Raw genomic sequence first — 144179 nt, 5'->3', positions numbered from 1 at the left:
AAATCCACAAAACCCATACCACAACTACTCTTCTAGTCTTCGAAGTGCCACCGGACTCTTTCAGATACTGTCAAATCCCCCGAAAGCATAGCACTGTTTTATAAGACACTTTTGGGTTTTATATAAATAGATTTTAATATAGGTATACGAGGCCTTTGGTACAAGACATAGTTGTTAATTTTTTTTAAAATTGATATGTGAAACTCTACTTGTAGAGTTGCAAACCTCCAGGTGGTGCCTGTAGTTACAGCTGATATCCAGAGATCAGTTCTCCTGGAGGAAATGGCAATCAAAGCCGGGATCATGGAGGTTACTGTAAAGGAAAACACCTCAAAGCCTCTCCGTGTAACAAAAATAATACTCCTTAGGATTCCTACTTATCTAGTATTTACTAGTAATAAACACAGTGCTTACAGTGATAGCCAAACATAATATAAACAAATATATTTATACAACACAAAATCCCTCCGGAACCGTAAGCACAAGCTGCTCCTACTGTATGATGGATCAATGTCCTATAGAAAAAATAGGGAGCTGTAATACAAGTCTGACAATATCCAAGACCAGTCCAATATTGTTTCAAGTGCAGAGACTCTTCTTCTTGGGACTGTGTTCTTTATTGTTGATTCAGTAGGTAAGCGGTGCTTCTTTTAATTTTTGCTGTAAAGTATACCAAACATTGTGATAAGTCTCATGTAAACTGAACAAGCATTTCTACATAAAATTCCAATGGTGACAAACGAGGACTAGGGGGAAGGGACCCTCAACTGGTCAGGAATCGGGGATGTATCTAAACAGCAGGAATGGGGTACTGCTAGATGCACACCTGTGGGGAGCTGGGTCACAGGTTATAAGGACTATCTTGAGCCCTTAGGGGATGGGAGGTACAGGGGCAGATGACAGGTTGTCAGCTGGTACATGACCTCAGAAAAAGGGGAGGCTCCGCAATGACCATAAGGGCTGGACTTATGCGGTAGCCAATAGCCAGTTTATTGGGGGCACCTGATTGGATGCCTGTACCTGGCCAATGAGCAGACTTGGCCCTAGTTACCTGATTGGATTTCCAGGTAACAATGGGCCAAAGGGGGAGGCTCCAGGATGACCATTAAGGGAAAGAATGGGAGAAATTATTGGGGTGGAGATGATTAAAGCTATTAAAACTTATCTAAAAAGGTGACAATAGATGGCCAAATTACTACCTAAGGTAACACCCCATCTGAGCCTGCCTCGGCAACGAGGGCGGGGTATAAATAAAATTTATTATTATTATTATCTATACAAAGACACTTGGCTCTAGGTGAAGATGTTCTTCCTCTTCTTCATTCTTCTACTGGCATCAGCTGTTGTCTTGGGTTGCATTGGAAAAATGCTTAGGCAGTCTGACAGGATCCATGCCTAAAATAAGCTTGATGAACTTATGCATAGGTGACATCTGTTGAGTACGTGAGCCTCCCGCTTCGCTGTAATGGAGGCTGGCACTGCAGGAAGATAGCTGCTGGTGATGTTAGCCTTCCCATATGGATTCTATGGTCAAGGCTGGAAACCGCTTGCCTGGACAGTTCCTGGAGGCGCACCTTCTTCTGCTGCAACAGCCGAGATGGTGATCGCATGGAGCGACTGGAAACCCATCTGTTCTCCTGGTTAGCACTCTTCTGGAGACACTGAGTGCTGCTGCAACATTGTAGCTGTTTGTACTCACATAAGTCCCTGCATTCTGGTAGACAAAACCCACGTTCTCCTGGCAGATGTATGTGAGTTGAATCTCCAGGCACCCTGGCAACCAAACGGGTGACTACGATGTTCTGAAATTAGGGGTCTTTTCCTCACAATGTCAGGTTTTCTCTGTGTTTTTGTTTTGTAAATATTATTGTCACTTGACTAAATTTAGTCCAGTGTATAGGTAAAACATTCCTGTCTAAATCTGAAATGAAGGCATATACCACTGGACCTACCTCTAATCTCAAACTGTAATGTATAAATAGTTGTGTGAGAATTGTTGACAGACAGCCCACATGAGTGGATGGTCTATCAACAATCCACAACAATAGGTAAGTCCCATAAAATACTCTCTATACTCTCTAGCAGTAATCTACAAAAAGCATGACAAATCAAAATCTAGATTCAGTCCCCTATGTTCTAACGTCTGATATCTGTGTATAAGTTTAGCTTCCTGTTGTAATAATATTTTTGAACATCCTGTTTATTGTAAGGATGTGGGTGAAACTTATACACTACATTACATCTCAAATCTTCTGCGTCATGTGATTTTTCCAAGAAATGGTTCACAAGTGGGGCTTCTCTAACTGCATGACGAATTTGAGATTTATGTTCAAGTATACACACCTTGATGGGCCGGACTGAGCACCCAAAATAAAGTAACCCACACGGGCATGAGATGACATAACACATGTTTCTGGAGTCACAATTTCCTAGAAAATTCAGGGTAATAGTTTCACCTACTGTATGGGTAAATTGTTTAATCTCAATTGCGTTAGCACATGCTGCACATTTATAACAGCGGAAAAAGCCTCTAGGCACATTATTGCTGATAGTTCTGGGCAGTCTGCTCTAACCAACTGGTCTCTTATATTCTGTGCCCTTTTGTTGGCCTTAATAGGTCTTTCCTTGCAACCCAGGACGCCAGAGAGTAAATGCCAATGTCTCCATATTATATCTCTAATTGCTGGAGTTTTGTCTGAGTACTGTAAGTGAAATACTATTCCATTGGATTTTTTTCTTACTTTGCTGATCCTGCATAAGCTTACTTCTATCTGATCTTGGCTTTCAATCGACTCTCCCGTAAAATATCAGAAGGATATCCTCTCTGTAAGAATTGGTTCTCTAATGTCTGGGTTTCTGTAAAAAAATCTTGAATATCTGAAGAATTCCTTCTCATTCTAAGATACTGTCCATACAGAAGATTCCTTCTTAATGCTCCAGAATGGAAGAAATTAAAATGTAAATAACTGTTCCTTTCGATGGGCTTCCTATATGTTTTAAATGCTAGAGTATTAGCTGGAGGCCTATAAATATAGGTGTCCAGAAATGGAACCTTTTCCTCACTACTGAATGTTGAAAATTTTATGTTGGTGCACTTGTCCCATCCATTTCTCAAAGTCTGATAAAATATACTTATCAGACTGTATAATCAGTAGGTTATCTATAAAAAGTTTATATTGCAATATATAAGAAAAATAAGGATTCCTTTGTTTGTTCAGAATGATAGTCTCTTCTGAATGCATCATAAATAAATTTGTAATGGATGGAGCCACTGGGCTCCCCATCGCTATCCCTTTCACCTGATAATATAATTGATCTTTATATCTAAAGTAGTTAAGAGTCTAGGATCAAGTCACAGATATCCATCAAGAAGTATGTGGGGACCGTACAGTCCTATCTCTTTAATAACATTTTTTTCCACTATATCTCTAGCTTCCCCGTGGAGTATATTACTATACAAGGAATTTACATCCATGGTAACTAACAATGCTGTTTCAGGTATGGGTATGCCTTCAAACTGCCCAATTAAATCTTTAGTATCTTTAATATAAGATCTTGCTGCTGGAACAAATGATATTAAAAATTGATCCAAATATTTGGTTAATGGGTCTAATAAAGAGCCGCAGCCCGAAATTATGGGGCATCCTGGTGGAGGTCTCTGAGGGTTGTGTATCTTGTGCACTGTATAAAATATAAGTACCCTAGAATACTCCTGATATAAATATCTATAGGTAGATTCATTAATAATGTTAGTGGTTAGAGCGTCTTGTAATGTAATTCTAATAATGCGTTTTATTTGATCAGTAGGATCATAAGCAACCGGTCTATAATAAGAATCATCATTAAGCTGTCTAAGGTTCTCAATGTCACATTCTATGGTATCCATGACTACCAATGCTCCTCCCTTGTCTGCCTGTTCAATTATAATTTCAGGATCTTGTGATTTTTTTTAAGTACATTCAATTGTTCTAATGTCATAAGATAATATGCCCTCCTGAGTGCAGACTCCGTCTGTTCTAAGTCCCTCAGGACCATTTGTTCAAACACTGCTATTGCTGGTTCTGTTGTGGGGGGCACAAAAGATGATTTAGGTTTCAAAATGTCACTATTGGTCATACGTTCATTCCCAAAAAAAGATCTCAATTTAATCAATCTAAAAAAATTGTATCAGTCTACTCTGGTGTCAAATTTATCATATCGTGGTGTAGGAACGAAGTTCAATCCTAAATTGAGAACCTCCAGCTCCTTGTCTGATAGCTGTTTGTGATTCAAATTGACCATTAGGTGTTCTGTTGATTCCACTTCGTGCGTGGTCGAAAAAAATATCCCTGTTCTTGGCGTTGCTGAAAACCCCTCTGTCTATAGGGTTTCTGTCTTATGTTTGTATTCTCTCTGTTTTCACTCTCACTAGTTTCTGCATCTGACCCTGAAAAAGATGACTCATCCCAAGTGACTCTCTTTCTACTAGTAAATGTCTTTGAGTTTCACAAATATACTCTTGCCTGTGAGTAATCTTTGGAATCTCTGTCAAATTTCTTCATTTTAACTTCCCTGATTTTTTGTTCTAATTTTTTGATTGAGTGTTCCAGTTCCACCCACTTAAGGTCGTATTCTTTGGAGCTCACCTACATTTTTACTTTAGTCTGCAAATTCTCTATCTCTGTGTCTAAACGTTCGGATTCTGTGTGAGATGTTAATCAACAAAATAAGATCAAAGAGCACTTATTCATAATTGCCTTCCACTTGTTACAGAAATCCTCATTTTCTACAAATCCTCATTTTCTACAAACCACCAGCAGCATTTGCCCACAACAGAGATCAGTTCACCTGGAGAAAATGGCCATTTTGGAAGGTGAACTATATGGCATTATACCCCACTGATGTCCCTTTCCTCCCCAAATCCTGCCCTCCTCAGGCTCTGTTCCCAAAATCCTCAGGTCCAAATCCAAATCCAAATCCAAATACGTTTATTGGCATAGAAATAAAAAGTACAGCATAGCAAATTTACATGGAGTTTCAGCTATAAAAACCAGTCAAACATCAAGAAGGGGAGCTAGTCTTTTGCTCCCTGATTGTTATGGCAGCCAAAAGGTACTTTGCAACCAGGCTTGTGATATGGGAACATTGGTCAGATAGCAGAAAAAAAACTAACTTTGCTTCAGGTAATTGATAAAAATTAGACAGAATAGGTTTGATTATGCATTCCTGCACTTCCCTATAAAAATCACAATAAAGTAAGACATGGGCGACTGTTTCAAGGTGCCTTCCATTACATGGGCAGACTCTATCTTGATAAGGGATGTTGGCAAACCTCCCAGACAATACCGCTGAGGGTAGAACACTGAGTCTTGCTAACATAAAAGAGCGGTGTAACTAGGGTGAAGTAATCTGGGAAAAGTAGGCAGCAGGCAGCCCATGATCTGGGAAGATACCAAATGCTAAAGGGGAACACGTTTTATGTCCAGAAGAACAAAGGGACTGTTTCTCAATATCTAAGATCCTCTGTTTCAGGATTCTGAATGCCTGCGTTTCACTTAGCATACAGAGGTTGTCCAAGGGTACACCTATGGAATGTATTTTCTTCTGGATCTGACTATACCAAATGGAAACGAAGGAATCCGCTAGCATCATATGGATATAACTTGCAGGGTTTGCCCTAAAGTGTAGTTAAACTTTATAGTTAGTAGCCATGCCCTGGTCTCAATCAAATGGGTTCTAGTCTCTAGGCACATTGCAGCATAGCTGACACAGTTGGGGATCCCTAAAATACGACATAAAAATCTTCAGGTATTTTCCAGCCCAAAGCTGGCAGCCCTACCTATGAAGGGAGCTTCACCTCTTGAAAGCTTCTCCTACAGATCTTGTTGCTACTGGACTTGCATCTAGTTGTTAAAAAGGCTTCTTGAACTGGAGCTGGAAGCTAATTTAAACTAGATTTCAAACTAAGGGGTTGTAGAAAGCAAAGTCACCAGAATAAATCCCTTCAATTCAGCCAGATCTTAGCATTTTGGGTAAAGTTTATGCAAGTGTAATTGTTTGCCGTTTGTGTTTGTTTCCCCCTTAATGAGACAAGGCAAGGGCTAATTACATCCACACACATCATGTATTTAATCTTTAAAATTAGAATGCGCATACGAAAGAAAGGGCGCCAGTTAAGTAATGAGTTTATAAAAATGACACTCCCTCTTTCATTTAATATTTATTAGATTGATTAGAAGTCCTTTATTCACTTCCAAGTTTTATTAGGTAAATTTGGTTTTGTAGCTTTTCCTACTTGCAGCAAGGCTTTTTTCTGCTTTAGGGCATGATCCAGCCAAAGTTAAACAGTTTTAAATTAAGAGAAAGATTTCAGTTCTCTCGTAGCACATTAAAGATCAACAAGATTTTCAGAGTATGAACTTTTGAGAGTCAAAAACCGATTCCCACTAGTGTTGCTTCTGTCCCCCCCCCCCCCCCCCATCCCGGCTCAAGTGATCAATTTCCCATCAATTGTTCTGTGGGTGCATTTTGAGCCGTGGGCAACATCCAGTTCTCTGTGCCATTTTTAGATGCTTTCTTTTCAGGATTATGTTGCCGCTCAGAGAATTGGAGGTTGCCGTGGCTCAGAATACATCTACAAAGCAACTGGTGGGAAATCTATTGCTTGTTCTGAGGAAAACAGAAGCCTGGGGGCGGAGGAATGAAAGTGGGAAATCAGTCAAAGTCCCCTTTCTCAGCTTTGACTCTCATCTTATAACCTGGAGGCCTTATCGGTCTCTAAAGTGCTACTTAACTCAGAGCTTGCTCTTCTTCTGCAAACAGGGTTGCCAGCCTCCAGTAGTGGCCTGGAGGTTACCTGGTATTACAACTGATCTCTAAATGATAGTGATCAGTAACCCTGGAGAAAATGGCTGCTTTGGAGGGTGGACTCCTTGGTATTGTACCCTAATGAGGCTGAGGTCTCTCCCCTCCCCTCCCTATGCTCCACCTACAAAATTTCCAGAGCTGGCAACCCAATGACAGTAAAGCAGGGCTTTTTTTGTAGCAGGAACTCCTTTGCATATTAGGCCACACCCCACTGATGTAGACATTCCTCCTGGAGCTTATAGTAGGCCCTATACTAAGAGCACTTTAAGCTCTTGGAGGATTGGGTACATCAGGGGGTGTGGTCTACAATGCAAAGGAGTTCCTGCTACAAAAAAGCCCTGCAGTAAAGCAACATGGCTATTCAGCTGAAACCATTCTAAATTAACTCTCCCAAAGAAACCATAAATGGGACATTAAATTCCTTAACTTTTGACCGGGCCATGCTGTTATAGAAGATCCAACCAGAACAATTACATCTGCATCTGTCTTTAATTTTTAACAGTAAAAAACCCAGTAAAAACACTGCCTCAGTTTGGTATATTTAATATGCAATAATATCTTTTTTAAAAAAAAAACCTTTATAAACCAAGCAAGTACAGTACTAAATAATTATGGCTGCAACAATAATAACTACAAAGCCCTATCCCAGTAAAGATATACAAAAAATTATCAAAGTTAACAAGGTCTTTAAGAATATTAGAGAGTCAATCATCTATCAGCAAGGAGGTATCTGGCAGTTTCTCTTCAGGGACCATATGGTTTAGGAATGGCAACCTTATTGCCACAAAACCTGAATGGTCCTCCCCAGAGTTTATACAGTTGTAACTATGATAACTGATACGATACGATAATGCAATACCATCTCATGGTTCTTTCTGATCTGCACTTAGCTTTGCATGAAGATTCCCAGCATGCACATGTTGCCTTTCCCAAGCATTCAGGATAGGCTATCTGAACTTATGTTTGGTGGTGGTGGGAGGGAGATGACTGGGTTTGTTATGGCACAATGTGCACCCAACCTATACATGTTCAGTCTGTAGAACTTTCTCTGTGCATGCACAGTGTACGGATGCTGGTGTGTCCATATGACCAGGAACATTAGTGTTGTTGGCTGCCTGAAGAAAACATCATTTTAGAAGAAGCTTCATAGGCTGCTATTTACCAGATGCTGCTTATTTCTGCACCATGGAAAACTTCACCTGCTCATTTCCACACATTAGGAAAAAAGGAAGGAAAGGTCCCCTGTGCAAGCACCAGTCGTTTCCGACTCTGGGGTGACATTGCTATCACAATGTTTTCACGACAGACTTTTTACGGGGTGGTTTGCCATTGCCTTCCCCAGTCATTTACACTTTTCCCCCAGCAAGCTGGGTACTCATTTTACCGACCTCGGAAGGATGGAAGGCTGAGTCAACCTAAGCCAGCTACCTGAAACCAGCTTCTGCTGGGATCGAACTCAGGTCGTGAGCAGAGCTTAGGACTGCAGTACTGCAGCTTTAACACTCAGAGCCACACATTAAGGTTCTATTAAAGGGACAGGATATTTTCTTTCCTCCAGGTTGTTGGCAGCCCTGCCGGTAACCCTGTTATCATATACTATGCATGTATCAGTACGTGCAGATACATATAATATGCAGCAGTATGTGCACAGATTCTGTGCAGACTGTAGACTGAACTTTGTATGTCAAGGGTTAGGCTGACCACTGCAATCTTGTTTCCAGAGTCACACGTGTTCACTATGCTTAAACAGAACATCTGCAGATGTCTAATGTTACACTTTGGAAACTTTCACTTAACATATGAATGATTTTGAACCTTCATTAACATGTCAGTCTAGACAACTTTTCACCCTTACAAAACAGTTACCAATGACTAAGCATTCATATTTCATTAAAATACAATTAGCCATCTCTCTCATATCTAACTCCCCATGGGTGGTCCCACCGCACAAATTAAAAAACCTAAACAATAGGGCCACCCAAGCGGGGCCAGAAGAGAGGAAAACTGGGGGTGGATGGGTTTGAAAACAAAACAAAACAATCAGGAGTTTTAAAAAGTCACCATACAGCAATGGGATTGATGGTTATGCTTCTGCATTTGGCAGAAAATGATAATGCTGAGATCTCACAGGGCTACATAGTAAATCTTGGCTGCCATTTTGAGGTTTCTTGGCAACTACAAACAACTTCATTGAGGCTAGGCTTCCCAACCCTCCCACTCTGGCGGGGGACCCCAGGATTTCCACCCTCTTCCCCCGCTCCCCCCAAAAATGGAAGCGGGGGGAGGGGGGAAACGGCGCCGGGGTGCCCCCCTTTCCCCTCTCCTAAGACTTCACAGGGACAGTTGACCCTTACAGGGGCAGCAGCAGCCCGTGCCTGAATGGATGGGGCTATGGCAAAAGGGGGCGGGGAGAAACCGCGCAGGAAAAGGCGCTCGCCTCACCAAGCCTCGCCTCTGCGGCGCGAGGCGCTCCCCGGCCCCACCTACTAAATCGCCGCTCTCTTCCGCCTCCCTCCGCCAGCACCGCCTCCTCTCAGCGACTGGAGCGCGAGGAAGGGAAGGGGGGGGAGAGAGAGGAGAGCGTTCCCAACCTTGCCTGATGGTCATTTTGACGGTAAGAGAGATCCTGCTCCACGAGGATTGTTTGCTCTCCCTGCTGCCGCCGCGAGGCTCTTCTCCCTTCGAACTTTTGCGGCTGGCGGGAAGCCGGTAAAGGGGCGCGCGAGGTTCTTTCGCCTCCGTCTCCCCGTGGCAAGGAAGCTAGACGGCCAGCGGGAGCGGCGAGGGTGAGGGGAGCCCCCTTTCTCGTGGTGGTGGCGGCGGGGGGGAAGTGTCCCTTTAAATTCTGCTTATTACACCCTTGCTCCTGGTTCCGCCCCCAATGTCTCCTGGCTCCACCCCCAAAGTCTCCTGGCTCCACCCCCAATGTCTCCTGGCTCCACCCCCAAAGCCCCCAGATATTTCTTTAATTGGACTTGGCAACCCTAATTGAGGCCCATTTTTTTAAAAAAGAAATCAGTATAAAATCAAAGAATCATCAAGATGGAATCGGGTCCTCAAGGGTCATCTACTCCAACCCCCTACACAATGCAGGAAACTCCCTCCCGCACCCCCAGTGACTCCTACTCCATGCCCAGAAAAAACCTCCAGGATCCCTTGCCAAACTGGCCTAGAAAAAAATTGCTGACTGAGCCCAAAGTGCCAATCAGCATTTCCCTGGATGTGTAAGAACAGGTCAAGAGAACAAAGCAACCCTTTCTGCTCTCCTTCTCAAGTTCTGCCAACCACTGATGGATAGATCAACTAAGACATCAATTGAAATTAAATTGGCCTACTGAAGAAGTTGTGAACTGCCATAGGAGCTGTGATTAGCATCATAATGATGTACTTCTGGTTTTAGTTTGTTTTGTTAGCAATTTTAATGTAATCTTTTGTTAGCAAATGTAACTTTTTAGTTGTTGTTAAGTCGCCCTGAGTCTACTTGTGGAAAGGGCGGGATACAAATTTAAAGTAAAGTAAGGAAATCATAGGATCAGCAATGATGTCAGAGGGCCATCTAGCCTCTGTTTAAAAACCTCCAAAGAAGGAGAACTTATCAGCTCTGGAGGAAGCCTGTTCCGCTAAGAAACCAGTCTAACTGTCAGGAAGTTCTTCCTAATATTTAATCGGAAACCCTTTTGATTTAATTTTAACCCACTGGTTCTGATTTGACCTGGGGCAACAGAAAACAACTCTGCACCATCCTCTATATGACAGCCCTTCAAGTACTTGAAGATGGTGATGATATCACCTCTCCGTTGTCTCATCTCCAGGCTAAACATACACAGCTCCTTCAACCTTTCTTCATAGGACATGTTCTACAGACCCCTCACCATCTTTATTGCCCTTCTCCGGACATGTTCCAGCTTGTCTATATCCTTTTTAAATGGTGGTGCCCAAAACTGAACACAGTTCTCTAGGTGAGGTCCAGCTAGAGCACAGTTAAGCAATACTGTCACTTTGCATGATCTGGACATTTTACTTCTGTTGATATAGCCCAAAATCACATTTGCCTTTTTAAACATTGCATTACACTGCTGACTCATGTTCAGTGTATGGTCCACTAAGATTCCTAGATCCTTTTCACACATACTACTGCAGTGCCATCTCCTATAATTATACATTTTTCCTGTTTCAGTCCAGAACTTTACGTTTATCCCTGTTAAAATTCATTTTTTTAGCCCAGTTTTCCAGCCTGTCAAGATCATCTGTCTTCCGCCAAATTTGCTATTCCTCTCAATTTTGTATCATCAGCAAATTTAATTCTCTCTATTCTTTCATCCAAATCATTTATAAAGATCTTGAACAAAACAGGTCCTAGGACAGATCCTTGAGGCACTCCACCTGTCACTCCAAGAGGATGAAGAACTATTAACAAGTGATCTGTCAACCAGTAGCGGTAGTAGTAGGTGTATCACTATAGCATTAAAATACTATAGTGATACACTATAGCAAAATCATGATGGAGGTGAGGGACAAAAACCGTAGGCACAAGTGGTTTAAAAACAGGTAATTGTCACTTGAGGATATGTCACTGCTACCATGAATTCCTTTGGATTTGCAGCAGCAATGGAACTGCAGTGGAGAATTGCAGCCGTTGGAAGCAACCTTACTTTTTTAAAAATGAAAAGCATTAAGAACTCATAAAAGGGGCCTCGAGTCTCCTTGACCCGAGGGGATCAGGTCCTCAGATGCCCCCAAAGCTTCTCAACCGTGACTGAGAATGCTTTTGTGGTTCAATAAATCTTCCTTTTGCTGTTAATGGCCTGCAAGGTTTTTTGTTTTGTTTTTTTGCTTGTGTTTGGCACCATCACTTTTGGCTTTGGGAAAAAAAAGGGTCAATTTGTGCCCCAATATCCCTCAAGAAGACTTGAATGTCAGACTGTCCCATTCCTGCTCCTCATCAAGAGGAAATGCCATCTACCACGATGAGCATGAATCAAGTTAGCTTATAAAGAATTCCCCATGTTTCATGATGAATCAATAGCAAAACATAGTAGGCTATAAATGACTCACAGTCAGCAACAGTGTGATGTGAGTAGCGAGAAGTGTTAGGATCAGAAGGCCACAGAGTTCAACTCACAAAGCCAATGTAGAATCCTACCTCTATCAGTAGGTAGACTGATACTGTTTGCTGATGATGCTGCACTCGTCTCCCACTCGGTATCAGCTCTGCAGCATATGACGTCCTGCTTTGCAGAGGCTGCCAAGCTATTCGGCCTAGAAGTTAGTCTGAAGAAGACAGAAGTTCTCCACCAGCCTGCACCCCAGGAAGATTATCACCCTCCCTGCATCACTGTGGGTGAATCAGTTCTGAAGACAGTCCAGCAGTTCAGCTACCTGGGGTGCATCATCTCCTCAGATGCCAAGATCGACAAGGAGATTGACAACAGGCTGGCAAAGGCAAACCGTGCATTTGGCCAACTGCACAAAAGAGTGTGGAGCAACAAGCATCTGAAAAAAGGCACAAAGATCAATGTTTACAAAGCGGTTGTGATGACAACCCTCATCTACGGCTCCGAATCGTGGGTTTTATACCGTCATCACCTGCGACTCCTTGAGTGCTTTCATCAGCGCTGCCTTCGCACCATCCTCAACATCCACTGGAGTGACTTTGTGACCAACACTGAAGTCCTCAAGCGGGCAGAGGTTACCAGCATCGAGGCACTGCTGTTGAAGACGCAGCTGCGCTGGGCAGGGCATATTTCTAGGATGGAAAACCACCGCCTTCCCAAGATTGCCCTGTATGGCGAACTCTCCACCGGCCATCGAAATAGAGGGGCACCAAAGAAGAGGTACAAGGACTCCTTGAAGAAATCCCTTAGCACCTGTCACATCAACCATCACCAGTGGTCTGACCTAGCCTCAGATCGCAAAGCATGGAGGCACACCATCCACCAGGCTGTCTCTTCCTTTGAGAACGCACGCATAGCTGGTCTTGAGGACAAAAGGAGATTGAGGAAGAATCGCACTGCTACAGGACCAACCCTAAATCAGACTTTTCCTGCAGCCGCTGTGGCCGGACCTGCCTGTCCACATTGGTCTTGTCAGCCACCAGCGAGCCTGCAGCAAACGTGGACTATTGCACCCTTCTTAAATCTTCGTTCGCGAAGCCAAGCCGAGAGAGAGAGTAGGTAGACTGATCCATGAAGCCTGGACCACATTGTACCCTTCAGCAAATGCCTTCTTGGATAAAACTGCCTGATACACTGTCACACCGGGAAGGGCCTTCTATCGGCTGCCACCGCTCTGGTAATGGGCCTTGAGTCTCCATGAGTCTCCATCCTGGGAGATGTGGCCCTGCAGCTACTACTCCACAGGCTTCTCTGAAGCCTGTAGGCCACACTAGGCCTAGGATCATGACATACACCCTTCCAGAACAAAGTTTGAGTCCAGTGGCATCTTTAAGACCAGAAAGTTTAAGTCTGGGCATAAGATTTAGTGTGCATGCACACTTCTTATACACAGAATTAAACTCCATTGGTCTTAAAGGTGCCGCTGGACTCAAAGGCTGTTCTATTGTTTCAGGCCAACACAGCCACTCTCCTGAATATAACTTCCTAAAGAAGGTAAATGATGGCGCCCTCAGCAACCACCCTAGCTGAGATTCTGTGACTTACCTGTTGCCATATGGACAATCCTAGGTAAGGATACCACCACAGCAGGTTGCTTGAGGAAAATAATTGGCATGCGGGATTATACAGGAAGATGCAGTTTGGTTAACACCAACAGAGCTAAAGTGGTGCAGTTATTTGCATACACATGTTGTTTCTGTAGGCTTATCAGGGAGCCAGGATTTTCTGTGCCTAGCTGGTGAATGTGCTCTGGCCCTGGCTAGCCTGATCTCAGCAGATTTTGGAAACTAAGCAGGATCAGTCCTGGTTAGTCTTTGGATGGGAGACCACGGAGAAAGTCCAGGGTTACTACCCAGAGGCAGGCAAACTACCTCTGTTTGTCTTTTAGCTTGAAAACATTATGGGGTTGCCATAAGTTAGCCGTGATGTGATAGCACTTTCCACGATGACCACTTGGTGAATGCATGCATTGTGGAAAACGTGGAGATGTAGACAAGCGGTGCTGCCAGTGAAGCTGCCATCAATTGTTGCAATTGTTCTTCCTCCTCCTAGCATGCAGAGTAAATTCCTTGGTTCCTGTGAATGGTATGCAAGTACCCAAAGTCATCACATTTCTAAACCTAGATCCAAGAGGGCATCCGTGTTGGTCAGAACCAAGTGGGCATCCGTGTTGGCAACAGAACAAAGTAGGAGTCCAGTAGCACTTTTAAGACCAACAAAGTTTTATTCAAAATGTAAGCTTTTGGGTGCATGCATACGAAAGCTTACATTCTGAATAATACTTTGTTGGTCTTAAAGGTTTCACTGGACTCCTACTTTGTTCTGTTTCTAAACCTAGACGGGCACTGGCCTGATCAATATTTGGGAAGAACGACTACTAGGATTCCTGTGCATCTTTTTATTTATTATTAAAATAACCACATCCTGCCTTCCTCCAAAGACTCGAGCATCAAAATTTGAGGTATACGTTCAATACATTTTTAAAAAGTTCCTTCTGATCTTCTAATTTTAAATTTAACTTTGGTTAAATTTAAAACCCAAGGTTTAACTCCCCTGATTCTTAATGATAACCAGGAATCAACTTGCTAAAGGCAGTTAAAGATAAGCTGAAGAGTTTGGATTTTTCTCTTTCTTGTGTCCTAGAATGTAGGCACAAAGAGGCAAAACAAACTATGAAGCAAAGGGTGCTAGATACTGAGTGGTAGATCTAGAGAGATCACCAGCTTTTCTGTCCACTTACAGCTCCAGATACATTTGTTTCACCAGCCACTTAGTCCTGTCGTCTGGAAGCATCAAGTCATAGGGGAGCGTTTATGCTTGCTAGAAATCAAGCTCTCCCCTCAGCAGTTCTAGAAGGGTGATATTAAAAAGTCCCAATGAAAAATAGTTTATGCCGTTGTAGCACAGGGAAGACTGAAACCGTAGAACATGTTTTATTTTGCTGCCCTTACTACCAAGAAGTTCGTATTAAGTTTGTCTCTCCTTTAATTAGCAGGGACCCTGGCCATCCAAAATCAGTGAATACTAGAAAGCTGCTAACTGATGAAAATCCACTGCTTTTAGAGAGTTGTGAGAAATTTCTTGTGGCCGCTTACAGAATTTGGCAGATAAAGAAGGTTTAAGTAATGTTAAAATTGTACTTTTTAATACTTTAGATATTTTATTATTCTGCTTTAAACATTAAAATAATAGTGGGGTTTTTTTTAAATGGAGTCTATGAACCTGTTTTATTCTGTGCTGATCAAGGACTGTTTCTTAATAACTATTGATTGATTAAAATGCTTCCATCCTGCTAAGTGAGCTTCAATTGCAATTTAATCGGCCCAGTAAAAAAACCAAACCAAAACAACAACAGTGGGCTACATTTCAAGGCGCTCTTCTGTTTATGCTAGCGGAATGGCACACACACACACACCCTTTTTTGAGGGTCCTCTGACCCCAGGAGGAAAACAAGGAAAGTGGTAACGTAGGGATGTCAGCCTCCAGGTGGGACTTGGGATCCCAAGAATTGCAGCTCATCTCCACATCAGTTCCCCTGAAGGGATGCTTTGGAGGGCATACTCTGTGGCATAGTACTCCACTGAGGTCACTGTTTTCCTCAGGCTCCATCCTCAACTCCCCAGAAGTTTCCCAGTCTGGATCTGGCAGCCCTCTCTCCCACCCTCCACCAATGACCATGGACACCTGGCAAGCCTTAAATGTGGTAGAGAGAACATTTCATTCTGTTAATCACAAACCTGGTCACTGTTTTCTACGAGTTCACCTATCTGCAAGGTTTCCAGAGCCTCTCTAGAGAGATAAATGTAAGTAGGTTTCCTTGGGAAGGCATTCCTAACTGGTGAGCCACATCAGAAAAAAAAAGTACTGTATTAGCTTTCTAAATGAAACCAGGGGTGTCACTATTAAATCCCGCTCCTCCCAAAACAAACTACAGAGGAGGCAAAACGTTCTGCTTCCCTTTAGTGCAATGAGTAGCTAATAGAGGAAAGCATCTGTGGAAATCAAAGGATATGTTTTATTACCTCTGCCTGTTATTGAATTTAACAGATAGGGTTTGCCTCCAACCTTTTGAGGCAGAGTCAGAACAGATGTTCGAGAAAAGCCCGTTAATTTCCTGCCATTTGGAAACCTGTTAAGAAAGCTTCTAAAACTTCAGTGCTCCAAGTAGTCTTTTATTCTCTTGGTCTTGCATACTGCATTGGGAAGAGAAAGCTAGGCCCCACGCCAGCTGAATATTTGAGAAAATAACTGCTATATGCTTTGGTTTCCTGTATCATTTAGAAAGAGGAAATCAGAAAGGAATACAGTCAACTCATGGCAGTCCTCTTACAATTTATAGATGCTGTCACTGGGGGATAGGGAATGCCAGACAACACGGAGTACTGATGAAGCTCTACTGAAATCACTGGAATTATAACAGAATTTAAGTGAATCTTCTGAAAGAGCAAATACTCTTTCTTTCCCTTTTGCTCGTTCTGCATTTGGACAGCTCGTGTGCGCTGAATGAGCACCTGTAGCTAGAGGCAGCTTCATAAATTAGAAACAAGGAGATGGAGAAAAAGTCTTCTCTCTCTGTGACTTAAATAGTCTAGAATTGCCATGGAATTATGACTCGTATCCAGACAACAGAGAACAATTCACCTGGAGAAAATGGCCACTTTGGAAGGTGATAGGGTTACCAAGTCCCCCACAGCCTCTGGTAAACCATATGTCTATGGTACACCATAGAGTTTCCCCTCCCAAATTGCTAGAGTGTTCAGGAAAACCATAGTTTCCCCAGAAGCTCCCAGAGCAGCTGGTGCAAGTGACATAATCACACTGGTGACATCAGGGGAGGATCCCCCCCACGGCCCAATACGGGCCAGCGGGTTGGGAACCTCTGGGGCAGGAGAACCCCTGCCCGGCCTGGGAACTTGGCAGTCCTAGAAGGTGGATTCTATGACATTAAACTCCATTGAAGTCCCTCCCTTACACAAGCCCTGCCCTCCTCAGGCTCTACCCTGCAAATCTCCAGGTATTTCCCAACCCAGAGCTGGCAACTCTACTTTAGGGTCTAAGGTGAAGGTCTTTCCATATCACCTACTTCCCTTTTAAGTGGGGATGCTAGGGATGGAGCCTTCTATATGCCAAACAGATGCTTTGCCATTGAGCTATAGACTGTACCCTCATAGAGCTCCAAGGCAGTCTCCCACTCTACCTTGACCCCTAGCCCAAGGGTTCCCACCTCAGTGATGCTATAGAAATAAAGAGCGGAGGGGGATACAGAGGAAAATGAGGAACCCCTACAAATCTTGGCAAGCTTGATATATTATGAACGTTTAGACTAAGGGTAGCTTGATCCCAGGGCTTTTTTTTTTAGCAGGAACTCCTTTGCATATTAGGCCACACCACCAATGTAGCCAATCCTCCAAGAGCTTACAGGGCTGTTATTACAGGACCTACTGTAAGCTCTTGAAGGATTGGCTACATCAGGGATGTGTGGCCTAATATGCAAAGGAGTTCCTGCTGGAAAAAAGCCCTGCTTGATCCTATCCTGTTTTAGGACTGTTGAACACTGGCTAGAACTGTGCAACATCTAATTTTCTCAGTATTGTGATTAGCTTGTCCTGAGTTGGGCCTAACAGGGGGAGACTGTGCAGCTCTAGCTATATGAAATGCTGTTAGGCATTGGAGTCCTGACATCTCCTGATCCTAGCAGGAGGCTAGTATACTGATATACTTTCATGGTAACTCAGAAATTTCAATTTGAACAAAATGCATACACCTGGCTTTTTCTTGAGATTAGGCAGCGGGACCACATAAGCCTGCTTTCACCACAGTGGCACTGACTGCCAAGATGTCTCGGGGCATGGGTTGCCAGTCTTCCTGACCACCAGCAGGGGATGTAATCTGGGCTCAGGTGTTGCCTTTTGAACCCTTGATGACTTAGGAATCTCCAAGTTGAAGACTGACTATCTCCATAAAGACCTGAGCACCAACTCCATTCAGTCCAGCAATCACTGTTGGCATTTTCCTCCTTCTGGGAAGTTCCTCTGAGAACAGTGACTTTTTGGTGATGGCCCCCACTTTGTAAAGTAGTCTGCCAGAGGCAGTGCATGAAGGTTCTACAGAATGACAAAGCATGGTGAATCTGTTTCAGTGGGTTTTTACTGCTGGTTTTTGACAGCAATGGCTTTGAGAGGGCATTATGAAAATCCCACTAGTTCTGATTGGCGGTTTCTTAGGTAAACCAATTTGCAGTTTTCCTGAAAGGCTGTACATTAGTTCTGTTGTTCTGCAGATTGTATTGTAGTGTTTTTATTAGAAACTGCTTGGAGTACAGTAAGCAGTAGTAGCATAGAAATTTTCAGAAACAAAGAACGTGTCTTTCACATGTGTGAGGGTGTACAGGGGACAATGCTTAGTAACCTCGCATGCCAGCAGGTGCTCCAAAGAGAAAGAAAAGTGTTTTGTAATTTTCCTAACTTGAAGGACAATGACTTAGGACAAACAATATACCTTGCGTTGCTTTAAATCATGCTTGGCAGACAGGAAAGTGCACAATGCATATTATTACCAGAAAGGCGTTGTAAAGGGGGAACAAGGAAAAAAGGAACCGTTCTAGAGCTGAGTTTCCGAAGCACTATTTATGTCCGTCCGATTCTGTTTTCGTTTTAAAGCGTTCTCTGAATGCCAGCTCATAAGAACATAAGAACATAAGAGAAGCCATGTTGGATCAGGCCAACGGCCCATCAAGTCCAACACTCTGTGTCACACAGTGGCAAAAAATGTTATATACACACATACACTGTGGCTAATAGCCACTGATGGACCTGTGCTCCATACACTGTGGCTAATAGCCACTGATGGACCTGTGCTCCATATTTTTATCTAAACCCCTCTTGAAGGTGGCTATACTTGTGGCCGCCACCACCTCCTGTGGCAGTGAATTCCACATGTTAATCACCCTTTGGGTGAAGAAGTACTTCCTTTTATCCGTCTTAACCTGTCTGCTCAGCAATTTCATCGAATGCCCACGAGTTCTTGTATTGTGAGAAAGGGAGAAAAGTACTTCTTTCTCTACTTTCTCCATTCCATGCATTATCTTGTAAACCTCTATCATGTCACCCCGCAGTCGACGTTTCTCCAAGCTAAAGAGTCCCAAGCGTTTCAACCTTTCTTCATAGGGAAAGTGCTCCAGCCCTTTAATCATTCTAGTTGCCCTTCTCTGCACCTTCTCTAAAGCTATAATATCCTTTTTGAGGTGCGGCGACCAGAACTGCACACAGTACTCCAAATGAGACCGCACCATCGATTTATACAGGGGCATTATGATACTGGCTCAGAATCAAAGCTAGACTTCTTGTACTTCCAGGTGGGGCCTGGGGTTCTCCTGGAATCACAAGATTTCCAGACCACAGATATCCGTTCCCCTGGCTGCTTCAGAGTGTGTGTATACGATTATAGCCCTGCCGACAGCTGAACTCTCTCCCCTCCTGACTCTGCCCTCAAATCTCCAGGAATTTACCAACCTGGAGGGGCAGTCTGCCCTACTGTATGTTGAACTGATAATATCCAGACTTTATGCAGGTGTTACTTAGCACTGCCAGTTTGAGGTTGAGAAATACCTAGAGACTTTGGGGGTGGAGCCTGTGGAGGGGAAGGTTGTGACCTCAGTGGAATATAATGCCACAGAGTCCGCCTTCCAAAGTAGTCATTCTCTCCAGGGGAACTGACCTCTGCAACCTGGAGGCTGGTTGTAGTGCCAGGAGATCTCTAGCCACCACCTGGAGACTGACAATCATCGTGCTACCTCTTGTGTTTGGAAAACCATGAGGAAGTCATTGGTAATGCACAGATTTCCATCCTACAAATGATTTACCATTCCATTGGTCTGTGGTGAATGTTGGTTATGGTGGAATATTTAAAATTAGTAGACTGTAAGTGTAATCCTAAACAAAATTCCACCCTTCTAAATCAGTTTGAATGGCTTTTGGGGAGTGTTAACTCCAGATTGCACTGAAACAACTGCACAAGAACTGCCTTGAATCTACAAGGGTGATAAATACACAAAGATAGGAATAACCATCTGAATCAGGGGTCATATGCACTACTGCAGTAGTGTGGCACAGTGGTTAGAGTACTGAACACTGACTGGGAAGACCCAGGTTGAGTATCCCTATCCATCCTGAGGAATGCTTGTATACTCACATGCAGACACACTGCCCCCCACCCCCATACCATGAATGTACTAAACACTTTTCTTTGCGTTCTTTGAGGCAGAGTGGTCTATTTTTGCTTATTTAATTTACCATATTTATGGTCCATCTTTCTTGCTAAGCCTCAGTCTGGGATGCTGTTGACCGGGAGTGGTGATGGTGGTAACAAACAAAGTAACAAAGTAATGGAAGCTGTAAAAGGTAAGAAGGACTCCTTTAAGCAGTGGAAAACCAGTCCAAGTGAGATTAGTAAAAGGGAACACAGGCTGTGGCAAATCAAATGCAAGACTGTGATCAGGCAGGCAAAAAGGGACTATGAGGAGCATATTGCAAAAAACATAAAGACCAACAATAAAAATTTCTTCAAATATATTAGAAGTAGGAAACCAGCCAGGGAGGCAGTGGGGCCCTTGGATGACCATGGGGTAAAAGGATTACTGAAGGAGGATAGGGAAATGGCTGAGAAGCTGAATGAATTTTTTGCCTCCGTCTTCACTGTGGAAGATGAGAATTTTTTGCCCGCTCCAGAACCACTAATTTTGGAAGGGGTGTTGAAAGACCTGAGTCAGATTGAGGTGGCAAAAGAGGAGGTCCTATAACTGATAGACGAATTAAAAACTAATAAGTCACTGGGTCCGGATGGCATACATCCGAGAGTTCTGAAAGAACTCAAAGTTGAACTTGTGGATCTTCTAACAAAAATCTGTAATCTTTCATTGAAATCTGCCTCCATTCCTGAGGACTGGAAGGTAGCAAATGTCACCCCCATCTTTAAAAAGGGTTCCAGAGGAGATCCGGGAAATTACAGGCCAGTCAGTCTGACTTCAATACTGGGAAAGTTGGTAGAAAGCATTATCAAGGACAGAATGAGTAGGCACATTGATGAACACGGGTTATTGAGGAAGACTCAGCATGTGTTCTGTAAGGGAAGATCTTGCCTCACTAACCTGTTACATTTCTTTGAGGGGGTAAACAAACATGTGGACAAAGGAGACCTGATAGATGTTGTTTACCTTGACTTCCAGAAAGCTTTTGATAAAGTTCCTCATCAAAGGCTCCTTAGAAAGCTTGAGAGTCATGGAATAAAAGGACAGGTCCTCTTGTGGATCAAAAACTGGCTGAGTAATAGGAAGCAGAGAGTGAGTATAAATGGGGAGTCTTCGCAGTAGAAGACGGTAAGCAGTAGGGTGCCGCAGGGCTCGGTACTGGGTCCCATGCTCTTTAACTTGTTCATAAATGATTTAGAGTTGGGAGTGAGCTGTGAAGTGGCCAAGTTTGCGGATGACACTAAATTGTTCAGGGTGGTGAGAACCAGAGAGGATTGTGAGAAACTCCAAAGGGATCTGTTGAGGCTGGGTGAGTGGGCGTCACGTGGCAGATGCGGTTCAATGTGGCCAAGTGCAAAGTTATGCACATTGGGGCCAAGAATCCCAGCTACAAATACAAGTTGATGGGGTGTGAACTGGCAGAGACTGACCAAGAGAGAGATCTTGGTGTCGTGGTAGATAACACACTGAAAATGTCAAGACAGTGTGTGTTTGCAATAAAAAAGGCCAACACCATGCTGGGAATTATTAAGAAGGGAATTGAAAACAAATCAGCCGGTATCATAATGCGCCTGTATAAATCGATGGTGTGGTCTCATTTGGAGTACTGTGTACAGTTCTGGTCGCTGCACCTCAAAAAGGATATTATAGCATTGGAGAAAGTCCAGAAAAGGGCAACTAGAATGATTAAAGGGCTGGAATACTTTCCCTATGAAGAAAGGTTGAAACGCTTGGGGCTCTTTAGCTTGGAGAAACGTCGACTGCGGGGTGACATGATAGAGGTTTATAAGATAATGCATGGGATGGAGAAAGTAGAGAAAGAAGTACTTTTCTCCCTTTCTCACAATACAAGAACTCGAGGACATTCGATGAAATTGTTGAGCAGACAGGTTAAAACGGATAAAAGGAAGGACTTCTTCACCCAAAGGGTGATTAACATGTGGAATTCACTGCCACAGGAGGTGGTGGTGGCCACAAGCATAGCCACCTTCAAGAGGGGTTTAGATAAAAATATGGAGCAGAGGTCCATCAGTGGCTATTAGCCACAGTGTGTGTGTGTATATATATATCAAATTTTTTTTGCTACTGTGTGACAGAGTGTTGGACTGGATGGGCCATTGGCCTGATCTAACATGGCTTCTCTTATGTTCTTATGGTAGGGAATGTAGCCCTCTGGTGGATTAGATATGGACACATCAGTTGTAGATGTGTAACCTATCCTTGGTTTTTAATTGGGTTTTTAAAATATATGTACTGGTTTTAAAGTTGACTTTTAATGTCAGCTTTATTGTTGTCTGCCACTTTGAGGGCCCTAATTGGGCAGAAAGGCAGGATCAGGGCTTTTTCTGAGCAGGAACGCACAGGAACACAGTTCCGACTGGTTTGTCATCAGGGGGTGTGGCCTAATAGGCAAATGAGTTCCTGCTGGGCTTTTTCTACAGGAAAAAAAGGCCCTGTGTGAAACAATGGTGATGTCAGGGTGTCGCGCTCTGGGTACCTCCCTCGGTCTCCCGGCGCTGCTGGCGCCCCTCCCGGGCACTCTGGGGCGTTCCCCGGAGGTCTCAGAAACAGGGGTGGGAGCCAGGTTACTTCACCTCAGGCCCCCCGTTCCCCTCTGGCTGTGCACGGACTCCTTTCTCTCTCTCAGGAGGCAGCCCCACTGTGCACTTGCCAGCTTCCTCCCCGACCTCCTCCTTCCCTCCCTTTATCCCCCCGTCTGAGTCCTCCCCCCTCCTGGGTTCTGCCCCTCTCTGGCTCCTCCCCCCCTTCAAAGCCCCAGACGCCCAGGAGAGGCGCGCCGGGGCTGGGCTGCCTGGGCGTGCCTCGGGCATCTCGGACTTCTGCAGCGTGCTGGGGTGTGGCGTCTCTCGCCACCACGGGTCAGGCGGCTCTCCTCCTCTTCGCCCAGCGCTGGGCTCAGCTTCTCCCTCCTGCTTCCCGACGTCTCCCTCTGGCCGGGCTCCTCGGACCCGGAGACGGACGCGGTGGCTGAGAGGCGCCGTTCGGGCGGCTGTTGGCACTCCGTCAGCCCAGGTGAGGGGGGGGCCGCCGCGGGGGCCTGGGAAGGCATGGGAGGCGGCAGGGGCCGGGAGTGGCTGGCAGGCGCTGGGGGGTCCCCCTTGTGTAGTCCTCGCCCGGGCTGGGCGGGACACAGGGTGTGGCCTAATATGCAGATGAGTTCCTGCTGGATGGGCAGGATGCAAATGAATTGAGGCCTTACTTTAGTCTACATCTCATTTCCCACCACTATACTAAGAGCCAATGTAGTGTAGTGATTAAAAATGTTGGACTAGTCATCTGGGAGACCCAGTTTTGAATCCCCACATGCCATGGAAACTTGCTTGGTGACCTTGGATCAGTCACACAGTCTCAGCCTAAACTACCTCACAGGGCTGTTGTAGGGTTTTCAATCCCAAGATGGGGGCAGGGTTTGGAGGCCCTCCCCCCACTTCATGGTCATCAGAAAGCGTGCGCGGGGGGGGGGAGGATGTCTCTTGGGCACTCCATTATACTCCATGGAGACCAATTCCCATAGGGTATAATGGAGAATTGATCTGTGAGTATCTGGGGCTCTGAGGTGGCCTGTGTTTTGAGGTAGGGGCACCATATTTTCAGCATAGGCTCCAGTGCCTCTTCTCAAAACACCTTCCAAGTTTCAAAAAGATTGGACCAGGGGGTCCAATTCTATGAGCCCCAAAAGAAGGTGCCCCATCAGTTATTTCCAAATGGAGGGAAGGCATTTAAAAGGCATGTGGTCCCTTTAAATGTGATTGCCAAAACTCCCTTCATGCTCGTCACACGCTTGCTCCTGGCTCCACCCCCAAAGTCTCCTGGCTCCACCCCCAAAGTCCTCAGATATTTCTTGAGTTGGACCTGGCAATCCTAGGCCATGTGAGGATAAAACTGAAAGAGGCAAATGATTTAATCTGCTTTGGGTCTCCACTGGGGAGAAAGGTGGGATAAACATGAATTAAATAAATAAATGTACTTGTGGATAAAATAACCATTTGTTTACCAATAATCTTAAATTGCATAATGAATGGCAGTCACTCAGGCAAACAAACTGATTACAAAAACAGGAACACATTTCACAACACTTTGCAAGGTAAAGGAGAGAGAATTGGGTCTCATAAACTGATGACACAGTGACTGAGAGAGAGAGAGAGAGAGAGAGAGGATATGAGAGCTTTTTAGAAGTATTTAAGGGTGTTGGCATTCAGGAGATGGGTGAGTAATTGCATTGCAGGCAGAAAGGAAACCAGCCCACAGATGAACTGGGGCAGCCTTGGTACTGTGCAATAGAAGTGGAAGGAAAAGCAGAGAGAGTTGGAGGAATTACAGATGACCAAAGAATAATTTAGCATGGTATACATAAAGCTCACATGGAGAGGAGGCGGTGGCACCAGCAGCAACTCCTGATACAAGAAGGAGAGTTGTACATACCACATCTGCATGTCATAGATTTGGGAAGGCAGGGAAGTGGCAATATGGGTTTTGACACATAAGTGGATGTTGCATAACATGATAAATTAGCACTTGATCAACAGTGTTCTATATACAATTCCGAGAATATAAATGACATATATTTGGATGGTTTTTTCCCCATATGATTTACTGTACTCAAATGTTAGTTTGCAGGCTCTGCTTCTAACCTCTGCACATTGCTTAGCTCAGCACACTCTGAAATAGCTATTAAAGAGTTTGGTCTCAGAGATAAAAACAACAGGTGTACTGCAAAGACAGAGGTAGCCCATTTAATAGGTTTGTCAACTCCAGATTGAAGAAGACCATAGATTTATATCCTGCCCTTCTCCCTGAATCAGAGTCTCAGAGTGACTTACAATGTTTTATCTTCTTCCCCCACAACAGATGCCCTCTGAGGTAGGTGGGGCTGAGAAAGCTCTCCAAGAAGTTGCCCTTTCAAGGACAACTCTTTCAAGAGCTATGGCTGACTCAAGGCCATTCCAGCAGCTGCAAGTGGAGGAGTGGGGAATCAAACCCAGTTCTCCCAGATAAGAGTCTGCACACTTAAATACCACACCAAGCTAGCTGGAGATTTTGGGGGTGGAGTCAGGAGAGGGGAATGTTTGGAGAAGAAAGGAACTTTAGAATGATAGGATGCCATCAGAGTCCACCATCCAAAGTAGCCATTTTCTGTAGGGGAACTGATCTCTTGTAGCCTGGTGATCAGCTGCAATGGCAGGAGAACTCCAGGGCCCACCTGGAAGCTGGCAGCCCTAGGCCTATACCACAAAAGCTAAAACTGTACTCATGAGACATCTCCACCTACTAGACATCAAATGACGCATCAGAAGACTGGCTGATACCTGCCTCTGCATGTAAGCGTGTGATGGTAATAGAACCCTTTTAAGATGATGCCTTTACAATACGTAGACATGTCCTGTGACAGACAGAAGGGCTGTTATTGTTCTACTTCCTTTTGTTTCCAGAGTCTTTTGATATCAATTGTCAATTTTTCCATTTCTTTTCCTTTTCATCTTTCTCCGTCTTTCATGACAGAAAGCGTGTTTGGGATCTGTACACTGGGAACACCAAGAGAGCCCCAGTAATACCATCTATTTTCAGCAACCGGCAAACCCAAGACTTTGGCTGTACTCATTCAGTGCTGAAAAATGCCTTTTCGTCTTTATTTATAAAGAAATTTAGGAGCTGTCTCCCAACCAGGCGTTCAAAGTGATGAACATGGAACAAAAGCTAATTCCAAGACACTGGGAAAATAAGGTAAAGTCAATCAAACCACAAAAGGCATAATAAAACAGTAGAAATACAGATTTATTTATTTTTCTAATTAAAGCAATCAGTCTGCAAATGTAAATCATTCTGAGATATAAAATGCCTTTCTGCAATAAAAAAAACTTGCTGGCAATGTGGTGCAAGACTGTGGACAGAATGATTTAAGGGTAGGATTGCCAATTCCAATGCAAGAAGTATCTGGGGACTTTGGGGGTGGAGCCAGGAGACTTTGGGGATGGAGCCAGGAGACATTGAGGGTGGAGCCAGGAGCAAGGTTGTGACAAGCATAATTGAACTCCAAAGGGAATTCTGGCCATCACATTTAAAGGGACCACACACCTTTTAAATGCCTTCCTTCCATGACGGATGGGGCACTGTCTTTTGGGGCTCATAGAATTGGACCTCCTGTTCCAATCCTTTTGAAACTTTCTGATGACCCTGAAGTTGGGGGAGGGCCTCCAAACTGGGGGATCCCCCGCCCCCACCTGGGGATTTAGCAACCAAAGAGAGCAACGTGGAAATTGGAGCAGATAAGAAGCACAAAGGTATCCATGCCAAACCATCCTCAAATATAGAAAATTTGAAATTTTATACAAAGCAAAGTAAACTTATAAAGTGATACAATGTAATGTGCAAACATGAACCACACCCGAATACAAAGTCCTTCTATTTGTCATTGATCGTTTGTCCTTTAAAAACTGGAAATCCAGGATGCGGTATGGTGAGCCGTGTGAATAGAGTCCAATGCTCCAAATCTTTTTTTAATTATAAAAAAGTAAAGGTAGTCCCCTGTGCAAGCACCAGTCGTTTTCGATTCTGGGGTGACATTGCTTTCACAATGTTTTCATGGCAGACTTTTTACAGGGTGGTTTGCCACTGCCTTCCCCAGTCATCGACAGTTTCCCCCCTCATTTTACCGACCTCAGAAGGATGGAAGGGACCGTCTTTCCCCATATGAACCCCAGAGAGCACTGAGGTCAGCAGGGAAGAACCAACTGATCATCCCCGGGCCGAAGGAGGCAAAACTGCAGAGTACTCGTATGTGGGCCTTCTCTATCGTAGCTCCACACCTATGGAACCAGCTCCAGAAGAAGTGCGGGCCCTGCAGAACCTTGAACAGTTCCGCAGGGCCTGCAAGACCATCCTTTTTGGGATGGCCTTTGCTGATTAAATGACAGAGGGACTTGTCTAAGTGATTTTCGCCATCATGCTTATTGGAAATAGCACCAGAACCGATGTGATGGCCATCGGTTCTCTCCCCGATGTTATTTAACATCTATATGCGTCCCCTCGCCCAGATTGCCCGAAGGTATGGGCTGGGTTGTCACCAGTATGCTGATGACACCCAGCTCTATCTGCTCATGGACGGCCGGCTGGTCTCCGCCCCACAAAACCTGGACCGGGCGTTACAGGCTGTGGCTGGGTGGCTCAAACGGAGCGGGCTGAGGCTAAACCCAGCGAAGACAGAGGTCCTTTGCTTGGGCCGTCGCAGCCCGGGAGGGGAAATACCCCTTCCGGTTTTTGATGGTGCGCCGCTGACGGCGGCGCACAGGGTCAGGAGCCTGGGGGTACTTCTGGAGCCTTCCTTAACTATGGAGGCCCAGATAGCAGCCACTGCCAAGTCCGCATTTTTCCACCTTAGGCGGGCAAGACAGCTGGCTCCCTTCCTGGAACGCGACGATCTAGCAACGGTGATCCATGCTACGGTCACCTCGAGATTGGACTACTGCAATGCCCTCTACATGGGGCTGCCCCTGTGTCGAACCCGGAGATTGCAGCTGGTGCAGAACGCCGCTGCCCGGCTGTTATTGGGGCTCCCAAGACGGGAGCACATTCAGCCGGGACTTCAGGCTCTGCACTGGCTGCCAATATCCTACCGAGTTCGGCACAAGGTGCTGGTTATTACCTTTAAAGCCCTATATGGTCTAGGACCTGCCTACCTGAGGGACCGTCTCTCCCCGCATGTTCCCCAGAGAGCACTGTGATCGGGATCTCAAAATCTTTTGGTTGTCCCGGGCCAAAGGAAGCCCGCTTGAAGACCATAAGGGACCGGGCCTTCTCTGTAATGGCTCCATTTTGGTGGAACCAGCTGCCGGAGGAGGTAAGGGCCCTGCGGGATCTTACTCAATTCCGCAGGGCCTGTAAGACAACCCTCTTCCAGCTGGCCCACAACTAACCGGCCCTGTATCCCTGTATACTGATTACTGAATATTGAATATGGAACACCGGAATGCTGAAGACGGTATACCGAATCAGTATTTGAATTTGAATAGAGTGTAGCTTCACGACCGCTGTCTGATTTTTAACGATATGTATATTTATAACAAATGTTGGATTTTAATTATTTAATATGAAATGTTAATTTTAAAGTGTAATTTATTTTTATGTTAGTTTTACATATGTTGTAAGCCGCCCTGAGCCACTCGGTGGGAAGGGCGGGATATAAATCCCAGATAAATAAATAAATAAATTTTAAATTTAAATTAGATTGTTTTAAAGCTAAATACTGATTTTAAATACTTATTGTATAACCTATTGTATTTGATGTTGTTAGCCGCCCTGAGTCTGCCTCGGCGGGGAGGGCGGGATATAAATAAAATGTTGATTGATTGATTGATTGAGTCAACCTGGAGCCGGCTACCTGAACCAGCTTTCTCTGGGATCAAACTCAGGTCGTGAGCAGAGGGCTCCGACTGAAGTACTGCAGCTTTACCACTCTGCGCCACAGGGCTCTTTCTTTTAATTATAGCCAGTGTAAAAATTGAAAGCAACAAGGCACAAGATCACAACAGGGATGCATATAATGTCCTGTTTCACAGGAGGCTTCTACAAACTTCATAAACATTTATACAGTTCATACAGAAGACCAACGCTCCAACCATTCTGCAGACAAACAACGGCTGTTATTAGTATTGATCACTGAAAAGCCAGTAATTATTATCGAAAGAGATCAAAAACCAGACCTGGTATATTAGTTAAAGCATTCAAAATGGTTAAAAAACAAATAAGTAACTGGAGAGGGAAGGGGAGGGGAATCCTTCCCAGATTCTATTGAGTGTTTCAGCTGGTACCTAAAGACAAGTAAGCTAGATGGTAGAACAACAATTTGTCTGAGTTTCTGGGGAGAGGTTCCACCAGAGAGAAGGCCATCTTTGGTAGCTGTCACACATCTGACTTCTGAAAGTTGGTTGGTAATGTAATGTAATGTAATATTGTTGGGGCCACAGGTGAAAATTTACCTGAGTGAGGAATGTCTGAAAACAACTTCAATATAAAGAGTAGGTATAAAACATCTTGTGCAGCAGTCCCAAACCGTGATCTAGAACAAACACCCCCATCTCCACCCCAGCTTCTCCCTTATTGCCCGGAAACAATCTGCTTTGCTACCGAGCGATCTTGTCTCCTACCACCCTGTGCTGTTTCAAGCCTCCTCAGCCAGGGGGCAGACTGAGACCACCCAGCTCTCTGTCAGGACCTTCAGGCTGGCTTTCAGGATTGGGCGCCAAAAGAATTTTTGAAAGAAGAAAATTCCATATTTAAAATGGCTGTGTGTCCCTGTGGTAGACACGTGTACGCCATCAAATTACTGATTCCTTAACACTGTAAAATATAAGAGAATGTCTCTAAATCACATCAATAAACCAGTAAATGTAGAGAAACCAGCAAATGTTAAAACCAGAGCCAGTACATTCAAAACAGTATATAACCCGCCCCCCAAACAAACAAACAAAAAGTGAAATGGGATAGGTTTAATGGAAGAGTGATACACTCTAACCTACAAAGTATGTATCCTGCCAAAGCCAGGCAGCAAATTTCTCTGTAGGTGTGTGTGTCCTAAGAGAAAAGCATTTTGCAACAGTTATTTGTCTCAAAATAGTGAGGAAATACAACCTCTGTGAAATTCTGCAAAGAATACCCAACATGGGCTGCCATACTTTCTTCTGGCCCTGTGCTTATGTAGTAAATAGCTTTAGCAGATTTCCCAGTCACTTTCCCCCAAAGCAGTTCTCCTCAGAGACTCCCCCTTCCAGACCCAGACAGCCTGGCTATCCTCGCACAAAGCCTACTCACATACCAAAAAGTTTGATTTCAACACTTGGTGGCTCTGATCTTCAGGCCAGGAAAAGAATCATCTGCTTCACAGCTGCCGGAGACACATGAGCAGGTCAGCAAAGAATCTATGCTAGCCCACTAGGGTTGCCAACTCCAGGTTCAGAATTACCTGGAGATTTGAGGGTGGATCCTGGACAGTGGGGTTTAGGGAAGAGAGGGACCTTGGTAGGGTATAATTCCATGCAGGCCAGCTTCCAAAGCAGCCATTTTCTCCAGGAAGAGTGGAGTGAATGTTCTAAATAAATAACGCTCTACGCAGACAGGAGACCAGTTGTAATTCTGGGAGTTCACCAGCCCCCACCTAAAGGTTAGGTAACATAACACCTGAAGGTTGGCAACAAGAGTGAGATACACAGAAAGGAGGAAGGAAAGGAAGGCAAAGCCACTGTACAGAAATATACAAATAACATCTTAAATAACTGACCTACAATTAAGACTTTCAGCTTACATCTAATACTTATACATTACAAACAATTACATAAAGTGCACAACTTGAGTAACAAACGAGCACTGAACAGATGCAACACTGAAAGGGCTACCCAGGGGGGGAAAGTCCACTTTCAAGGACAACTCCTGCGATAGCTATGGCTGACCCGAGGCCATTCCAGCAGGTGCAAGTGGAGGAGTGGGGAATCAAACCCGGTTCTCCCAGATAAGAGTCCACACACTTAACCACTACACCAAACTGGCTCTCCTAAGGTGTTCCTTTAAGATATTCTTTGTATATTTATACACGGTGGCTTTGCCTTCATTTCCTTCCCACCTGCAGGTTGGCCACCCTCTACAGACTACTGTAAATTCAAGTGGTGCCAATGCTGGCGTAATACAGAAGCCACTCGCTTGAAAGTGAATTCCAATAATGTCAAAAGGCGACAGCTTGCAAGTCAGTGTAGAATTGGTGTGCCAGTTCAAATGTGTCAAATTAGTGGGACTGTGGACTGAAACGGGTTGCATGTGTGGCAGAGAAAGATGCTCCCCCCTCTGTACTTGCACGGCTCTTTCCAGATGACTGGCGTTTAACTCCCACACCAACTTCCTCAATCTGATTAATCACTTCTGTACTGTGTGCTCCAACGCTTCACTGGGGACTAAACGGCTTGTTCTTCTTTTCTTTGGATTTTGTGCTGAAGAAAAAAAAAAATGGCTATCCCACGATCCCTTGAATCTTATATGACTACGTGAAGCAGCTTGAATAGCCCAGTACTAACAAGCGCTTGTCAGAGTTCTGAAGCTAAGCAGGGAGACCACCAAAAACGACCATGGCAAATCACCTCTGCTCTTATTATAGCTGTAATAGTCCTAAGAGGAAAGGTTGAAGGAGCTGGGGATGTTTAGCCTGGAGAGGAGACGACTGAGAAGTGATATGATCACCATCTTCAAGTACTCAAAGGATTGTCATATAGAGGATGGTGCTGAGTTGGTTTGTGTTGGCCCAGAAGGTCAGACCAGAACCAACAGGTTGAAATTAAATTAGAAGAGATTTTGACTAAACATTATGTGGAACTTCCTGACAATGACAGCGGTTCCTCAGTGGAACATGCTTTCTCAGGAGGGGGTGGGCTCACCTTCTTTGGAGGCTTTTTGAACAGAGGGTAGATGACCATCTGACAGCAATGCTGATCCTGTGAACTTAGGGGGAGGCATTTGTGAATTTCCTGTATTGTGCAGGAGGGTGGACTAGATGACCCTGGAGATCCCTTCCAATTGTATGATTCTGTGATTCTTCTCTTACCTTGAAGACCCTTGATGGGTCACTGAGGGAACAATTATTATTTCACAAGTGTAGGCCACAAATCTTGTAGAGCGAGCCACTACCAGCCCCAGAAGTGACATTAGCACAGCTCCCAGGCACTGTTGAATCCAGTGCTCCTTCTGTCAAATGTTTTCCCTCCCTCTGTGCTTCCAGCAGTCTCTTTATCTTTTTAAAAATAGCTTTTACAACCATAGCTATATAGGCAGAAAGAGAGATATAGATATAATGTAAAAATGTACAAATGGTACTTCAGAGACAAAAAAGGAGCACATTCCATATGTACATTTATTCTGTTAAGTATGCATTTATCCCCCCCCCCTTTTTTTTTTGCAAAAACAACACAGAGGACTTTTTAAAAAACGTACAAAATTCTAAGTGTACTGACTTGCTCTTGAAACTGTGAAAAAACAGGAACGGGGAGAAAGACTAAGCAACCAGAAAACACCAGATATCTCCCTTGTTCAAAGAAAACAGTGTACTTAATTACACAAACACATGAAAAATACACAAAATGCTATTAATGCATATGGCAAAAAAGTCAAAATATTGTAACACACACACTGTTGCCAATAAATACAATGGTCAAAAATACACAAACCAAACCACCAAGTTCCAATACAATCCCAGCCTCCCAAGGAATAGGCAAAGAATATGCAGCACTCAAGAGCAGTATGAATACAAATTTTTCAAATGTGCAAAAACCCCCAAAATTGTGCAAAATCCTTTACTAGGACTGAACTAAGGTTACTTTAGTTGTCTTTTTTGCTGTCTGTTCTCTTTTGGTCTGCATTAAAGAACCGTATGGAAGTTCTTTTGGGGGCTGGAAGGTTAGGAATATTCCTAGTTAGTAGCAATTATCACAGCATAAATAGTAGAGGTATATTTCAAATGAAATTTGCGATCACGTGTTTGGGAAATATGTTCTCTTTTTCGCTTTTCAAAAAGAAGGCAACCCTACCATAACCGAAACGCTTTCGTTTGAGACTTCCGAAAGCAAATCTCAGCGCCGCCTAGCGGCCATCGGGAGCTAAAGCTCCGGCAGGAGCGACGGAGAGGCGGGAAGGGAAGTCGAGCAACAGGGGAAGGGCGATTTGTCAATAAGAGCGGGCCAGGCGGGCCAGGGGCGATCGCAGCGGGTTAGGACGATCTGGTTGTGCAGGAGCAATTCGGCGTGTGGGAAACAGAAGCTGTTAGGACTTTAAAAAATAATAATAAAGGAAGATAAAAGTAATAAATAAAATAAAAGTAAAATCTGAATAAAATTAAATTGGTCTTAAAGGTGCAACTTGACCCCTATTTTGTTCTAATAAAGGAAAAAGATAGACTCTTTTCAGCTTTTTTTTGCCCTTCAGTAAGAGGGAAGTTTTATTCATAGCAGTAGTACCGAAGTGTCCGGCGGTATAACCGGATGGGCAGGCTGGGCCCACCAACCTCGTCAGCCTAAGAGAAGGAAAACTCTAACATCAAACCCGGGCAGATAGAGCTCGTTAATGTAACACCTACCACCTGGAGGACTCACTGCCGGCGTCCCGGCTTACTGGGCCATGGCAGATGACCCCCAGGTGAAAGGGTGGAGCCAGTACCGCGCACACTGCGCTTCACCTAAAAAATTCCTCTGCGCAGGCCTGAAGGGCATATCCACACACACAACTCACAACGCATACCAGCATCGAGGCACTGCTGTTGAAGACGCAGCTGCGCTGGGCAGGGCATATTTCTAGGATGGAAAACCACCGCCTTCCCAAGATTGCCCTGTATGGCGAACTCTCCACCAGCCATCGAAATAGAGGGGCACCAAAGAAGAGGTACAAGGACTCCTTGAAGAAATCCCTTAGCACCTGTCACATCAACCATCACCAGTGGTCTGACCTAGCCTCAGATCGCAAAGCATGGAGGCACACCATCCACCAGGCTGTCTCTTCCTTTGAGAACACACGCATAGCTGGTCTTGAGGACAAAAGGAGATTGAGGAAGAATCGCACTGCTACAGGACCAACCCTAAATCAGACTTTTCCCTGCAGCCGCTGTGGCCGGACCTGCCTGTCCCACATTGGTCTTGTCAGCCACCAGCGAGCCTGCAGCAAACGTGGACTATTGCACCCTTCTTAAATCTTCGTTCGCGAAGCCAAGCCGAGAGAGAGAGAGAGAGAGTTTTGGCAGTTCCTTTTGCAATCTATGTAGGCTATAACAAGGGCGGAAGGGGAGAGATGCCCTCTGGTAGGGTTACCAGCTGCAGGCTGGGGAATTCCTGTTGGTTTGGGGGCAGAGCCTGAGGAAGCTCGTTTAATACTAACACTTTGCTTTAGTTCTGCTTTCAGATTTCTAGCTGGTTCCTACAACCCAAATTATGTTGTTTACTGGATTTTCCATCCTGTTCATTGTATTGGTTTACTCCGTGTAATCTTCCTTTTCGAGACTCAGTGAGAAAGGGGAATTATAAATGACGTAAACCAAAAGGAGATATTTAATTTGCTTAATTTATATCCTGCCTTTTCCCTCAGTGAGACCCCTAAGTGGCATACATCATTCTCCTCTCCTCCATTTTATCCTCACAACAACCCTGTGAGGCAGGTCAAGCTGAGAGTGTGTGACTGGCCGAAGGTCACCCAACAAGCTTCTATAAGAGTGGGAATTCGAATCTGGGTTTCTCAGATCCTAGTCCAACACTTTAACCACTACACAAGTTGGATAAGCTTGTAAGGGCTGATATATTACACCTTGAAGCTCACTGGGCAGGAGGGAAGAGGAATATATATATGGCTGTACGGCTGTGTAATTATGGCTGTGAAAGCTGGACCATAAGGAAGACTGAGCACAGAAGAATAGATGCTTTCGAGCTGTGGTGCAGGAGAAGAATCTTGAGAGTCCCTTGGACTGCAAGATCAGCCAGTCCTAAGGGAAATCAACCCAGACTGTTCCCTGGAAGGTCAGTTGCTGAAGCTGAAGCTCAAATACTTTGGCCACCAAATGAGAAGGGAGCACTCACGGGAGAAGATCCTGATGCTGGGAAAGAGAGAAGGCAAAAGAAGAAGGGGACACAAAAGATGAGATGACTGGACAGCATTACTGATGTAACTAACACTAATTTGAGCAGACTTCGAAGGATGGTGGAAGACAGGAGGGTCTGGTGTGACTTTGTCCATGGGGTTGCAAAGAGTCATACTTGACTGTGCAACTGAACAACAACATATATATGTATACACACACACACACACACACACACACATACATACACACTGGGCAGGAGGGAAGAGGAATACACACACCCAAGGCCATGTGAAATAAATCATTGCTGCCTATTCATATTTTGTTATGGATTCCATTCCTGTGTAGAACAAAGAGTAATTCTGTGCTAGAACAAGTTTTGCGTTTATTGTACGGCAATGTGAGAGTATGTCTGGATCAACTTCAGTCCATCATGCCTTCGTTCTCTGAGATATCATGTCTGAGGGGGCAGGAAAGAACAACATCAGGGTTGCTCTCGAAAAGAGAATGAAGACGGATCCATTTTGTAGCAAGATTAGTGTGTACGGCTTTGTAATGCTCTGAGCAGAATAATAAGAGGTTGTTCATGCCCATTAGGCATCATTGACCTATCTGCGCTTTTCTGTTTAATAATTAAAGTCATTAAAACAACATACTTAGATAGTAAAGATTATCCTCTGGCTGTAGGATACTTTTTAATGATTGGCTTGGTTATATATATATATGTGTGTGTGTGTGTGTGTGTGTATTGGTCTCACTGACATGGCAAATGGCTGCAGGATCCATCAGTTCTCCAGTTTAGAAAGCTGCAATCCTGCCCAAGTTGCGGGAACCCCATTCATACCGATTTAGGGAAGAGCTCTCAGCAGTTGGTTTCTGCAGTCCAAGGGGCTAAAAAGCAGAAAAGCTGCTGGAGTGGGTGGGTGGATTAACCTTGGACTGGAAGGAAGGCTTCACTTTTTCCTTTGAGAAGAGAGAGAGACACAAGAGAACATCTAGTCTAGTACATTCTAGGGCTGCCAACTCCAGTTTAGGAAATTCCTGGAGATTTGGGGGTGGAGCCTATGGAAAGAAAGGTTGGGGAAGGGAGCTATAATGCCACCCTCTGCAGCAGCCACCTCCTCCAGGGAAACTGATCTCTGAAGTCAGGAGACCAATTGTAATTCCAGAAGATCTCTAGACCCCACCTGGAGGGTGGCAACCCTAGCTTACAAAGAAGTACTTCACTACGGGCATATCCCCAAAGAGGGCAGAAGGTAGCTGTGTGCTGTATTGAAGCCAGTGGCTACTATGAATGCAAAGAGAGGACGCCCCAGACCAATTGATTGAGGCTTCCAACTCTGCACACCTCATCTCTTTCTGATCCTTGCTCACGGAAGGAAGGAAGGAAGGAAGGAAGGAAGGAAGGAAGGAAGGAAGGAAGGAAGGAAGGAAGGAAGGAAGGAAGGAAGGAACTAAGAAGCCATATTTGACAATTTGGCTGCTGACTGCAAAATTGTATGGGTCTAGAACAATCTCCTCAGAGACGTGCACATGACTCCCTCACCTTCAATCTTTAAGAGGCAGCTTCAGATGGTTTTACTTAGGACTGCACTTGATTAAGGTAGTGGTATAATGTGGTTTGTTTGTTTTTTAAAATTGGTTTTATGACAAAACTTGTAAGTTTTAAATAAGAATATTCCAAAGGCACCTGAAACTTTTCTCTGAAATTATGTTTCCTGATTTTGGGGGTAATTCACATCTTATATTGCTAAATTCAGTTATTGTAATGTCCGGCAGGCGGGAACGATGAACAACAACACACAGTTGTTGTTTATAGAACAGCTTTATTGGCAGAGACGAAGCACCACAAAGATCCTTGCAGGAGTGTTGCGATATTCCAATAATGCCAGATGTATGTCCCCTTTGAATGTTCTGCCTTCCTCATTAGGTGTTTTATGGACCAGATAGCCCTCTCTACCATCCCATTTGATCTAGGATACCCAGGACTACTTACGCATTGTTCAAATGCCCACTGGTGGGCAAATTGTCTAAACTCTCTACTAGCGAAAGGCATATTGTCACTTACTACCTTCGTTGGAATTCCATGCTGTGCAAACACTGTCGTAAGCCTAAGAATCACTGTCCCTGCGGTTTTGTCTGGCAATGCCAGTACCGCTGGGTACTTTGAGTAATAATCCACTATAATAAGAAATGGACAGGACTGATATTTAAAAATATCTACATCCACTTTTTCCCATGGTAGATCTGGAATCTCGTATGTTATTAGTGGCTCTTTTTGATTTTTTACAGCAAATTTGGTGCACACAGAGCAATTCCTAACAAGTTGCTCAATATCAGCACACATACAAGACCAATATATTAGCCCCTTTGCCCGGGCCTTAGTCCGCTGCATTCCTTGATAGGATTCATGAAATTGAGCTAGCATGCTTTGTTTCAAGGACATGGGGATAAACAATTTCTCACCTACATACAAAATACCCATGAAAATTATCCCACGTCTAACACTATGTAATGTCCGGCAGGCAGGAACAACGAACGACAACACACAGTTGTTGTTTATAGAACAACTTTATTGGCAGAGACAAAGCACCACAAGTGAGAGCCAAGGACAACCAACACACAGCAGGAGAGATCTGAGATCCTTCCCACTCTAAACACTTTAAAAACATAACAATGGGATGGAGACCCTCCTACTTAGAGATAAATACATCACAGTTATGGCAGCTTGGCTAATCTTTGCATGGTGATGGAAGTCAAAAAGACTCCAGATATTCAGGCATGATTAAATAAATTGAATGATATTTATCTGATGGTCAGGCTTACCTTTTTTGTGAACAGCAAAAGTTTTGTAATGGTACAGTACGAATGGTTGAGAGTGATTAATTGCAGTTGAGCAAAATTCTTTGATATATCATATAATTCTGTTGTTGCTGTTTTGTTTTGGTATAAAAATTTAAAAATAATAAAAATGCCTTTATATATTTTTATGTTAGCAATTTATGCATTCTGTTTCTGTTGCAAGCCCCTGAAGCTCCATAAGCAACAAAGGCAGCTAATAAAAGTTTTCAATAAATAAAAATAATCGATCAACCGCATTTACTCTCAGCATATCCAGCTGCTAGCTTCCTTTTTATCTGCTTTCACCTTCTCCAGTCATAGCCCTCACACTCCTGCTAGTGGTAGATTTAAAAAAAAAAAAATGGCAGTTTTTGGATTGTCTTTAATTGTGGTTCCTGTTGTTATCGTGTTATAGTTGTTTCCTAGATTCACGTTAAATAGGATGCTATTGTGGAGTCTTTACTGGTTGCTTGTAGATCCAGGAAGGTAGCCGTGTTGGTCTGAAGCAGCAGAAAAAAGTTTGAGTCCAGTGACACCTTTAAGACCAATAAAGTTTTATTCAAAGTATAAGTTTTTGTGTGCGCACACACTAGGGCTGCCAATCCCCAGGTGGGGGCAGGGGATCCCCCAGTTTGGAGACCCTCCCCCCGCTTCAGGGTCGTCAGAAAGCGGGGGGAGGGGAGGGAAATGTCTGCTGGGAACTCTGTTATTCCCTATGGAGATTTATTCCCATAGAAAATCATAAAGAATAGATCCGTGGGTATCTGGGGCTCTGGGGGGGGGCTGCTTTTTAAGGTAGAGGCACCAAATTTTCAGCACAGCATCTAGTGCCTCTTCCCAAAATATCCACCAAGTTTCAAAAGGATTGGACCAGGGGGTCCAATTCCATGAGCCCCAAAAGAAGGTGTCTCTATCCTTCATTATTTCCTATGGAAGGAAGGCATTTAAAAAGATGCGGTCCCTTTAAATGTGATGGCCAGAACTCCCTTGAAGTTCAATTATGCTTGTCACACCCTTGTTCCTGGCTCCACCCCCAAAGTCTCCTGGCTCCACCCCCAAAGCCCCCAGATATTTCTTAAATTGGACTTGGCAACCCTAGCACACACAGGCGTGTGCATGCATATTATTATTATTAGCCTCATCCCGACAAGTGCCAGGCTCCAGATAACGTACAACAATAATATACATATAAGGGGAAAAGAGGGATGTGCCAGCCCAGAAGCTTGCACCTTGAATAAAACGTATACCTTGAAAATACATGGAAGCTTATACCTTGAATAAAACGTTGTTGGTCTTAAAGGTGCATCTGAAGAAGCATGCACATGAAAGCTTATACCCAGAATTAAACTCAGAACAAAAGAACTTTGTCCTGTAATATATCATAGATCAACTTTAGAGAGACTGTCTCAGTGAAAGAAATCATGGCTTTCAGTCACAAGACCTGAGCAAGGCTGTTAACAATAGGACGTTTGGGAGGACATAACGCACACACACAATCATAGATAGAACAAGATAAACAGTCTCAGTTGTGAAGTTTGATAAGATCTGAGGGTGTTCTCTAGGTCAAGAGCATGTCAATTCCCAAAATGGAGGGAGGAGTTATTTGTGTCTCTTTTCATTCTCTTTGTGGATAGATTTTAATTTGATTCAGGCAGCAGGTTCCAGGTGGGCCTGCTCGAAGTTCTGATGAAGTCACCTTATTACTCTGACTGTCAAGTGGCATTATTAGAAAAGCGGATTAGGATTTTTCTCATGACAGTGCTTGCGTTTGTCTTCCTTGTTAACAGAAAGTTTGGACGAAACCAGTGTTATACGATACACACTTAAAGATTAGTTTGAAGACAGAGAGTTGGAAATTTGTCAAATGCTATGCGGAAATATGGGGATGAGTAGCTATTTTGACTAAGACACATGTAATCATAACCACCCGTTTTCATGTGAATCGAGAGATGGGTAAGCCAGAAATGTAAATGTCAGTGAATCACCACAGTGCTAAAACAGGTTTCTGTTAGGCTTTTCAGATATGTGTAGGGGGAGAAGCTAAATGTTGCTAGCTGGTGGCTTTCAACACATTTCCAGACAAACCCATGATCCAGTTAAACGGCAGTATTTGTACTCTGGAATCCTGATCCTCAATATGTATGTTTCTTCTGCAATGCCAGCCAAGTTTCACTGCAGTGTAACTATGTCTTTTTGCTTCCCAGACTGTAGATGGATCTTTGAAAACCCTTAGCTCTTGTACATAAACATTTTAAGGTCTGGATATGTCTGGACTAATTTTAGAACTTACTACTTGTAGATATTTATACATGAAGAAAACCTCTTTAGTTAGACCTTTGGTCTGTCCAGGTTACTATTTTTCACCACAGTGGCTCTCCATATAGCATAGCTTTGCCAACCTCCAGGTGGTAGCTGGAGAGCTCCTGGGATTACCATTGATCTCCAGGTGCTAGAAGTCAATTCTCTTGAAGAAAATAGCTGCTTTGGAGGGTGGACTCTATGGCATTATGCCCCAATGAGGTCCCTCCCCTCCAAAAATCCCACCTTCCCCAGACTCCACCCCCAAAATCTCCACTACCCTAATTTGGTGGTTGATTGTCCAGATTTGTAGTTTTGTATTTGCTTTTTTGGCAGGGGTGGAATTCTAGCAGGAGCTTATTTGCATATTAGACCACACACCCCTGATGTAGCCAATCCTCCAAGAGCTTACAAAAAAAGCCTTGTAAACTCTTGGAGGATTGGCTACATCAGAGATGAGTGGCCTAATATGCAAAGGCGCTCCTGCTAGAATTCCACCCCTGCTTTTTGGTACAAATGAAAAGATCATATAGGGTTCATCTCCTGCTTTTAGAGTTGATCTCCAGATGACCAAGATCAGTTCCCCTGGAGAAGATGGCTGCTTTGGAGGGTGGACTCCGTGGCTGAGTTTCCTCCCCTCCCCAAACCATGCCCTCCCCAGGATATAAAGACAGGATATAAATACTTAGGTACGTAATACATACAAATCAAATTCAAACCATGGTTTAAGATCCAGGCCTTAACCATAGCATTCAGACAATCACATTAAACGCAGCTTGATTAAACCATGGTTTTGCTTGATGTCAGAACTGAGCCACGGCTGTTTTAAATACTGAATTTAAAAAGTCTCAGTTCTTTTTTTCTTGTATTGTTTATTTCCTATTACATTTTAAACTGGAAAATGTGGATAACCAAAAACATATTCAAAAGGACTTTGGAGAGCATTTGCCAGCATAATTCAGAAGACCTTAGCATCTGGGCTGAGAAGAGATTCAAGACTGGCTACTCCCAAGCCATACACTGACTTAAGTGGTGTAGAGAGCATTAAAATTGCCCTCAATCATAATAAAAATTGTTGAGACTGAGAGCATTAGTCAGCAAAAGAGGTTCATGTCTGACTTCAATCAATCAATCAATCAACCTTTAATGGCATGTAAAAACAGGTTAAAAGAACAATGGGTTGAAAAACAGAAAATAGGTTAAAATACTGGACATCAGGATTAAAGTACATTTACATAAGATCACAGTTAAATGGGACAACAAGACTGTTCCTTGTCTTGACGAATCATGTCTGACTTGATATATTGATATATGAATCAAGAGTATTTTGCCATCAAAAGGAACAGCTTGTTCCTATAATATAAATATTGTTGAGAGCATGTTGCCAGCAAAAGGTTGGCTTGCTCCTATTATAAGTATACTTAAGTGGTACTGGGGGGTAAGTTCTTAATTACAATCAATAACATTTAAAATAAAATAAATTAAGAATTTTCCACCTCCATTCAACTATGGGTTGTATCCGGTTATAATTACTATAGTTTATTCCAGAGCTTGAAGAACATCAAGAGATTGCAGAGAGCATTTACATTGCATTGTAATAAGAGACTGATAACTGTGAAGGAAATAGAAATACTCTTGAGAAAGTTTTTTAGATGAAATGAGCCTACATCCAGGTGCTAATTGATATTGGATGGACTTTTCTTGTAGCACTGTAAAGTTGTACTTCTTAATGTGCACATAAGCTTTATGTGAATGAGATTGAATTGACCTTTTTTGTAACATGTTAAAGTTGTACTTCATAATGTGCATAAAAGTCATATGAATTTCAAAAGTTTTACTAAATGTTGTCAAGCCAATGTATCACAGATGTTGTAACTCTACATGCCAGAGGATCTGGGAGGAAAAGGGTTAAGAGAATTATCTCAAATGGGTACAGTTGGCCCCACCCTCTCATCTTTAGATGTTGAACCTCTTTGGTCCTTGCTTGCCTTCTGTCTTTTCATCTTGTGTAGGACCTCTCTTCTCTCTCTTACTTGAGCTTGAAGCTGTAGCAAGTTAACCTTTTTGAAGTGAATCTCTTCACAATAACGTAAATGCACCTACACATTAATATGTCATGTAAAATGTGCTTCTATTTTTGCAAGTAAAAAATTCTTTCTCTTGTCACCATTAGAGTCGGATTGTCTTTGTAATTTGTTTGAACATCATTTGCCTCCTTAACCTGGAAACAGGGGATACTATGTAAAACTTATGTGCTTCCGAGACAACTGTTTTTTTTTTTTTTTACATTTAACTCAAATCACAGGACATCATCCATAGCTCTTATCCATAGATTTGTGTGTGTTTACACACACACACACACACATTTATTAATTTAATTCTCATTCGGTGGTGGTAGAAAGTGCTGTCAAGTTGCAGCCAATTTATGGCGACCCCGTATGGCCCCACCCTCTCGTCTTTAGATGTTGAACCTCTTTGGTCCTTGCTTGCCTTCTCTTTTTTCATCCTGTATAGGACCTCTCTTCTCTCTCTTCCTTGAGCTTGGAGCTGTAGCAAGTTAACAAGAGACATTCAGAGGTGGTTTGCTATTGTCTGCCTCTGCGTATTGACCCTGGATTTCCTTGGGGGTCTCCCATTCAATACTAAACAGGGCCAACCCTGCTTTAGCTTCCAAGATCTGATGAGATTGGGTTAGCCTGAGCCACCCAGTTGTCATGTAGCTGCATGTTCTGTGACTGTACATAAAGCTTCCAGGGCTCTTTAGCTGCTGCTACAGTGACAATGCCATTCTAAGCAGAACTAGACATTTCCGTGTCCCTAGAAGCCAGTGTGTTTAGAAGGGTGTAACTCTGTTTAGTGTGGCAGTGTAAATCTTCTAGCCATTAATCCTGTTAATCAATGAAAAGCAGAAGTGTTTATTCAATTCCTGCCCATGTGAATTTCTCCCTGGATTTGAGTTTCTAAATTATCTGTTTTTGCTTCAGGAGGAATGTTGAATGATTAAGATAGTGATCATTTTTGTGCAGTGTTTTGATCAATACACTCATGGGCTGATGTGTCTCACTGATCTATAAAGAGCGGCAGCAAGAACAACGAAAATAAAACAAAAAACCTTGAAACCTTCAGCAAGCCATACATGTGTCAATTCAGAAATGAGAAGAAGAAGAGGAGGAGGAGGAGGAGGAAATTGGATTTATATCCTGCCCTTCACTACATGAAGGAGTCTCAGAGCAGTTTACAATCTCGTTTCCCTTCCCCTCCCCACAACAGATACCCTTTGAGGTAGGCGGAGCTGAGAGAGTTCTAACAGAAACTGATTTTGACAGGAACAGCTCTTTGAGAGCTTGTAACAGACTCAAGGTCACATCAGCAGGTGCATGTGGAGAAATGGGGAATCAAGTCTGGTTCTCCCTGATAAGAATCCTCACACTTAACCACTACACCAAACTGGCTCTCACCACCAAACTGGCTCTCTCTTTCTGTTTTAAGTTAAATCAGAAAGTCACTGAATGGAAGGTTGCAGAACCAAATCATCCATCAACTACACTATAGGACATCCAGTCCATGTAATTGACAAAATATTAGTTCTGTTTTGCTCAAGAGTGGCTTGGCCATGAAGGCTATGGAGGAAAGTCATGGGTGCCACTGGCCTCTTGTAGGGCAGTCCCACAAGAGAAGGATGGATGAGAACTGATGACCCTCACTTTGCACAAGGCAGGTAGGAGCCATCACAGCTACTAGCGGATGGTAGCTGCCCAGGGGTGGAATTCTAGCAGGAGCTCCTTTGGATATTAGACCACACCCCCTGATGCAGCCAATCCTCCAAGAGCTTAAAAAAAAAGAGCCTTGTAAGCTTTTGGAGGATTGGCTACATCAGGGGTGTGTGGCCTAATATGCAAAGGAGCTCCTGCTAAAATTCCACCCTTGTAGCTGCCACTTCATGTGAGGAGGATGGGTGGGCTTTGTGGGTGGTCCTCACTTTGTGCAAGTCTTGTACCATCCAAACCTTGCCACTTCAGTGTTAAAAGTGAACCCTCAAAGAGTGGATAGAATTTCAGGAGCATGTAGCAATTTAGTGATGGAGAATCAGTGAGAGTGCTCATCAGTTCAGAAACTCCAGCTGGTGCAGAATGCCGCAGCTTGGCTATTATTGGGAGCTAGATGGAGCACCCCCATCACGACTCCCCTCTTAACTTATATGTAACGCTGCCACCAGGGATTTAACTCCAGACACTTTATTTAGCATTCCCCACTGAAGTTGGGCCTAAGCTCAAAGGCTTCTTCACTGGACTATGTGGCCCTGAGGATGAGACTCTTAGGGCGTTTTCGCACTCACCTTCAGCTGGCGTGACCCCCCTCTTCACCGCGCAGGATCTGCGCGGATTTCGCACGTAAAGCTCTCGGCGCTTTTGCGGCGCAAACAGAAACCGCCAAAAAGCAGTTTCCGTTTGCGCGGCTTTTGCGCCGGGAGTTTCCAGCTCTTTCGGCTGCTCCGCGGCTTTACGTGCGAAATCCGCGCAGATCCTGCGCGGTGAAGAGGGGGGTCGCGCCAGCTGAAGGTGAGTGCGAAAACGCCCTTATATTTTAAAATCATAGGACTCCAGATGAATGTAAAACAAACACAACTTTATTTGTACAATGAGTGTATTGGTTTCGAGATGTGCTTAGCTTAATTCTTCAGTGAATTATGATAATTTCTGACTGAGGTGTCACTCTTTCACTTCACTCTCAAATCCTCCTTTTCTTAACTTTTTGACAGGTTCTGTCTCTCACACTCCAATAATAGTCTGACAATATTAGGTCTTGGCTCTCTATCTAGCCCCTAATACTGATATGGGTTTCTGATATGGATGAAGAAGGAGTTTGTGGTTCTCCTATTCTTTGATTTAGTACTTGCAAGTGAAGAGTCAGGAGCATAAAGGAGTTCCAAAGTGTCTCTGTGTGTCTTAGTGTCTCAAATGTCTCAATGTGTATGTGGGTCAGATAAATTTGTTCCCCATTTGTTTTTTCCCCTTTCATCCATAAGAAAATACTTAAAAAAAACAAAACAAAAACAGAAAATGTTTGATTGCATAAGTCCTTAGAACAATCATCCTGCTAATGACAAGACACCAGCCTAGCAACTGACAGAACATTATTATTCAAGAACAATGTATTTATCAGCTTACTGACATCCAGGGTTGTTGGAATTTTTTTGCCAGCAGGGACTCATTTGCATATTAGGCCACACCCCCTGATGCCAAGCCAGCCAGAACTGTATTCCTGCTCAAAAAAAAGAGCCCTGCTTCAAAACATGTGGTTTCAGCTGTTCCATCCAGCAAAATCTGATGCCTCCTTCCAGACCAAGGTGACTTCTTCCAGTTCAAGTGCTTCTTCTTAGTTAAGAATCATAGGGTTGTCAGCCTCCAGGTGGGGCCCGGAGATCTCCTGCTTTTACAACTGACCTCCAGCTGGCAGAAATCAGCTCCCCTGGAAAAAAATGTGAAACCAGAGAGCTCACGGGTATGAGTAAGGTATATAGGAGAATATTCCATGAGAGCTTTAACTAATATATATTCAAAACAATATTTTAAACAATATTTTAAACCACAATATTTCCACAATAATCTGAAATCATTCACAGTCCATTTTACAATATACAATGTTTTTCTTCGTTTGCAGGACTTCCTGAAGTTCAGTTCACCAATGCAGGTGTGATTGTAGTTCCCAAACTGGTGTGGCTGCTGCTTCTGCCCACTTTCAGAGAATCCTCCTTCAGGCAGCTCACCAAGGGATACAGTTTCAATTTGGCTCTGCTCTGCTTATCTCCAGGGATCAAACACGGCTCCACATTTCTCTTTGTCCTTAGCTTCCTTTGAAAGGGCCTGGATCCACCCACAAAGTCTCCAGGTATTTTCCAACTCAGACCTGGAAACCCTATAAGAGCAGCAGACTCTACTCTGGAGAACCAGGTTTGATTCCCCACTCTTCCTGCACATGCAATCAGCTGGGTGACCTTGGGCCAGTCAGACCTCTCTCAGCCCCGCCTACCTCACAGGGTGCCTGTTGTGGGGGAAAGGTTTTCATAAACCACACTGATGCTCCTTCAGGTAGTGAAGGGTGAGGTATAAAACCAAACCTTCTTCTTCCAATTGCAAGAAGCAGGGCCTAAATTGTAGGAAGGCTTCAGCCTGTGCTAAGCAGAATGTCAGGATCCACCCCGTGGTGTGGCATCCTTGGTTTGCTGCCAATCCTTATCTAAATAATTCGGACAAACCTCTTAAACCGGATTGAGGAAAACAAACTATAGGTAACTATGCAGGAGTCAAGTTGCACCTTTAAGACCAACCAAGTTTTATTTAAAACATAAGCTTATGCTCTAAATAAAACTTGGTTGGTCTTAAAGGTGCGACTTGACTCCTGCTTTGTTCAACTACTTCAGACCAACACGGCTGCCCACTTGGGTCTATCTATAGGTAACTATTACAACCATACAAGGTCCCATAGATATGTTATATTTTAATGGTTTTTCATCTAGGGCTCCAGCTTTCAGACTCCTTAAATAATATCCTAAGCAAGCATACCTAAGTAAACACACTTGGGATTGGTCAGTTTATATTGTGTTCTCCCTGAACCTTATCAGACAGCGTGCAAAATTCCAAATTGATCAATACCTCCAGGGGAATGTCATTTCACAACTTTCCTTGGCAACCAACTCATCTTACAAGGAGGAAGTATGTCCTGATCTCCAGTCTGAATCTAGTTTGAATTTTTTGCTTCGGTCCTTTCTTTAATGGCTTTCCTGTTCCAGTGAAGATCTTGCAAGTCATGGCTGATCAGGCAAAGAGAGGATTCAAGGCCTTCTGTTCTAGGCGAAGGAAACCTAGCAGAGGTCTGAAAGATTTGATTTTGCAGTACAGGTCCACTGTCCTTAGTAGCTAGCTGAAGGTTTTATGCCTAGTACATTTCAAGGCTAAAAACAATACTGCTGTAAATTTATGTGTGTAAACAAGCTCGATGGAAACCAAAGAGAGGTTTATTTATTTTATTTTATTTAAAACATTTCTTACCCGGCCTTTTCAGGGTTCCCAAGGGGAATACATATTAAAAACTTATCAAAAATAAAAAAAACGGTGGACTCTGGCATGACAGTACACAGAGGCCTGTCCCCTCTGCATTCTACCTCCAATTAGGGTTGCCAAGTCCAATTAAAGAAAAATCTGGAGACTTTGGGGGCGGAGCCAGGAGACTTTGGGGGTGGAGCCAGGAGACATTGGGGGTGGATCCAGGAACAAGGATGTGACAAGCATAATTGAACTCCAAGGGAGTTCTGGCCATCACATTTAAAGGGACAGCATGCCTTTTTAAATGCCTTTCTTCCATAGGAAATAATTAAGAATAGGGGCACCATCTTTTGGGGCTCATAGAATTGGACCCTCTGGTCCAATATTTTTGAAACTTGGGGGGTATTTTGGGGAGAGGCACTAGCCGCTATACTAAAAATCTGGTGCCTCTAACTCAAAAAATAGCCCCCCCCAGAGCCCCCAATACCCATGGATCAATTCCCTATTATTCTCTATGGGAATCGTTCTCCATAGGGAATAATAGAGCCTAGTAGACATTCCCCCCCACGCTTTCTAAAGGGGGGGGCCTCCATACCAGGGAATCCCCCCTCCCTTCTCCCTCCCTCTCTCTCTCTCACTCACACACACACATACAAATACTTACCTACTTGGTCTTCTTCCAGCAGAATTTGCTCGCTATGAAAACGAAAGCAAGCTGCACAGGAAAAGAAAGGGAGGGACCGTTCCTGTTTCCTGTGCAGCCTTAAAGGGACACATTAAAAACGGATCCCAAGCTGTAAAACAACATGATGCCTACAGGTATGTTCTCTCTCCCCCTGCCCCCAGATTTTTTAAGAGCGGGGGAGGAGGCTGAAAATTCGGGGGGTCCCCCGCCAGGGCAGGAGGGTTGGGAAGCCTACCTCCAATTCTCCAGGAATATCCCAACCCAAAGGTTGGCAACCCACCTACCAGTAGTGGTGGAACATGCTGTCAAGTCACAGCTGTCTTATGGCGACCCCATAGGGTTTTCAAGGCAAGAGATGTTCAGAAGTGGTTTGCCATTGCCTGCTTCTGCATAGCAACCCTGAACTTCTTTGGCGGTCTCCCATCCAAATACTAGCCATGGCCAATTCTGCTTAGCTTCTAAGATCTGATGAGATCAGGCTAGCCTAGGCCATCCAGGTGGGGCTGCTAGCTCTGGGTTGGGAAATACCTGGAGATTTATGGGGGTGGAGCCTGGGGAGGGCAGGGTTTGGAGAAGAAAGGGTATAATGTCATAAAATCCACCCCACAAAGCGGCTGTTTTCTCCAGGGGAAACTGATCTTTGTTGCCTGGAAATTAGTTGTAATTCTGGGAGATATCCAGGCCCCACATGGAGTTTGGCAACCCTACACCCAGGTCAGGGCCACCTCAGAAGCAGCTCCATTTTCTCAGGGTTAAGTGTCACGTTATGTCCTGGTTCAATCCCCCTCTCCGCAAGTTAAATATTTATTGAAATTTTGTAAAAAAAAAAAAAACATATGAAAGAAAAAACAAAAACCAACCATTGTGCAACAATAAAGGACATATAGTCCTGGTTTAATTTTGATTTGTTTCTTGCCACCTCTTCCTCCACTACAGAGACACTGGGCTAGAGTACAAGTTATGAAACCAGCATCCATCAAGGCAAACCAGGACGAGTGTATATTGTTGGAACTAGGGCTTTTTTTGAGCTGGAATGCACAGGAACACAGTTCTGGCTGGCTTGGTGCCAGGGTGTGTGGCCTAATATGCAAATGAGGTCCTGGTGGGCTTTTCCTACAAAAAGCCCTGTGTGAAACAATGGTGATGTCAGGGAGGTGGCCTAATATGCAAATGAGTTCCTGCTGGGCTTTTTCCTACAAAAAAAGCCTCTGTCTGGGGCAAGTGATACTCTGTATTCTTGGTGCTTGGGAGGGGCAACAGTGTGAGGACCTTCTAGTGTCCTGACCCCGCTGATGGTCCTCCTGATGGTACCTGGGTTTTTTGGCCATTGTGTGACACGGAGTGTTGGACTAGATGGGCCATTGGCCTGATCCAACATAGCTTCTCTTATGTTCTTATTAGTGAGCTGAAACCTTGTTTTACAAATGAACTATAGTTAACATAAACCATGGTTTCACTGTGGTATCTGTACAGAAAGCCAGTTTGGTGTAGTGGTTAAGAGCGGTGGACTGTAACCTGGAGAACTGGTTTTGATTCCCCGCTCCTCCACATGCAGCTGCTGGGTGACCTTGGATCAGTCACTGTTCTCTCAGAACTGTTCTCTCAAGACCAGTACTTGAAAGACCTCTCTGACCCATCTCTCTCACAGGGTATCTGTTGTGGGGAGAGGAAGGGAAGGAGACTGTAAGCTGTTCTGAGACTCCAAGTGAAGGGCAGGGTATAAATCCAATCTCCTCAGCCTCTTCTCTTCAGAGTCTGGTTCTCCCCCAAGCGTTCTGCAAATGCATGTGAGCATATGCGCTTGTATAATATTGCCCTTATGTAACAAATAGTGTTCTTGCACACATAACCTATCATTAAAGTACAGCAAGAATGAATGACGACTATCATTAGAGACTGAGAATGCAAATGAGTTTTTCTTACCGAATGTTTATTGAATCAGAAGGAAATCAAAATATACACTCATCTAGAGTTCAGATGCTAGCTTTGAATTATAGCATTAGTCATTCTCCCTCCCTGTTACATTAATGCAGATCTCTGGATTTTCTATCAATGTTATCAGACTTCCAAGTCACAGGATCTTCATAAAGCTGGTACAGTTGTGCCCAGTCTTAGGATTTGGTGGATTTTTTTTTAAAAGAAAGCTTTAATCACAGACATACATTACAAAAAAAAAAAACCTGCCTGTGGAACTGTTCCATCTCCTCAAGATAGAAAAAATAATTAGTAACACAAAAGTAGATACACCCTCTGAATTAGTAAGAAAAAAGGAGATCAGGTCTGCCCCCTTGTGTTGCTTTTTTGTTAATACTTTAATTACTCTCCCTGCAAGAAGTTAATTTCTCCCATTTTACTACATCGAGGAAGAAACAGATGAATTATAAACTCTGTACATTTCAGCCTTTGAATAATATTAATAGCTTGAGAGCAAAACTGAAGCATATCTTAAAAGATGATGATTCTGTATTTATAATCTTTTAAAACCACCCACTTAAAAAAAATCATTTCAGTGTATAGCTTTTCAGAAGGTGATTTTGATGGCTTCTTCAAATCTCTGCAGTTGTTCTTGTCTTCCTTCCTATCACAAGCCTTTAACAATAAAAAAAACCTGGTTCCCTTTCTTATCTTGGAGAACTCTTAAAACCTGTTAGTTTAATGCCACATTGGTCCTGTGAAGCTACAATTTATGTCCACCCCTTCCCCCAGTTATTTGCTTCATCGGGGTCCTTAAAACAGGCCTAAGTGTCAAAGACCAAGCAGATGCTTCACAAACAAAACACGCACATTCAATCTCTTGGCTCTTGAGTTAAAGGGTTTTAGATAACGGCAGGAAAGATCTTTGCTGGGACACTGGAGAGCCGCTGTCTAAGAGAAGCCAGTTCTGAGTTGCATGCATCAGGGTCCTGATATGGTATAAAGCAGTTTTGTGTGGTCAGTGGAAGAAAGAACTGAGTCTCCAGTTCACAATTTTGCTGAGCATTGCAAATGCCACGTTTGAGCATTTTTTCCTAGAGTCATCCCCCGGTATGCTTGTCTTTCTGTCAATAGCAATGAAGGAATCCATACCTCTTAATTGCCCCTTCAAGCGTGACTGCATCCTCATAGCTACCCTCAGAGATGGAATTCTAGCAGGAGCTCCTTTGCATATTAGGCCACACCCCTCTGATCTAGCCAATCCTCCAAGAGCTTACTAAAATAGCCTGGAAAACTCTTGGAGGATTGGCTACATCAGGGGATGTTGCCTAATATACAAAGGAGCTCCTGCTAGAATTCCACCCCTGGCTACCCTAAATCCATGAAAGGGGATTGCGAGCTCCTGGTTCGGAAATTCCTGTAAATTTTGGGGGTGGAGCCTGGGGAGGGCAGGGTTTGGAGGAGGGAAGGTTGCTCAGCAGTGATGTGATCCCATGGAGTCCACCCTCTGAACTAACCTCTGTAGCCTGGAGATCTGTTGGAATTCAGGGAGAACTGCAGGCTCTACTTCTATATCATGAGTCCAGGTTAAAGGGATGCAGTCCATTGCGAGGATTATTAATAAGCAGGAAAACAGTGGACTTGTTTTAAGTCAACTGCATGTTTATATGAGAATTTGAGGGCTGGGGGAGAAAGATAAGGCACAGCTGGGTCTGTGAGACCTTAACCCCACAAATCATGGAGACATTACTTGTATAGGATATACTTTACCAATTAATACATACAGGGCTTTTTTTTGTAGTAGGAACTCCTTTGCATATTAGGCCACACACCCCTGATGTAGCCAGTCCTCCTGGAGCTTACAGTAGGCCCTGTACTAAGAGCCCTGTAAGCTCCAGGAGGATTGGCCACATTAGGGGTGTGTGTGGCCTAATATGCAAAGATGTTCCTGCTACAATGCCCCCCCCCCCCCCGAATACATAGATTATGAATGTGCAAATTAGGTGTACATTAAATCCACTAGCTGAACCACAGAACTTCCCAAACTTGAGATGATGAACCAGTCATATTTCTAACTAGGGTTGCCAAGTGGCATTGGGGGGGGGAGGGAGGGGAGAGGTCCTGTCCCTTTAATAAAGACTTAATGGGATTTACCAAGGACACATTATTTACCTCCATGTCATGAAAAGATTCAGCTGCCCATTGCTACACAGGTAACGGGCCAAGACATTTTTTCCCCACGACAGTTGGCAACCACAAGTTTGACTTAATGGAATATGCACTGGCATTTGGTAAGCCGAGAGTTTGGTGGTAACCATACAGGAATGGGGCATGGCAGGGGTCATTTTGTAGAAAAACAGGTGGTGGAGCTCATCCAGGGATTGTTATGCAGCTGTACCTACTATTCAATGGACAAGGTAGGTTGGGAGGAAGAGGGGGAACTCTCAGAAAGATTCAGAAGCTGCACTCCTGGGAGCTTCTGCTGAATTCAAGGTCTGGGCGTGGGGATTTTGTTGTCATAAGAGGGTAGGTTCAAGCAGGGCCGGATCTTGGAGGGGGGGCAAGAGAGGGGGTGCTTGCCCCGGGCGCCGACGGAGGAGGGGCGCCAAATTGGGTATGAAGTCCATTATATTCTATGGGCCCATAAGATAGAATGGCCCATAAAGGGGCGTCATTTTTAAATTCCCCCCCCCCCAAAAAAACCCATGTAGATCCGGTCCTGGGTTCAAACCAAATGTGGGAATATAAACCCGTACCTTAAAATTGTGATTTTTTTTTAAATTTAAAAAGGTCCCAGGTTTTATACGGTCAAGGGATGACTCTGGAAGCCTTCCCTTTTTCATTAATCCAACCCTTCCATCATTCATTCACTCTTGCAGAACACTCATTGTTTCTAAGAGACCTTTTCGTTATTTACTAGTCTTTTAAAGAAAACATTCTGTAAAGGATGGTTTCAAAATGTACGCCTGTTTTCTGCTTTAGGCCTAGCATTTGTTTGGCAGCAGGCATCTGAAAGCGGAGTGGAAGGGAGAGAGGAACCAAACCAGGAAGTCATTTCTTTTCTCTGCAAGGTTAAGAAATGATCAGGATCCAGTAATTCTTCAGTAGCTGTAGAGGATTCATTATTACTTGGGTTTCACAGGAGCAGCAGACACAAAAGACACTGGATCTGTTTGGACTTCTGCGTCAGACATCCGCTTGGGGCTCTGTTGAAGGAGAGAGAGAAAGAGAGATTGAGAGATTAAGTATGATTATTCTGGAGTCTTGCATAGCCATTAAAAAAAAAACCCTGTAGGCCCATTTGCACATATGATGAAGTAGGCTGAAGTCTGAGCTCTGTTTTGCATTTAAAAATTTATAGCATGGTATGTCAAAGTCTGCTTCAAGAAAAGATGTGTTCTACAATGTCATGCAATCTGTCTTAATTTTGCTAAATTTAATCTTCTTTTACTAACTATGGAGGGTAGAGGTTGGAATAGAGATATACATAGGGCTGCCAAGTCCAATTCAAGGAATATCTGGGGACTTTGGGGGTGGAGCCAGGATACACTGGGGGTGGAGCCAGGAGCAAGGTTATGACAAGCATCATTGAACTCCAAAGGGAGTTCTGGACATCACATTTAAAGGGACTGCACACCTTTTAAATGCCTTCCCTCCGTTGGAAATAATGATGGATAGGGGCACCTTCTTTTGGGGCTCATATTATTGGACCCCCTGGTCCAATCTTTTTGAAATCTGGAGGGTCTTTTGGGGAGAAGCACTGGATGTTATGTTGCAAATTTGGTGTCTCTACCTCAAAAAACAGTCCCCTCAGACCCACAGATACCTGCAAATCAATTCTCCATTATACCCTATGGAAACTGGTCTTCATAGGGAATAATGGAGTGCCCAGCAGACATTTCCTTCCACCACCACCCCCGCTTTCTGATGACCCTGAAGTGGGGGGAGGGCCTCCAAACTGGGGTATCTCCTGCCCTCAGCTGGGGATTGGCAACCCTAGATTCACAAACTCGGAAGCTCTGTCACTTTGGTCCTCTAGAATCTCATTTAGTTTCCTCTTAGGCATCTGTTATTTCACCAGGCATTGTTCATAAACCTTTAGGCATAGTTTTGCCCAGGCCTCAGATTCTGTGGGAGCTCACAGGAGTGCAGCTCCTGAACCTTTCTGAGAGTTCCACCTCCTTGTCCACTGAATAATATGTGCAGCTGCATAACAATCCCTGGATGAGTTCCACCACCTATTTTTCTACAAAATGACCGCTGGCTTTGCCAGATGTAAGGCCTAGAAATTTGTAGCTCAGGATCAGCATGCAAAAGTTCCTGACTGACATAATACATCTCTTAACCATAGAACACTTTGTTTGCTTGTGAATTGCTAACTTTTATTCTTTTTGAACTGAACTCGCAGAGTTGGATCAGACTGGTAAGATCCAACCAGGGTTGCCAGCTCTGGGTTAGGAAATTCCTGGAGATTTTGGAGGTACAGCCCAGGAAGGGTGGGGCTTGGGGAGGTCAGGTATGCCATATGGTGTATGGAGAACCAGTTTGGTGTAGTGGTTAAGTGTGCGGACTCTTATCTGGGAGAACCAGGTTTGATTCCCCACTCCTCCACTTGCACCTGCTAGCACGGCCTTGGGTCAGCCATAGCTCTGGCAGAGGTTGTCCTTGAAAGGGCAGCTGCTGTGAAAGCCCTCTCCAGTCCCGCCCACCTCACAGGGTGTCTGTTGTGGGGGAGGAAGGTAAAGGAGATTATGAGCCACTCTGAGACTCTTCGGAGTGGAGGGCGGGATATAAATCCAATATCTTCTTCTATAATGCCATACCTTAGCAGGATATAATGCCATAGAGTCCACCCTCCAAATCAGCCATTTTTCCCCCAGGGGAACTGATTTCTGTTGCCTGGAGAGTGCCTGGAATCTCAGGAGGTCTCTAGGCCCCACCTGAAGGACAACCCATACTTATTCTGTTTCATTTCAACAATGCCCGCTACTCAGTGATTTACAATTAGAAGCAGAAGACCTTGCCTAGTGGCTCACAATCTAAAATATCAACAGATACGTTCTTCAGTGCCATTCAAAACATGGAAAGTGATAATCGAGCACCAGATGTTGTGTCAAATTTCAGAGCTTTAGACAGAGTTTGGGGTGGAGCTTTGGGAGTTCAAAGATTAGGTCTGAAAGTTCTTGTGTTTGAAGTGCTGGCAGGTATGAATGAGGCAAAGTATTTATGTGGGACTGGTTTGTTTGTTGGGTTTAAATTGTACTACACACTAGCTCCTGTATGTCATATGAGACATATGCAGTGGATTTTAATGGGGTTGGGCTAACATGGTCATTTTAATACTCTGTTCCTAGAACTACAATTGCTTCATATCGCCCACAGGCTATAAAGACTTCCTTCCAGATATCCTGTTTGCAGGAGGGAGCCTTCTACATGAATTTCATAAGTCTAGAGAACTCATTCTAAATCCCACCAGTGACCAAATGGATTTTTTTAAAAAAATTGCCACTGTTTGAAGAAGAGTTGATATAGGCTAGGATCAGACAATACTTTTCTAGAGAGCTGAAAACGGTCTGGTGCAGCTATTGTTGCCAATGGTATGCATACATTTCTATTATTTCTTTATCTTCTCTGATTAAAATAGGTTTTATGGATTTTTGAAGCACATCAACGACTGCTTTATCATACCACTTACAACTCTTTCTGCTAAAAAGAAACCATTATCTTTTGGCAAACTGAAAACTGCAGCTGTCTTTGAGAAACTGAGGAATATATTTAAATCATTGATAGTCTGAGTTGAGGATGGGGCGGGGAGGGAGGAACCGGCAGCTGCTGTTCACAGTGTATCCAAGATGAACTTGCAGGTAGGAACTCTACTTACACCAAATACGCTCTGCTCCAATGTGCTATATGTGTTAATTAACAGGATGTGTCACTGTGGTGTATCATGTTTTACTACCCAGTTTATACAGTGACTCAGTAAAAACATATTGCCAATACATGGTTGGAGTGACGCGAATAAGACTGGAATAATATGTAGAGTTGCAACCCCTTTGGTCCCATATACACTAGCCTAGAAATATGTCCCATCTGCATAGGCACTTAACCATGTGGGGAAGGAGAGAGGGGTGGAGCATGTTAGCCACGCCCCCTGTCTCCATGCAGTCTGGTCTGCACTGGGCAAAAGCATGGAGGAAGTGTCAGCACATTATGCCCTTCCCATGAATATTGCTGGGTGTGCATATAGGCAGGCCTTTTTGTAGCAGGAACTCCTTTGCATATTAGGCCACACCCCTGATATAGCCACTCCCCCTGGAGCTTACAGTCAGCCCTGTATAAAGAGCCCTGTAAGTTCTTGGAGGATTGGCTACATTAGGGGTGTGTGGTCTAATATGCAAAGGAGTTCCTACTACAAAAAAGCCCTGAATATTGGTATTTCCTCCATGCATCTTCCTCATGCAGACCAGTCAGCAATTTCATGGAGGTGACATGCTCAGGCCTGGTCTCCCTCCTTGCAGAGAGTGACCACATGGATGGGATGTCTGCAGAGGACTATAGTGATCCCCTTTTTTCAGCCCTTCCGGTTTACCACAAACCACAGCTGCTTGTGACCTCCTGATCAGCAAAAACAAAACAAACAAAAAAACCCCAAAGTTGGTGCTTGCCCTGCAAAGCAGAAGTGCAAATTGCAGTTTGATTGTGTTTTGCAGTTGGGCTTGAGACAGTGAGCCCAGCCTTAGTTTTCTGGCTCAGATGTAAAGTTTCAAACCAGGAAGGGAGAGAGGGAGTCAAGGAGAGGAGGAGAGAGGAGATGAGCCAAAGGGTTGTTTCAGGTGCCTGCAGGTGGCACCAAACCGTAGCTTGGTGCCCACCCATTGTCTCACTGATGAACGTGAGAACATAAGAAGAGCCCTTCTCCTCCACATCCACCTGCTGGAATGGCCTTGGGTTAGCCATAGCTATTGCAGGAGTTGTCCTTGAAAGGGCAGCTGCTGTGAGAGCCCTCTCAGCCCCACCCACTTCACAGGGTGTTTGTTGTGGGGGGAGAAGATATAGGCGATTGTAAGCCACTCTGAGTCTCTGGTTCAGAGAGAAAGGCAGGGTATAAATCTGCAGTCTTCTTCTTCTGCTGCTGCTGGATCAGACCCGTGGTTCATCTAGTCCAGCATCCTGCTTGACACACTGGACAACCAGTTACTCTGGAGGTCCAACAACAGGGCATAGAGGCTGAGGCCTTTCCCTGATGTTGCTTTCCTGGCTCTGGGATTCAGAGGTTCACTGCTTTAGTCTGAACAGGGAGGTTTCCTTTAGTCACAGTGGCTAGTAGCCACTGACAGACCTATCCTCCATGAATCTGTCTAATCCCCTTTTAAAGTGTTGCCATCACTACATCCACATTTTAATCACTCATCATGTAAAGAAGTATTTCCTTTTTCTGTCATGAAACCTGGCCATTGTAAAGAAGGTAACAGGATTTTTCAGCTACTAGATATTTCAAGACTTTGGTTGCTCATTACAAAAATGTATGCTTCCAAAAGGCAATAGCTAAAGTTATAGCTAAAGAAGAAGAAGTAGCTAGAGTGGTATCTTGAACTATTCCAATAAACTGCTTTGAAGTAATGCAAATCTTCAGATCCAGCAGGCCTGAACGTTCCATGTAATACAGACATCAAAATAAAATAAACCCTTGCACGCTTTTTTGTTTACATATCCAGACTGCTCACACCAGAAGTTAGCCAGACAGTTGATCTCTCTTCATCAGTCTTTCAAGTGATCTAGAAACAGAACCCCAGATGGGTTGATGCCAAGAGTTGGTTTTTATACCCTGCTTTTCTCTACCTTAAGGAGCTTCCTTCCTTTCCTCTCTCCACAATAGACACCTAAGTGAGGAAGATGGGGCTGAGAGAATTCCAAGAAATCCATGACAGGCCCAAGGTCAGCAGCCCAAGGGCCAAGGTCACTTCATGTGGAGGAGTAGAGAATCAAACCTGGTTCTCCAGATTAGAGATCACTGCTCTTAGAGTCACACTGGCTAGGAATGAAGGATTCTCAAGGAATGGGATCACTATGGCCTGCGAAGCCCCTGGTCTGGGCAGGGGTTCCCCCACCTGAGAGGTTCCCGAGAACCTTCCCCTATGTCGGCAGCATGATGATGTCACCCAGAAGTGATGTCATTGCTCCGATGACAGCAAATAGCAGCCGCTCTAGGCATTTCCAGGAAAATTCCATGATTTTTCCTGGATGCTCTAGCCAGTTGGGAGAGAAAACTCTATGGTACAATAGGTACACGAATGTCCCCCACTCCAGGATGAAGAGGACTTTGCAACCCTACAGTAAAGAGATTTCTCTTCCATAAGCAGACCCCTTAACTTTCTCCAGTAAGAGTGAATAGTCCATTAATTTACACCTGGGAGAAAGTCAAGCTTGTACTCAGGAGCACAGCTGCAGTTGGAGAGATGCAGCTCTTTCATAACAGACATTGGGTGGCCAGTCATATAGAGAGGGAATACCATGTGTATTCCAAACAAAAATGTAATGGATCTGTCCCTTCTCTGGTTTGTTCATCACACCCATCGCATGCACATCGTTTTGCAAGCCAGGAAATCACAGTCAAATAACATTGGGGAAGGGGCTGTGGCTCAGTGGCAGAGCATCTGTTTGGCATGCAAAAGGTCCCAGGTTCAGTCCTCTACATCTCCAGTTAAAAGAGGCTGGGACTCAAGAGACAAAGGCTTGGATTCTGTGACAGCATTCCCCTGGGCCTTCGCTCTGGCCACTGTGGAAGCTTTCCTTCCCTGTGATGCTTGCTTGCTTGGTCACCAGCTCTTCCATATACATAAGGGCTCCTTGACATACATTGTCCTTGCACAAGTGGAAGTGCTGGTGACACAGGAAACAGGTGTCTCAGCAGAGAGAACTGTCTGCAGCGGCTAGAAAGAAGCACATGAGGAGTGATGGCATAGGATCCAAGCCATTAAGGCGGGATTGTAAATAGAATTTGTTTTGTTTATTGAGGCAACTTTGAATTAGCATCACCTCTGCATCCTATGATAGTCCTTATCCAGCAATGAATGTTGCTTGGCACACACAAGTTAACATGTAATAATCACAGCCACTGCACTCGAGAGGTGGTAATTTCTGGCTGCTGTTCTTTGAAGGGTTGAGTTTGTGAAAGAAGCAGGTAATTACAGAGGTACAAATTTGCACAAGAGGAAGTGAAACCCAGCGGTCTTTGCAAAGTCCTTTCCCCTAGTCTTCATTGGTAGTGCTGAGCTGAACTTCTAGCATTTGAGCCTCTATTTAGAAAGGATTCGCACTCCATACATGTAGATCCCCATGTAACTTTACTGTATTTCTACACAGAAGGATGACACTGGCTTTTTTCTTAAGTCCTAACATTCAAGACCTCAGATGGCTGGAGTGGTTCTGCACCAATTCTTACTTTTTAAGGAAACACTGTTATGGCCAATGTTTCTTCTCATTTGCAAGTAAGGAAGCAGCAAAGGGTAGGGAAGCGAGCAAGTAAACCTCAAGAAGGGCTAAATAGCCTCACACATCTATCCCACTGTATCTTTTTTTGGATCATAGCTTCCGAGTCTTAAAAACCACAACTCTTCTGAAGAGTGAATTATAGTGCTGAACAGTGTTCCCTCTAAACTGAGTTAGTGTGAGCTAGCTCACAGATTTTTTGGCTCCAGCTCACACATTTTTGTCTTAGCTCAGGAAAAATGGCCCCAGAGCACAATAATTTATGCAGCAGCTCACAACTTTAATACCAATAGCTCACAAAGTAAAATTTTTGCTCACAAGACTCTGCAGCTTAGAGGGAACATTAGTGCTGAATGCCTTGAGCTTTTTGTCAAGTGAGAAAAGAGCATGTGTATGGAATGGCCTATGTTCCTTTAGAATTTTTTTTTCTGAATTATTGATTGGGAAAGGAACAGGTTTTCTAGTTTGGTTTATTTTTAAAAGGGATCTATACCAGCTATTGCCTGCATGCAGAACTTCCCACTCGACAAGAGACTCGTACATTTTACTACAAAAGTGACAATCAGTTGAAACTTCCTGTCCATATACAAAAGCATCTCACCTTCAGATTTCGGGAGAAAATGACTGCAACTAATACAGTTCTGTGAGTTCCACTGAGTAATTCATAAAAGAGATCTATCTGACCCCATCTTAACTTTATACAGATATCCTGCAAAACACAGAAAGTTGCTACCAGTGGCCACGAGCCTGTTCTTGATCACCAGTGCGATGCATTCAAATTCCAACTGATATTTTCAGAAGGGGAAAAAAACCCAGCAGATATTCATACCCATACCTGTATATCAACCTGGCAGGTAGGTAATTCTTACGGCGAGTGCAACCAAAGAGAAAATCCTGCAGGAGGGCAAACCTTGCAGGTGCATATTTTTGACAGCAACAGAAGTATTTTGTTGTACTTGACCTGACCAATAGAAAATGCTGCAATAGACATATAACACTTCTGCTGCCACACCAGCAAAGGGAGTGGATCCCAATGCCCTACCTTGCACACACAAGAAAGTCCCCAGCTCTGCGGCTACAAGCAGATCACTAAAGAAAGATGAAAGGTAACGTACAAGGCCCTTAAAAAACCCTCCGAATGACTGTCGCTTCTCTATCCTCTTGGGAGTGTTCTCCTTTGCGGTGTCCCCTCCGTTCTGAAGGGAGTCCGTCTCGGCTCTTTCTTGCTCCCGGGGTTCTTGCTGCTCTCTGACGTCCTGTTTGCTTCCTTTCGCCTTGTTCAGTGTCTCCGTAGAGCTCTCTTTACTCCGTGCACCTGCAGCTTCTCTGCTCTCAGCCTGGGCAAAGGGCCTGTCTGGGAAGTCCAGTGTCTAAAGCAGTTTCAAACAGTAGTTATTTTCCTTTTAGAGTAAGAAATGCATTTGATTTGGCAGGAGGATCCCCAGTTAAGTAAATTAAAGTTTGTCCTCTTGGCATCAACGGGGTGGAAACCCAGGGCTGGTCCCAAAATATTTTGTTGTCCCCAAGCAAGATTCAGCTACCCGATCCCTCTACACTGCATTGGTGTGCCCCCACCCTTATTGTGCCACCCCAAGCAGTCTCTTGGGGGGCATGGCCCTGTGGAAACCACTTTATCCAGTATGTCTGAAGTGTTGGTCCTGAATGTGTTTAACGTGGAAGTGAGCCCCACTGAATTCTCTGGGACTGACTTCCAAGTCAACATAGAGAGGATCAAGATGCACTATATATGAAAAAGGAATCCAATCTACTACCCTTGCTCACATGAGCAGCCCCTCACACAACGGCGGGGTTGCTTATGTGAATGCAAACTGCACCGTTTGCAGAGCATTTCTTTATGCACATTTCTTTATTTCTCTTATTTTTACCTGCACAATGAAAAAAGAGGGGGAAAGACAGCTGACAGAGGGCATGTCCAGAAGGCTCTTACTTGGGCAGCTGACTGTGCTATTTTAACGTTTCCTTATAGTCTGGATGATGACAAATAGCAACCATTACAGCTGTTGTTCCTAGGGTGGAGCTCAGTGGCAGAGCCTCTGCTTGGCATGCAGAAGGTTCCAGATTCAATCCCTACCATCGCCAGTTAAGCGGGTCAGGGAAAGATGATATGAAAGACCTCAGTGTGAGACCCTGGAGAACCACTGCCAGTCAGAGCAGGCAATACGGATTCTGATAGACCAAGGGTCTAACTCAGCATTTAGGCAGCTTCTCGTGTTCAGAGATATAATGCTTTAGAGTGTCCAAATGCATTCTCTCAACCATCAGCCTTATTACACCCACAACAAAGCGATTACATATTACAGATGGGACACTGAGACAGGGTTTCGTTTAAGGCGAAAAAGGCTGAGATGAAATCTGAATTGCTCACAGTTGAGCGTTACATTATGCCAGGTTCCATTTTACAGCTGTACAGGATGCCCACACCAATGCCAATCACCCATCAGTCAGTGTAGTGGAAAGGGACTAGCAGGGGACAAGCACTGGGTACAAACTGATCTATACTGACTCCAAGCGCCAGTCTTCCTTGGGGAAAAGATACCCGGAGACAACTTCCCACATTCCTCAGTGTATGTTGCCCTGGGCGAGCCTGGAGCCCAAGAAGTTGCCATCTGGACACACCCATCAAGAAAGAGGCTTGGATCCTACGAACAAGTTCAGCGTATGCTAGATGATCTCTGCTGCAGAGCATGCTTCCTCTTGCGCTAGCATTTCCATCTGAGGAAGGTCAATTGTTTTCTGCTGGCCTTGCACAAACAGAAGTGACAGCATAAGAGATAGTGTGCTATGAGGCAGAGACTATCTAACGCACACAGAGCTTGTTCGTAGGATGCTAGCAAGAAAGTTTTCACAGGCATGCAACACCATCACCAACACAGTATATAGAACAGTGTTCTCATCCCAAGCCACAAAACAAGAAACCAAAACAGAGAGGCGGTGGGAGGGACAGGGAGAAAGAGATTTGAAGGACAGTGGATACACAACCCCAAGTTACAGAAAGGAAAAGTGATCTGAACAGATTCCCCCTGGGTAAAATTAAAATACTCCACCAGAAGATTGACAAGCCATGATCTGATCAAGGAAATCCAATGCCACAGAAAATTCTGCATAGAATTGCAAATGGAGAAAATACGATTTTTTTTTTTTTTTTGCAAAGCAACCACTATTACCAAGCAATTTATTATACCAAAGAAAGGAAGGGAAAAAAGAGCAGGACACAGACAAAACTTAAGGTTCACCAGATTTTACAATGATACAGTTTTCGAAAGAATGAGAAAACAAGTGGCACTGTTAGTATTTCTGCATTCCAAGACAGCAGTGTGAATTGCTTTGGCTCTCTAATTATATATCCCTTCCCGCATTCCACTCTATATCCATCAGTCCGGGATGTCATACCCAAGTCAGGCATTGAGAAACAAAGTTGTTGTGGATCCTTCCATCCACAGAAACATTGCTCTGAGTCCAAGCCACAGACTCTACAGAAGAGGCTCTCAGCTAGCATGACTCTCAATATATATAGAAATTAGACATGTATGGGAAAACGGCAAACATCCCATTTTATTATCATCATATAATACCTTATGTCTAATAGTCAAGTGTGGAGCCATCTGCGGATACTTAAATCCACAGGTTGGGTCTACACTGACAGAAAACAATTCTAGAACAAAATTAGTCCAGTGGCCCCTTTAAGACCAACAAAGTTTTATTCAATGTATGAGTTGTAATCAGGGCTTTTTTTGAGCAGGAACGCAGTTCCGGCTGGGTTGGCATCAGGGGGTGAGGCCTAAAATGCAAATGATCCCTGCTGGGCTTTTTCTACAAAAAGGTTCTGTGTAGAACAATGGTGCTGTCAGGGGTGTGTGGCTTAATATGCAAATGAGTTCCTGCTGGGCTTTTACTACAAAAAAGCCCAGATTGTAACACTTTGGCTGCGATCACACACACTAAATAATGCACTTTCAATCCAATTCCGGTGCACTTTCTAACTGGATTTTGCCAGTTTACACAATAAAATCCAGTTGGAAAGTGCACTGGAAGTGGATTGAAAGTGCATTATTTAGTGTGTGTGATTGGAGCCTTCCTCAGATACATTGAAATGGAAGTTACCAGTTCATATATATACAGATGCCTCTACACACAAAAGCTCATACCTTGAATAAAATTTTGTTGGTCTTAAGGGGTCTACTGGACTTTAACTTTATTCTACTGCTTCAGACCAACACGGCTGGCCACCTGAATCTACAGAATGTACACTTATTTTGGACTACATTTTGGTTAAAGTTCAAATGTTGGTTAGGAGGTTCAGAATGGGCCTTGGAGATGTCAGTTCCCTTTTCTGAGCCCCTCTTCTCTTGTGTGCAAAGTCTCCTTCCCCCTTCCCCCTTTCATGCCTCACACTGACATTAATTATAGTCCGGGGTGGAATTCTAGCAGGAGCTCTTTTGCATATTAGGCCACACCCCCTGATGTAGCCAATCCTCCAAGAGTTTAAAGGCTCTTTTTTGTAAGCTCTTGGAGGATTGGCTATATCAGGAGTGTGTGGCCTAATATGCAAAGGAACTCCTGCTAGAATTCCACCCCTGACTATAGTTAATTTCAGCATGTCTCTTATTTTATGTTTCAGCTGGAGCTAATGGCGATGTCAAAAAAAGCTTCTACCGGAGCCATATGAAGTATGTTCAGGTTGTCATTTTGCCCCTAGATCAGCCAGAATACCAGCAGACTTTCTCCAGAATCTCAGGTAGTTAGTCTGCGAAACGTCTCCATGTTAATGTTTTAAAGCCCGAAACTGACACTTCTAATATTGATGGAAGCAAGATTGGGAAATACAAAATGAAAGCAATAAATAATGAACCATACATTCATCCTTCTTATTGTTATGGCAAATCTAGACCTGACAGCCTGTCTCAGCTCATAAGCAGTTAGGCCTTTCCGAGCGAGGAAAACCAGATTAACAGGTTGACATGTTTTTCCTAAGGATTTCTTCTCACGTCAGCCCCAGAGGCTGAAGGAAGGATTCTCACTGACTTTGGAGCGGAATCAGTCAATTCCTGAAATCTCTGATGGATGACATTTTAGCAAAGATTCAGCAAAGTGGGGGGGGGGGGGAGGGTTGGCTCCACCAAATGGGATGCTCCAGAATGGAACACTAAACAGATTCAATTGCTGTTCAGTGACCTCTTCCCCTCCTTCACTTGCCTGCCCTGTTGTCACTGTAAGGTTAAACAGCGGGTGATTTGGGGCGGTTTCCCTTAGCAACTGGGAAGCCTTGCAAGTCGCGAAGTCGGAAATGGGCCGTGCTAATGCTGAGGGTCCCGTTAGGGCCTCCTGACAGTTCAGAGCTGCGGCAAAGGGCCCTGTCGGTTAAACAAACAGCTCATCAGTGCCATCTTTGCAAAACTTGATGCTAAAAGTTAAATAAAGGTAAAGGTAGTCCCCTGTGCAAGCACCAGTCGTTTCCAACTCTGGGGTGATGTTGCATCACGATGTTTTCACAGCAGACTTTTTAAGGGGTGGTCTGCCATTTTTCTTCACCAGTAATCTACACTTTCCTCCCAGCAAGCTGGTACTCATTTTACTGACCCCAGAAGGATGGAAGGCTGAGTCAACCTTGAGCCAGCTACCTGAACCCAGCTTTCGCTGGGATTGAACACAGGTCGTGAGCAGAGAGCTTGGGCTGCAGTACTCCAGCTTTACCACTCTGCATGCTCCCTTTATACAATGAATACTTAGAATGGGTTTATATTTCTTTATTACACTTGTACTTGGCTCCTCCTTTGAAGAAAACCAGGAGAGGCAGGCATGCTTGCCACGTGGTCTTTGGCCATGGGAAAGGGGTTGAAACTCCTTGTGCACTACGAAGGGGAGTTTGACTCTTGAAAGGTCAAACCCCTAAAATCTTTTCCGTTTCTAAGTTGCTACTGGACTCCAATCTAGCTGTTCTTCTGCACTACATCAGCCCGGAATGGTAAGGAGACACAAATGATATTTGACTATGGAAGAGTTCACAGGTAAGGTCTGTAGATCCCATGCTGTGAATTCTGTCTCATGGAAATCAACCCATAGGCAGGTGACCTCTTATCCAGGCAACTTAATTTCAGGTGGGTGGCCAAGTTGGGCTGCAACAGAAGAGCAAAATTTGAGTCCAGTAGAAGAGCAAGACTCAAGCCCAGCACCTTAAAGACCAACAAGATATCCAAAGTATAAACTTTTGGGAGTCAAAGCTTCCTTGCACTATCTGATAAAGGGAACTTTGACGCTTGACAGGTTAGAGCAGGGGTGACCAAAATTGCTTAGTGTAAGAGCCACACAGAATAAACATCAGACGTTTGAGAGCTGTAAAATGGAAGGAAGGAAGGAAGGAAGGAAGGAAGGAAGGAAGGAAGGAAGGAAGGAAGGAAGGAAGGAAGGAAGGAAGGAAGGAAGGAAGGAAGGAAGGAAGGAAGGAAGGAAGGAATGCAGGCAAATAGATGGGGGAGGGAGAGGAGAATAGGAAGCAACTTTAACTTTAAATACATTCTCCAATCTGCTGGCTTGGCTTGGAGAAGTGATCTGAAGAGACAAATGCCTTCTCCAAGCTGGCCAACAGGCGAGAGGGTGGCTTCGAGAGTCACACAATACGTGTGAAAGAGCCACATGTGGCTCCAAGCTGTAGTTTGGCCACCCCTGGCTTAGAGCCTGGATGTCTTGCTGATCTTTAAGGTGCTTGTCCAAGCAATTTAGAAGGCTTAGCCTGAGGAACTTTTGGCTGTATTTTCGTTTTTACATCACACAAAATGAGACAATGATGTAATAATAATGATAAATCTACTACTTATAGGGTTCTCATTTTATACTCGAGAGATCAGAGTTCAGACCAATCGGTTCAGTGTATGAAGACTGTAGTGGAATAATTCTTAATTTACTAATTTTATAGATTTGCTTTCAAAGAAGATTTAAAAAAAAACAAAGAATCCAACAGTGCCACAGTGAATCCAAACATCATTAGGAAACAAAGAATGAATGAAATACAACAGAGTATTTTATGAAATGGTTGACAGTCTTATTATACGAGAACAAAGCAAAAGCAGGGCCAGTTCTAGGAATCAGGTCACCACAAATCCAGCATCAGTTGGACTTGCCGCTGCTGGGGTCGTACAGTACTGCACAGTCCACTGTTTTGGACCCAGCTGGTAGGGGCACAGTCCCAGGAAGTGATACCACACCCCTCCTGTGCCACTGATACCTTGGAGTGAGCCGAGTCCTAGAAGGGCATTAGTTTCCTCCTTTCTGTGTCAGCCCCAGCAGTTGCTCGGTCGTTTCGCTGGAGAACTGGCCCTGAATAAAGCTCTGAAAGTTGAGGACAGCTGAACCCATCACCAAGACAAGACTGGATCCAGACACTTACTTGCTGGTCAGGCGCTGGGCCATTTACCTCTTCTGAAGGTGTTGCCCCTGCGTCACCTCTGACTGACTAAAATAACAAAGGATGAAAGCCATTTCTAGAGTGCTTCAGTGGCAATCAGTTCAAATGGATGTCTCTAAGCAGGCCTCTGTGTCTCTAACACTGCCTTGGAACCTGTGAAGGGACTTCATAGCCCTTCCTCTTCCCACAGTGGGGAGATTCATAGAGTCATAGAGTTGGAAGGGACCTCCAGGGTTGTCTAATCCAACCCCATGGGATTCCAGGGCTTGGCCTATGTTGATTTGGTTGGGGATTTCTCACTTTTTCCGCAGGCATGCCACCTGCAGCTCTGGGAATGGACAGATCCTTTAAACAAGTCCAGATAGAGCTCATTGGGAGGATTCTCCCAGTGCATGGACCTTTGCCACAGTCCTAAGAAAACTACTGCAAGCCAAAGTAGATAGGACTGGTCTACATGGATTACTGGTTTGATTCAATATCAGGCTCCTTCATATATTATATACAGAGGAGGTTTGCCATAGCCTGGTCTGCGTAGTGACCCTGGACTTCCTTGATGGTTTCCCATCCAAGTGCTCACTAGTGCTTGACCCTGCTTAGGTTCTGAGATCTGACAAGATCAGGGGGACGTCTAGGTCCAGATGCCTTCTAACCTCCATTTCCCATGATAAAGCCCATCATATGACTATCAAACAGGGGATGTTCTTAAAGTGCACCCATCGCTGGAAATAACAATTTGTGAGATTGGCCATTAGTTTATGAAAGAGCTATTAGGGATAAGTCTGTAACAATAGCCAGGCCTTCTGACTTTTCTTTGTAATATTTTCTCCACCCTGCCCTTCCTTCTGATGCTTATAGCTTTAGGAATAAATCTCTCTACCAACTGAAAATAACAATTTGTGCATCTGGTGGTGTGAGCTCTGACTCTCGATAGCTTGTGCCACAATAAATTTGTTGGCTTTCAAGATGCTAAAAATCTTACTTTGAGTTATAACAACAGACCATTTGCAAAGCCACCTATTTGATGTTGTTCATGGCATCCTGGCATGATTGTTCATGGCATCCTGGAACACATTTTATATTTCTTCCACATACTTCTTTTTTTTTAAATCTTGCTTACCAACTTGAAGAATTTCCTCAGGTTTGTCTTGGAAGGCTTTTCCTCTCCTTTGGATCTTGTTTCTGTAGCTTCCAGGCTTCTGGTTTCATCTCTTGTGGAAGCTTCAGGGGAGACTTCCACTCTTTCTGTGTTTATCACCTCAATGTCATCTGTTGGAGTCTGCAGATCATTGCCAGATCAATTTTTATTATTATTATACAAGTGATGTATCCGTGACAATGCAGCTAGATATAGCAAAACATTCTCTTCTGCAGAATCCCATATAAAAAAAAATCCAGTCTTGTCAACATTTAAGAAAACATAAAAAGAGCCCTGCTGGATCTGACCAGTGGTTCTTCTAGTCCAGCATCCTGTCTCACACAATGGCCAACCGATCCCTCCGGAGGGCCAACAACAGGGCAGAGAGCCCAAGGCCTTCCCCTCATAAGAACATCAGAAGAGCCCTGCTGGATCAGACCAGTGAGGGTCCCTCTAGTTCAGCATCCTGTCTCACACAGTGGCCAACCAGTTCCTCTGGAGGGCCAACAATAGGGCATAGAGACTGAGGCCTCCCCCTGACGTTCCCTCCTGGCTCTGAGATTCAGAGGCTAATGCTTCTGAACATGGAGGTTCCTTTTAGTCACCAGAGCTGGTAGCTACTGACAGATCTGTTCTCCATGAATCCATCTAATCCCCTTTTAAAGCTGTTTATGCCTGTGGCCACTACTATACCCTATGGCAGCAAATTTCATATTTTCTCTGCAAAGAAGTATTTCCATTTTTGACTGTCCTGAATCTACTGTCTATCAGCTTCACTGGATGCCCTTGGGTTCTGTTATTTTGGGAGAGGGAGAAAAAGTTCTCTTTGTCATCTCTCTCCATCCTAATGCATAATTTCACAAACCTCTGTCATGTCACCCCTCAGTCGTCTCTTCTCTAATCTGAAACATCTCGGACTCTTCAGCTTTTCCTTAACCACTACACCAAACTGAGAGACAGTTTGGTGTAGTGGTTAAGTGTGCAGACTCTTATCTGGGAGAACCGGGTTTTGATTCCCCACTCCTCCACTTGCAGCTGCTGGAATGGCCTTGGGTCAGCCATAACTCATGCAGGAGTTGTCCTTGAAAGGGCAGCTTCTGGGAGAGCCCTCTCAGCCTCATCTACCTCACAGGGTGTCTGTTGTGGGGGAGGAAGGTATAGGAAATTGTGAGCCGCTCTGATTCAGAGAGAAGGCGAGGTATAAATCTATAGTCTTCTTCTTCTTCTTCTCTTCCTCCTCCTCATAGGGAAGATGCTCCAAGAGCTAGAGAGATTTTCCTAGGAGCCAGTTTAGAAGGAATGTGACCCAAGTGTGCTAGTGAGAGAAGAAGCCCCTATTATTGCTGGTATGGTCCATCCTCTCATCAGTTCAGCCTGCCTAGAAATTGTAGCCTCTGATGCAGACATTCCAGTGTGGGACTGCTGAGTGCAATAAGGAATGGCGAAGTAAGCAAGTGTCTCCCTTCCCTCCAATCTTTCCCTAATTTTCACCAATCCTGGTGATGGGAATCACTCAGGACCAGCTCTGAAATCAATTATGGTGGCTTGGATTTTTGCTCTCTTGATCCTGTCTCTCTCTTTTACCTCACAAATAGGGCACATAGGCAGTTTCCTTTCCAAGAGCCAGACCTGTTCAGCTGAATTATCTGCTTCTCAATCATACCTGGTCCCACTCCAGATACTACACAGGAGGTATGTGATTAAATTTCCTCAAATTTATTTTAAAATTAAAAACAAGCTATGGGAAGATAGGGCTAAGTTGGATCTGGTCTATGGTGCTGAGGCAGGAAGGGGGGAGGTTAACTATTTTCTTTTGAGGGTATGAAAACACATGAAGTTCCCTTATACTGAAGCAGACCCTTGGTGCATCATGGTTAGTACTGTCTACTCAGACTGGCAGTATCTCTCCAGGGTCTTGTGCAGCAAGGGTCTTTCATATAACCAACTGCTTGGTCCTGCATCATCTGCATTCACACGAAAACTCACTTTCTCAATAAAAAGGTGCTATGGAACTCCAGCTTTGTTCTGTTGCTTCAGACCAACACAGCTGCCCACTTGGATCCATCTGCTTGTTTTTTTTAAAACTGAAAATGCCAGAGATTGAACCTGGGGCCTTCTGCATGCCAAGCAGATGCTCTACCACCAAACCGTGGCCCCTTCCCCCTTTCTTGATAGAAATCTCCTCCCTCCAGTTGATCCTAGCCCAAGCAGGAGGAAAGACACATTAAGAGAAGCCATATTGGATCAGGCCAATGGTCCATCCAGCCCAATACTCTGTATCACACAGTGGCCAAAAAAGCCAGGTGTCATCAGGAGGTTCATCAGTGGGGCCAGGACACTAGAAGCCCTCACACTGTTGGCCCTCCCAAGCACCAAGAATACAGAGCATCACTTGCTCCAGACAGAGAGTTCCAACAATATGCTGTGGCTAATAGCCACTGATGGACCTCTGCTCCATATGTTTATCCAATCCCCTCTTGAAGCTGGCTATGCTTGTAGCCGTCACCACCTCCTGTGGCAGTGGATTCCATGTGTTAATCACCTTTTGGGTGATTAACATTCTGTTTTATAGTTCAAAGACACTGATCAAAATTAATATCTCCCTCATGCCTACTTTTGCTATGAGATCACAGATCTCCCAACAGAGTACAGTTTGGCCTCCCATCATACCAAGCAATATGAAGTATGATCCTGATACAATTAACATTAAAAAGAATCACCACTGTCATTCATCATGGCAGCAATCTGAGTGAGAGTTCTCAGGATACTCCATGTTTACCCTTGAATACAAAGTACCAGGCCATAACACTATAATACATCAGACAACACAAAAAAGAGAAACACAGGAAGACATCACCCAATCAAAGATAATATCTAATATTAATAGCACTTAACTTCCACCATAAAATAAACACTCACAAAAATCGAAATCAAATGGCCCTGCTTGCAGAAAGACTTTGAATAATGTAAACCTAACCAATATTTATGTGGCATTTGTCAAACTGAATCCTCTCCAAGCTAATTTTTTTCAAACCAATATGTCTTGGATGGGATTTTGCCATGGCAATTGTAAAAAACAAACAAACACCCTCACCTTAGCTGTGAATCTTTGTTGCTGCTTCTACAGTTACAATATTGGCTCCTTCAAGCCAGAAAAACAGTCCCCTCTTATTGAGGTGCAGGAATTGCTTCTCTCAGTAAAGCAGAAACTGTCTTCCAGGAGTTCATTCTTTAAACATTATAGTGTAGATCGGATTACAGCTACTGCGGCTACAGCTGTAGACCAAATGCATTTGTCTCCCAGGCTATGTTGATGCAGTGGATTTAGTTTTGCTAGTGACAACAATTGTACCCTGGGAGGAAATTCCAGACACCCGTCGGTTCAAAGGAAATGTGGGATCTTCAATAACTCTGAAAACCTAATCAAATGGCTATTTTATGGTTCAATAAAAACGTAACAAGAATAAAAAGATTTTATAATAATTGGGAGGGAGTGCTGCTGTAGAATCAGAGCTGCTTGTCTGAGGCTTAATGATACCATTTCAGGAAGACTTTTGGAGGCTTTGGATAGAAATCATGGGGGAAAACATCAAAAGTCAAACATTTTACTTTATAGTCATTTTATGGCAATCTGTTTTAAGCTTTGAAGAATTAAGAAGAATATAGAAGTGATGCAAACAGAAATTTTTTTTTTTGACCAGATCTGCTTTTGTGCTACCTAAAGACAGATTTTGAAATGGCATACATTTAAACGTATTAGGATATACAAGTAAAGCTATTTTTTCTCCTCCCTGGGAAATTGTGACAACCTTTCTTTTTAATATGATTTTGATGTGTCATAATGAACAAGAATCTTCTCAGTGTTGGATTAATACAGAATAAGACTTCTGCCCACAGAATGCAACCTCTCCCTGTTCTTTCTGCCACCCAAAATGCCCAGAATCCAAATCTGTTACTTTTCGATGGTTGCCAGTTTCAGAATCTAGCTGGCCTTAAAGAGTGACCTTTTTTAAAACAGGTGGGGTTTTTTTGTATCACACCTGCTTTCTTTGGATTCAGCTGCTTTACTGCCTGCAAAGAAGCTTTACTCATTTCTTTCTGGTGCTCCTGACTGTTTTGTTATATATAGGACTTTTCCACATTTTCATCTGCCTTGCTTGTAAGTTCCTATTTCTTTGGTGTGCAGGTAGGTGGGTGTTTCTTTTCTGCATGTGGGTTGCTCCCCCTAGTGGTCAATTCAATATTACACTGTGTATGTCTAACATAAAAACCTGCAGTTTAAATCTGCAGGGAGATATGCTGGACATAAACTGGTGTAATATCAAATTGACCACTAGGGGGAGCCAAACACATGAATAATCCTTCCCCGCCCCTCCAAACAGGAACTTACAAGCGAGTAAAATGAGAATGTGGAAAAGCCCTATATATTTTATGATTTACTATTCTTCTTTACCTTGGAAATCACTGCCTGGAAATGTAAGATAGAAATAAATGAAATAAATATATACCATATCTAGGATCCACACATACCTTTTTCCAAAAGAATTTACTTAGAGGTGTGGGGGTAGAAGCAGATCTCTCCTTTGTCACCTCTTTTGGAATTTCATTGATGATGACGGCTGGTGCTGGGGGTGCCTGCTGTTGGACTGGAGGTTCCGGGGCTTTTGTGCTCTGCTTCGTTGCCAGTGTCTCCTGAGATGAAGGGATGCTCGCTTCTGGTTTCACATTATCTGTGGTTACAGCCAGCTCAGTACTCTAGAAGCATGCATAACAAGAATTGGTAGGACCAAAGACAAGGTGAACAACTTCCCACAATACCGATGGGGAAAGATCCCACATGTGATAATGAGGAAGAATAAAGTGCCATACAGTTGCAACTGACTCATGAGGACCTTTTCCATGGGGTGTTCCAGGCTTGAGAGAAGATGAGCTGGTTTGCTATTGCCTTCCTCCATGTAGCAACCCCAGTATTCCTTGGGGGTCTCCCATCTAAGTATTGACCATAGCTGACCCTGCTTAGCTCCCAAGCCCTGACTAACTCAGGCCAAACTAGGCTCATCAGACTGCTCACGTGTGATAGTTCAAATATACATTCTAAGATGACAAAACAGAAAATACACTAAATAAGACCATCTTCTGGCAATGAAGAAAGTCTCATGGTAACTGAATTCTGGCCACTTTGACCATCAATCTGAAAAGCATAGTAATTTTACTTGAAATTGGAAAGGAGGGCACACATGGTTGCTGTTCAATAGTGTTACTCACTTTGGTATTAGCTGTTTGCTGGGCATCCTTCTTTGACTGAAAGAGAGAAAAGAAAGTCAAGTCACAGGTAAACTGCTACTTCATACTGGCAAGCAGTCTCTGCAGTCTTTGTTACGTTCAGCTTCATGCATTTTGCCTGGCGGCTAATATGGTGAGCCACATACATTTAGGTTTTCCGGGAAAGTGAATTAGGGGATTAGATGGAGTGCTCATACAAACAGTTAGGACACAACACACATTATCCGTCCTAGTTCTTTAACTATGGTAAAGAAAATCAGTGTATTAAATGCCTTGTCTATTTTTACTTAATCTGATATAAATGTTGGTAGCTTCTACGCTTTGGAAAGCATTTCCTACAACATTACTTATTTTAACCAGTGATTAGCTTATGATGCCACTCTTCATGTCTTCAAATGTACATTGCTAATAATCTCAGGCACATGACTGAGTTGATTGCCACCACTCCACAGGACACATTAGAATGTGATATAATTCCACAATGACTTTATGGGAATTACTACCACAAGGCAGGAGGGTGTGGTACCAAAAACCTCCCAGAATTGCTCATAGTAGCTCCTTTTCACACAATTAGTTGACTGTGAGCAAACTGCAGTTTGGTCCTTATGTTCAGATCTTTAGGCTGTGATGCATGTCATGCTTACTTGGAACTAAGTTCTATTCTGAACTGTTCAGCAATTAACTAGTTAGATAAAGAACTAGGCTGTATACTCACTCCTCTCTGCTCTATCAGCCCTAAGTTGTGAGCCATGCTATTGTTTCATAGTCCTCTCAAATCTCTCCAAGCAAGAGATCCATGTTCTTAGACGTTCTTAGATCCAAATAACCATTTTGAGAATTAAAGTCAAAGCACTAAAATGACCTCCCCCCCCCCATGTCTTCCTGTAATACAGAAGGTCTTTCATTATTGATGTTGTTGTTAAAGGTTTTCTCCATCAGAGGAAGGCTCAGTAGATGAAGCCCTTAGATTGAATTTAGCAAAAAAACAAAAAACAAAACAGGTACTGTCTGTGTAGCTCTAGTAACAGAATAACATTTCCCCCCCTTCTCCCCACCCCAGACCACTGAGCTCCCTGAAATATTGGTTCTGAGGGGAGAGTGAGCCCCCCAAAATAGCACAGATGGGTAAGGCTGGGGAATGCACTGCTTTCAGTGCGACTTTGTTGTGAACATTCCCCCCCCCCCCCCAGGATTATGGTCTTTGGGTTAAAAGGCATCATGCAAATACTCAAACAGATTGCATCCTGATGACATGACTTCAAATCCTAGGTATTTAATGAAATTTGACATCTTATATCTAACTTGGCTCCACAATGCAGATCAAAAGATATGTACAATTGGACCATTCACGACTAAAGTAGATGTTTTTGCAGGAGGACAAGCCCCCAGATTTGCAGGAAAATCTTGAATTTAGTAAAAAGATGGGAAAACAAAACAAAGCAATTTATAGCCGCCAAGATCTTGTGAGACTAGCTCACAAGATTATAACAGCAAACACATCACTGAAGTTGTCAGTAGTTGTCTATACAAACTAAAATGGCCAACAAGCTTTTATGAGCTTGTAATCTTGGTAGTTTCAAGGATTTGAGGTGAGAGACAGCGAGTACTGGAGGGGAGGAAGGAAGCAGAGTAGGAATGGGAAAACAGAGTAAAACAGCGGAGGGGGAGGAAATCTGAAATAGTCTGGAAATTCAAACTTGTACAGAAAACGTTTTACATACCAATATCCCATTCAAAAATATTTTATTTCTCCTGAAATTCAAATGCAGCAATAGATTCCCCCCCCCAGCTGTTAGCGTCCAAGATTAATTGATGAGAAAATTAGTTTTTTTAGACGAAAAAACATTGCTTTTGTTTGAAGTTAGTATTTTACAAAAAGACCTGAAGAACAATGCTTTCTTGTGAAAAACAGAATCGAATAAAGATGATTTAAGAAGATACAAGTAGGACAGGAAGCACAAGTGACTAGTGCTTCCTGTTCTTCATCCACCCTATCTCTCCATCATGGAATGTAGAGGAAAGGGGCACATGAGACAGAGCCTTTTCCCTGGTGGTACCTATAATGTAACATTTCCCTTCACAGCGAGCCTTCACTCATTTAATGAATGCTCAGAATGGGTGACAGATTAAACTTCGTCATTTGAAAAAAAAACCATTTGGGGCAACCAATGATTAATTGTCCCTGTACCCTGTCGGGCTATGTTGCTTTTCTCTACTTTTTTTTTTTTTAATGATGTGCCTATATATATTTTTTTAAAATGTTGCAAACTATTTTCCAATTCTTTCTGAAAAATAGCAAGGTAGAGCAGAGACTCCTTTGCATATTAGGCCACACAGCCCTGACGTAGCCCATCTTCCAAGAGCTTACAGTGCTGTTCTTACAGGGTCTACTGTAAGCTACAGAAGGATTGGCTACATCAGGGCTGTGTGGCCTAATATGCAAAGGAGTTCTTGCTACAAAAAAAAAAAAGAAGAAGCCCTGTGTGCATCACTTCGCACACAACAAAGAAGAACAGAAAACAGGAAATTTGAGCCACCATTTGTGCTCCCTCCTGCATCTTTTGACAAATGAGGTGGTTTCCATTTGTCCTTACATTACATTAGTCTTTATTTTTGTCTATTGACAAATATCTGCTATAAGTCTGGCATGGCACACATGGAGCTCCTCATGAGCAGTGGCTGCTCCACTCATTTCCATGTTAAGTTAGGTGTAGTACGCATGGAGTTCCACATGAGCAGGGGCTACTCCATCCAGACCAGTGTTAAGTTAGGTATAGCACACAGGAAGCTCTACATGGGCAGAGGATGCTCCACCCACTTCAGTGGTGGGGACTGCTCTGCAGAAGTTGCAAAGATGCATGCGGTGGATGGCTGTTGCCTCTCTGCTTTGTTTGTTTAGCCTTCCAGATGGAACTGCCTGGCCTGTTTACACTGAGAATGGGAAAGCATACAAGCTGACATCCTGTCCTGTTAGAACTGAGTGTCTCTGAATTATTTGGAACTGATGTCCTTGCAAATACAATTAGGGCTGCTGTCTTAAACTTGACTCCAAACAGAGTCTGGTGGTCACAAAGGGTGCATTAAAGGAAAAACTTAGCCCTTTTAGCAAAATGTGTTATTTCCTCTTCCCGGGGCTTTTTTTGTAGCAGGAACTCCTTTGCACATTAGGCCAAACCCCCTGATGTAGCCAATCCTCCAAGAGCTTACAGGGCTCTTAGTACAGGGCCTGTTGTAAGCTCCAGGAGAATTGGCTACATCCAGGGTGTGTGGCCTAATATGCAAAGGAGTTCCTGCTACAAAAAAGCCCTGCCTCCTCCCCTTTATAATAATAATAATAAATTTATTCTTATATCCCGCCCTCCCCCGCCAAAGGCGGGCTCAGGGCGGCTCACAAGCATGGAAATCCATGGTTCAATAAAACAATATAATACAACAGAAATTTTAAATCAATAACATAATAAATAAGTTAGTTAAAATAGATAAAAGGTGCTACATTACTATGGGTCATAATATCCACAAGATGGCTGGATGGCTACACATCAATTTCATCAGTTTAGCCAGGTTCTGTTTCGAAAGCCAGCTGAAAAAGAAATGTTTTACAAGCCCTGCGGAATTGATTCAAGTCCCGCAGGGCTCGCACCATCTCTGGTAGATGATTCCACCATCGAGGGGCCATTGCGGAGAAGGCTTGCTCCCCGGTTGCCTTTAATCGAGCCTTTATGAAAATAATATCAAATATAACTCAGTTTTATAGGGATCCCACTATTTGTCTTTTCCACTGACATTCCATTACAAATAAGTGAACTTTATTATACAAGCCCCCTACTCACAAAAATTCCATGTGGGTGTCTAACTGGAATTTTTGCATGAAGTTAATATTTGCTATTCGCATCTCAAGGGTCTTTGTCCTCACACATTCTTGAGGATACAATGCTGCCATTCTTTTCCTCCGACCCCCTACTCATCAGTGGGTCAAACTATCGAGCTATGGGCAAATTTAAGAATACATTGATAGCATTACAGTCAAGAAGTCTAGAATTATGGACTAACACAGTCCATAATCGGAGTCCACTCTCCAAAGGATCCATTTGCTCCAGGGGAACTGATCTTGGCTGACTGGAGATCAGTTGTAATAGCGAGAGGTGCCAGCTGGAGGCTGGAAACCCAAAAGATAACTGATAGTTGTTTCCACTTTGAGACCCAGCAGAAAGGACTCAAAATGCTTTATTTCACAATGGCGTGGCATACACTCTCAATAGGGATCAGCACCCCCAGAACTGACTGAAGAAGAAGAAGAAGATATTGGATTTATATCCCGCCCTCCACTCCGAAGAGTCTCAGAGCGGCTCACAATCTCCTTTATCTTCCTCCTGCACAACAGATACCCTGTAAGGTGGGTGGGGCTGGAGAGGGCTCTTACAGTAGCTGCCCTTTCAAGGACAACCTCTGCCAGAGCTACAGCTGACCCAAGGCCATTCCAGCAGGTGCAAGTGGAGAAGTGGGGAATCAAACCCGGTTCTCCCAGATAAGAGTCTGCACACTTAACCACTACACCAAACTGGCTGTGGGGAAGGGTAGGGGGTGAGACAGGGAATAGAAGTGCAAAACCGATTGTCAGCAGGTGCATAGCTGGAGCCAAGCATCTCTATCCCAAAGCCAGTAAAACCAGAATCCTCATTGCAAATACTGTTAGAATGAGGGGAGTGGACTGGCCCATCCAGTCCAGCAGTCTATGTCACACAATGGTCAAAACCAGGTGCCATCAGGAGGTCCACCAGCAGGGCCAGAACTTCAGAAGCCCTCCTATGGTTGTCCTCCAAGCACCACGAATACTGAACATCACTGCCCAAGACATAGTGTTTCATCTATACCTTCTGCCTAAAAGCCACTGATGGACCTCTGCTCCATATGTTTATCCAGTCAAACCTGCATGTGGCATGGGAAGTGGAACTGTGACAGTGAGCTCTACCTCCAACCAGAATAAATATAAATAAATCTATTCAAATCCATTGGACACATATATGTACAACCTATGAATGAACACATACATGTTGGGTACATTGCTGTCCCTGTGGTCAGGAACACCACATTTCCAGTATTCCTGATTGCATGAACAGAGCTGCCTATGAATGCACTATACATGTGAAGGTTCTTTACATGCCTACCCAGTAACACATGGGGACTAGGGGCAGAGTTTGTTGTCACAATCTCTCCCCCCTCCCCCATACATTCATTCTACCCCCTTCAGTGCACTGCAGAAAAAGGTCTACATTTTTGGAATGTTACACATTATGACTTGAGACACAAGATATAAATGCCAAGCATTGCTATTACATAAGGTAGGTGGCGTGCCTTTCATCATTGTTTGTCAGATCTAAGTTCTAGTTAAGGGAAACATAGGTTTTGTTAGCAAAAAAGGATTTACGATGACACAGGAAATGGTTATAATGATACATTCAGAGGGTTTTATTTTTACTGAACCCTGAATTCACAGATGTATAAAAAGTTCCAGACTTCTGAAACACTCAAGATCCTTCCCTTCCCTCTCCCATCAGGATCAGTTTTTGAACCAAAACACCTGTCAAGATTTTGTCCTTGATGAAGTGTCTGATAGAGGCAACGTTTCATCTTGTGTTTAACTAAAGCTCATCTGTTGCCATTCAGGGTTCTCTTGGTGGTTATTACCCAGTACCGACCTTATGCCTAAAGAGTTTGCTAAATGTACTGTGTCCTAATCTGGGACTGTCTGTTTTCTTTTTCTTGGTGCCTTTGGCATGGGAATCAGTCGTCGTCTTCTCAGCCATCTGTCCGCCTTGGGTCTTGCCTGCTTGGGTTGCCTTAATGTGACATCATTCAAAGTTGAGTCTCCATTACAAGCTACATTTTCCTTTTACTCACCATATACAGCAGCAACATTATTATAACATTATGGTCTAGGACCTGCCTACCTTAGGGACCATCTCTCCCCACATGTTCCCCAGAGAGTACTTAGATCAGGATCACAAAATCTATTAGTAATCCCCGGGCTAAAGGAGGCCCCATTGAAATCAACTAGAGACAGGGCCTTCTCAATCATAGCCCCCTGGAACCAACTGCCAAATGAAGTGAGGGCCTTGCGGAACCTTGTGCAGTTCCGCAAGGCCTGCAAGACTGTCCTCTTCTGGCTGGCATTCAATTGACATGGCACTGGTACTTAAGAGATGTGGAAGAAGGCCGTCCCCACCAGAATAGCACCAACTCAGTATTCTGTTTTAACTGTTTTAATCATTGTATATCTATTTTATTACTGAATGTGTAATTTTAATACTTATTAATTTAATTGTTTGTGGGATTTTATGTTGTGAGCCGCCCTGAGCCTGCTTCGGTGGGGAGGGCGGGATATAAATCAAATTAAAAAAAAATATGGTATTACATTCACAGACAATGCCTTACTGTAGATATTTTATTTTATTTGACTTATAGCCCGCTCTTCCTGTAAAACAGGCTCAGGGCGGGTTACATAATAAAAACAACAATCAAGCAGTTAAAAACAAATTAATATATATATATATATATAAACTAAGTTTACAGAAGCTAAAAATGACACATCCAGCCTCAACAGGCATGGCCTATTGGTCCATGTCCATCAGTTTCCACAGCTCTAGAATGAGAGAGTGAGAGGGGGAGGCCACAAACAGGTGACATCTGCTGCCTCAGTTGAATGCCTAGTGGAAGAGTTACAGGCCCTGTGGAATTGAAGCAAGCCCCACAGAGCTTGGATCTCCAAGGGGAGCTAATTCTACTAGGCAGGGGCCAGGGCTGAAAAGGCCCTGGCTGTAGTCGAGGCAAGTATCTGGGGCCGGGAACCATCAAAAAGTATTGGTTCGCTGATTGCAAAGACCTGCAGAGCTCATATGGGGAAAGGCCATCCTGAAGGCATGCTGGCCCCTGGCTGTATAGAGCTTTAAAGGTAAGAACCAGCACATTCAACTGGATCTAGTGTCAATAGGTAGGCAGTGCAGTTTGTGCAGCACAGGATGGATCTGTGCCCATACGGGTGACAATGTCAACATCTGGTGTTCTGCACTAGCTGGAGTTTCTGGAGCAAGACAAAGGGCAGCCCCACGTAGAAAGAGTTACAGCAATCTAGCCTGGAAGTGACCATTGCATGCATCACTGAGGCAAGGTCATTCTGTATTTTACTGTGTTGATAACCATCTCTCAGTTTATTTAGAAATGCCTTAAGGTACTTAAAAAAAAAAGTGGGGCTCTGGCTCAGTGATTTCCATGCATAAGATCAGACTCAGACTTTGGTATCTCCAGGTAGCAAGTTTTGAGTTCAGAAGCACTTTAGAGACCAACAGGATTTTGGAATGAGAGGCTGCCAGTCAGAGAAGCTGGACCAATGACTTGACTCAGTTTAAGGCAGCTTCATGTCTTTAACAGCTTGGTACAATTTCTACCATTACATACTGCTGGAGTGTTTTGAGAGCACTCTGCTGATTGGCTGGGCTTTGTGAGAGTCATGAAGCCACTTTCCCCTTCTTACCCAGAACACTTTCCAATATGATCTGCTGAGAAATGCTTAAGCATTGCAGAGGACTCTGGGGGCGCAAGATTTAGGACGCATGCTCAGATTCTGCAGATTCTTGCCTATGTTAGAAGAAACCCAGTAGGATTTCTCATTCTCAGCACTTCTTGGTAGGTCCAACCAGAACCAGCCCTGCCACTAGGCAAACTAGGCAATTGCCTAGGGCACCAGCCTTCTGGGGTGCTGAATTGGGCATCCCATATGACTCAGTGACATTATCAGTGCAGGTGGGTGACGGGCAAAAGTTAGCCTTGCCTAGAGCATCAGTCTGTCTAGGTCCAGCCCTGGGTCCGATTCTGATCCAAACATTTTGATGTCTGTGAAGTGGGGCCCCCTTCTTGGGCAGGCATTATCTGTTGAACCTTGCTGGTATGCATAAACTGATCCACATCCAACACTACTCTATGGATGAGGCCTGCCAATCCCCAGGTCCCAGCGGGGGTTCTCCTGCTTTCCCAGCCTCCTTCCCACCCCCAGTCAGCTGGCCGGCGTGGGGAAGCCCCACCCCCACAGCCTTTCCACCTCCGAAGGCATGAAAAAGCTTCCTCTTGGAATGGTGTGTCTGTGTCTTTAAGGCTGAATAGGGACAGAGGAAGCAGGGGGAGAACAAATTGGCTGCTCTCAGTGGCTGTGAAAACAGCCCAAACCCTCCCAAATCCTCTGTTTTTAGAGGTCATTTGCATAGGAAAGGAAAACTTGAACCTTTGTTTGCTCTGTGTTGCTTTGAAGAAGTTGGAAGTTCAGCAACTTGGGAGTAGAGATGCCAGTCCGCTGCTTCAGAGTCATCAGAAAGGAGTGGGTGGGGGCGGGAGGGAGGGAAGTGTCTGTTGGGCACTTCATTATTCCCTATGGAGATTGATTCTCATAGGGTATAATGGAGAATTGATCTGGGGAGTATCTGGGGCTCCGGAGGGGCTGTTTTTTGAGGTAGAGGTACCAAATTTTCAGCATAGCATCTGATGACCCTCCTCAAAATGCTCTCCAAGTTTCAAAATGATTGGACCAGGGAGTCCAATTCTATGAGCCCCGAAAGAAGGTGCCCCTATCCTTCGTTATTTCTAAAATGTAGGGAAGGCATTTAAAAGGTGTGCGGTTCCTTTAAATGTGATGGCCAGAACTCCCTTTGGAGTTCAATTGTGCTTGTCACAACTTTGCTTATAGCTCCACCCCAATGTCTCCTGGCTCCACCCCCAAAGTCCCCAGATATTTGTTGAATTAGACTTGGCAACCCTACTATCGGTGCACATTTCAAAGTGTCATCAGTATCCAACTGTCTTTGAAAGGAGCATTTCTGCCATTATTCATTTATTTGCTTAATTGAGGATTTTTTTTCAGCAGGAATGCACCAGAACGCAGTTCCAGCTGGCTTGGCATCAGAGGATGTGGCCTAATACACATTCAGCCTGAACACATTGAGCAAATGAGTTCCTGCTAGGCTTTTTCTACAAAAAAAGCCCTGGCTTCATCTATAGTCTACCTGCCTTGAGTCTGCCAGCACTCTGCATCTTATTAAGCAGACCTGATAAACTCCCTGCATATGCACTACTGCAACCCCAATTACTACAAGAGGATTTGGAAACAAAGGAATAAGTAAGGCATTACCAGTTTCCAAAATAATGGAAATGACTTGCAGGACTTTTTTTTTGTAGGAGGAACTCCTTTGCATATTAGGCCACACACCACTGATGTAGCCAGTCCTCCAAGAGCTTACAGGGCTCTTAGTAAAGGGCCTACTGTAAGCTCTTGGAGGACTGGCTACATCGGAGGTGTGTGGCCTAAAATGCAAAAGAGTTCCTGCTACAAAAAATGCCCTGGAGATGAGTATAACCTAATGGACAGTAGGTTGGATTTGAACCTGGGAAACGTGTTCAACTCTTTGCTCAGTTATGAATACAATAAGTGGCAGATTTTTTATTATTTTTTTTTTTGCTCTCTTGTCGCCCCAGTTCCTTTTCTTAGAAATGGGATTAGCAATGATCTCTGGGTTACTGTGAAGGCAATGCTAGGAACAAATGAATCCACATCAGCATTTTAGTGCTTTCAGTGTCCAATGCTGTTTGCTAAGGAGACCAATCTCATTGATATACAACAGTGAGAGGTCAGCTTCTTCAATGGAAGCAACTTCAGACCCTGCTAAGAAATGTGGAGAATGAGAAACCCTATTGAATTTCCTCTAAGACGAGGTCATTGACTCACAGCACCTTGGACAAATCTGGCCCCCTGAGTGATCCTTTCTGATGCTCCATTGCAAAACCAGAAGAGAAGAAGGCTAGGAAGAGAATTGTGGCTGGGCTAGCAATGTTATTTTGCCCTTCAGCTGTGCTCAGTGGTACAGCATCAGGGGAGGGACTGTGGCTCAGTGGCAGAGCCTCTGCTTGGCATCTCCAGTTAACAGGCAGTGGGTGATGCAGGTCCATAGCTACAGTGGGGCCCAGGGGAAGCCAGGCCTCTCCTTTCAACCCCCCCGCTCCAGCTGTATGGCCCCTCCATTGGAGGGCCCCCAATCTGTCCCCTTTGCTCACTGCCACTCTGAACAACTAGTAGCATTGCTGTTGGTCTTTTCACTTTTCTCTCTCCCCTTCCCTAACACAGCATGCAGAGCAAAGGGGGGGGGGGGGGGGAGAAGAGGTCTCTGTCTCTCTGAGAGATGGGCACATAAGAAAGGGGTGGGAGAGTAGAGCTGCTATGACTGCCCAGGCAAAGGGGCTTAGCTTGTATACCTCAAGGCAGCTTACAGTGCCAAGAGCCCAGGGCTGCCAAACCAGGTGGCCCCTCAGCCCCCCCAAACAACAAATCCTGCTGTGGGCACCACCAAACATGAAATCCTGGCTAAGGCCCTGAGATGATGTGAAAACCCTCTGTCTGAAACCCTGGAGAGCCACTGCCAGTCTGAGCAGGCAATACTGACCTTGATGGCCCAAGGGTCTGATTCGGTATAAGGCAGCTTCATACGTGTAAGCAGTGTTCTCAAATGGCCCATCAGTAATGGAGGGCTCTGCAACTTTCATCAATGACTCTTAGGTCCTTCACTATCCTTCTCTCAACAATCCACAAAGATTTTTGTTTATCAGATGATTTTCTAGTACAGTACTGATGTTTAACCTGTAGCAGCCTGGACGTGACCTACACTGGCTAGCGACTACTTGTTCTGTGGGACTGAGAAGATGGTAAACACACTGCCTTTAGAAAAGGACCTTGTCTTCTTACTCTGTGTTTCTACTACCAAAATCAATGGGAACTTGGCACAGATAGGGCTAGATCACTTGGAAGCAAATATACTATATGGGCTTGGTTTGCTTTGAATGCAAACACAGCTGGATCATTCAAGAAAGGCAGGTGGACTAATTCTTGTGCAGAGCACAGCCACAGCATATGTGAGTTGGAACATTCTTTTGGAGCCTGCTTAATAGTTTACAAAGGATGCCTCACTTCAATAGTTTCCCAGGCCATAATGAGGCCTGGGGCAGGAACAATCAGCTTTTTAATAAAGTTTGCATCAGAAAGAATTTCATAGCACTAGATATAAAAATATGTACATTTAGATATTCACGTGGAATTCAAAAGAGCAATCACATTTCAGCATACCGTCTATTTTGAAAAAACTTTATAATAGTTGGATCACAAGAGGCCAAGCAATTGCCCCAGGAGCCATAACTGACCAAATGGATAGCAGCTCTCCGTCCCTGATCTAGAGCTGCTTTAAAAAAAATATCCTTCCAGTTAATGAAACAAAATCAATAATTTTAGGGCATGACTGAATGCAATAAATAGGATTGTGTGTTTTGAAGTTTGGCTGTTCTGTAGACTTAAAAGCATGCCAAGTATGTGGAAGCTCATGTCAAACTATGTGATCCCTACTTGGAAATTTATAGAGTAAGAGCAATGCCAGAGGAAGTCTGCATGAGCGTGAAGATGGTCAACTCTAGATTGGAAAATTCCGGCCTATTTAGGCGTGGAGTCTAGGGAAGCCTGGGTTTGGGGAGGGGAGGGACCTCAGTGTCCACCCTCCACAGCAGCCATTGTCTCTGTCACCAGGAGATCTCCAGCAAACATCTGGTGGTTAGCAACCTTTCTATCTAAAGTGAGTTGGGGGGCACAAAAAATGGATCATACAAGGAAGGGGAACTACACCCAGCCTTCTCTACTGCTTTTCTAATGGCATGGTGGCTCAGTGGTAGAACATCTGCTTGCTAAGTAGAAAGTCCCAGGTTCAATCCCTGGCATCTCCAACTAAAGTTCCAGGCAAATAGGTGTGAAAAACCTCAGCTTGAGACCCTGGAGAGCCACTGCCAGTCTGAGTAGACAATATTGACTTTGATGGACCGAGGGTCTGTTTCAGTATAAGGCAGCTTCACATGTTCATATATCTTCATACTATGTTGCATTCAGCATTTTCTCTACAACCTAACTACATTCTGACACTGGAGCCAAGATACAGGGAAAATGGTGTATAGTAAGGTGGGGCATGGAAGAGGGTTTAACATTCTTCAACCACAGACTCTTTTTTTAACTTAAAAACAAACACTATTGACCCTGGCTTTAGTTACGAATAGATGGACAGGTGTGTAATGCAGAAAGATCCCACCCGTCACGTCTAGTGTGCAGGGCTGGCCCTGCCACTAGGTAAACTAGACAATCGCCTAGGGTGCCAGCCTTCTGGGGTGCTGAATTGGGTGCCCCCATGTGACTCTGTGATGTTATCAGTGTGTGTGTGTGTGGGGGGGTGTGTGCCAAAGGTTAGTCTTGCCTAGGGTACCAGATAGTCTAGGGCCAGCCCTTCTAGTGTGGCCTTAAAACCCTGAAAAACTCAGGACTGGTCACCAAGTATTTCAATTTGTTTTTTGCATTTTTATCCTACCATTCCTTCAAAGGGCTCAGAACAGTGTAAATGTAATGTTTGGGAAAGAGTTTTATACATATGGGCTGCTTCCCACCAGTGTTCCCTCTAAGCTGAGTTTGCGTGAGCTAGTTCACAGATTTTTAGCCTCCAGCTCACACATTTTGGTCTCAGCTCAGGAAAAATGGCTCCAGAGCAAACTCATTTATGCTGGAGCTCACAACTTTAACACCAGTAGCTCACAAAGTGGAATTTTTTGCTCACAAGACTCCACAGCTTAGAGGGAACATTGCTTCCCACGTGTATGGTGATCAGCGCTTTTTTGTAGAAAACCTTCAGCAAGAACTCATTTGCATATTAGGCCACACCACCTGACATCGCCATTGTTTCACACAGGGCTTTTTTGTGGGAAAAGCCCAGCAGGGACTCATCTTCATATTAGGCCACAAACCCTGATGCCAAGCCAGCCAGAACTGCATTCCTGTGCGTTTCTGCTCATAAAAAGCCCTGATGGTGATCACTTGAATGACTTGTAAGTGTTAATGAGCCAATCATATGTCTGATGGACTCAGTCAAATTTTGATTGAGGAGGCTCAAATTAAAATTGTTATTTGGCTATGATGTTTATCAGGTGACAATGGCCCAGTCCCTTTCTGGGTACATTATCTAGAGCTCCTTGAATGAAAGGGCAGATAAATGTGCAACAAATGGAATAATAATAATAAATCACAGATCTAATGACACATACAGAAGTTTTATATCATGTGATACCAACTCCAATGCAATTATTTTAAATGGAGACAGTTTCCATATTCAGTTGAGATAGATATACATGAACTGGCACTAAAACACACATTAATCCAGATTAGACAGAAATGAACAAAATACTCACCTTGTCCTCTGACTCACTCTTAGAATCTGCTTTACTTGGAGAAACCTAAGAATTCAAGAAGAGAAATACAAGCCATAGATTGTGTATCATCAGAGAAGAGATGGGATTTATACCCTACCCTTCACTCTGAGTCTCAGAGCGGTTTACAATCTTCTTCCCTTCCTCTCCCCACAACAGCACAACAGACACCCTGTGAGGTGGGGGGGGGCAGAGAGAGTTCTCAGAGAACTGTTCTTGTGAGAACAGCTCTGAGAGAACTTGTGACTGACCCAAGGTCACCCAGCAGCTGCATGTGCAGGAATGAAAGTGAAAAAGAATTGTCTATTCAGATCAAAGGTGAAAACATAGGTTAAAACTATGGATAGATGCTGAGGGAAGGAAAAGGATGAGGCAAGGAGGTAGATGTCTTCTCCAGAATGTCCCTGTGTGCTAACCGGTTTTCAGACTGCCATCTGCTGGCTGTTCTCCCACTTAAGGTGGCTCACCTGGCATCAACCAGAACCTGGGCATTTTCTATCATGGTTCCTACTCAGTGGAATGGGCTCCTTGAAGAGATTAGGGGACCCCCTTGCCTGAAGAGCTTCCTGAGGCACTGCAGCTTTTGCCGGTTTGCCTGAGCTTCTGATGGGGGTATGAACAGCAGGCATCATTTAGGGGAGTAGTGAAGCATTCTTTTTAAAATTTTGTTTTGTTTTCATTTGAAATGTTTTTAAACTGGTTTTTTTTTTGTAAAGCTCCTTGAGCCAAAGGGAAAGGGAGGGTAGAAATGGTTAAATAAAGTTAGGATGTAATTGCCAGTGCCCAGGGGTCATTTTGGAGAAAAAGAGCTGCCAGAGCTCATTAGCACAACTCATTTGCATATGGCACACACCTCTGACATCATCGGAAGGTGTACTAAATTATATCAGCTCTTGAATTATAATCGTCATAACAGAACCTTACTCCCCTCCCCTCATACTTTCTAAATATCTTTCTCCTATGTGGCCACAATGGCGTGATGAAGATTTCCATCTGTCTGCTTTATAAGTTTGGGTTATTTTCTTATTTTTGTGGGGCAAAATATTAGAAAGTTTGTCAAATCTTAGAGTTCAGCAAAATCCTCACAGGGTGTTTGAACAATAGAGCCCAGAAGCATGTATTTTGGGAGGGGGGGCGTGTTTAAGAAAGAAAGAGCACAACAAAATTTAGAAGTTCCTGAGCTCCGCTCCTGTGAGCTCCTGTCCAAAATGAGGCCTGCCAGTGCCATCCTAAGAACACTTTCCTAAAAGTAAGCTCCACTGAACAGACTTGAGTAGGACTCTCAGCAAACCTGAGGATTGCTCGCAGTATGTGACATCTTCTTTGTGTGCATTCCCACCCATAACTGCCTTGGTCCTATTGGCCACATAAAAACTGGGATTTCCATGCTCAGAAATTAATTCCCAGGTATCCACTGGTCAGATTTTGATTGGGATTGTGGTCTACAGGGAGAGGGAACTTCAGCCTTCTCCCTGTACTGTTTTCCTATTTGAAACAGTACTGAAGATCCACTGTTTCCCTTTCAGGAGAAACACTGATTGGCTATGTCTACGTTTTCCCAGCAGGTCAAATAGCAGCCTCCTAGGGTGATTTCAGGTGAGGAAAATATTGTCTCTAAGCCCTTGTATGTCATGGTCCTTTATCCGAATTGGCTATGCCTAGGAATGAAGTTCAAAGCAAGGAGTTTCCAGCACACATCTGATCAACAGGACTGGGGCAGCTGTGACATTCTGCAACCTATAGGTAGACCCTTGAACACTAGGAAGAATATCCTAGTTGCAATAGCAGCTCCGAGCTAAGTCAAGTTACCAAGGTGGGACCTAGGAAACCTACAACAGAAGATTTGACATACACCTCTCAGGTTGCAGACAGATGATGGGAGTATTTTGCCTTCAGAATGTAAGAAATACATTCATGGAAGAGAAATCTATACTGAAACAATATATACAGAGGCTGTCAGTAGAGTCAATACTAATAATATTATCATTCCTCTAGGAAGTTTGGGGAAACGGGCAGGGTGCCTCCCCAGTCTTCCCCAGTGTTCCTTATAAGCTGGGTTAGTGTGAGCTAGCTCACATTTTTAAAACTCTGGCTCACACATTTTTGTCTTAGCTCAGAAAAAATGCCCCCGACCAAACTGACTTATGTAGTAGCTCACAACTTCAATGCCAGTAGCTCACAATGTAGAATTTTCACTCACAAGACTCCACAGCTTAGAGGGAGTACTCCCCACACCATTTAATAATAATAATAATAATAATAATAATAATAATAATAATAATAATAATAATAATATTTTATTTTTATCCCGCCCTCCCCACCTCGGCAGGCTCAGGGCGGCTGACAACATTTCATAAAAACATACAATAATAATCAAAACAGTTAAATTTAACAATATAAAACATTGAACTTAACAATTTTAAAAACCAGTCAATACAATTGATACAGTTAATAACTTCATCTGCCAGTACTGATGGAAATTGACGCACAACAATCCTATAGGATTGGATTCTCTGTTGCTAACATCTGACTGTTGGAATTGATGCTGATCCTTGGCCTGATCCAGACAAGCAATTCTTATGTTCTTGAACTTACTTAATACAGTTCTAGAATGTACATAAAGAGCAAGACTGAAGAGTCAAAAAGACAGAGTCTAAAAGTTTCCAACAGAATGAGAGCTGGCCTTGGTAATATTTCCTGTTATCTTGGGCTGATATTTGATTGGATTTACAACAACCATTCTAGTCTGTGAGTTCTCTTAGCAGTGCCCTATCGTTTAGTCTGTGAATAGATGATGATTTTGTTCTGCTTTTCACAGTTCATTAAAACTATCAACATACATTTTGCCACACCTTAATCACACCTCAAAACTTATTTAAAGACAAACAAGTATCTGCTTTAGCTAGTAATTCCTGGTACTTACGCTAGGTAGCATCCTAGTGGTCTGCCCTGCCTTCTAATGCTGGAGGCTCTTTAGCCGAGCAGACCAGTAGGATACAACCTGGTATTTTTCATTTTTAAATGTTAATAATGCCACATCCTAACTAAGGGAGCTTGGACTCTCAAAAGCTTATCCCCTGGAAATCTGGTTGGTCTGTAAGGTGCTCCTGGATCTGAAGCAAGCACTTCTACTGCAGACCAACACGGCCACTGACCTGAAACATCCAACCCCAATTTTCTGCAGCTCAACTGTATTTGTTTCTGTTTTGCAAGATGAGAAATGGCCCCCCCCTTATATTTGCCTCCCCATCTGTACAAAAGATACTGAAACAAATTCTTACAATCCACACCAATTGCATGGAGTAAAATCAAAGGCAAAACCTTACCAGGGTTTTCAAGAAACTCATGATGCTGTTGTTATAGTCTGTTCCAGCCGCTGTTCTCACGTTCTCCGGTTTGACCTCTTCTTGGGCAAGATCCTCGGAGGCCAAGGAAGCACCACCTGGTGAGTTGTGCAGCACAGGGGTCTCTTCACGCTCTACGTCCTGCAAAAAGGGAGTACAGTTCCTTCAGTCCCTCACTTGGTGAATGCCCAGCGGAAAATTCTTAAAAGTAATCTACTTGCCACTTGCATCTCTCTGCTCTCTGAGTCACAATCCTAATTCCATCCATATTTCTTCAGCCTACATAGCCAGAACAATCGGCCATTTATGTTCACAGTGTCTAATATATGCAGTATTTGCTACTGGTTGGGGGAACGTTGTTCCGAACGACAGAGAACAACAAACACAAGAAGTCAAATTGCATACAGCACTATGAACAAACCGCCTCTTCTGTTCAATGCAGCTGAACACTGAATAGTAAGTGACGCATGGCTCCAGGTTTGATATCCAAATCACTCGTGTCAGATCACAATAGACATTGGGAACCCTTTAAATGTTTCATTCACCACTTTTGCAGAAAGGATGGGTTCTAATTTGTGCAAGTTAGGAGAATTCAGGCTAGATTTCATTTTTTTATAGTTTAGATTTGTCTAAAAAGTCAGTCCAGGAGGTTATTGTGAACTTAGACTAGATCATAAGCATTCTAGAACCCGGGGGTGTGTGTAGAAAAAGTCCAGCAGGAACTCATTTGCATATTAGGCCACACCCCTTAACAGCACCATTGTTTCACAAAGGACTTTTTCTAAAAGCCCAGCAGGGACTCATTTGCATATTAGGCCATACCCTCTGCTGTCAAGCCAGCCAGAGCTGCGTTCCTGTGCACTCCTGCTCAAAAAAAGCCCTGCTAGTATCTGTCTAGTATATTTTTATCCCAAGTCTTCCTCCAAGGAATTTAGGGTGATACCCACTGCTCTCCTATATCTATTTCTATTCTGCCCTGAGCCCGTTTGGGAAGGGTGATATAGAAATGTGAAATAATAACAAATAATAAATTTTATTGCCTCTGTGGGGGAAGTTGGGCTGAGAGAGATTATGACTGGCCCAAAGTGAGTTACATAACAGAGGAAAGATTTGAACCCATTTCTCCTACATCTTAGGCTAACCCTCTAACCACTGCATCATACCGGTTCTTTAGACTAAGAAGGTAAACGTTAGAAGTAGAGTCCAATTAATGATGTCTTCTTTAGTCATGATTAGGAAGTACTTCAGGAAAGATTTCACTGGTATCAAATGCAACCACTGAAAAATCCCTACTAACCAGAGTGACTGATGGCTGAATTCTATCCAGTGCCTTTCAGGAATCTGGGCCACTGAGTGGCCAACCTACCAGGGAGCACAGCTGGAGATTCTGCTGCCACATGACTTGTAGGAAAAGCCATATATGAAGTTGTGTTATACACAGAGTTAGACTATTGATCCTGCAATGGTGCCTCCCAATCAAACCAGGATTCTTTAACTGGGATTGTAGCTATGACCTTACTCTATCTTGGGGCTTTGGTTTTCCATCTCTCCTGCAGAATCAAACCTATTTATTTTCTCAGCCACCAAGTTGAAGCCAATTTATGGTGACTGTGTATGGTTTTCAAGGCAAGAGGTTTAGAGGTAATTTGCCATTGCCTCCTCTGAGTAGCAACCCTGGTATTCCTTGGTGGTCTCCTATACAAGTGCTAACCAGGGCTGACCGTTCTTAGCTTCTGAGACCTGGTAAGATCAGTCTAGCCTGAACTATCCAAGTCAAGGCAAAAACCTATTAACAGGGATCATTAATGACTGTGCAAAAAGCCAGCAGCTTTGTCCTCCATGCTGAGTTTAGCTAGTCATTCCAAAGCTGGCAACTGTTTATTTTGACACAGTTCCCTGAAAAGCCAGGATGTCCTTCCTCTTAGATTCTTACTTGAGCACAAAGAAACATGTGACGTTTCTGAATGCTAAGACTGTTCAGCTTTGAGTGAAGTCTCGCATGAGAATTATATTCTTAACCTTTCCTTGCCTTGTAAATTAGCATTCCATTTAATCTGAAGAACCATTCTGGATAATTTAAGCCATGTCTCAACCTTCTGTACTCTCAGAGCAGCAGAAAGGGCTTTGTTCTTTGTTAGTGAAGAGCTATTTGACTAAGATGTTTGTTTCTCAGCTATGCAAGATGAAGCCAGCAAACATGTCTGGCTGCTGAGTAGCTCCCAACACTCAACTGGCAATACAGCACCAAGACAATGGCTCGGTTCAGACATAATGTGAAACCACAGTTAGTGGTTAGTTGATTGTCTGAATGTGGGTCACTCCATAGCTAAGGTTTTGTTGTTGTTGTTCCGTCGCACAGTTGAGTCCGACTCTTTGCGACCCCATGGACAAAGTCACACCAGGCCCTCCTGTCTTCCACCATCATCTGAAGTCTGCTCAAATTCGTGTTTGCTACATCAGTAAAGCTGATAGCTTAGGTAGCTAAGACAGAGACTGTCAAACCTGAAGCCAGGATCTCAAATTTGGTCATTAACCACAGTGGATTACACAGATTCATGGAGAACAAGTCTATCCATGGCTACTAGCTGCCAGAGGAACTGGTTGGCTGTTGTGTAAAATAGGACACTGGACTAAATGGACCACTGGTCTGATCCAGCAGGGCTCTTATGTTCTTAACCAAAGTTTTGTGTGATGTACAAACATAAGCATGTTAGCTTATTCTGGTTTATCCCTGTTTTATTCACTGACATCACCTTCCCAGACTACCACAAAAGATAAATGATGTCTGCAAATTCAGGGGGTATGGTTTTGTGGCTTCTTGTCAGTGTTGTGGTGGTAGAGAGAGAATTTCTTGCCAGATTTCCATCTGAGCTCTCGAAGAGTGATCTGACTAAACTGATTTAACCTCTCGTGGTTAATGCAGGAGTACCGACCTTGAAAATCAAAGGTTGTGGATTCCCCTAAACATGCTAAGCGAAAAATTTAGGAAGCATTCTGTGCTCATCCCCAAAACGAGGACTCTTAAGCCACTTCAGATGACCAGTTGATGAGGCTTCAGTTTATTTCCTTTTCCTGCACAATGTGAATGTTTGAGTCCAGTGGCACCTTTAAACAGGGCGGGCTCACCCACTAGGCAAATTAGGCGGTTGCCTAGGGCGCTGGGAAGGGGGGTACCGAATTGGGCTCCCCCCTCCCAGTGTCCAAGACAACCACCTAGTTTGCCTGCTTGCCTACCCCCCCTGCTGCCACCAGTCCCCGCCCTTCCCTTCCCCCGCTATTTCCCACCCCAGCTCGCCGCGACGATGCTGGGCCCTACTGGCAAGGCAGCCATGTGTTCTTCCCCCTCCTTTCCAGAACAAGAAGTGAGGGGGAGCAAAGACTCCTGCAACGTTGCCTTCAAAAAACGCATGGCTGCTTTTGCTGGTAGGGCCCAGTGTCCTTGTAGTGAGCTGGGGTGGGGAAGAGCGGTGAAAGGGAAGGAAAGGGTGGGGGCTGGCGATGGCAGTGGGGGGAAAGGCAGGCAGGCAGGGTCCAGTTTCATTGTGGTGAGCGGGGAGGAGGGCGGTGGCGGTGGCCACCAGGGAGGGCCCGCCTGTGTGCATAAGACAGAGCACGGTGGGGAAGGGGCACTGGGCAGGGAGCCTGCCTAGGGCACCATGCACCCCAGGGCCGGCACTGCCTTTAAGACCAACAAAGTTTTATTCAAAGTGTGAGCTTTTGTGTGCCAAGCACGCTTTCTCAGACAATAGTATGGAATGGAATTAGGAGTCCTTCATATAGAGAGTGGGCAGTGAATTAGTATGCAAAATAGTGAAAGTGTTTTTAACAGATTAAAGCCTGAGTTCAACTGGGGAGAGGGGGTGGAGCAGCAATGGCAGAAAACATGTCAGACTTGGAGATCGATGTCTATGTCATTAGGTTTCTTAATTGGAAAGAGTAATTTTACTGTCGTAATGCTCCATTGGTCTCCTCTCAAGCATGGGTTAAAATAATACCCTTTTCTTAGAGGTGTTTCTGTCAGAAAATTGACCTCCCAAGGCTGGACTGTGCAGGACTTGAACCCGGGGAATTGCAGGGGGGGGAGGAGGGCAGGTGCACTGAGGAGTGCTTGGTGGCCATGCTGAGGGGGGAGGGCACAAATAGGTAACCTCGCCTAGGGCACCAAAAAGCCTGGAACCAGCCCTGCATGTTGTTGTGGCATCTACACTTCAAGGAAGTCCCCTCCCTCAGCAAAGGGCTTATGTCTACATGAAGGGGGCCTGCAAGAGATCATGGGCACTGGTAGATATTTCCAGGGCTTTTTTTTTTTTTTGAGCAGGAATGCACAGGAGCACAGTTCTGGCTGGCTTGGTGTCAGGGGGTGTGGCCTAATATGCAGATGAGTTCCCGCTGGGCTTTTTCTACCAACAAAGACCTGGATATTTAAGGGCAAATTGTAAGGAACTGGGCTCAAAGAAACGGTGTTCTCCAAGTTCATTTGGGGTAAGCTTCACGCAGTCCTCACAGTTTAAAGAAATCAGAGGAGGGTATGTATGTATGTAAGAAATATATATTTCTAGATAGGGATGCCAGCCTCCTGGGGTTCTCCTGGACTACAGAAATCAGTGCTCTTGGAGAAAATGAATGCTTTGGAGGGTGGACTCTCTGGCGTTATACCCTGCTGAGGTCCCTGTCCTCTCCTAGTCTTGCCCTCTCCAGGATCCTGCTCCCAAATCTCCAAGAATTTCCCAACCCAGAGTTGGCAGTCCTACCTGGCAACCCTAACTCAGCCTGAAAATCTCACAGATGTCTAGACTTGTTCCTATCCTTCCCCCCCCCCCTTGATCCACAAGCTGTATGCAGCTCCATGCATCTCTGTGCATCGATCTGACTGGTGCCCGTGCTCTGTTCCCCCCGCCCCCCTTGCTTTTAAATTGTGCCAAACATCCTGATGCAAAAAAAGCAGAGGAAGAAATGTGTTTTCTTCTTTCCACAGCTGATTCCTACAAAGCACAGAAGTCAGGTCATGGTCCAAAGTTCAACATCCACACCTGTCGTGCATCCACCCGCTTCCTTTCCACTCTTCCCTCTTCTTTTCTTGGTCTGTTCAGCAGCAGCTCTTAATTGATTTCATAGCATTTTACGCTTTGCAGACAAAAAGGGTTCTCTCAAAACACATCCCACAACGCTTAGCTGAAGGCTCTTTTCCTGCCATTTGACTGTGCAAAAGCTTATTTGGCACTGACTGCTGCATTAAACAGCTGATTGTAACAATTCCTGTTGCTATCCCGCCTCCCCCCCCCCCCCCAATACAGCTGCAACACAGGCTGCGATCACACACACTAAATAATGCATTTTCAATCCACTTTCAGTGCACTTTCCAATCGGATTTTACTGTCTGAACTGGCAAAATCCAGTTGAAAAGTGCATTATTTAGTGTGTGTGATTGCAGCCTCAGTCAGCTTCCTGCAGCCTCAGCATCATGCTGAGGCCGGGTTACTTAGTTAGGTCATTAGCCTAAGCACACATACTAAGGGGTATCTGAATGAATTCAGAGTCAGTGATGCTTAGAACCAACCAGTTATTTGTCCTCATTTTCTAAACAAAGGGGGATGGATTTATGGGAGAGGGTCTTTTCTGTGGTGGCACACCAAAAGAACTGCTGTGTTGCTTAGATTTGCTAATGTTAATGTTCAGCTTAAGATGTCCCTTTTCATGCTGATTTTGAAGTGAGTTGTGGAGACAGGGATGCCAGCCACCCCCACATGAGCTCACATGGACTGCGACTGCAGAAGGAACATCTGTTTTGTAAAGAATATAAATTCATTCACTGGTGTTGTGTATGTGAACTGTAATAGATATATTTAATGGTGTTCCAGCCTGGCTCACTGGAGCCTGTAGGACTGAACTTGGGGACTCCAAATCCCTTCTGCCCTGCTCCAATCACGAGCCTCCTGCTGGTTTGAATCATCCAATGGCATGCTTGTGCGGGAACCCTGTAGTGTATATAGCTGGCCCTGTTGGCCCAGCTCTCCATTCTTTGAGTGCAGCCCTATACTATACCGTACTGAAATAAAGAGCTATGACCACCTCGTCTCTTCCTTGCGTTGAACCCACTATATTATAACTGGTTTCACAGGGTGCTTCCACACACCTTAAATAATGCACTTTCAATCCACTTTCAATTGGATTAGATGTTGTTTACCTTGACTTCCAGAAAGCTTTTGATAAAGTTCCTCATCAAAGGCTCCTTAGAAAACTTGAGAGTCATGGAGTAAAAGGACAGGTCCTCTTGTGGATCAAAAACTGGCTTAGTAATAGGAAGCAGAGAGTCAGTATAAATGGGCAGTCTTCGCAGTGGAGGACGGTAAGCAGTGGGGTGCCGCAGGGCTCGGTACTGGGTCCCATGCTCTTTAACTTGTTCATAAATGATTTAGAGTTGGGAGTGAGCAGTGAAGTGGCCAAGTTTGCGGATGACACTAAATTGTTCAGGGTGGTGAGAACCAGAGAGGATTGTGAGGAACTCCAAAGGGATCTGTTGAGGCTGGGTGAGTGGGCGTCAACGTGGCAGATGCGGTTCAATGTGGCCAAGTGCAAAGTTATGCACATTGGGGCCAAGAATCCCAGCTACAAATACAAGTTGATGGGGTGTGAACTGGCAGAGACTGACCAAGAGAGAGATCTTGGGGTCGTGGTAGATAACTCACTGAAAATGTCAAGACAGTGTGCGTCTGCAATAAAAAAGGCCAACGCCATGCTGGGAATTATTAGGAAGGGAATAGAAAACAAATCAGCCAGTATCATAATGCCACTGTATAAATCGATGGTGCGGTCTCATTTGGAGTACTGTGTGCAGTTCTGGTCGCCGCACCTCAAAAAGGATATTATAGCATTGAAGAAAGTCCAGAGAAGGGCAACTAGAATGATTAAAGGGCTGGAGCACTTTCCCTATGAAAGGTTGAAACGCTTGGGACTCTTTAGCTTGGAGAAACGTCGACTGCGGGGTGACATGATAGAGGTTTACAAGATAATGCATGGGATGGAGAAAGTAGAGAAAGAAGTACTTTTCTCCCTTTCTCACAATACAAGAACTTGTGGGCATTCGATGAAATTGCTGAGCAGAAAGGTTAAAACGGATAAAAGGAAGTACTTCTTCACCCAAAGGGTGATTAACATGTGGAATTCACTGCCACAGGAGGTGGTGGCAGCCACAAGTATAGCCACCTTCAAGAGGGGTTTAGATAAAAATATGGAGCACAGGTCCATCAGTGGCTATTAGCCACAGTGTATGTGTGTATATAAAATTTTTTGCCACTGTGTGACACAGAGTGTTGGACTTGATGGGCCATTGGCCTGATCCAACATGGCCTCTCTTATGTTCTTATGTTCACTTTGCAACTGGATTTTACTGTGTGAACTGGCAAAATCCAGTTGGGAAGTGCACTGAAAGTGGATTGAAAGTGCATTATTTAGCCCATGCAAAAGTGCCCACAGATGGTTTTGCGAGTGGTCCAAGGTCATTCCAGCAGTTGCATGTGGAGGAGTAGGGAATTAAACCCAGTTCTCCCAGATTAGAGTCCATGCTCCTAACCACTACACCAAACTGACTCTCATACAACATATGAAGAACAACTGACCAGGGTCATGACCCCCCCCCCCCGTACATAATAGCTATCCATGCAAAAATTGGTCAGGAGGTCTCTCATCCAAATACTCACCAGGGCTGCTTAGCTTCCAAAATCTAATGAGCTGGCCTCAGATTCAGTGGGAGCTCACAGGAGCACAGCTCCTGAACCTTTCTGAGAGTTCTACCTTCTCCTTCTGAGAGTTCCACCTCCTTGTCCATTGAATAGTATGTGCAGCTACATAACAATTCCTGGATGAGCTCCACCACCTATTTTTCTACAAAACAACCCCTGCTAATGAGAGTTGGCTAGCCTGGGTTCTGCAGGTCAGGACTTAGTCTTTCAACATTAAGTTCACCAGATGCAAATATGGACAAGGAAATGGCAGCCACATTGCCCGTTACATATTCCTTTATAATGTTCATAAAGATGTATTTTCAGGCATGAAAAATCCAGGGCTTTTTTGTGAGCAGGAACGCACAGGAATGCAGTTCTGGCTCGCTTGGGATCAGGGTATGTGGCCTAATATGCTAATAAGTTCCTGCTGGGTTTTCCCTATTAAAAAACCCTATGGGAAACAATGGTGATGTCAGGGGGTGTGGCCTAATATGGAAATTAGTTCCTGCTGGGCTTTTTCTACGTAAAAAGCCCTGGAAAAATCAAGTCAAGATATGTCTTTCTCTTAGGGAAAGACTTAATTAGGGGAGTGGGTTACAAATTCTGAGAGAGACGGCTGTACCTAATTATGCAGTTAAGAAAATCAAAGTGCCCTGAAGTTCTCTGATGGCAATTTCCACTGATTCTGATACTTCCTGTTTCAGCCCTCTAACATTTTGTTTCTGAGTGTCAGTAGCACCTGGGGAACAACAGAATGGTGGTCTGCTATATGTGTGGATTTCAGAGGAAAGTGCTGCTCTTCTTAAGAAAACTTGTTCCTATAAGTGTTCAGAATATGACTATAGGCCAGAAATTCTAAAGCATGTTGATGTGTTTAAACTAAAAAATCTCTCCCAAAGACAATGTATGAAGAACAATTGACCAGGGGCATGAAATCCCCCCCCCCCAATAGCTATCACTGCAAAATAGGATAGGTAGAACATAACAGACACGATTTATGGGTCTCAAAAATATTCTAGCACATGTTTACTGTGATAACTTCTGTTTCTTAGCATGACACCAAATATTTAACCCTAAACAAGGAATCAAACACCAAACTGGTTGGAAAGGGTTTTGCCTGACAACCAGGGCACTTTTGACGCCACCAAAATACCAAGAGGCCGAACGCTCATGCTGGATAAATGCTGTTTGTTTTTGAAGTGCCACTGGATTTCTGTTTTGATAACTAGTAACATCACAAATTAGGCAATTGTACTTTGGCCACATCATGAGAAGACAGGACTCACCACAAAAGAAAATAACGCCAGGAAAAGTTGAAGGCAGTAGAAAAAGAAGAAGGCCCAAGATGAAGTGGATTGATATGATAAAGGAAACCACGACTCTCTGTTTGCAAGATCTGAGCAAGGCTGTTAATGATAGGATGTTTTGAAGGTCATTAAATCATAGGGTCACCATAATTTGGAACATGCATATAAATTCATACGGCTGATTAAAAACCAAGCAAATGGTGCAGAGAGAGGAAGTGTTTCATTTTCTGTTCCCCATGCAAATCACACATTTCACAAAGCTGCAATTAGCACAACAGGAAGTACTTCTTTACTCAATGAGTAACTATATTGTGGAATTCACTACTAGTGGGTATAGTGATGGCTGGCAGCCTAGGTGGCTTTAGCAGAGAATTAACAGGGATACCTGGAGGACAGGTAGGTCCAACTGTAGTTGCCAGAGCTAGTTACTAAAAGGAACCTCCATAGTCAGAGGCAGGAAACCTTTGAACCCAGTCACAGGAGGCAGCATCAGGGGGTGGCCTTGGCCTCTATATTTTATTTGTTACCCCTTCATGGTGGTTGGTTGGCTACTGCATGAAAGAGGATGATGAACTAGATATACCACTGGTCCTCTCCAGCTGGACATCTCTAATATCATGAGATGAAGATCACACTTCATCTCATCCACCTGCAATGTGTACTCTGCAGACCCAATATAGCATCAGAGCAATGCAGGGAAGGGAGAAGAGATTAACCCTTCCATCTCTTCTTGGTCTTTTTAATGGAAGCCCTCCTTGCTACTCTGAACATTTTGAAGAGGATAAAGCCCTTCAAAACACATATTTTCTCCTTTAAGATGCTAATAAATTGGAGAGCTCAGTTTCAACTGGCGAAAATGAGTGGATAAGGGTTAAACTTCCCTTCCCTTCTCCACGTGGCTCCAATACAAACCGGGGCTGCCAACAGCACTTATAAAACTTTCCCTCCTCTATTTTCTCCTCATAACAACCCTGTAAGGTTATGCTGAAAAAGAGAGTGACTAGCCCCAGGTTATGCCCTGAGTCCGTTTGCAAAGAGAGTGGGATATAAAGCCAAAGTAAGTAAATTAATAAAAACAAAATTACCACCTAGCAGGGTTTCTTAGCAGAGTGGGGGTTTCAAATTTGAGTCTCCCAGATTCCAGTCTAACACTTTAACTGCTATGATGCTGATTCTAGAAATTCTGCCAGTGGATTTCTCTGAGCTGGATATATTTGTAGATCCTTAATAAGAATTATAAGGCTTTCCTGTCTAGGGCAATGTGCAGAAATCTTTTTGTAATTTGCCAAGATTCTTTTGGGTGCATTGTTGAGCCTGCTCCTGGCTTTGGCTTCCCTTCTCTCCCCCTCCACTCCCTTCTTACAAGGAATTTATATGGAGAATGGTTTACATATTATTAAGAGAGCAAACATTTGAGTGGGATTGCAGTGGGCTGGGGATAGCAATGTGTGTGAAATCTTGCATGCATGGAAGGCTGGATAACAAAAGTCCTCCTTAGCTTCATGAAAAGATCATGGAAGAATGAAAAGATCATTTTCAGGCTGTCATCCGGAGAGTTAAAGGCATCAGCTGAAGTTGACAGCCTTCCCCCACCTCCAAATAATCCCTCCTACCACCTAACATTTGGCTAGTGCATGCCCAAAAGTTATGCAGGACAATGGTTTTGAGTGTCTCAATGAGCTTAAAAATGTTTTTAAAAAGAAATTTCATGCAACGGTTAAAAGTAGCTGCCAATAAGCACAGGAAATACTTTCTGGGAGGGGTGCAAGAATTATAGTCTTTTCCATGTCACATTTGTAACAAAAACATTAGAGGTATAAATAAAGCAGTAAAATTATTGTTTTGAAGAGACAGGAGGAAAATCAAATAGTATACGGTTAAGCAAAATTAACATTATAACAGCGTGCTTGTAAACTGACATCAGCAAGAGGAGTAATGACAAAAAAGAACAACTGAAGTTCTTGAGAGCAAAATATGGCTTGGAATGTGATAGCATTAAGTCCTTCCCTAAATGTGCCCTAGTCCTCAATAGCCTAGTAAACCTATCATCTCTAGCAACAGGCAGATGAGGGCCAGTGTGGTGTAGTGGTTACAAGTGGTGAACTCTAATCTGTAGAGCCAGGCTTGATTCCCCACTCCTCCTCCAAATGAAGCCTGCTGGGTGACCTTGGGTCACACTCAGAACTCTATCAGCCCCTTCTACAAGGTGTTTGTTGTGGGGAGGGAAGGGAATTATGAGCCACTTTGAAACTCCTGAAGGAAGAGCCCACTTCCAGGGAGGGTGGAATATAAATTTAAATAAATAAGTAAGAGAAAAATGGGGTCTAAAAGTCTACTCTTCTCTTCTTCTTTCTCAAAGGAAACTGACTGAATAAAATCTCCTATGTCCAGAAAACATAATTGCTCCAGGCCTGGTACAAACTTATAACACAAGGCTACAAACTAGAGTTGCCAGGTCCCCCATGACCATGGGTGAGGGACAGGAGCTAGGATTGCCAGATTCTGGTTGGGAAACACCTGAAGATTTGGGGATGGAGCCTGGAGAGGTCAGACCACAGTGGGTTACAGTGCAATAGAGTCCACCCTCCAAAGCACCAATTTTCTCCAGGGAAACTGATCTCTGCAGTCTGGAGATGAGCTGTAATTCCAGGGGATCCCCAGGTCCTACCTGGAGGCTGGTTTCCTTATTACAAACAAGCACAATCCCATCATGACTCATGAAAGGAACATCATTATTTCACTTCTGAAATGACATTCATTGACCGTGTCTTGGCAGTGGGATTGCGGCACAGGTCTCCTGGGACACCTGACTCCTTCATCTGCCTGTGGCCAGTGTAGTATAGTAGCTAGTGTGTTAGACAAACATATGGGAAACCCAGGTTCAAATCCTATTCTGTCATAGAGTAGAGGTGACTTCTGAAGCAGTCATTCATCCTCAATCTATCCCACCTCACAGGGTTGTTATGAGGACAAAAATGGGGAGGAGGGAGAACCATGTATATTGCCCTGAGCTCTATCAAGGACATGGGGTAAAAACCAATAGGAAAGTACCTCTGCTGTTGCTGCAATATCTCAGATATGGAGAACACAAAAAGAGTGTTTGCAAATGTTCTTAAAATACTGATGAAGTGTGGCGAAGAGACAGTATACTGGAAATAAGACATTGTTCTGAGGCAGCTAAACTATTAATTAATAATCATCATAGAGCATTGTGTGTAGTAGAGCCAGGAGATTAAGACTGTCTGACAGCCAGAAGTTCTATTTTAACATTATGCATTACTAGGTGGCGAGCTAGACTTGTTTATAAGGCAAGAGACATTTCAGAGGTCTGCCATTGCTGGAAGTGACATCATGCACTGGCATACCCAGTCCATTTTCTTCCCTGGTAGGCTTTGAGGTACTGGCCTGCAACAGGGAAGATTGTTAGATCTCTTACCATACTGGGAGAAGTGGCATCCCTATCTCGGCCTAACCTACCTCACTTGGTAGTTGTTATGAGGATAAAATGGAGGATAGGAGAATGAAGTTGTAAACTGCTTCAGGTCCCCATTTGGGAGAAAAGTAGTGTAAAAATATCTAAATAAATTGAAGAAATCGTAATTTGTTGTCTAATGATACCTTTGCAAAAAGAAAAATAGTAGAAGAAACCTATAACAATACAAGAAGAAATGTCAGCCCTGCAAGTTCAGTATTCCATGCCTGTTGACTACAACTCCATGAGGAAACTGCTTCTAAAATCCATAGGGGTCAGTAATACAGTCCTGCCATTTTGAAGCGTATAGGTGGGGGAGGGGCTCATATGCAAAAACGTATTCCTGCCAAGACTTCTTTGTTCATGGGGAAGCACAACTCAGTCAGTGAAATGTTTCAGGCACATCATTTACCTTGGCTTGAATAGTAAATGCTTCATCAATTCATGAATTCGGCCCTTGTTTTAATTATGCAGCTTCCTGAATGTAGTTTTGTGGGACTTGAAAATAAGGCCGTGGTTCATCAAACACAGAATTGCCTGTGTTGTTTCTGGACCAAAACTGAAAATGGAGGCGTCTCTCTTTCTCTCTCTCAGCATTACTTGTTGTTTGTTGGAATTGTGACATGGTGAGGGGCGGGGGGGAAGCTTTGATGTGATTCAGCTCCCACAGAAGCTATCTGTCACAGCTTTCTAAAAATGCCTGGAGTCAAGATCTGGAGAATTATGATTATATCAAATATTTAGCCTCCCAGTCTAAAGATATCACCCATATAATCAGAAATTAGGCTGTCTGCCATTGGTCAGGGAAAGAAACCAGTTTTATAGGAAACTAACTGCCTTACCCTTGCGTCATTTAATCTAAATCAGCACATTTATTTTTCAGAATAAAAACAACCTCACTGGGTAAGGAATTATGACAAGTTAAAAAAAAACAGACAAGGCACGATTCAGAATCAAACTACCTTGTGACATTGGAGTGCCTTGATTGGAATTCCAGATAAGTTATTTGATCCTTAAAAATGCATCCACAGGGGGACCCCAAGGTGGCATGGAGCTGTGGTTTTTGGGAAATGGAACTCATACAGGTTTCTGATAACCAGAGGACTTGGAAGGACCTTTTCTTAGAGCCATGAAAAAGAGGAAGAGCTGTAGCTGAGATAAACAGCACTTACATTTTAGGGGCTACTACAATTAGGCTAATAATCAGATTGTTCAATTTGAAATCTTTTGATTGGAAAGCAGTTCTCAGTCACATTTTCAGCAGACCTTTTAAAAAAGCATTTTAAATGCTTACTACTCCAAGCATCTTCTCAGTCAGAAGAGGCATTCCTGCAGACAGGAGGGAATGCCTCTTCTGAGGAAAAACCTGTCATGCCCATACGGTTGCCAGCTTCAGGTTGGACATTTTTGGAGTGGAGCCTGGGAAGGACAGGGTTTGGGGAAAGGAGGGAGCTCAACAGTGTCCAAAGCAGCCATTTTCTCCAGAGGAACTGCTCACTGTAGTCTGGAGGTTAATTGTAGCTGGAGGCTGGCAACCTTATATGACCAGCGTACCACATCTGAAATAAAGGATGCCTCCTTCTTCCCCTGAGTACTAGAGCTTTGTTCACATAAGGCAAACTGGCACAGATTTATACAGTTCCATCTTATCCAATGAAGTGGTTAACATTTCTTTAATCAAGCAATAGCTTTGTTAATAGCACCTAGCACATTAGAAGCAGAAAGCCAAGGAAGGTATCACTGTGTGCTAGACTGACTCAGACAACTGGTCTGTGAGGTTAGTCCTTGAACCTTCTAACAATGAGGCATAGATAGGGTTGCTACATTTTAATCTGAAAATACTGGTTTGGAGAAGGAGCTAAAGAATAGTGTTGGCCGAGGCAAAGTCATTACCAGACCTAATAGACAGGTTATGGGTGGAATCTGTTGGGTCATGTTGGTGAAGTCAGACAAGAGAAAGCCAGACAGAATTGTTGAGTTGATTGGTTTTTTTACACCACAATATTGGTTACCTGCCAGTAGCTGCCAGTTTTACTGGTTGAACCAGTCAAGTACTAATTAGCAACTCAAAGACACTGGACTGAGAATTACGGTTGCACCCTTTAGACCAGGGATGGCCAAACTTGCTTAACATAGGAGCCAAATAGAATAAATGTCAGATGTTTGAGAGCCACAGGACATGAATGTCAGATGTTTGAGAACTGCAACACAGGAAGGAAGGAAGGCAGGCAGGTAGGAAGGAAGGCAAATAGATGAGGGAGGGAGGTGGAGGTAGAAAGAAAGCAACTTTAGCAAGTCAGCTGGCTTGGCTTGAAGAAGTGATTTAAAGAGAAACATGCCTTTTCCAGGTCAGCTGACGGCATGGTGGGGGCTTCAAGAGCCACACAATACGTGTGAAAGAGCCACATGTGGCTTCCAAGCCTCAGTTTGGCCACCCCTGCTCTATATAATAAAGATAGCGACAGCTAGCAGAAACTGTTCTGTGGTTTTGGAGCACCTGAAATGAACCTTGCATACCAAATTTAAAGCTCAACATCACATTAATGTAGTAGTAGATAGTTTATTGTACACTTTGGCAGTTATGTCAAGAAAGCTTAGGGTCTGCTTTACTCCTTTTTTTTGAGCACTGGAACTATAATAGTTTCCACCCTGAAGGTAAGACACCTGTTGAATTTAGATGGGTGAATAATTTAGCAAAGGAAAGAGTTAGTAATGTATGTTACACCCAACAGATCTTCCGGCTCTATAAGATAGGAACACCTCTAAACCATCTTATTTCATTAAGGTCAGCCTATAAAAAGCTTCTGAGACAGAAGAAGATGGCCCCCTCTAAATTACTGTGGCAGGAACTAGGATTAAGAGTCCAAGCGAAGAAGGAGGCACGGTTCTGGAAACTTTTTTCTTTTGGGCTAGGTAGACCTCCTCCTTCGACAAAAGAGTGGCATATACATTACAGCCAAGTATTAGAACTTCTTCTGTTCTGCAGAGCGAGGTAATGGGGCAGAATTCTTTCCGTGACCTATCCCACATCGCATTAATGGAACATCCCCTTCACTTGCGACTTTTGAAAATAATTCGTTCTTCCTTATGGCAAATTGTGAACAACCAGGGCTTTTTTTGTGGCAGGAACTCCATTGCATGTTAGACCACACACCCCTGATGTATCCAATCCTCCAAGAGTTTACAGCAGGCCCTGTAAGAAGAGCCCTGTGAACTCCAGGAGGATTGGCTACATCAGGGGTGTGTGGCCTAATATGCAAAGGAGTTCCTGCTACAAAAAAGCCCTGTGAACAACACTTTTTAAACACATAGGTTAAAGTTTGGTAAGGTAGTGGTGGGTAGTGGTTACAGTGTATATAATCAGGACGTGGGAGACCCAAGTTTAGCTAAGAGACTTGAGCCGGTCTTTCTCTTTCCATCTTACCAACATCACAGGGTTGTTGTGAGGATAAAATGGAGGACAGGAGATCACTGTGCACTGCCCTCAGCTCCTTGGAGGAAGAGTCAGATTTGAAAGACCCACTAAATAAAAAAATACTATAGGGCAGGTAATATTGCTTTGCGTGCTGTATTTGACTTGCAGGCCTCAAATTGGCATTGTATGCTGAACACCATTAACGTTTCAGCTGCAGCCTTAATCTCTCCATCATGCTTACCAGTATAATACAGTGCTATCTTGCCCTGTGAATTATTTTTAAAGGTTTAATAAAGAAAGAAACCGGGTATTTTTGTTTAAATACTTGCCTTTCCTGGCAGGGCATTCTCTGGTGCACTTTGTAATCCTGAAGTTTCTTCTACTGCGATGGACTCAACAGGATTTTCTGCCTTCACCTGTCCTTGGCTCTGGGCTTGCGTCTGGGTCTTGTCTTTCCCCTTTTCCAATTTGAAGAGTCTGTCAAAAAAGGTTAATTCTTTGGGCTTGGATGAAGCCGCATCCTCCGCTGCGGATGGAACTGGTTCAGAGAGTTCAATTTCAGTGAGAGACGCTTCGCTTAGGGTTTTATCTGAAGCTTCCTCTGGCACAGCTGCAGCGGGGAGATCCACAGTCTCACTTGTTGCTTTGTTCACTGGGGCTGCTTCTGAACTGACATCCAGTGGAGCTGATGCGACTGATGCGTTTGTCGCCAGCTCTTCGGTACGTCCTGGTACAGGCCGTGAAAACGAAAAGGCAAAACGAGATTTGGCAGCTGGCGGGGCCACCTTGGCTTCCTTCCCGAGATTATTTCCAGGGGCCTCAGAGATGGAGCTTATCTCCATTGTCTTCAGGGAAGAAACAGCCACATTATCCTGGACGCTGCCGTTCATTCTCGCATCCACTACAAGTGCAAACAAGAAAACAGCCATTATCCCTCCCGACAGGAAAGAAGCACCATTAATCTTATCTGCTTGGATCTTTCAATGGACTGTCAACTGCATGGCCTGAATGTGCACTGTAGCCTTTTCAGATGCTACAGTCCATGTGTACCTGGAGGTCAGCAACCATAAACAGATCTTCCCTATAACATGCTGTCATTGTGCTGCCTGAAAGGGACAACATGCGGGTCTTCAGCTTCAATATAAACCAGAACTCTGAAAAAAAAAATCAGGTTTTCTACAGAGGCTCTATGTGCATGCTAAATCTTTCAAAAACATGACCACAATGCATATCTAAAGGACTGCAGATAGTGTGCATCCTGAGGCACGTGGTTCACAGGCTCCCAGTATGGGTTGCCAGCTCCTGGTTGGGAAATACCTGGAGACGTTGTGGGCAGACCCCGAGGAAGGTGGGGTTTGGAGAGTGAAGGGACACCAGTGGCATACAGTGCCACAGAGCCCACCTTCCAAAGCAGCCATTTTCTTCAGGTGAACTGATATATGTCGCCTGGAGATCAGTTGTAAGAGCAGCAGATCTCCAGCCACCACCTGGAGGTTAGCAACCCCAGTATGCACAATCATAACATGGAAAGGGCTAATGAATGTATCATCCTCTTTATAAACTATGAGCTTTGGCTTAGCAGTTTGCATGCGGATCTAAGTGATCAAGATCTTCCACATGATCATGGGCTTCCTTCTTGTGCCCCACAGGGATAACCACCTCAAATCATAGTTTTACAGGACAAAAAGAAGAAGACGCTGCTAATAACTGCCTAGAGCACTATTTAACTTGTAACATCTTGTGTGCATCTTTAGTGTGCATACCTTGCAAGGGTGGAATTCTAGCAAGAGCTCCTTTGCATATTAGGCCACACAGCCCTGATGTAGCCAATCCTCCAAGAGTTTACAAGGCTCTTTTTTGTAAGCTCTTGGAGGATTGGCTACATCAGGGGTGTGTAGCCTAATATGCAAAGGAGCTCCTGCTAGAATTCCACCCCTGATGCCTTGTAAGATAAAAGAACACCGTTACTGTTTTGAGTCCTACAACAATGGTTCAAAAGATTTGCCCATTGACTCATTAGTCAAGATGCAGACCATGGCAGGTTGGGGCTTCAAAATGAAACCCTGTCACTTATTTAAGCAAAGCCAAACCCAGAGATAAAAGCAGGTTATGGTAGATTGACGTGCCTTTGATTTCCAAAGAAGCAACTGAAGCAAGAGCAAGAAAAGGATTTCTAAGGGTATTTCTTAAAACAGCTGTAAGAAGATGTGAGCCAAGGGACTCACTGAAGGGTAAAAACAAGAAAAGGGAAAGATCTGAGAGCAATGACTTTACACAGGGAGAGCTGTGGGCTTGGCAATAACACAAAATCCATGAAACACACTTGTGCACGTCCTCCATGATTACCGGCAAAATGACAACGGCTGCAAATAGTCTGAACTCCGTAGTCCAAATTAAAATCCAAAATCATTGCAACGCCTTTAATTAAGACTGACGAAAACAACAAAGCAGTAGCTCTGTCCACATTACAATGAACACATGTACGATCTGGCCCTTTCCCCAAGTTATAGAGAATGCACAGACACCATGCATGTATGCATGGACAATCTGGTTGTAAGAAAGAGCTGACTTGTATTCACTTTACAAATGAAATCAGGGACTAGTACCTGGGAAAATGTATGCTTTCAATCACACATTAAACTGTGCATGCATTGAATGTAATATGAGAATGTCTCAATACCTATATAAAGAAAAATCAAGTGTACACTGTACATGGACTGTACATGACTTGTGAATGCGACTTGTTTGTACAGTGTACACTTGATTTTTCTTCGTATGTGCATTGAGTAATTCTTATGTTACAATTAACACATATGTATTTGAATGTCTGAGAAGACAAGACTCATCAGAAAAAGGCAATAATGCTAGGAAAAGTCGAAGGCATCAGGAAAAGAAGAAAATATGTACGTGTGTCCACTGTAACTTTTTTTTCTGTGTGCACTGAACTGTTCTTATATTGCATTCACTGTAGCCCCTTTCAGTCATTACAACTACACATATTGGGAGCTCACCAGTGGGAACACACTGTAACCATAAAGCTATGAAAGGTCACTGCAACACCTGGATGTTCTGTGGACATACAGCTTGGGTACAAACTATACCAAACACATGTGTACACTCATGGGTTTCCTCAGTGGGCCTTAGAACACCCTCCCCAGGATCTTCAGGTCAGGAAAATGACACTGAAGAGAAGACTCACATGGGAATTGAGAAGAGCCACCCCCAGCTCATATAGGGCCATGCCACAGAACACAGGGTGGGAACCAGGGCTGCCAGCTCCAGGTTGGAAAATACCCGGAGATTCTGGGCTGAAGCCTGGGAGAGGTAGAGTTTGGGGAGACAAAGGATCTCATTGGTATATAATTCTGTAGCCCAGGGCTTTTTTTTGTAGCAGGAACTCCTTTGCATATTAGACCACACCCCTCTGATGTAGCCAATCCTCCAGGAGCTTACAGGGATCTTAGTACAGGGCCTGCTGTAAGCTCTTGGAAGCTTGGCTACATCAGGGGGGCATGGCCCAATATGCAAAGAAGTTCCTGCTACAAAAAAGCCCTGCGTGTGGCCATTTTATCCAGGGGAACCGAACTTTGTCATTTGGGGATTAGTTGCAATACCAGGAGATATCCAGGCAGCACCTCGAGGCTAGCAACTTTGGTGGGAACTCTGGATACAATCTGTGTACTGTATTATGTGTAAAGATAAAGAGTTCCATGGTGCAGAGTGGTAAAGCTGCAGTACTGCAGTCCGAGCTCTCTGCTCATGACCGATCCCGGTGGAAGCTGAGTTCAGGTAGCTGGCTCAAGGTTGACTCAGCTTTCGATCCTTCTGAGGTAAAGTGAGTACCCAGCTTCCTGAGGGGGAAGTGTAGATGACTGGGGAAGGCAATGGCAAACCATCCCGTAAAAAGTCTGCCATGAAAACATGATGCTACATCACCTCAGAGTTGGAAATGACTGGTGCTTGCACAGGGGACTACTTTTACCTTTTTTAAATTAAGTCACTGGCAATGACTGAAGAAAAGCAAAAGACATTGAAATGAGTTCACTTCATTACAGCAGGCTTGAGCTCTTGGCTGCAGAATTAGGGAAAGTAATGTTTGCACGCAGCCACTGATACATCCACGTCAAGAAGAAATAGAGGAATCATTTGACTAGGTTGACTAACTGGGCTGATTTTGTTATTTTTGTAGACTGACACACTTACTACACCCACTTACTAAATATGCCATTGAATACACAACATCAGTCAACGTGCTGAGACAGCCAGGAAGTAGCAGGTATTGCATGTGCAGCAGGGGAGCTGCAACATTTAGGCATGGAAAACCTCCAGGTGGTGGTTGGAGATCTCCCGGGATTACAACTAATCTCCAAGTGACAGAGATCAGTTCATCTGGAGAAAATGGCTGCTTTGGAAGGTGGACTCTGGCATTATACCCTATTGAAGTCCCTCCCTCCTCAGGCCCCACCTCCACCAAATCTCCAGATATTTCCCAAGTTGGTGTTGGCAAACCTAGCTATGTTGCATGCAGAAGGTCCCAGGTTCAATCCTTGGTATCTCCAGTTAAAGAAGCAGATGTCGGAAAACAGATTCAGGATAGATAAAATGGAATACTTATTAATGAGAACTCTTGCCTGCAGTGGGAAACTACAAATCAAAAATACATTGCTCCAGGCACAAGAAAAGACAAATCAGTAATAGCCAGTAATTGTTTACAAATATACAAATACAAAGTATGGACTATGATAGGTCTATCGAATACATTGTTTCAAATCTTCCTCAGGTCCAAGGATAAATAGGTTGAATCCAAAATACTTAGTCCTGTTTGCTACTTGCTATCAGAAGTCATTTTGTAGAAAAATAGGTAATGGAGCTCATCCAGGGATTGTTATGCAGCTGCACATACTATTCAATGGACAAGGAGGCGGAATTCTCAGAAGGAGGAGGAGGAACTCTCAGAAAGGTTCAGGAGCTGTAAGCCTGCTTGCTATCGTTTTGAAGTGGGACCAAACTGGACTCCAAAGAGCCTACAATCTTAATAGCTATTATCACTTTTGGAATGGGGCAAAACCAGACTCCAAAGAACTGACAGTCTTGTTATGGGAATCACCACAAACATTCAGTTTGATTGTTATTCTTGTGCAGGGGGCATGCTAACCTTCTCAATTTTAGTATATGTGCTGCCGAAGCGACCACATATGGGAAACTGGCACGCCTAGCCTAGGGTGATCTATGGACAAGCCTGAAAGCTGTTTGGCACATTCACTGCAAATTGATCTCAACCCCCTGCAAGCTATTGCCATGAATGTCTGGGGACTGCATAGCCATAAAACATAATGAATCAATATGCGGAAGAAATATCCTCTTAAATGGCACATAACTGAAAAGTGGCCCATTTCTTTTCTCTTTTTTTAACTTTTAAACATTGTATTGATATTATTAAGTATATACCAGGCACTTATCATCAAACAACGGAATCAAGAGTGGCCCATTTCTGATGTCACGTGAAATCCTGTGTTAATTTAACAAATTCTACATCCACACATTGTTGGCTATTGTACAATCATTGTGCTATTTTTCTTATTGCCATGAAGTCACAGTTGACTTATGACAACCTCTCAGGGTTTTCAAGGTAAGAGACACTTGGGGGTGGTTTGCCATTGCCTGCCTCTAAGTCACAACCCTGGCGTTCCTTGGGGTCTCTCATCCAAATACTAGCCAAGGCTGACCCTGCTTAGCTTCCAAGATCTGACAAGATGCCAACTGTTTGATCCCTCTATCTGAGGGACTGAAATGGAAAGGTTTTTCCTATAAATACAGAGCGGTTGCTGATGATGTAATGTTTAAAAATGAAAACCCAACCCAAGTTACACCATTGCTTCTTCGTAAGATAAAAGAATATGGTGAGTTGGCAGGTTTCTATATAAATAAAGAAAAGTTAAAAAAATGTGTAAAAACATGTCAAAGAATAGGAAAAATTACAAAGCTTAACAGAATGCGAAGTGACTTCTAAAGTAAAGTATTTAGGTGTAGAAATAACAACAAAAAACATTGACTTATATAAAAACAATTATGAGAAGCCCTGGTGGAAAATTGATGGAGATTTATTAAAATAGAATAAGCTGAACTTGTCTATACTGGACAGAATTTCTGCAATTAAAATGAATGTGTTACCAAGAATTATGTTCTTGTTTCAAACAATTCCAATAGTGAAGGATGACAAACAGTTTAATAAGTGGCAAAGGAAACTTTCAGAATTTATATGGGCTGGCAAGAAACCAAGAATTAAAATGAAAATTTTAACTGATGCAAAAGAGAGAGGAGGCTTCTAAGTGCCGGATCTAAAATTATACCATGATGCAGTATGCTTGGTGTGGATTAAGGAATGGATAACGTTATTAAATAGAAAATTATTAACATTAGAAGGCCGTGGAAATGTTTTTGGTTGGCATGCATATCTGTGTTATGGGAAGAGCAAGATGGATGGCTTTTTCTTACATCATTACATAAGAAGTAATCTGTTAAAAACCTGGTTGAAATACAAAAGATACGGGGATGAGAGGAAACCACTTTGGATTGTTCCAACAGAAGTAATAAAGTTATACTCAGATATTAATGAAGAGAAATGGTTATCATATAAACAATTGTTAAAAATACACGACGGTAAGGTGGAATTAAAATCGGTGGAAGAATTGGAATATAAGTATAATTGGTTTCAATTGCAACAAATTAAAAGTTTGCTTGAACAGGAAGTTAGAAATGATGGAGTAAGACAAGATCAAACAGAACTGGAGAGAATGCTGTTTGGCGATAATGAAAAATTGATTTCAAGAATTTATAAGCTATTATTGAAATGGTCTACAGAAAACGAAGTGGTTAAGTCTCAAATGATAAAATGGGCGATAAATATAAATAAAGAAATACAGATGGAACAATGGGAGTACTTATAGAAGAACTCTATGAAGATATTGACATGTAATAATGTTAAAGAAAACTGTTTTAAAATGCGTTACAGGTGGTACATGACACATAAGAAACTGTCGAAAATGAATAATCAGGTGTCGGATAGATGTTGGAAATGTAAAAAACATGAGGGATCTTTCTACCACATGTGGTGGACTTGTGAATTGGAAAACAATTTTGGCAAATGATTCAGCAAGAGATTTCAAAGATTTGGGTTATAACATAAAGAAGGCACCAGAAATCTTTTTGTTGGGATTACAAATGGAAAGTTTTCCGAAACAAGGCAGAACAATGCTTTGGTACATGCTTTCAGCTGCACGGATATTATATGCGCAGATGTGGAAGCAGGACAAAATACCAGAAAAATGGGACTGGATTATGAAAATTATGCATTGGAGTGAAATTGACAAACTGACAAGAATCTTAAAAGAATATGTTTTAGAAAAGTTTAAAAATGAGTGGGGAAAATTTCAGAAGTACATTGAAATACAATGGAAGGTGAAAGGACATTTAGTGATTTTTGACAATAGTTAAATGCTAGAGGAAACGTAAATGGACTACAGTTAAAAAATGTGATTATGGGATTACAAACTTTCTTATTTTTTTTAAACCTATCTTGATAAGGATTATAGTTAAAGAGAGATTATGAGAATTTATATTTTTTCAATTTTATTTTTATGAAAAAGACTGAGGACTAAAAGATAATATCGAAGATGGATAATAATCATAGTTAATAGTCTTTTCCTTATTTTTAATTTACTATAGTTATAAGGTCTTTCTTTTAATGAAGATTCTTAAAATGTCAAACTACCTTTTATTTCTTTTTAGTATTTTAAGTAAAATGCACTGGTGGAGGTCACGAAAAGGGGGGGAGGGAGGTGGAAAATGTGATGCAATGTATTGGTACTAAACATTTAATAACAGTTGAATATTATTATAATATGTTGCAGAATAATAAAAAATTGTTTTACAAAAAAAAAAAAAAACCCCGATGCCAACTGTTTGCATTTTTTTATCTACACAGGAAAATCCAATTGCTGAGGATCGCCGAAGGCACAAATGAGAGCACAATATGTGACTATGGACTACTGCCAGGTGAACTGCAATTGGTGAGCAATTGTCAAACCTTGATCTAAAACAACTCTCTGGAAGTTCAGTTATTAACCATTGTTAATGTTAACTGAGGTTCCACATGGCATACAGACATCGACATTGACGACATTGGATTTATATTCCGCCCTCCACAGAGTCTCAGAGCGGCTCACAATCTCCTTTACCTTCCTCCCCCACAACAAACACCCTGTGAGATAGGTGGGGCTGAGAGGACTCTCACAGCAGCTGCCCTTTCAAGGACAACCTCTGCCAGAGCTATGGCTGACCCAAGGCCATTCCAGCAGGTGCAAGTGGAGGAGTGGGGAATCAAACCTGGTTCTCCCAAATAAGAGTCCATGCACTTAACCACTTAACCACTATACCAAACTGACATGAACATCCTGGGCTAATTCTAGCTCAGCCCCTAGTGACACCTCCATATTTCCTGGATAACATTATCAACTATAGGTTGGGAAATTCCTGCAGATTTGGGGGGTAGAGCCTGGGGATGGCAGGTCTTGAGGAGGGGTGGTATGATGTCACTGTAGAATCTCCAAAGCAGCCATTTCCTCCAGGGGAACTGATTTTCATTACCTAGGGTTTCAAAACTCCAGGTGGCACCTAGAGAACTGCTGCTATTATAATTGATCTCCAGACAACTGAGATCAGTTGTATGGCATTATAGCTTGGTCCACCCCCAAACCCTGCCCTCTCCAGGGTACCCCCCCTCCCCAAAAAAAGTCTCCAGATATTTCCCAGACCTGACAACCCTACTGCCACCTGGAGTCCACTTGCAATTCCAGGATTCTCTATCCTACTTGGAACTTGGCAACCTTATCCTTGGTTGCAGAGCTGCTTGGTCAGAGCAAAGGCAACAGTAATTTATTGAAGGAAACCAGGATTTGAGTGATTGGCTATAAACCAGATCCTGTTTCTTCACAAACTAACCAAAGTAAAAAAAAACACAAGCCAGAGTTCATGTTATGTCTAAATTGAGCTTGTGAGAAGCGTGAGTAGTCTTACAATTGGGAAAACAGTGTCTCCCCAGGGCCATTCCACATTGGGATACAACACCAGGGTCAAGGTTTAAGCTCCTCTCCCCATAGTCCCAATCCAAAATGGGCCACCACACAGCTGAGAATTAAATTTGAAAAAAATCCCTCAGGGCTCCAAACACAGAATGTTGAGCACATATTTCATCCGAGGCAGACATTTAAACAGTGTAATCTAGAGGGATGCCCCTGTGATTGTGCATTAATGAGAAATTACAGAAGAGAAAGGCAGACAGTTGAGAATATAGGTGACCTCTTTTACTGAAAACACAGAGTGGAAGACAGATTGACAAATTTTTGTATGAATCAGAACCAAGTTAAATACCATTAATCATCCCAAGCTAACACCCATAGTCCATACATGAGCTTGACATATCAGCTTTTTGTACTAAAACAACAGGCCTCCACCTCAGTACACAATACATGCACACACACAAATAGTCCAGCAAGTTCAGGGAACAGAAAATTCAGAATCTAAAGAGAGGGGGCGTTTTCACACTGACCTTACTCTGGAGCGAAGTCCCTCTTCACCGCGCAATGTCTGCACGGATTTCGCACTAATTGCTCCGCAGAACCCAGAAGAGCCGCAAAGTCCCGCGGCTTTTGCGTCGCAAATGTAAACTGCCAAAAAACCAGTTTACATTTGCGACACAAAAGCCGCGGGACTTTGCGGCTCTTCCGGGTTCTGCGGAGCAATTAGTGCAAAATCCGCACGGTGAAGAGGGACGTCGCTCCGGAGTAAGGTCATTGCGAAAACGCCCAGGAAGTGTTGTTTTCAGTGTTGTACTCAAAACTTATGATTATGTTTCCTAAAATAATCATGTGGTTTTGAGACTGTTAGGTGGCAGGAATAACTTAAAGAAAAACTGGGAGTTGTTTAATATATAATCACATACACAGCACATGCTGCTCCAACATGCCTACTGAGCAGGGATTCAAGAGGAGCCCAAATTACTTACTTTTCACATGATCAGCCACTTTTTACATTAGCTACTATAGTATATTTTTTGCTTGACTTTCGAGCTGCATCCATGCTATTTTAGACCCGCACATTTTTGACCAGAGCTTCTTGGATCCGCAGGAACTTCTCTGTGGCCAAAAAGATTTCCACCTGTGGAGAGTGACTTTCTTGCCTTTTCCCTCCCACTGTAGCCAAAAGTGCTCCCGAAATGCTGTTTCTTCAGCCATGACCTGGCACAATGTTCCCGATGTGACGATGTCATTTGGAAGTAACATTATCATATGCGGTGACGCTCTGGTATTTTGGGCAAACTCTGTGGTGTTTTGCTCCAAATACCAGTTCATTGCCATGTGACATCTCCAGTGTGATGATGTCACTTCTGTGTGATGTCATCATGCCCCCCACCACTCCTGGGAAGCTCTCTCTGACCCCCACCACCACCGGTGAGGAAGTAAGACCTGGCAACCATAGGTGGATTACACAGAGTGAGTCAATGCAATCACTAGATGGGACAGTCAATAAACCATGCAATAGGATTAGGGTTGTAGAACCAACCAGAAGTCTAAAAACAGATCTGAAGCCAAGCATAACTTTAACATGACACATTAAATAATGCAAAAATTACATAGTAGGACCCTAGTTTCTACAAGCTATACACAGTAGTATAGAGTCTACAGCCCCAAATAATTTTTCCAGATAGATTTGTGAAGGGTTCCGTTGCATTAATATTCACTATCAGATATGCAGTTTCTCTGTGTTTCAAACTGATTCTCCATATCCTGATTTTAAATACACACCTTTATGGACTAATCAGTCATGCAAAGTCATATGGCTCAGAAGCCAGCAGGTGTTTCTTCAGGGGGTGTGATCGGTCTTGTGGTGTTTATTTTGCATGGTTTTATCGCATGCCTTTTTTTAGCTCCTACTTTTTGCCCACACTAATGATGACTAAGAGATCAACCCTAAAGAGGCTTGCTCAGAGAAACCTGCTCAGTTCTACTCAACAGTAGAATCACAGAATCATGGAGTTGGAAGAGACCTCCAGGGTCATCTAGTCCAACCCCCTGCACAATGCAGGAAACTCACAAATACCTCCCCCTAAATTCACAGGCTCTTCATTGCTGTCAGATGGCCACCTAGCCTCTGTTGAAAAACCTCCAAGGAAGGAGAGCCCACCACCTCCTGAGGAAGCCTGTTCCACTGAGAAACCGCTCTAACGATCAGGAAGTTCTTCCTAATGCTGAGCTGGAAACTCTTTTGATTTAATAAAGTTTTTTCTTATTTATAGAGTGTTCTTAGGTTTGCACTGCAATTCCTTCTGAATGTGTATGAAATGCAATATCTGTTGTGCCTGTGAAAGTGGTGATCAGGTGATCTCTTTTAGGGGTCTATAGTTAGTATAGAAAAAACAAGTTTATGAATAGAAAAATAAATTATTCTGTGATTACCTAACTAGTTCTATGTGAACTGGCAAACAAATATCCTTAGACTTGGGACATATAGACATGAAACAGACATGAGAATCAAGGCAATACCACAGATTACACAGCAATCACATTTAGAGGAAACATTGGTTATGGCTACCCAAAGGTTGTCCTCATGTTGCATGGAAACACCAATGTAACGCAGATGTATACATAGCTGCTTTAAACCTCCTTTCCATTCCACAGAGAGCAAGACACCTCCACTTAAAAGCGCTTGACTTGAAATATATCATTTCCATTCACTTATTTATTTGCTTTTCCAAACCCTGAAAAGTTCAAGGTGGATGACAATGACAAATCAAAAACAATCTAATCAAAATTGGTTGATTTTTTTTTAAAAAAAATTAAAAACCCAATCCCCAAACTATAATAATAATAAATTTTATTTATACCCCGCCCTCCCCCGCCGAAGCAGGCTCAGGGCGGCTAACAACACAGTGACCAATGGTACATTAATAAATAAAACATTAATAAACAACATAGTAACCAATGGTGCATTAATAAAACAATATCAAAGATCTGATTTGGTTGATAACTGCGAAGTATGGTTAAGCTGGGAATGCAGAAGTCATAAAAAGGGGGAAGAGGAAAGGGAGAGAGGGAGAGAGAGGATTCTCAGCTTTGTGTTCGGAACTTCTTGGAGACTGGTATGGTGGGGTGGAGCTTCAAAAGGATGGGATTAGGGAAAGAAGTGTCCTCAGCAGGGTGTAATAGAACCCACTCTCCAAAGCAGCCATATTCTCCCTGGAAACTAATCTCTGCTGAATGGAGATTCTGGGACTCTAGGAGATCTCTGCCCCCACCTGGGAGCTAGCAACCCTAGAACTTAATTTTTGGATTTTCTGTATTTTTGCCAATACTGATAAGGTGACTGACTTCATATTGTGGCTAAATAATTTGCATGATTGCATCAAGTTTACTCATAAGCAAGAAATGGATGCCATAAATTTCCTTGATACAATTGTATTTAAAACTACTGAAAATACCTTAGCAGTAAAAACTTATATCAAGGAAAGAGAACAGATAAAAACTCTTTTTTACATTTTCATTATCATCATATGAGGCATCTACATCATAATTTACCTTATGGTCAATACTTGAGGTTAAAAAAGGAACTCTACCTTCGAGGCAGATTTTTAAAAGGAGAGCCATGTCCCAGCAGTTTAGTGAAAGACAATACCCTGAGAAAATCATTAACAATGCTTTCCATAAAGTCTATAATAGAAAAAGAGAAATTCTGTTTCAAGCTCAAAAAACTAAACAAATAAATAAATTAGTTTGTGCTTTTGATTTTACACCATATGCCTCTACTATTAAAAATAGTATTCTTAACCACTGGCACATTCTTAGAGATATCCTGGGCTGTAACCAGAAACCTATTATTGGCTTTAGGAAAATTAAAATTAGAACCATGATGGTAAAAGCAGATATTGCTATTACACCCAGACTTACTTTGTCAATAAAAGGGCATTTTCAATGCGGGAATTGCGCCTGTTGTCCAGAAGTATGGTTACTAATATTTTGGAGTTTACAGATATTTATCTTAGAATGAAATTAGAGACATATAGCAACTGTGCAACAAAAAACGTAATTTATCTAATAGAATGTGTGTATAAAATGTGGTACATTGGACAATCTAGATGTTCCATAAGGCTTTGTATTGGGGAACATAAATCACAAATAAAAATGCTATTCAAGATGCTCCTCTGGTAATGTGACCATGAGCCCTCTCCTCCATCTTTAAATGGACTGACCCTGGCTCCAGACTCCCTGGATTCCCTTTTTGTGTTACCATTTATGGACTGAGTTAACTCTGGCCTAGTGTCAGAGATACAGTGCCCTCATTGTTATGAACTCATATTATGTAAACACAGGCAAACTGCTTCCATGGACATTAATAACAAATACCCACTTGTCTATAGGCAATGGATCCTGCATGATTCTAAGAATTTGGCAACTGTGCCAGCTTCAATATGGACATTTTATTCTGTGGGGCCAAGCAGCAACCTTCCCAGCTTGGCTAAGACGCCTTCCTGCTTATTCCTGCCAGAGCTGTAACTGCATTCCTCCTGCATAGAAAGGATTCCAGATCAGGCTTCCCCAAGAAACTGCCAAACGCCATGCATAATGGAACTGCATCTCTGTCCAAGGAAGACAGCATCTAAGATCAGCTCTTGACCAGAAGCCATAAGAGGGATCCTGACTCCATTTTGTTTCCGTATAGCCATGAAGCTACAACAACAGCAGCACGTACACAGGATGGGTCAATGCAGATGCAAATGTGAGTAGCCCACAGTTAAACAAAAGGCTTTGCTACCACAGAAAAACTAGTTCCTGCCATGCCCACATATCACAAAAGAGACTGTTCCTGTCAGCCATTAAGGGGATCCTGTAAACAAAGAATTAGCCCAAGGAAGTAACTGCTGCTGAGGAATTAAGTCCATCCTGCAGGAGAGCCCCATTGTGGTAGCTCTGGTGTTACAATGAGATAGCAATCTGGCTCTAAATTGATCAACTTCTTTTCTTTGTTTAGGGTAGTTTGTCAATAGGTAAACCCATCAGTACTTTCAATCTACTGGGAGCCTCCCCCTGTCTGCCCTTTTTGGTGGCATCAGCAGTCACATGTTCTGACATCACTGCAGTGTCACAGGTCAGCTGGCCTCTTTGTCACAGACCGCATGACCTCATTCCCTGAGGGCACAACTCAGGTAATATAAGGCCACCAAAACAGGGGTGTGGTGACACATCCATATGGGACCTCAGGGCATAGTGGTACTGGCTCAGCAGTAATCCAGTCCACTACAACTCCTGCTGCAAAGATCAAATCCAGCGTGTGCCTGGCCTGGCGAGTGAGTGCTGTCACATATTGAGAGAGTCCTAGTGTTGCCATGGATGACACCAGGTGGATTTGAGTGAAGGGAGTTAATTAAATAATGATATATTTTAGAAACCTTTCTCACCTTTGCCCTCTTCTTTAAGGAGGACCTCAAATGGCATAAATTCATATCTAATAGTTTCTTTCCTCTGAAGAGAGTGGGCCAAGTTCTGAACTTGACAGTATTGATACTACCTCCTAATTTCTCTTCTTCTTGTTCCTAAGTAATAAACTTATTTCCTTGAATCCACTCCCCAACTCTATCCAATCCCTTAATCCTCCATGGATGGTTCGAGTTAGCCTTTATAAATTGTGGGAACCAAACTCGGTTGAAAATGCTACCTACTAGGGAAATGCCCGGCGCAATCCACTTCCTTAGCTCATCTCATATTCTTAAAGAATTTTCCAGGAAGGGATTTGCTGGTATAGAATATGATCTCTTCTCAGGGGATAACATACTCTTGTCCGATACTGATCCAAGCTTCTACCGGATTAGTCCTAAGCATTTTAACTGTTAGCCATGTAATAGTAGATTCTTAGAATGGGTATTTGACCCCCGCCCCCCTTCTTGAAAGATCTACACATAGTTAAAAACTTTATCTTCAGCCTAGCATTACTCCAAATCAATCAATTTAAGATTTGTTACCATTTATTCAAAACATTTTCCCTGATATTTCTATTGGAATAGCCCAGAATAAATATATACATTTAGGAAAAATAACACATTTGATACTCATGATTCTTTTATGACAAAAAAGGTCGATTCTGTTCAGTTTTACTAATAAAGCTTTTTTTTTTTTTTATTTTATTGTTGTTTAAAAAACCCCACATGTGAAACCCCAGTGCATAAAATTACAATAGTTACTCAAGTTAAACATTAATAGATATCAGAAAGAAGAACATCAACCTAACTTTCATATAGTGAATACAAGAAAAGTAAAGCGATACAGTTTACAACGATATCAAATCAAATCAGCTAAACATTCATCATTTGCATAAATGGACTCCAAATCTCATTAAAACGACACATTTGTCTACGACCAGAAAACGATATTTTTTCAAAAGCTGCAAGTTTTACTAATAAAGCTTGAACTTCCTTTAGCAACTCATCATAGCTGAATTTCATTAAAGCCTTAATTTCCTTTGGGCTATTTATCCCTAAATATGGAGTAAAAGGACAGGTCCTCTTGTGGATCAAAAACGGGCTGAGTAATAGGAAGCAGGGAGTGAATATAAATGGACAGTCTTTGCAGTGGAGGACGGTAAGCAGTGGGGTGCTTCAGGGCTCGGTACTGGGTCCCATGCTCTTTAACTTGTTTATAAATGATTTAGAGTTGGGAGTGAGCAGTGAAGTAGCCAAGTTTGCGGATGACACTAAATTGTTCAGAGTGGTGAGAACCAGAGAGGATTGTGAGGAACTCCAATGGGATCTGTTGAGGCTGGGTGAGTGGGCATCAACATGGCAGATGCGGTTCAATGTGGCCAACTGCAAAGTAATGCACATTGGGGCCAAGAATCCCAGCTACAAATACAAGTTGATGGGGTGTGAACTGGCAGAGACTGAGATCTTGGGGTCATGGTAGATAACTCACTGAAAATGTCAAGACAGTGTGCGTTTGCAATAAAAAAGGCCAACACCATGCTGGGAATTATTAGGAAGGGAATTGAAAACAAATCAGCCAGTATCATAATGCCCCTATATAAATCGATGGTGCGGTCTCATTTGGAGTACTGTGTGCAGTTCTGGTCGCCGCACCTCAAAAAGGATATTATAGCATTAACATAAGAACATAAGAGAAGCCATGTTGGATCAGGCCAACGGCCCATCAAGTCCAACCCTCTGTGTCACACAGTGGCAAAAAATGTTATATACACACATACACTGTGGCTAATAGCCACTGATGGACCTGTGCTCCATATTTTTATCTAAACCCCTCTTGAAGGTGGCTATACTTGTGGCTGCCACCACCTCCTGTGGCAGTGAATTCCACATGTTAATCACCCTTTGGGTGAAGAAGTACTTCCTTTTATCCGTTTTAACCTGTCCGCTCAGCAATTTCATCGAATGCCCACGAGTTCTTGTATTGTGAGAAAGGGAGAAAAGTACTTCTTTTTCTACTTTCTCCATTCCATGCATTATCTTGTAAACCTCTATCATGTCACCCCGCAGTCGACGTTTCTCCAAGCTAAAGAGTCCCAAGCGTTTCAACCTTTCTTCATAGGGAAAGTGCTCCAGCCCTTTAATCATTCTAGTTGCCCTTCTCTGCACCTTCTCTAATGCTATAATATCCTTTTTGAGGTGCGGCGACCAGAACTGCACACAGTACTCCAAATGAGACCGCACCATCGATTTATACAGGGGCATTATGATACTGGCTGATTTGTTTTCAATTCCCTTCCTAATAATTCCCAGCATGGCGTTGGCCTTTTTTATTGCAATCTCACATTGTCTTGACCCCAAGATCTCTCTCTTGGTCAGTCTCTGCCAGTTCACACCCCATCAACTTGTATTTATAGCTGGGATTTTTGGCCCCAATGTGCATTACTTTGCACTTGGCCACATTGAACCGCATCTGCCACGTTGACGCCCACTCACCCAGCCTCAACAGATCCCTTTGGAGTTCCTCACAATCCTCTCTGGTTCTCACCACCCTGAACAATTTAGTGTCATCCGCAAACTTGGCCACTTCACTGCTCACTCCCAACTCTAAATCATTTATGAACAAGTTAAAGAGCATGGGACCCAGTACCGAGCCCTGCGGCACCCCACTGCTTACCGTCCTCCACTGCGAAGACTGCCCATTTATACTCACTCTCTGCTTCCTATTACTCAGCCAGTTTTTGATCCACAAGAGGACCTGTCCTTTTACTCCATGATTCTCAAGCTTTCAAAGGAGCCTTTGATGAGGAACTTTATCAAAAGCTTTCTGGAAGTCAAGGTAAACAACATCTATCGGGTCTCCTTTGTCCACATGTTTGTTCACCCCCTCAAAGAAATGCAACAGGTTAGTGAGGCAAGATCTTCCCTTGCAGAACCCATGCTGAGTCTTCCTCAATAACCCGTGTTCATCAATGTGCCTACTCATTCTGTCCTTGATAATGGTTTCTACCAACTTTCCCGGTATTGAAGTCAGACTGACTGGCCTGTAATTTCCCGGATCTCCTCTGGAACCTTTTTTAAAGATGGGGGTGACATTTGCTACCTTCCAGTCCTCAGGAACGGAGGCAGATTTCAATGAAAGATTACAGATTTTTGTTAGAAGATCCACAAGTTCAACTTTGAGTTCTTTCAGAGCTCTCGGATGTATGCCATCCGGACCCGGTGACTTATTAGTTTTTAATTTGTCTATCAGTTGTAGGACCTCCTCATTTGTCACCTCAATCTGACTCAGGTCTTTCAACACCCCTTCCAAAATTAGTGGTTCTGGGGCGGGCAAAAAGTTCTCATCTTCCACAGTGAAGACGGAGAAAGTCCAGAAAAGGGCAACTAGAATGATTAAAGGGCTGGAGCACTTTCCCTATGAAGAAAGGTTGAAACGCTTGGGACTCTTTAGCTTGGAGAAACGTTGACTGCGGGGTGACATGATAGAGGTTTACAAGATAATGCATGGGATGGAGAAAGTAGAGAAAGAAGTACTTTTCTCCCTTTCTCACAATACAAGAACTCGTGGGCATTCGATGAACAGGTTAAAACGGATAAAAGGAAGTACTTCTTCACCCAAAGGGTGATTAACATGTGGAATTCACTGCCACAGGAGGTGGTGGTGGCCACAAGTATAGCCACCTTCAAGAGGGGTTTAGATAAAAATAAGGAGCACAGGTCCATCAGTGGCTATTAGCCACAGTATGTGTGTATATATTAAATTTTTTGCCACTGTGTGACACAGAGTGTTGGACTGGATGGGCCGTTGGCCTGATCCAACATGGCTTCTCTTATGTTCTTAATATGACCACTTCTTACCATGAATAAGGGACTAAATTTCTTAGCCTTGATTTGTTATCAACTGAGAGATTGATTGGATGCAAAATTGTTCTTTCCTAGTTTATTTTTAACCCAGAAATGAGACTAAATTGTTGTAAGATCTAATTGATAGTTTGTAATGACTTTATTGGGGAAGTAGTATATAAAGTATATGAAGAGCCCCGTGGCACAGTGGTAAAGCTGTAGTACTGCAGTTCTAAGCTCTCCTCACGACCTGAGTTCGATCCTGGTGGAAGCTGGGTTCAAGTAGCTGGCTCGAGGTTGACTCAACCTCCCATCCTTCCAAGGTTGGGAAAATGACTACCAACTTGCTTGGTTCTTGCCACATCCCATATTTTCAAAGACAGTCATACAAAATATTTCTCCACAGAATCAAAAGCGTTAACCATATCAATTGAAATTAACACTGTTTCTTGTTTGGTTACCGTATAATCATTCAAGATTCCAAAGTTCTTCTAATCTTTTCTGAAATATCCCTCCCAGGGATGAAGCCAATCTCACTGAATCAGATTATTGATCATCTATTTCAATCTTTTAGCTAACATGGTGGTAAAAATCTTATAATAGCAGTTAAGAAGGACAATAGGTCTGTAATTACTTGGAGTTGAAACATCTTCCATTTCTTTAGGAATTGGGACTATCACTGCTGATTCCCATGAGGGAGGCAATAAGCCTTTCATAAAGATATTATTTCACACTTGAGTTAAAGGTTTAACTAAAATTGATCTGAATCTTTTATAAAATTTGGCAGGAAAGCCATCTAAACCATGGGCTTTATTATTTTTAAGAGCTCTAATCACATCAATTTCTTGTTCTGAAATTAGGACATCCAATAAATCTCTATCTGAAGGTTTTAATTTTGGGAGCAAATCTTGGCCTTGAAGAAATTTCTTTTATCACTTTAGGGTCTGGATTCGTAGTGGCATATAATATAGAATAAAATTCTGAAAAAAGCACTTGCCATTTGTTCCAAGGAGAAGAGCATGTGACCCAACTTATCCCCAATATGCTTAATTCTTCGAGAATGTTTTTTCTCACAGACTTTTCAGGACAATAATTTGAGAGACTTTTGTGATTTCTGCCAATACCGCTGTTTAGTATAAATACAATTTTTCTGAATTTGATTCAATTCCAACACATCCAAAACACGATGTTCAACCACCAGCTACTATATATTTTTTTTCCGATCCTGCCTGCTTATGTTGTCTTTCTACGTTTTTTTTTTATTTTTTCCATGATTGAACCGCTTGTCTTTTTTTTTGTTTCCTCAGATGGCTAGATAAGCTAATTCTCTCCCCTAATTACTGCTTTCCAAGCATCCCACACAATCAGTGGAGAGGTCTCTGGAGTGCTATTCTTCTTAAAATAAAAAGCCAAGGCTTTTTCTTTTTTCTTTGTGACTTCTGAGTTTCTTCAAAACTCTTTAGAACAGAGTCACCTTTTAGAGGTTGAGGAATGAGCGAAACCCTTTAATGTAGCATAAATCCAAGAATGATCTGTAAGAAGTTTAGGAGCTAAGTCAATGGAAATTAAATTATTCAATAAAGATCTCGAAACCAATAAATAATCAATTCTAGTATGTTGGTTATGGGGTATAGAAAAGAACAAATAGTCCCTGGTCTTAGTGCTATTTTCTTTAAAATAAAAAGCCAAGGCTTTTTCTATTTTCTTTGTGACTTCTGTATAATGTATCTGTGACTTTTTGTATTATGATTTAACAATGATTATTGAAAAAGAAATAAATAAGAATTAGAGAATCAGAAATAAAAACACCCTAACTGGATTTAAAATAGGGTATATTGGAAAACGCTATTACAGCCAAAAAATTATTTTCTATATTTGGCAACCCTAGATGAGCAGCCCATAATGTCAGGATTTATCATTGCACCTGAATGCAGCCAGGGAATGGTCCACAGCCATTCAAAGACCTTTATGGCTCAGCTAATTTCCTAAGGTGTATATCCAACACAGTGTCATCTTAACCAGAATTACACCCTTCTAGGCCAATTGACTTCAATAGACTCTGCTTAGGATGTGATTCTAATATATCACGGTACCTTCAGTGTGATTCTAGGGTTGCCAACCTCCAGGTGGTTCCTGGAGATCTCTCAGAACTACAGCTCACAGATCCAGATCACAGAGATTAGTTCACCTGGAGGAAACATGTGCTTTGGAGAAATGACTGTATGGTGCTATGGTCCTTCCCCTCCTCAAATCCTGCCCCCTCCAAGCTCCACTCCCCAAATATCCAGAAATTTCCCAGCCTGGAGCTAGAAATCCTATGTGCGACCAACACACCATGGCAACAATTATATCAGACAATGAAAATAGGCAGGGCTTTTTTTGGTAGCTGGAACTCCTTTGCATATTAGGCTACACCGCCCTGATGTAGCCAATCCTCCAAGAGTTTACAGGGCTCTACTTACAGGGTCTACTGCCTGGAAAAAATCTAGACAGTAGACCCTGTAAGTCAGTGGTCCCCAACCTTTTTGGCACCAGGGGCCGGCTGGCCCACCCACCGTGGTCCCAGGGTTGGCAGGGTGGGAGAACTGAATTTGGCCTTCCCCCCTGTGCTGTGCAGCCTTGCTGCCCCGCCCCCCTTGAGTCACCTCCTCCTCCCTCCATTTTTACCATGTTAAGCCGGAGAAAGCACCTTCTGAGCTCTTTAAAAGCTCCTGTCTTCACGGCAGCAGCAAGCAACCCACTGAACAAGCGGCGCTGCCCTTGCCTCCGGAGGCAAGGGCAGTGCTGCTTGTTCAGCAGTCGCTTGCAGCTACTGCCACGGTTTCCCTCGCGGATCAGCTGATCTGCTGATCAGCTGTGTGTGAAGAAGAACAAGATGATATTGGATTTATATCCCGCCCTCCACTCTGAAGAGTCTCAGAGCGGCTCACAATCTCCTTTACCTTCCTCCCCCACAACAGACACCCTGTGAGGTGGGTGGGGCTGGAGAGGGCTCTCACAGCAGCTGCCCTTTCAAGGACAACCTCTGCCAGAGCTATGGCTGACCCAAGGCCATGCCAGCAGGTGCAAGTGGAGGAGTGGGGAATCAAACCCGGTTCTCCCAGATAAGAGTCCACACACTTAACCACTACACCAATCTGGCTCTCAGAAGAAGGGTTCTGAGTGGAAATCTAGGAGGGGGCATGGATTCAGCATTTCCTCCTACCTGCATAAGAGAAGCCATGTTGGATCAGGCCAACGGCCCATCCAGTCCAACACTATGTATCACACAGTGGCCAATAATTTATACACACACACACACTGTGGCTAATAGCCACTGATGGACCTCTGCTCCACCTTTGCCAGTCTGTTTGCTGTAACTGCCATGTTCTGTTATATTTGTAGTTTTACAACAGTATTTTATGCATTTTTATGTATGATTTTATGGTCAATCAGTTTTAATTTTGTATGATTTTAAATGCTGGCTTAGGCTGTGAATAAACAAACAAACAACAGGGTTTACTGTAAGCTCTTGGAGGATTGGCTACATCAGGGGGGGTGTAGCCTAATATGCAAAGCAGTTTCTGCTACAAAAAAAGCCATGAAAATAGGTAGGACAGATCTTCCTTTCCAGAACATACCTGTTTCACTCTTTGTAGAAGAAATCTGTACGGCCTGGATTGTGACAGGTCCATTCTTAATATCATCAGGTGGTTCAGAAGAGATCTAGAGCATCAAATTATAATTAGTCAGTGAAATCACCTTGCTTGGAGTCTGTGGCACAACTTTGTACATTGAAACAGCAAAAAAAATCCTGGAAAATTATTATTATTATTATTATTATAAGAAGATGATATTGGATTTATATCCCGCCCTGTACTCTGAATATCAGAGTCTCAGCACGGTCACAATCTCCTTTACCTCCCCACCCCCCACATACAACAGACACCCTGTGATGTAGGTGGGGCTGAGAGAGCTCTTACAGCAGCTGCCCTTTCAAGGACAACTCCTACGAGAGCTATGATGATGTTGACCCAAGGCCATTCCAGCAGCTGCAAGTGGAGGAGTGGGGAATCAAACCCGTTTCTCCCAGATAAGAGACCATGCACTTAACCACTGTGCCAAACTGGCTCTCCAGTTTGTAAGAGTACTACACAAGCTAAATATAATCCCATAATGCTGTGGGGAAACAGGAGCAGGGACTACTTCCCAGCATTATTCAAACTAGGAAACAAAGAAGTATTGTGTGAGTGACCCATGTCTTAATACCTGCATACAAATATAAGGAAACCACATCTAAGTAGAAAATCCAGATTCTAATCCCACACTGTGTAGTTAGCTTGCTTCTTCATTCCAAATATCCCATCTCAGACTTCAAATATCACCGGTATTAAGTATAATGCAGCAAGGCTTATGCTGGGCAATTAAAGACCAAGGTTATGAATTTTAAAATGCAATTTGATTTCTCCAGAGAGCAACATCCAAGCCAAACATGACAAAGCTTTCTACTAGAAGTTACCTCTGAGTATGACGTTCTATGAACGATTTCTTGATCTGAAGGTTCCTCTTCTTTTGTTAGTAAGTTCCCCATACTGGCTGTATTGGGCGGGGTGGGTGAGGGAAGCAAAACAGAAGTTTAGGAGTGAACATACATGAAGTGAACACACATGAAGCTGTCTTATACTGAATCTGATCATTGGTCCACCATGGTCGGCAGGGCTTTTTTTGTAGAAAAGGCCAGCAGGAACTCGTTTGCATATTATGCCACACCCCCTGATGCCAAGCCAGCCGGAACTGCGTTCCTGCTCCAAAAAAGCCCTGACGGTCAGTATTATCTATTCAGACTGGCCATGGCTTTCCAGGGTCTCAGGCAGAAATCTTTCATATCACCTACTAAAAAAGGTAAAGGTAGCCCCCTGTGCAAGCACCAGTCATTTCCGACTCTGGGGTGACGTTGCTTTCACAATTTTTTCACGGCAGACTTTTTACAGAGTGGTTTGCCATTGTCTTCCCCAGTCATCTACACCTCCCCCCCCCCAGCAAGCTGGGTACTCATTTTACCGACCTCGGAAGAATGGAAGGCTGAGTCAACCTCGAGCTGGCTACCTGGACCCAGCTTCCACCGGGATTGAACTCAGGTCATGAGCAGAGCTTAAGACTGCAGTACTGCAGCTTTACCACTCTGCGCCATGGGGCTCTTCTTATCACCTACTACCAGGTCCTTAATTGAAGGTGCTGGAGATTGAACCTGGGACCTTCTGCATCACAAGCAGATACTCTACCATTCTGACTACAGCAAGTCTTAGCCATGATCCCACATAGGGATCAGTTGAATTCTCAGACTGACTGATTTTTGCTGTGCCTTCAGATCTCAGCATGCAACTGACCCCCATGTTGGATTATATAATTATTCATTTCTTTAGAAATGTATGAGCTGTATCTCCAGAGACATGCCAAGGACAGTTCATGAACTAAAACAATACAGCAAACCAAAAACAATCTATTAAACACAAGACAGGGGGCATAAAAACAGCATAAAAGAATGGTGAACAATCCAAAGTCAGTTTATTTCCCAGAAGGGAAGAAATGGAAGTAGAAGTGAAGTGAAATCAGCTACAACAGCTTCGCTCACCAGAGCACAGTCTTCTGCAGGGGCCAATCTGCAAATGGGCAAAATCAACAACTTCCCATACGCGTTGCGGATCCCAGCCTGTGGAGACTGGGAAGGCTCCTGCTCTCCTGGCTATTCACAAGCTATGCAAAACTAAATTATTCAAGAGGGCTTTTCTGTCCTTTTCTGGCTTAACACGCGGGAGAGGCAGTCTTGCAGATATGAGGGTCCAAGGCCATGAAGGGCTTTGCATGTGATAGTGAAATGCGGTCTCATAACAGATGGGCAACCAGTGACGTGCCTGAAGGATGGGAGTAATATGCATGCTTCGTCTAGCTCCCAATAAAAGCTGAGCTGCCAATGGAATTTAGGAGACCTGGCTTTCCCAGCTCTGGTACCTCACCTGTGGAATTCTTTTCCCCTTGAGGCTTACCTGGTGTCTACACTGCTCTCTTCTAGGCACCAGGCCAAAATGTTTCTTTTTACCCAGACTTTTAATTAGGGATTTTAAGCTCATTGTTACAGTCTGCTTTTTGCCTGAAGACTGTGCTTCATGTTGGTCTGTCTGGGGTTTTAATGATGGGTTTTGATTAATAACGTTTGGCATTTTGTGTTCATAGAATCATGGAGTTGGAAGGGACCTCCAGGGTCATCTAGTCCAACCCCCTGCACAATGCAGGAAACTCACAAATACCTCCCCCTAAATTCACAGGATCTTCATTGCTGTCAGATGGCCATCTAGCCTCTGTTTAAAAACTTCCAAGGAAGGAGAGCTTACCACATCCTGAGGGAGTCTGTTCCACTGAGGAACTGCACTAATGGTCAGGAAGTTCTTCCTAATGTTGAGACGGAAACTCTTTTGATTTAATTTCATTAAATTAGTTCTGGTCCTATCTTCTGGGGCCACAGAAAACAATTCCACACTCTCTTCTATATGACAGCCCTTCAGGTACTTGAAGATGGTGATCATTTCACCTTTCAGCTGCTTCCTCTCCAGGCTAAACATGCCCAGCTCCTTCAACCTTTCTTCATAGGACTTGGTATCCAGACCCCTCACCATCTTTGTCGCCCTCTTCTGGACCCATTCCAGCTTGTCTATATCCTTCTTAAAATGTGGTGCCCAAAACTGAACACAATACTCCAGGTGAGGTCTTACCAGAGCAGACAGAGTAAAGCGATACCATCACTTTACGTGATCTAGACACTATACTTCTGTTGATACAGCCCAAAATTGCATTTGCCTTTTCAGCCATTGCATCACACTGTTGACTCATGTTTAGCATATGGTCCACTAAGACCCCTAGATCCTTTTCGCACATACTACTGCTAAGAATAGGGTTGCCAAGTCCAATTCAAGAAATATCTGGGGACTTTGGGGATGGAGCCAGAAGACATTGGGGTGGAGCTAAGAGACATTGGGGCGGAGCCAGGAGCAAGGGTGTGACAAGCATAATTGAACTCCAAGAGAGTTCTGGCCATCACAGTTAAAGGGACAGCACACCTTTTTAAATGCCTTCCTTCCACAGGAAATAATGAAGGGTAGGGGCACCTTCTTTTGGGGCTCATAGAATTGGACCCACTGGTTCAATCATTTTGAAACATGGGAGGTATTTTGGGGAGAGGCACTAGATGCTATACTGTACTTCTAACACAAAGAACAGCTCCTCCAGAGTCCCCGATACCTCCAGATAAATTCCCCATTATACCCTATGAGAATTGATCTCCACATAGAGAATAATGAAGTGCCCCGCAGACATTTCCCTCCCCCCGCCCGTTTCTGGTGACTCTGAAGCGAGGGATTGGCAATGCATCTCTACTCACGAGTTGCTGCCAACTTCTTCAAAGTGACACAGACACACCATCCCAAGAGGAAGCCTTTCCATTCGGAGACTGAAGCCTCCGGAGGTGGAAAGTCACATGATGGCTGTGGGGGCGGGGCTTCCCCCCACCTGCCAGCTGACTGGGGGTGGGAAGGAGCCTGGGAAAGCAGAAGAACCCCCGCTGGGACCTGGGGATTGGCAAGCCTAACTAAGACAAGTCTCTCCCCATCCGATAACTATGCATTGGATTTTTCCTACCTAAATTCAGAACTTTACATTTATCCCTATTAAAATTCATTTTATTGGCTTTAGTCCAGTTTTCCACCCAGTCAAGGTCATCCTGTGTTATATTTTTGTAAAGTGCCTCATATAGGTCTCCTGGAGAAGCTGCATAGAAACTTTCAAAAATACACATGTGGGCCAGCAGAATAGGGTTGCCAGGTCTATACTAGAAAAATACCTGGAGACTTGGGGGGTGGAGCCAGGAGAGGGTGGGGTTTGGGATGGGAGGGGCTTCAGCATGGTGCAATGCCATAGAGTCCACCTCCAAAGTAGCCATTTTCTCCAGAGGAGCTGATCTCTGCCAGCTGGAGATCAGTTGTAAAAGAGAGAGATCTCCAGGCCCCACCTGGAGGCTGGCAACCCTACAGCAGAAGCACCAGTGACAGAAAAGGATGGGAAGAGCAAGTTCAACTGATTGTACCTTTTCACAAATGCCTTTTAGGTTTTTTGTCTATATGGTTCTTATAGCTTTTGGTGGTCTTGAGTGGAAAAGAATCACACTGTAAATGTAGTTTACACTGTATGGGATCCAAGCCTTAATACCGTAATTCTCCTCTCTCATCACATATGTTGGCCAGCAAGGAAAATAATCATTAATTAAAGCACTTCCATCCTGCTTTTACACCCAAACTGACTCACAATCTTATTATAATCCCATAAAGTTAAAACATAAAAACACAGAATCAGAATACAGAGATGGAGAACCATGAAAAATACAACCCAATTATTGGAGTATTACATAGTGAATGTTGTGGTATAATGGGGGTGGTCTGCTAGTACAGTAAGGATCTAGATTTATGTACGGTGATAAGAAATGCAAGAACAGCTGGGTTAAAAGAAGAAGAAGCTGCCCTTGCAATGAGAGTTATGCTCAATGTACACAAACTAGTCCTCCAAACTTTATAAAAATAGTATCAAAGATGAATGCAGTCTAACTGGTTTAAAGGCGATACCACTAAGCATCTGCTAATGTTGCTTTCTCAACGTGTGTTTCTTTTCCTGTCAAAGAGGCTAAGCAGAAAGGGCAAAGTCTTAGGGCAGAGAAATTCCCACGTGATCTAGTTCCTTGTCTGAAGATGTAGGGGCTTTTTACAGATTTTTAGATGTTGAGGACTATGTACAAAGAAGAAAGTAAGGCACTGATCGTGCAATCCCAGAGTTGCATCCTTCTAAACCTTCAGTGGACTTAGAAGGGTACAACTGTGTTGAGGATTGCATCAAGCGTCATTTTGGGCAGGAGCTCACAGAACCAGAGCTCTGGAACCTCTAAATTTTATTTGTGCTCCTTCTTTCTCCCCCCTCCCCACCCCCAATACTTGTTCTGGGCTCCATTGTTCAAATCCCCTGTGAGAGTTTTGCTGAACTCTAAGACTTGACAAACTTTCTAACATTTCTCCCTACAAAAATGGGAAAAAAAACAAAAACAGACAGAAATCTTCATCATGGCCACATAGGAGAAAGTAATATTAAAAGTATGATGCGAGTCAGGTTTTCTTATGACAATGATAATTCAAGAAGCATTTTAAGGTAGATGCTGAGCTGATATAATTTAGTATACCTTCCAGTGATGTCAGGGGTATCTGGCATATGCAAATAAGTTATGCTAATTACTTGCGCTAATGAGCTTTGGCACCTCTTCTATGAAATGACCCGTGGGTTGCATCACAAATCCATCCCAGAGCCAATTGCAGCCCAGGCTGCAGTTCTAAAGATACTTTCCTGGGAGTGAGTCCCACTGCATTAGTATCAGACTTTGTATCTGAGTAGACCCACTTAGGAGTGTTTCTTATTTAATGCCTCTCAGAGCACAAGAGATGAAGGCTGGATGACCAATGTTTCTTATAACAGTAAGCCCCAGGCTAGTCTGATCTCAGAAACTAAGCAGGGTTGGCCCTGGCTAGTATTTGAATGGGAGCCCACCAAGGAATACCATCATCATGATGCACAGGCAGGCAATGGTTAACCACCTCTGAATGTCTCTCGCCTTGAAAACTCTACAGGGTTTCCATGAGTCAGCTGTGATTTGACAGCAAAATAAAAGGTGTGGAAATTGGCAGGTGAAGCTTTTCCTGGTATGGAGTAGCATCATCTGGTAGGTAACATCTCATTAATCTTCTATTAAAGGGACAGGGCACTTCTTTCTCCAGGCTGTTGCCAAGACCAGTTACAGCTAAAGAAAAAGCCTCCCCTCTCCTCCCCGCCCCCCCCAAAAGATGGGGAAAGTCAAATATCCAGCATAATAGAATAAGGCTGCAGATTTATACCCTGCCCTTCTCTCTGAATCAGAGACTCAGAGCGGCTCACAATCTCCTATATCTTCTCCTCCCACAGCAGACACCCTGTGAGGTGGGTGGGGCTGAGAGGACTCTCACAGCAGCTGCCCTTTCAAGGATGACTCTGTGAGAGCTATGGCTAACCCAAGGCCATTCCAGCAGCTGTAAGTGGAGGAGTGAGGAATCAAACCCGGTTCTCCTAGTTAAGAGTCCACACACTTAACCACTACACCAATCTGGCTTTAACCTTTAATAAAGGTTCAAATTCTAAGAACATAAGAGAAGCCATGTTGGATCAGGCCAATGTCCCATTCAGTCCAACACTCTGTGTCATACAGTGGCCAAAACCCAGGTGCCATCAGGAGATCCACCAGCAAAGTCAGAACTCTGGAAGCCCTCCCACTGTCCCTCCCCCCAGCACCAAGAAGACAGAGCATCACTGCCCCAGACAGAGTGTTCTATTTATACCTTGTGGCTAATATCCATTGATAGGCCTCTACTCCATATATTTATTCAATTCTGTCTTGAGGCTGTCTATGCTTCTAGCTGCAACCACTTCCTGAGGCAGTGAATTCCACATGCTAATTACTCTTTGGGTGAAAGACTTCCTTTTATCTGTTCTAAACCTACTGCTCATCAATTTTATTGAGTGTCCATGAGATCTTGTATTGTGAGAAAGGGAGAAAAGTACTTCTTTCTCTACCTTCTCTATTCCATGCATAATGGTGTAAACCTCTATCATGTCACTCCTGCCCCCAACTTCACAAAACACCTTTTCCCTTTAATGGACAGTTCCCCTACCCTAAATTAGAAGACTACTGGAGTATGTTCATCGCATTTTCATCTTGCCTTTCCTCTATATCTATGTCTCTCCTCACCTCTGGAGAGCCAGTTTGGTGTAGTGGTTAAGTGTGCGGACTCTTATCTGGGAGAACCGGGTTTGATTCCCCACTCCTCCACTTGCACCTGCTGGAATGGCCTTAGGTCAGCCATAGCTCTGGCAGAAGTTGTCCTTGAAAGGGCAGCTGCTGCGAGAGTCCTCTCCAGCCCCACCCACCTCACAGGGTGTTTGTTGTGGGAGAGGAAGGTAAAGGAGATTGTGAGCCGCTCTGAGACTCTTCGGAGTGGAGGGCGGGATATAAATCCAATATCTTCTTCTTCTCTAGGTACCAGTGCCAATCGCGCTCCCAGATCTACACACACATGGTGTTGTTTTGTCTTGCATACACCACAACAATTTCCATCCAGAAGTGCTCCTGCAATGTTCACTGGAGGCTTGGTATGCACATCTGAGAGGAAGCTTTCCCTCACAGCTTGGAACTGCACATGGCTGGGTTCCACATGGAGAGGGGATGGGAAAAGCTGACCCACCCTCAGAAAAGCAGCAGCAAGGGAGATAGAGATGCATGACAACAACATCCATACACCCTGCCCTCCCCTCTCCCCATCTTCCTTGCATCATCGTAAAAGCACTGACTCGACTGCTAGGCTTTTGAAAGGGATAGCTACAAACACTGGCCAAGAGAGACTGCCAAAAATCCCTATTAATTTTGATTACCAGTGCTTAAGGTGGTCAGCTCTGGGTTGGGAAATATTTGGAGATTTTGAGGGTGCAGCTTCAGGGTAGGGTTTGGAGAGGGAAGAGACCTCAGTGGACTAGATTGTCATAGAGTTCACCTTCCAACAGCCACCTTCTCCAGGGGAACTAATCTTTGACACTTGGAGACCAAGTTCTAATATGTAGTGGGGGGTAGATCCATGTGTTTACTAAAAGATGGGGTATGGTTTATAGTACAAATGATATGATAGAGGTTTACAAGATTATGCATGGGATGGAGAAGGTAGAGAAAGAAGTACTTTTCTCCCTTTCTCACAATACAAGAACTCATGGGCATTCGATGAAATTGCTGAGCAATCGGGTTAGAATGGATAAAAGGAGGTACTTTTTCACCCAAAGGGTGATTAACATGTGGAATTCACTGCCACAGGAGGTGGTGGCGGCTACAGGCATAGCCAGCTTCAAGAGGGGGTTAGATAAAAATATGGAGCAGAGGTCCATCAGTGGCTATTAGCCACAGTGTGTGTGTGTGTGTGTGTGTGTATATATAAATTATTGGCCACTGTGTGATACATAGTGTTGGACTGGATGGGCCGTTGGCCTGATCCAACATGGCTTCTCTTATGTTCTTATGTTCTTATGCAGGTAGGAGGAAATGCTGAATCCATGCCCCCTCCTAGATTTCCACTCAGAACCCTTCTTCTGAGAGCCAGTTTGGTGTAGTGGTTAAGTGAGTGGACTCTTATCTGGGAGAACCAAGTTTGATTCCCCACTCCTCCACTTGCAGCTGCTGGAATGGCCTTGGGTTAGCCATGCTCTGGCAGAGGTTGTCCTTAAAAGGGCAACTGCTGTGAGAGCCCTCTCAGCCCCACCCACCTCACAGGGTGTCTATTGTGGGGGGAGAAGACATGGGAGATTGTAAGCCGCTCTGAGTCTCTGATTCAGAGAGAAGGGCGGGGTATAAATCTGCAATTCTTCTTCTTCTTCTAGCTAGACTCATTCCAGGGCTTTTTTTGTAGCAGTCCTCTGCATATTAGGCTACACCCCCTGATGTAGCCACTCCTTCAAGAGCTTACAGAGCTCTTCTTACAAGACATTCTATAAGCTCTTTGAGGACTGGCTACATGGGGGGTGGGGTGTAGCCTAATATGCAAAAAGAGTTCCTGCTACAAAAAGCCCTGCATTTACCGTATTTACACTTGGCTGGATAGGAATTGCGGGGGGGGGGGGGGGGGCAAGAGCTGCAGGGAGAAAGTCCTAGGTTCCTCCAACCGGGTGCTCACACCTTCCTCCAGGCATACACTGCTTTATATTGAGGGGAGAGGGCTGCTTTTAAATATCCAGGCTTGCCTCTGGCTCTGTCACATGTAAGATGGGCCCTGGGGTACTGCTGAAAAGCTGGGTTTGCAGCTATGTGTCGCCTGAGCCATTTCAATACCCAAACTTCCTGTATGATAAATTTAATTGTTATGTCTAAATGCACATTAAGGGAGGACGCATGGTTACTAAATCCAGGAATAGCAGGGCTGGATCATGAGTCTGGAACTCAGAAGTCCTGGGTGTCATATTACATTCTGCTATGTGCAACGGGAAAGAATACGTTGAACACGTGTCTAGCTGTTGCTAAAGTAAATATCCGGTTACACACCCCACAACTGTTTGGAAAGGGATTCCACCTGTGTACTTGCCTCAGGACAGACAGCGTAAGAGTGCAAAGACATTTCAGAAATACTAATTTTTATTTCTGTAGTTTAGAAGGCATCCTACAGATAGGAGTGTACATTTTTGCAACGAGTGCTAGTTTGCAGAAATGATAACTGATTTCTGCAAGTTTAAAAGGTCAGAAGCCAGCAGGCTGATTTTGTTCTGGGCAGTTGTTAACCTGGAGACAGACCCCAAGGTTATACAATTTAAAGAAGAGGAAGTAGATCCTGTGGATCTGGAAGTTTGGGGGGGGGGAGGACCTTTCTTTGGTTTTTAAAAGTTTGCCTGCTGCAAAGTTGACAGCAAAGGGCAGGGACTGGAATGAGTCAGGCAAAGTCAACAAGAACCACCCTTGAGCAACCCAAACTGGAGCACAGCTGAGCTCATACCATCTATCCAGCCTACAGGACTGCCACTTCAGAGAGCTCATTCCATGCACTTAAATAGGGCTATAGTCCATACATTAAATGCAGCAGAACAGAACACTATTGGAATTCCACAAGGAAAAAAGCAGCTTGGGGGTGGAAATATGGAGTAGAAAACCTGACTGGTGGAGAAAAGGTTCAGACCCCCAATCTTGCTGTTAGTTCTCCAAAACAAGTACTTCTCAAATCTGTGTTTCTTTACATAAAGCTGCTTTCCTTTTTCTTTAGTAGCCAGGAAAAGTCTGCTTAGGTGACCAGGGCAATGTACAAGCCCCAACAATGTTGTTTTTGCAGAGCTATGGAAATCCCTATCTGATACGGTATGCTGTTCATTCAAGTGGATCTCTTGTGTGAGCAGAAAGGGGCAAAAAAGCAGCCCATCATTTGAAACATGTGGACTGGCTCTAAAAATAGCATGCTTCCCTGACCTCTTTGCTTGATTGAACAAGGATGAAAATAAAAGCCACCAAAAAAAACCCTCCCCTGCTCTGTGAAGTCGTTAGTCCTGTTCTTAACAGAAATGAAGTTTAAGCACATGTTTGGTCTCTATCATCCCTTGTTATCCTTGCCTCACTTTTCTCTCTCTCTGTCCTTAGGTTTCTATTGTAAGCTAACTGGGGCAGAGGACTTTTTGCTTATGTTACTTTGGAAAACACCCTCTGCAGTGACTGGGCAGATCCAACATAGGATTTCCACAGATAGAAGGGGAGATCATTTTCACTGATCCCCTCCTCCCATGGCAGACCACTGATTTCCCTGTGTGCTATTCTTCAGGAGGCTCATGTCTCCCAGAGGGGCAATTGGGATAGCTGCTGCAGGAAGGAAGAGGTGTTCCAACATCCCCCCCCCCCCTTCTTGATTTTGCATTAAAGAAAGCTGCACACTTGATGTGGTCTGCATTTTAAAGATTAGCTTGCATCAACTCCCTGCTCTGGATTGGTTCTCACATGACAGGTAACAAGAGGCAGGAATCATTTATATGTCTTGGTACAGTGCAGAGGATTAAAAGTGTAAGCTGTTCATATACAGTGAGATCACAATGCACAGGTTTCTAGTTGGCACAAGACCCTCACTAGGGTTGCCAGCCTCCAAGTAGAGCTCTCAGAATTGCAATTGGTCTCCAGATCACAGAATACACTTCCCTTGGAGAGAATGGCTGCTGTGGAGTGTGGAATCTATGGCATTATAAAACCTGCCCAAATCTTGCTTTTTCTGGGCTCCAGCTCCAGCTCTACAGGAGCTTCCCAATTTAATGTATTGATGGTGCATGCCACCCACACAGTCCTGATTGTTGTTTCCTACCATGGTGGTGCTGGAGGAGGAGAGTTGGAATTATACCTCACCCTTCACCCAGAATCTGAGTGACTTCCTTTCCTTTTCCCACAACAGACGTCCTCTAAGGTAAGTGGGGCTGAGAGAGCTCTGAGAGAACTGCTCTTGAGGAAAGAGCTCTGAGAGAACTTGTGACTGACCTAAGGTCACCCAGCTGGCTTCATGCAGAGGAGTGGGGAATCAAACCCAGTTCTCCAGATTAGAGTCCACAGCTCCTAACCAATATGCCAAACTGGCTCTCCAAACTGGAACTGATGTCAGTTTGGACTTACTCTGTTTGATGTCCCATTCCTACTTATCTTCAGTTCCCATTTGTAAAACAGGAACAACAGTGGCCTACCTCATAGAATTGTTGTGTGAATTATTGACATGAACATAAGCACTATGGAAACCATTTTCCAGATTAAGGGCTGGTGCTCCGATTACATTTTATCCCACCCTTCTTCCGAGGAGTTCTGACTCTTACAGCAACCCAATAAAGGAGGATAGGATAGGACCATGTGAGCTGACGGGTAGAACAGTTGCTTTCAATAGAGTATTTCGGCTACCCACTGCCCAGCTGAGTGCCTGAATGATGCAAGGGCTAGGATTCTGGTGGGCTCACAGTAGGAAGATCAAGGTCCAAATGATCTTGGTCCAGTCACATTTACTGGTCCAGTCAGCTTAACTTTCCTCTCAGGGATATTGTGAGCAGGAAGTACAATGGCTCCCCATTAAGAACAGACAGGACCGGCCCTGCCACTGGGCAAACTAGGCAATTGCCATGGACACCAGCCTTCTGGGGGTGTCAAATTGGGCACCCCCCCCGCTTTTGACTCCGTAATGTTACCAGTGCAGGGGAGGGCACCAGAAGTCAGCCTTGCCTAGGGAACCAGACAGTCTAGGGCTGGCCCTGACAGCAGATAGGGTGATCATATTGGGTTTTTCATAATATAGTCATCCTGTCCTCTTCCAGAGCTGAACTCCCATTTTGCCAGATCTCAAACAGTTTTTTTCTCCATAGCAGCAAGAAAAGGCATTTAACTCTTGGTATCCGGGTTGGTTTGCTGCAAATCTGATTGTTATATATAAATATGCATTTGCTCTCTTTATTGCCCCAGCTCACACAATCTGAGCGGCCCTGGTATTTCCCTGGTTCCTTTTGAACAACTTGGGTGGGTAATTTATGCCTCTGAGCCGGGCCCCTCTCCTATCAGAGATCTGAGCTTGGCAGACCAACCTCTGCATCCCCTCGTGGTGTAGTTTTGCATTCCGCTCAGAGGCACCGACCTCCAGTGGGGAGGAATCACAGCTCCACTAGCCACGTTGGCAAGCAAACAAAACTCCACTCTGTTTTGCAACTGGAGAAGCTGGCAGAGAGTTCCTATAAAGGTTTGTCCTACACAGCTTTCCAAAGGGCTCAGAGCAGAGAAGAAGGAAAGAAAGGAGTGAAGGAAAATAAAAGAGCACTTATCTATGCTTTAAGAAAGAGCACTTAGCTAAGAAAGAAGCAATAAAAACCCAGAAAATTGCTTACCTGGTGCAGCTGTTCAGTCACCAGCCTAGCGCTTCTGAGCTCCGGTTTAACTGTTCAAGAAGATGTCTGGATATAGCCCTTCCCAGCGGTCAGCAGGTACCTTGCCCAGCCTTGGGCAATCTTCAGAATGAAACCTCACAAACGCTAGAGTGGAAACGCAATGACAGGGTGGAGTTTGTGACACTCAAGTGCCCTGCTAAATTATTTTCCCTACCTGGCCTGCAGGGCCACCCAAACCTGTTCAGTTAAAGGCACACAATGTATTTTTTTAAAAGGATCTTTTAAAACAAATGGTTCGTGCAGCCAATTAATGTAGCTTCACTGGGGAAGAAGTGTAGAAAGAATGGAAGGAAACCAGAATACACACTTCTAGTGAACTCCCCTCCATATTTGCCACCTCAAGGGGAACACCAGGATAGCTCAGAACAGCCCGATATTGTCAGATCTCAGAAGCTACTCAGGGTTGGCCCTGGCTAGTATTTGGATGGGAAACAATGGTGATGTCAGGGTGTGTGGCCTGATATGCAAATGAGTTCCTGCTGAGCTTTTTCTACAAAAAAAGCCGTGTGTAGGCTGATGATTTCCAGCAAAGTGCCCCATGGCACCTGCCAGTGTGTTTCTTGGCATCTAGCTGCTTCTTCCCCAAAGCAACTTTTCCCAAGAAGCAAAAAGCCAGTCTTGACTTTCTTCCAACTCCTTAAAATAGGAGGCGCTTCAGCAGAACAGAGTGGGAATTACCACAGCTTTGTATCTTCAAGGAGCGGTCATTTGGAAACAGTCACCTCCATCACAGGATACTGGAACCTCCCCAAAGTTCGGGAGCTTCCCAGAGTTTTGTGTGGGGACGTGGACAACCCTAATCTCATCTTCCATAGCAGCCATTTTCTTGAGGTACCCACTACATTTTCAGATTTCCCCAAAGGGCCCACAGATTCAACATCACCAGGTACATGATTAGTATGGAGAAATTTACTCTGCTCTACTCTCACTCCCGTGGTGCAGTGTTAAAGTTGCAGTACTAAGCTCTACTCATGACCTGAGTTCAATCCCTGGTGGATGCTGGGTTTTCAGGTAGCTGGCTCGAGGTTGACTCAGCCTTCCATCCTTCCAAGGTTGGTAAAATGAGTACTCAGCTTGCTGGGGGGAAAGTGTAGATGACTGGGGAGGGCAATGGCAAACCACACCGTAAAGAGTCTGCCGTGAAAACGTTGTGAAAGCAACGTCACCCCAGAGTTGGGAACGACTGGTGCTTGCACAGGGGACCTTTCCTTTTTCACTCTCACTTAACTCTGCTCTGGTAAGACCTCACCTGGAGTATTGTGTTCAGTTTTGGGCACCACATTTTAAGAAGGATATATAGACAAGCTGGAATGGGTCCAGAGGAGGGTGACAAAGATGGTGTGGGGTCTGGAGACCAAGTCCTATGAAGAAAGGTTGAAGGAGCTGGGGATGTTTAGCCTGGAGAGCAGGCGGCTGAGAGGTGATATAATCACCATCTTCAAATACTTGAAGGGCTCTCATAAAGAGGATGGTGTGGAATTGTTTTCTGTGGCCCCAGAAGGTAGGACAGAACCAATGGGTTGATATTAAATGAAAAGAGTTTCCGTCTCAACATTAGGAAGAACTTCCTGGCCGTTAGAGTGGTTCCTCAGTGGAACAGGCTTCCTCAGGAGGTGGTGGGCTTTCCTTCCTTGGAGGTTTTTAAAGAGAGGCTGGATAGCCATCTGAGAGCAATGAAGATCCTGTGATTTAAGGGGAGGTATTTGTGGGTTTACTGTATTGTAACCCTTGGGGACCCAAAGTGGTTTACTGTATTGTGCAGGGGGTTGGACTAGTTGAACATGGAGGTCCCTTCCAACTCTATGATTCTAAATAAATTTGCAGAACATGGCAATCAAAGGTTAGATTCCCCTTTGGGTTTCCCCTTTGGGTAGCACTTTCAAGCCACCGTAATCCTGGAAACCATAGCTGGAATTTATCTCTGTATTGCTAGTTGATATACGGCATTCCTCCAGGCTATCCATATTCTTGATGACGTCCAGGAGGGAACACCTAAAAATGAATTAGACTTTGTGATGCAGCATTACTAGATGTCAGAGGCATGATGGGAAACACACAGTGATTATTTTCAATAAAATTAGGAGACAAAATGAGGCTTCAATACAGGATAGGAAACTTGGGCCAATGGTTACAGAAGAAAATGCCCAATTATAACTTTCTGTTTTCAGGGGTCATTTTGTAGAAAAATAGATGGTGGAGCTCATTAGCATAACTCATTAGCATATGCCACCACCCCCCACCAGTCAAAAGCAACCTGACTCAAGAAAGGAGAGCCCTGGGTGAGCGAGGCCTGCTTGGGTTGGCTAGAGATCCAGCCAGCCCAAGCAGGCCTCGCTCACCTGGGGCTCTCCTTGGCCACCCTCCACAGTCAAAAGGCCTACAAGCCACCGCCACCCAAAATCACATAAGAAGTGAAGAAAGGGTGGCGTGGGCTTCTCCAGGGGTTAATGAGGGCTGCTGGGGGTGTGGCAAAGCTCCTGGTGGCTGTCTGTCTGTCCACTCGCCTGATCCAGGGATTGTTATAGACTCATAGAATCGCTCTCCTAATCCAGGGATTGTTATGCAGCTGTGCCAACTATTCAATGGACAAGGTAGGTGGGGAGGAGGAGGGGGGGTATCAGAAAGGTTGAAGGACTGCGCTCCTGTGAGCTGCTGCTGAATTCAAGGCCTGTCTGTCTATATTTATTTACATCATTTATAAGCCACTGTGTCCCCCAATGGGGACCCAAGGTGGTTTACTATGTTGTCCCCTTCTCCATTTTGTCCTCAGAGCAACCCACTGAGGTAAATTAGGCTGAGAGTGTGAGTCTGGTCCAAGGTCACCAAGCAAGCTTCCATGGCAGAATAGTGGTTCTAGGGTTTCCAGGTTTCCCCGGCCACCAGCAGGGGGTGGGAGAGTAGGGTTGTCAGATCCAGGTTAGGAAACTTGGAGCCTGGGGAGGATAGGGACCTTGGTGGGGTACAATGCCATAAGAGTCCACCCTCCAAAGCATCCATTTTCTCCAGAGGAACTGATCTTTGCTGTCTGGAGATAATTTCAGGGGAACCCCACGTCCCTATCTCAAACCTTGGTCTACCAGATCCTAGTCTGACAGTCTAAACACTACACCACAGTGCCCCCCTTCATCCTCCCTTGGTTGTTCCATCTCACCTTAAATGCTTACTCAAGTGCTAACTATATGTTAAACTGTTTACAGGTCTGCCCCAGGTTCTATCAAACCAGATATGTGAGTTCTGCATTCAGAGCACCCAGAAACTTAATTCTTGGGTGCATGTGGGCCTGATTTCAAATGATACTGTAGTATTTAGGGGAGGGAGGGGAGAGAGAGGGAACAGCTGTTTGACCCCATGGAGAAACTTACACACAGGCCTTCAGCATGCTACAAATGCCATCTCCCTTAGGCCATTTCAGGTAAAGTAATTGGTATATAAGAACACTGAGACATACGTTGGTATTCAACGTTGATGGCTTCTGACCATGAAGGTTTCCTTTAGTCATCATGGCTAGTAGCCACTAATAGACCTATCCTCCAAGAATCTATCCAATCCGTTTTTAAAGCTGCCCATCCTCTGGCAATGAATTTAACATTTTAATTTTAAGTGTGTGTCAGGGGTGGGCTTAATCCCTCTCTTCCTGTGTGTCATGTCCCCAATTTGAAGTAGGGCTCCAAGCACAGGAGAGTTAAGTTTCAGCACAGAAGTTACAGTGTATACCTGGTCTGACAAGACTCAAGGTGGACCTCAAGGTTGCCAAG

The 144179-nt window shown here is 43.7% G+C and overlaps 1 protein-coding gene across 1 annotated transcript; it reads right to left on the bottom strand.

Annotated features, from left to right (window-relative positions):
- Positions 1-52478: 52478 nt before the first annotated feature.
- On the bottom strand, positions 52479-140473 carry BCAS1 (brain enriched myelin associated protein 1). Its single transcript, XM_060230774.1, has 13 exons — positions 140365-140473; positions 128363-128439; positions 127485-127569; positions 105824-106395; positions 89562-89720; positions 86218-86262; positions 78615-78755; positions 72901-72936; positions 72166-72390; positions 67618-67776; positions 66483-66548; positions 60196-60450; positions 52479-52797 (listed from the first exon to the last, which is right to left on the bottom strand). The coding sequence occupies exons 2-13, from the start codon at positions 128432-128434 to the stop codon at positions 52717-52719; spliced, it is 1896 nt and encodes a 631-aa protein (XP_060086757.1). The 5' UTR covers positions 128435-128439; positions 140365-140473; the 3' UTR covers positions 52479-52716.
- Between the last annotated feature and the right edge of the window lie 3706 nt (positions 140474-144179).

The sequence above is a fragment of the Heteronotia binoei genome, chromosome 2, assembly GCF_032191835.1.
Source record: "Heteronotia binoei isolate CCM8104 ecotype False Entrance Well chromosome 2, APGP_CSIRO_Hbin_v1, whole genome shotgun sequence".
In the NCBI taxonomy this organism is placed as follows: Eukaryota; Metazoa; Chordata; class Lepidosauria; order Squamata; family Gekkonidae; genus Heteronotia; species Heteronotia binoei.
This window is presented reverse-complemented; position numbering and strand designations above follow the sequence as displayed.

Excerpts from the sequence above, each read along its gene's own strand:
- BCAS1 (XM_060230774.1), bottom strand. The coding sequence starts at position 128,434 with ATGGGGAACTTACTAACAAAAGAAGAGGAACCTTCAGATCAAGAAATC. Across the intron at positions 127,570-128,362 it reads ATAGAACGTCATACTCAGAG|ATCTCTTCTGAACCACCTGA; the intron begins GTAACTTCTAGT and ends TTGATGCTCTAG. Across the intron at positions 66,549-67,617 it reads TGAGGAAATTCTTCAAGTTG|TCAGTCAGAGGTGACGCAGG; the intron begins GTAAGCAAGATT and ends TTGTTATTTTAG.